The 144179-nt window shown below is 36.7% G+C and overlaps 1 protein-coding gene and 1 pseudogene across 8 annotated transcripts; both read left to right on the plus strand.

Moving 5' to 3' along the window:
• Window positions 1-21754: 21754 nt before the first annotated feature.
• On the plus strand, window positions 21755-114939 carry LOC107863667 (flap endonuclease Xni). 8 transcript variants are annotated; one of them, XM_047408136.1, is made up of 16 exons: window positions 21965-22106; window positions 22254-22366; window positions 23084-23180; window positions 25162-25241; window positions 25593-25631; window positions 34991-35009; window positions 48444-48497; window positions 49413-49540; window positions 49620-49688; window positions 50991-51076; window positions 73745-73854; window positions 74810-74860; window positions 92480-92538; window positions 113213-113257; window positions 113335-113409; window positions 114537-114939. In XM_047408136.1, exons 2-16 carry the CDS (start codon window positions 22325-22327, stop codon window positions 114690-114692), a joined length of 1110 nt encoding a protein of 369 aa, XP_047264092.1. In that variant the 5' UTR covers window positions 21965-22106; window positions 22254-22324; the 3' UTR covers window positions 114693-114939. The 8 variants fall into 8 exon arrangements, with proteins under 8 accessions (XP_016565188.1, XP_047264090.1, XP_016565189.1 ...); XM_047408134.1 differs by lacking the exons at window positions 23084-23180; window positions 50991-51076 and adding an exon at window positions 50259-50320 and having other exon boundaries at window positions 21756-22106; window positions 22186-22366; XM_016709700.2 differs by lacking the exon at window positions 23084-23180 and having other exon boundaries at window positions 21758-22106; window positions 22186-22366.
• Window positions 24835-24929, plus strand: LOC124897505 (annotated as a pseudogene).
• Window positions 114940-144179: the final 29240 nt, after the last annotated feature.

Here is a 144179-nt window from a genome sequence, read left to right on the forward strand (position 1 = left end):
TAATAATAAGAGAAGAGTCGCATGCCTTATGCACAAAGATTCAAGAAAGAAACTTGACTCTTGAGCCTCTAGATGAACATATTTGAAGAACCCTAGCCCCAATTTCCTTGAAACGGTTTAAAGAGGATTTTGATGTATTTTGATCTTTCAAAGATTATAAGAGGCTACAACAGGTTATAAGGCGTGGGGACTTAAGGTTTTTAGGGTAAGAAATGCATAGAATATCCTCAGCTTAAAGCGGTAAAACGTTCACAAAAGGGTATGACTCCCCCCTTAACTCGTACATAAACTTACGAGTGGTACAAACCACTCGTACCCTAGGCATCAAGTTGAACTTCAACACTTTCCACCATACGAGTTAATAGACTAGCTCATGTTCAATCATACAATTTGTAACCCCTAACCCATACCCTAGGCAGAATCCTCTAGGCTAAACTTAGGGCATCATACAATTTGCTGAGATACAACTCATACCTTAGAATACGAATAGTAAGATACCTAATCATACCTTGGACATTAAGTAAAATAGGACATACTATGAAATATATGAGTGGAGGGACCCTAAATCATACCACATTATACGATAAGTACCCACAAATCGTATGATGTCCAGTGAGCACAAACTTAAGAATTTTCTAAGGGTCAAAACTAGGGTGTTTTTGAAGGTGTGGCTTAAGTAAGCCTTAAATAATACGATCTCATCAACATCATCACCATTGACCATAGAATTCTAAGCAATTACTATGATATAGCTTACTTTCCGACCTTTTATTACATTACAAAACATGTGTATCAGAGGTACACCATTTGGATCCAAACTAAACAATGGCATTAGTGAACTTCTCAAACCGTGCCCTTAGGGATTGCTTCAATCTATAAAAGGCTTTCCTCAATGTATACTCTATGTCATTTCCCTTTGATTCAATATTCGAGTGTTATCTCTATATACACCTTCTCGTGTGAGACCCCATGCAAGAAGGCATTTTTCATATTTAACCGGTACAATAACCGTGATTTTTATATAGCCAAGAAAAGTAAGATTCTAATAGAAATGACCTTTACCTTTGTGAAGGGGTCTCTCCATGATCTATTCCTTTGATTTGTACGAATCTCTCAATCTTCACACTTTGATGGAATTTCACTATGTATACCTATTTACATTTAGATCCCATAGTTTTCTTTCTAGGAGGTAAATCAACAATCTCCCGTGTCTCATTGTGCACCCATTTCCTCCATCATTAAGCTCTTCTGGTGAGGGGCACATAAGGCTTCCCTTCTAGTCTTTGGTATTGATATCGAATTACAAGCGAATATAAAGGCCTTATAGGAGAATGATAATTTTTTATAGGATATATGGTAGTTCAAAGAGAGTTAGGTACAAACGTTTTCACTCTCTCCTAACTGCAATCGTATAATCAAGACTAGACGTTTCGGGGTTAGTTTCACTCTTTTCATCATAAGGCAGATTAATATTTCCTAACTAAAGGGAAATATCCTCACTGTTAACAAGAGAAACATAAGGGAAAACTAGTTCGTTTTTACCTCATCAGGTCAGTATGCCTTCCAATAAATAGTCTTGACCAAATCTTCGCCAAGAGTAGTAGCAACATTTTTTTGTACGGACAGATGACACGGGGATTACAAAATATGCTTGATCACTTGACTTAGGTTTTTCTTGTTGATGACTCAAGATTTTTTTGGTTGGGTCATGAAAATCAAGCAACATCCACAGAGACATACTTTCTTTTTGTAATTGGAGCAAAGTATATTGTGATGTTGGATAACCAGTGAAGACATATCTCACTCTAGGATCCAATTTCTTATAAGAGGTCCCGGTTACACAGATATAACACACCCAAAAATAAAAGATATAGATCAAGAATCTATTAACATGTTTACGAATCACAATCCTAGAAATATAGCATCCCACTTTTCTTTACTACCCAGGACTTCGATATATTTAAAAATTATGTAGAAGAATGAAGTTTTTAGCAATAGGATTTTACACTTGTACATGTCCATTTCAATACTATGGAAATCATCCTATTAATTAGGTAAACCTAGGTTAACACTGCTTCAAACCATAAGGACTTATGATAATTTATCTTAAAGAAATGACAAAACTAAACTCATCCTTAGATATTTATTGATACACAGTAGTAAGACAAGAGAGAGGAACCAAAAAATCATAAAAACATTGTAACCCAATAAAGAAAGAGACGGGGCAAGCCCCCTTACATTAGAGTGAACTAACTAAAATGGTACACTACAATGACTCTCACTACAGGAATATTACTATAGAATATGCTTAGTCCTCTTACATACATAAGACTGCAACTAAGACGCACCTAATTCAAATAAACTAGGAGCTAACTCGCATCTTTGAAGTATGAACATACCCTAATATACAATGCCATAACTCGACTTCATTATAACAAGAAGCATTCAAGGCCTGTATGGAGGACAAAAGACCATAAGTCTCAAATGATTAAGTTGAAGATTTAGGCAAAGAATAGAGCGAGCCCAAGGAAAAGGGTAGAGTCCAGCAATATTGAGCCCTAAAATAGAAATTCTATTCAAATCCCTACTTAGCATAGTGCCTTAAGGAGAATCCAAAGTCGGTTGCTAGTAAAAGTAGCGTGACAAAGAGCAAACTAAAGTATTTATAGAAAAATAGTGTAAGTAGAAGAAAAGACGCAATGATTAGAGGCTGCCCATGGAGTGATCCCTCTCTTATATTCCCTTTTTTAAATAAGAAAGAAACAATAAGTCATTAACATCGAAGCTTTCACTTATGGTAGTTGTTACGCAAGTGATATCATACGCCAGTCTGCACCTATATAGTGAGGGTTCATTAAGGTGAGTTGATGAGATAATATGGCTGGCATACTTTTCATATGTATGTGGAGGGAACCTTACATTAAGCACTAGGACCACCCACAAAAAATGGGGTTAAATATTGATATATATCATCTTTTAGCTGAGTGGGGGTCGCACCCCTACCTTCTTCTAAAAAAAAGATCAAAGACGCTAGGTACACTCATATTTAAACCTTTCCAATCTATAGCTAGACATAAATTTATTCTGATTCACATGTTATGGCATTCGTAGCATCAATTCCTTGCATTTCTCCTATTAATAAGGTAATAAGGCTTTACCACTTAGAGTGGACATACTTTCGAGTTTTTACTGGTTTATGCTAAATGTATGAGGGTTTCCTCTTGATTATTGTGGGATACAATGGACTCTATTTAGAGAATTATCCTCACATATGTAAGACTAGATTAAGGCTCTATTACTAATCTTTTACAACAATTCTCTTAATATAAGAAGTATCTAACCTATCTAAGCACAAGTATGCACGAGACAAAGGAGGCAACTCAGAATGAAAGACATATAAATCAGAAAAGAAGAAGTCGACTATAGAATCTGCATAAGAGTTTGCTTCTTTGTAAATATGGCTCACACCTATACCAGAGTGAATCCCACTAGTAATTTTGTCTATAAAAGGTTTGTGTGAAAGAGAACATCATATTGTCACTACAAGTGCTTGAGAATGAGTTCACATTTTTCTTGTTATAATAAGTATTACACTTGAAATAGCTCAAGTAGCAATAGAAGCTTTTGGTGGAATCTCCTTTACTATTCCTGGTAAATTATTTGCAGAAGATATTGATGCAATAACCGATGTATGTGTTCTTGAAAGTACTCCTGGAGGAGAGTGGGTTCTCTCTAAACTTTAGGTCATCTTGTGGCCTCTACTTTAATTTATGAAATTTATATGGCATCTAAGGCACAAATATGGAAAAGAGTTCTTTCCTAAAGAAGTATTTAATGCTTCTCCAACCCTCCAAAGACACGATTAATAAGGAGTTAATCTAATGCAGTAAAAAGGCTTACAACAATGATATCCTACCTTACCTGTTTTATCCTTCCCTCAACCTCCCCAGAAAGAGTCCATTCATTGTTGTCTTAGGGAACCTAAAATAGAATCACTTGAAGAACAACCACATAAAGTCTTTTCTACTGATTGATATTTCTCATATTTTTAGGGCTTTACTGAAGCTATTGGAATTGACTTTAATCTAAAGTTGTCTAGGTTGGGTCCTTCAACCCAATAGTTCACTAGGACAGTGCTCAGATCAATAAAATAAAAGAAGAAAAACAATATGCCCCTTGATCATACCTCAAAAAAAGCAATTCATGAGGAAAGGTACCACTTAGACACACATAAAGACAAACATGACAACTAGGGCATGTCACATAGTATAAGTATAGGCTCCTACCTTGACTATAGAACAAATTAGTGTGACACATGCCTTAATTAGACTAAAAAAGGAATAAATCGAGGCAGGCAACAAAATTTCACATTATGAAATTATTTTTCTTTCTATGGATTCCCCAAAAGGGGAGAAACCCCAGTCAGCGACAAAATAGTTAAATCAGAGTTCATGAGCTTAGATTGGTGCCACCAATATCTTTCCCATCTGGCTCTCACCGATAGACTACCCCACTTTATCACATGTTAATAAAAAAGAACCTAACCCGAGGGTCAAGCTTACAAGAATTCTCCAACTAAAGTAGTTGATCCAACACAATAATGACCTTTAGTAGTGTTTTTTCCCCACTCTATACAGTAATAATAAAACCCAAGAAAACAATTAACTCTACCAAGCCCCCAGAAGTCAATGGGTGCAGATAATACAAAACTAAGATAAAAATTATAAATATCAGTAACTAAATCAATCCCATGTAACTTTTTTTATCCCAAACCCATGATGAAAGATCTACGTATGTACTAAGCATAAACCAAAACATACAGATAGTAACAGAAGTCCCAGACACTAAATTCAAATAAAAAATAGTGGATAATAACAAGAGGACACATAAATAATGTACAATAGAACTCAGTACCACTATATAACTCCTAGTAACAGTCGTAACTAATATCAAAACATCTCAATCATAATCATAAAAAGATTACAGACTCAAAATGGAACTTATAGTAATTATACTGTGTCCTGAAACTAGTGAGCCATTAAGAAGCCAACGTCAACCATAAAAAGATACCAACTCATATCGAACCTTATAAATAACGACCATAAATATAGCAGTAACTAATTACAATATCATGCCAGAAGTCATAATAATAATAGCAATAAAGCATATGTCAAAACTGAACCAGAAATCAAGTACATCTACATAAATATAAGCATAACTAGCCAACATGAAAAAATTCAAGAGTCCTAAGCCAATCTCCAAATCATAAAGTCATAACTATGAATCTCGGGTGGATAAGTCTTAAGTTAAGGCAGTTCTCAAATACAAGGTCAAGAAGGTTTTGTCCAATATTAGTTGCTACTTTATTGGGGAAAAGGGACTAAAATAGGCCAAAAATAAAGTCTAAGTCAAACCCAACCCATAACGACCTAAACTATTAGTTAGGAGTCAAATTATGCCTAAAGGAACTTAATGCCAAGTATACTAGCTAAAAATATAGTGGGGCCCACTACGGGTCCTGATAACCAAACAGAGGTCGGGACCTAGCCAAATCTAGTCTATGGCTTCTCATTCCCATTTTCAGGTAATAATAGCACTAAAAGATGATAATACATTATAATAGGGGATAACGAACTCAAAATATACCAAAACTGGGCCTGAACTGGTTAAATAAGATGTAACAATACTAAGCAATACTTGGCTATAACTACCTGCCTAAAACTAGCACAATATTAAACATATACCACAAGTAAACCTATCCTACCTGGACATTGCGGACACTCGCCAAATTCTCTAAATTGGAGTTATCCCCTTCGAAGAGGCCTCCAAAAGATGCCATGCTATCAAAATAATGACCCATGTATCAAGATGAGTAAAATAATACCCATATTACATATACACACTCTGGGTAAAAATTGGACTAAAAATCCTGCTTGGGGTAAATTTGCATAATTACAAAATTGAAATCATCACAGCATCCCGTGTAACTCAAATATCAATAATCACATGAAATTTATCTAAATTCAAGATCTAGTGACCAAAAATTTAGTATCAATACTAATGGAAAAATCAAGAATAATATGGAGAATTACGCTAGAAATTAGATGAAACTTACATTATTATCAATAACTAAGCACTCAAGAATCTAACCCCAAGCTAAAAACAGCTTTGATTACATAATTTCCATTAATTACCAATTGAAGGAGTCAAAAGTAGAGTATTTATACTTAGTTTAAAGCTAAAAGATGAAAAAGGGGGACTTATATAAAGTGCCAACGATAGCTACTTTAGCGGCAAAATGACCATTAAAGCAGTCACCACTAAACGTCCCAAGGTCCACTATAGAGACCAGACCTAGGCTGTCCAAGCTCCACTTAAATAGTCCATAGCCGCCAAATCAAATGTCTCAAAAGTAGAGCCCAATCACTTAGCAGGCACCACTAAAGCGGTCCACTGGCTGCTTAAGTGACTGCACTAGATACTTGGAACCAACCAAGTTTAATAATTCCCAACAAACTCTGACAGGTGCTTAGGATTGGTTTGGAATCTCATGCTCACAAATGAACTATGCTACCCTAGCAAATTTGACATTTCATAGACAATGTTTCTATCAAAATTTCCATCTGGTGTCATTTTGATAAAGTGGGTGTCACACCTAAAGAGACGTTTTAGCCAAATTCCACCTCATACCCCAAAATAACTCTGAAAGCCTTGAAACCAGGCTAAGGATTACCTTAGCCAAAAATCAATATTTTGAGGTTATTAATACTGTCATAAATGGCATCTGAGGTCGTTTACCTAAGGTTTTGGTTTGAGGCCTATTTCTTAACTTTAAAAGCTCCAAAACATGAAAAGGGCTCTAAAAAACAAATAAGTTATTGGATAACCAAATTGTTAGTCTCAACAAGTCATAAATGACTTAGGACAGCTATAAGAAAACTTTAAACAAAGAAAAATCACAAAAATAAAGCAAATAACCTGGAGGGTCATTACACTTTTCAATGTAAAGAACTTTTTTTGCAGATAGCATGATTGTTATGTTAAGATATGAAGCTTTATTCAAGTGCAGTATAGTGTAAATACAAGAATGTGTTGTTTTCGTACATCAACTACCAGTGCTATAAGTTTTCTTGTTGCACTTCCACGCTTTAGGAGTCTTAAAGGCTTTTTCAAATCAATATAAGTATTCAAAGTATTCAACAAGATAAGCGAGTTTTTGGAATACCTAAGTGTTAAAAAATCAGCCTCTACATAACTATACTTTTGAAACCACTTTGAAATATCCATATCTTCAAAGAACTATCCTAAAATATTTATCCAAAAAACTTGTGATGACCCTATAGGTTATTTTCTACATTTTTACACTATTTTAGTGTTTAGAGCTTTCTCATAGTTACTCTGAGTCATTTATGACCTTTGGAGCTGATAGTTTGGTTACCAAGCAATTCATTTAGTTTTTAGAGTCAATTCTCTATTTTGAAGTTTTTGTAATTTATAGTTAGGTATTGGGCCTAAACTATAGGTAAACAGCATCGTATACTAATTTTCACAATTCCATTAGATTCAAAATATCGAGTTTAGGCTAGAGGGACCCTTGATTTGGGCCTTAAGGCTTCTAGACTTATTTTGGGCTATTGGGTCGGCTGTGGGACCCATATTTGATCAAAATGACCTCAGATGGAAATTTTTATGGTGCCATTGATTCCAGAACATCGAATTTAGTATAGTATCATAATTCATTTGCACTCAAGAAATTATAAACGAGTCCTAAAAGGTCGATCAGAGAATTGGCATTTAGCCAAGTTTGTTGGTGCCTTCAGTGCTGGTGTCATTGCCTTAGAGGATCCTTAGTTACCTAGGAAATATCAGCTTGGCATGACTAAACAGCATGGCTACTTTGGCAAGGTCATCACTTTAGTGGTACCTTAGTCGCCTTAGCGACAAGGCTGCATTTGGCATGCCATCACCTGGGCGATGCTTGGGCCACCTTGCCTCTGGGATGCCTTATGTTGCCTTGGCGACAAGGATGATGCATTTAAGACTTGGCCTTCTCAATTTTAATCATTCTTCAAGTCACAAAACCCCCATTAAAAATCCTAGAGAGCTAAGAGAGAGTACAGATTGATCCTTGGGTGTTTAGGGTAAGTTGTATACATTATTTGGGCTATTTCCTAATCATTATTCCTGTAATCTTATGTCTAGTTTCTCAATTTATTTCCTGGTTTAACTTTGAATCCCCAGTTACTTTATAAGCTAATTTAGGGCTCGTTTATGCTCAAATTTCATCCATTTTTAGTATAAATAATCATCGATCTTAGGAAAATATGTTGACGATTTCAAAGTTATGATTCCACAAGCAAGCGCTACATGAGATTTTAAAATTGATTTTGAATCTGTATCATCTATATATAATATGGGTGTCATTATTCTTGTATTAATGCATAGATTATCCTTTTGATAGTGTGGCATCGTATGGAGATTTCTCGAAAGGTAGCTCCAATCTAGTGGACTTTATTGAGATTTCGATAGAGTCAAGGTTAGCTAGACTTATTTTTCTCTTAGACTGAGCTTTATTATGGTATCAATATAGTATTATGCTAGTGATGAGAAGGGTTTTACGACTTGGTGTTGATTTTAGTATCTTATGGGTTAAAGTTAGTCATTTTAGATCCTTTTCTCTAGAATTTGACCTTGTCACCCCTCTTAATGACCATAAAAATTTCTTAGGGCTAATTTTGTCTTATCTCATACCTTAGGGTAAAAATATAAAGCCTTAGTCTAAGTTTGGGTAGGTATTTTCCTTAGTATGAATTTTTGGGACTATTTTTGAGTCTTGCAGGCCCTCCTTATAGTCAATCATTTAAATTGGCCCTTGTAGACTTAGGAGACATTCTTGGTATATTTCGGTAAATTCTTGAACCTTAGGATGACTTATTGTTTTCATCATGCATAGATTAGTTAAAACATTTGAAATAGTGATTAGCCTTTAAGCTTATTTATTTGACTCATTGAGTAGACCTTGCTATACTTGTGAACTATTCGTAAGCTGGAAAATTGATATTAAAAATGGACTTTAAGGATTTTATGGCTTTGAATTATTACTAATTAGAATTTACTTACTAGTTTTGGTTCAAGTCTGACAATTGTGATATGTTTATGGCATTATTATGATGATATCATTCTTCAGTCTGGTTCGTGTCTGACATTATGATTTGAATAGAATCTCAGGCATGGTCTCACTGGTGATTGTTGTTTAAGGTTGTTATTTTCGAACTCTCTTCCTTATTTGCATCCATCGGGATTATGAGGGCTCGAATGGGTTATTTCTTCTCTTTTTTGCACCTTTTGGGTTTATGGGGTCCACTTAGGTAATACTTAGATTGTAGTTATCTTAATTCATTCATTCTTGCAAACTTCTTGATTTATCTTAATTGGAGTTTATATTTCAGATTTGACTTATCTCTGAATTAGTTTACATTCTCATATTTTATTATGCTTTTATTATGATTTAGCTCAGTCGATCAATGATGTCTACAAAGTACCAGTTATTTTGTTACTCATACTACACTTGCATCTTTTTCAGATGTAGACACGAGTACGAGTCATCATCACTAATATTACATCCAGTTTGCTTTTGGAAGTCAGAGATAGGTTAAGCTTTCAGAGCCGAAGCTGGTCTTCTCTATATATATTATTTTTGGCAGTCTTTACATTTGAGACTATCTATTGACTTTATTCAATACTTACATTTTGTATTTAGTGATTTTTGTACCGATCTTACTAGGTCATGAGATACTCTTTTGTACACTGTCTCATTCTTCGTTTTTAGTCAGTACCTTGCTCATTATATTTATCCGCGTACAATTTAGTTGTATGCTTTATTTTTGGTATTTCTTATACCTTCCACTAATTAGTTTATTACTATATTTTAGGTTGTAGTTTGATTTACTTATTGATGGATTAAAGTAGGTGTCATCATGATCTGAGAAATTGAATCGTGACAGAACTATCTTGAAATATGCACTTCAAATAAATTTTTCATCCATATTTTATGATTATCATCCAAAGAACACCGAGAAGAAGAATACAAAGACCAAAAATTTGTATCAATTTATGTGTGCAAACTACAATTTTAGATTTCTAAAATTGTAGCAGTAAAGGGGTTCTCAATTGATAGTCATTAAAATAATTTAAGCTTTGAGTTCATTATTCTAATTTTATGAATTTATAATTAGTTTGAATTGGTTGATCTTGCAAATAATTGAAAATATCTTCTAGATTTTATATCTCGGTTTTGAGGGATATTGATTAAGTTTATAGTTGAATTTTGGAGAAATTTCAAATTAAAGCTCAAAAAAATTGAAGTTTAGAATTGTATCGCGATTGTATTGGGTTTGTTTCATAATTTTACTAGTCGTATTAAAATCATGAGTAATATATTTATAATACATATTGCAGACATTACTTATTTCATAATGATACCATTCAAAATAATTTATAAGACAATACAATACACGTATACTGAATGCATAATGCATTTATAATGTATATTGCACATCACTCCATTCTTAATAACATACAATACATATATAATGAATGCACAAAACCTTTACAACACATATTGCACATCACTTCTTTCTTATTAGTACCAATCAAAATAATTTATAAGACAAATATAATACATGTTTTATTCATGAACAATACACTTATAATACATATTGTAGATATTACTCCCTTCTTAGTGATACCAACTAGAATAATTTATATTATGTTTATAATACATTTATAAAAAAAGGCACAATATATTTTTTAATACATATTGCATACAACACTTCTTTTCTTAATGATACAAAATAAAACAATTTATAAGATGCATATAATACATATTTTAATTATGAAAAATACTTTTATAGTAGATATTGCATTGATGGCTCAGTTCTTAGTGATACCAATCAGAACAATTTATAATAATACAATCTACCTATAATACATTGTGTTGACACCAAATTTTTTTCCTCCACGATTGAGTTTCATTCGAGGTTTTTTTATTCCAATTAAGATTACAACATTTATTTTATCCGAATAAAAACTTTTCAGAATACTTATCTAAATAATTTTGTCTTTTTAAGTAACGGTCATATATTTTCGTACTCATATATGAAATCATGTAATTTTGTTATTTGAATAATCATTCTACAGAGAATTGAAATCTCAATCAAGGGTTACTTGAAAATTGTTTAAAGTAGTTAAAATCTTGATTGAAATATATATATATATATATATATATAATTTATTTGGAAAAAATATTTATTTGGTTTTATTTTCTCGAGAAGCTCGGGACTAAATGGATTGATGATTTATATTGAACTTTAATTTAATTTTAGCCAATTAATGTGATTTGACCATAATTGAAATTATTGGGCCACAATTGTAATACAATTGACAAATTAATTCTTAATTTGGTCAGAGATAAAAATTGGCAAAATAACCCAAAATAGCCCAAATCCCTAAATTTCCAAAATCCTAATCTACCCATCCCTATTTTAATTCTAATAACAATAATAGCGAGCAACCCATTTTGCTCCAACCAACAGCCCAACATCATTAACAAAACAATAACAACTAGGCCCAAACGGCTTCCTGACCCGACCCATATTCATATTCAATAACAACAATATGTCAACAACAATAAAAGATTAACAATAATTTTCAAACGATAATCTCACGCGTAACAGCAAACAATACAATGGAAAAACCTATTCCAACATCAACAATGACCTACGATCACCAACAGCAACCCAACAACAATGGTAGCTCCTACCCAAAAACAACATCGATAAACAGTGTTCAACAATTCAACAGCAAAATCCCAGACATGCCATTTACTAATTTGCCCCCCCTCCCCCCGTGTTCAACCATCCATGGCCAAAGTTCAGAAGGTTTTCACCATTTTAAGCCCTTGACTCACTATCTAGGGGAAAAATTAATTCACACATTTGACCAACACAGCCAACTTCTTTTTTTCAAAGCCAAATAGCTCTTTTCTCCATCTCTCTACTTATTCTTGACTACAATGGCCTTTGTCTCACTATGAATATCAAAATCTTTTAGGAACAACTTTGAAAATTTGGGTTTGAAGCCCACTCTTTCAAAACCCTAGCTTCCCCTATAAATAGATAGCAAGGGACAAGAGTGAAGAGGGAGGATTTTTTAGAAAAAAAACAGAGGTTCGGGAGGCGTATGCTTCTGACCTCATGCAACCAAAAATTCTCGAGGAACACACTCCAAAATCAAATTTAGATAAAAATGTCAAACTTCGGCAAGGCTAATCGGAACTCGGGTGGTGAAAGTCTGTTTGAATAAGGCTTGTTGTCCTAGTTCCTGCCTAGAAACAGGTAAACGCCTCAACTTTTTGTATCTTTCTTTTTTGTGTTTATTTGTTATGATAAATTTTGGATACCATTACTATGAGATTCGGTGATGTTGGAAGTCATTTGGTTGTTTGATTGACTTGGTGTGGTTTCACTATTGAAAGTTCAAAACTAATTTCTTTGATGTTGTTTATGTTTCCTAGTAGTATTAAGTTTAAGGAATCTTTAAACATCTACTCTCAGGCTTGATTTTAATGTATTAAGAATTTTTTTTCTTTACAATCAACGCCTATAAAAGGATAATTTTTTGATGTTGCTTCAATTTGATTGCTTGGACGTACAATACATAGATGGTCTTGTTTAATTTGTGCCTAAAAGCTTGGACCATTTTTCTCTTGACGTCATGAAATAGGTGGCTTTGTGGTGTTTAATTGTTATCATTTGGTTTAGTGTTTGGATTCTGGTTATCGTTTTCCACATGGGTAGAATTTAGTATCATGGGCAAATTAGTAGTTTGAATGGTTGGTGTTGTGATTTGAATAAGTGTTTGATACGGAACAAACAAGGGAACACGAAATCACACCCCAAAATAGTCCACTAATCACAACAAATCATGGACCAAATGGGGACCTCTCTCGGATTCACTATCTAGAACAAGAAAGAAGAGGATACAAGGTGTTAATACACCAAAACAGCCAGCCAACAACAAGTTTAGCAACACAAGATGAAGTTCCACAATATTACAATAGCAACAAGAACAAACGGGTTACATTAATAACACAAGAAGCCAATAATAAAACAAGATACAAGAGAGGTAGTTAGACAAGTGTTGATGTAGTCTTAACAACCCAAGATTGGACCTTTAAAACTTCACACAACAAATACCTAACTCTTACAATTGACACAAGAGAGGCGTCCACCACCCAAGCACCAACGTATCAAGCAAAATGCAACACACAAGAGAATCTACCCTTATGTTATGCCCTAGTTTCAATTGGACTCTCTCTCACTTTAAGAGAAGTATTCTCCAATAATAATGATCAACTAAAGAAATAAACCCTACAATGTTCTATTTATACTATATTAAAATAATAGATAAAATTACAAAAGGGCCCTTTAGTGACCAGTCTTCAAAAATACTCATAAGTGTCATGATCATGACCATACTTGTATCATCCTCTCCATCTTGAGAGGAATTTGTCCCCAAATTCATAACCTCACCTCTTTTACAAAGGCACTTCACAATCTCCTTTACACGACCACACATCTTCTACATCTTTCTCACCTTGCATTTTAACCTCTTTTTGCTCTTCATCTTGAGGCTTGCCATCAACCTTAGCCAATTCAATTACTACTTCTTTCCCCAAATAGTACAATTTTCCCTCCCTTAGTATCACGCTCTTCCAGTTTAGGCACTCACTAGCTTTGTGCCCCCACCCTTGGCATTTGAAGCATTGAAATTCCTTGGGATTAGAAGTAGAATTCAATTTACCTTCATACCTTGGAGGATGTTTTTGGACAACCTTGGTGGCCTCGGGTTGGGTAGTCATGAATGAGTTATCTTTGAGCTCCGTCTCAACCTCTAAAGCCGCATGGAAGATGCCATCTATGGTGTCAAATTTGTGAAGCGTCATGCGAGAGGAGATGTCTTTGTTTAACCCAACCTTGAAGCGCACAATGTCATGACTTGCTTGCTCGCCTCAGTGGTCAAGTTTCAACATCAATTGTTGAAATTCATCGTATTAAGCCATGACACGCTTGTTCCCTTACCTCAAATTGTATAATTTAGCAAGGAGCTCATGCCTATAAGTCTCGGGCAAGTACCTTTATCACATAAGGTTCTTCAATCGAAACCAAGGAGGAGGTTGTCCCCCAATCATCTCATTCCCAAACCGTTTAACATACTCCCACCATGTATTAGCATACCCTTCGAAGTGAGCTATAGCATAATAACTTTTTTTTTCTTCGGTGAGATTATTAAATTGGAAGATCTTGTCACAAGATGACTCCTATGCAAGGTAGGCTTCGGGATCACTCTCACCTTTGAAAATGGGAAGGCTCACTTTGATGGAATTGAGACCTACATCTCGGTTTAGGTGGCCATCTCTCACCTCTCGGGCTAACCCTCCATGTCTACGCCTCATTCTTTCTTTCCTCATGTAAACATTATCATACGACCCATAACCATCATGTTGTCCTCCCTTACCATAGCCCTCAACATGGATGGGTCTATTTGGGTTAAGTAGAGCTTGTAGTTGTGGGATTGGATTTAGATAGTGAGGTCTTTGGTCAAGTGGAGTTTGGATGGGAGGGTTCGGGCTTGGTGATGGTATTTGGGTTCCAAGCCCTTCTTGTTGAACTTGGTAGAGTAGAGGATGGCTTGGTCTATCTTGTTCTCGGCTTCGGGAGTAAAGATTGGTTTGATTTATGGCAATTGGTGTATATTGCATTTGGTGCAAGGTCTCAGGAGTATTAGTTGGGGAAATGTTTTGAGGGGTAGAAGGTCGACTCCTTTGGCTTTCCACACGTTCTAATCTCCCACTCATTGATGCCACATCCGTATCTAATTTCTCAAGATCCACATTCAACCTACCCACATCTCGGGACATAGTTTCAAGGCAAGCCAAAATGAGATTGATGGCATTATTATCCATTATTTGAGCATTTGAAGCCTCAGGTTCCATCGTGGTGGTATCGAAAATAGCTCTTCAAGTTACGGTCCAATCAAGATACCAAATCAGTCCACAACGTCACATACAACAATACAATGCAAAACCTACAACACAAAACACATTATTTCAAAACAACCTCCCACAATGAGATCCCACCTTCAAGTTTCTTCAAACTTCAAGCTCAACATTGATGGATGGCTCAAATAACCTCCAATTTATCTCAAATTCGAACCCTATACTCTTATAGTATTAGAGAACACAAATCTAACACTAAAAACACAAGAAAAATGCAAAATCAAAAACTCAAAATTTGACCTAGGGTCAAAAACGGGTTTAGTATATTTTTTGGGGATTTTCGATTTTGACACTTCTTTTTTTGTTGGGATTTTCAATTTCTATACTCTAAGAGTGTTAGGGAACAAGATCTAACACTAGAAACACACAAAAATCAAGTTTTTTGAAAGGCCCTAAAAATGTAAACAGTAACTTTTTTTTTCAAGATAACAATCCCAAGATTGATTTTGTTGGAACAAAATCAAACCTTGCTTTGATACCAAATAATACGGAACAAACAAGGAAACACAAAATCACACCCAAAACAGTCCACAAATCATAACAAATCGTGGACCAAATGGGAACCTCTCTCGGATTCACTATCCAGAACAAGAAAGAAGAGGATACAAGGTGTTAATACACCAAAACAGCCAGCCAACAACAAGTCTAGCAACACAAGATGAAGCTTCACAATATTACAATAGCAACAAGAACAAACAGATTACATTAACAACACAAGAAGCCGAAACTAAAACAAGATACAAGATAGGTAGTTAGACAAGTGTTGATGTAGTCTTAACAACCCAAGAGAATATTCCACTCTTGGACCTTTAAAACTTCACACAACAAATACCTAACTCTTACAATTGACACAAGAGAGGCGTCCACCACCCAAGCACCAACGTATCAAGCAAAATGCAACACATAAAAGAATCCACCCTTATGTTATGCCCTAGTTTCAATTAGACTCTCTCTCACTCTAAGAGAAGTATTCTTCAATAATAATGATCAACTAAAGAAATAAACCCTACAATGTTCTATTTATACTACATTACAATAATAGATAAAATGACAAAAGGGCCCTTTAGTGACTAGTCTTCAAAAATACTCAAAAGTATAATGATCATGATCATACTTGTATCAGCGTTGAGCTAAGTCCCTCAAATTTTTGGATTTACAACATAATCTGTAAAGAGGAGTTAAAGGTCAAGTTAGTTTTATATTTGGGCTGCAGGCCATTGTTTGCCTAAGAAAAAAAATTATTTTTAGTATGTTTTATTATAGTTTAGGTAAATGATCCATTATCCATGTTTGAGGAACAAAGCTTTTGTTAAGGATTTGCTCTTTCTTTTTAACTACTACACATCCTTTTTCTTCCTCTTTTTTCTTTTCTTGTGGCCTTTAATTGTGAAACCAAGATCAAGTCTAGGTCTTGGTTAAGGATCAATATGACAGTATCTGCAGGTCTTAAATGCAATGTATGATTTGACTACAAAAGTGTGATTTTCCTTAGTGTAACTGCCATCTTGAGTTCCTTCTCCTGTGTGGTGTATCATAGACTATTTAGAGTGACAAAATTTCTAAACAAAGATAATGACAGTTTTCTATTTGCTTCTTGTTAGGTGTTTTTCTTTGCAAAGATCTTTTTTCTCCTCTTTATATGTTTTTGTCTTAAAAACTAAAAAATGAGTTGTTCGATTATCCATGAGTTTTAATAAGTCCATTACTTAGTCTTAAAGGTCCGTACAGCGTTGCAATATAGGGTCAATGTACTCAGGCCGTATGTAATACCCAACTTGTCTCTTAGTTGCTTTGTTGTTACATTTTTCTTAAAAGGATCCATCATTAAAATATGTTACAACTTTATTCAAATTTGTAATGGTTCTTTTTAGTATCTTGCTTTATTTGACGTGTTCTTCTCATGATCTAAATACTAATCTTTTACCTTTATTTTCGTATGTGACACCCCGATGAGTCCAAACGGACTTCCCTCTTGCATATCCGTCGAGTCAACTCCATACCAAAGTCTCAAAAATGGATTAATGTGCAAAATAGTTGCTAGTAAACGGCACATATACGGGTCCTACTGGTCATAAATAGGCTAGTATATGCTCATATATGATGCGTGATGAAACTTGAAGCAGTTTATGGATTTGTATACACAAATATATACCGTATATACACAAAACGCAGGAAAATAGGGGTGCAATATATTATTGATATACATGCAGAAAGATGGACCTAAGGTCCTTAAAATGGAAACCCACAGGCTGGGCAGCCCATTAATTGGCCAAAAGTCCTTAATATTTTATTCTTTCATAAATTGCAACTTATACTTGTTCATTTGTACTAACTTTAATTAATTAATCTAGTGTTTCTCCATGTTGCTATTTCATTTTATTTCAATTTTCATACTTGATTCATCTCGTTTAAATGAATTAAAGTGGATTTTTTTATTCTTCTTCCTTAAACCAAGTCTTTAAAAAATTAAATACTTCATCTCCAAAATGGCATTCATTTTATTCATGTAACTAATAGTCTACTTGGATAGCAATTTCTCTAAACTAAAAAAAGGAAATAGAAATAATATATATATATATATATATATATATATATATATATATATATATATATATATATATAATAAAAAAGAATATGATTATATAATCCTCTTTTCCATGAAAAATCAAACTTATTTTGTCCTTAGATCCGAGTGTGCAATCTAGCTTAGATAGGTCTCCTTTTAATTCAAATAGAATATTTCATAATTTTTAGAAATAATTAGGAATTAAACGGAATTTCCTCAATTAGAATATTCCTTGATTTTTTCTCAAAATTCTAACTTTTTTTGCAATTAATTATGAACTAAGTAAAAATTTTTCAAGTAGGATATTTTATATATTTTTCTAAAAAATTAACCACGAACTATACGACATATTTCATAATTTTCCTCAAAATTAATATCGGATTAAGTAGAACATGTTGTAACTTTTTCCTAAATTCAAGTAGACTATTCCTCGTCTGAATAAACAAATGTCATTTTTAGATGTGTAGATAAATAATTTTAATATTTAAAATTCAACTTTTTCGCAAAGTTAGTCACCCTTTTCTTTAAGTTAGACAAAAAATAATATTTTGGTGAACCGTTGCTAAACGGACGCTGGCATTAATTGAATTCTAACTCAGTTTCTCTAATTTCAAAGGTTTATTTCTATTTTTGAGTCTTTGAAATATCGTTAAGTTTTTCTTGATATTTTTCCTATAAAAATCAAGTGGCGACTCTGTAAGTCTTTTCAGAATTTTTTTAGAATTTTCTTGAATTTTTGAAATAGTTTTAAAAGGTCAAAACTATTTTCTTTAAAACAAAATTCGAAAAAGGGATAAAAACACATTTATAGTATGAACCAATACTTTTTGCAGGCGTTATTTCAATTTTAATACAATATTCAAATATTCATCCCTTCAAATATTCATATTGTCGAACCTTTATATATTTGAATTTGCACATCTTCCAATATTCATATATTCAAATCTTTAGATATTTATATCTTCAAATCTTGTCAAAATCAGATTAGTTTTCCACCAAACACCCTCAACATTGAGATACAAATTTCAAATGATATACTCAATTGTTTGCAATAATACTTAATCCAAATAAAATAATAATTTTTAAAAAATAAATTAAAAATAATTTTAAATTTTATTAATATTGACCATAGAGAGTCAACGATTGACATAAATAAGAAGAAAAGAAAAATGAGATGAGAAATAAAATCAAAGAAGAGAGACGGACAATACATGCACGCGCGCACACACAGAGAGTGGGAGGGGGGGAGAGAGAACAATAGATAAAATTGTTATCCACTATTTTCCACAAATTCTTATTTAATTATCTTTATAATATTGACTATTATTTTAAAAATTTAAGAAGTCCTGAATATTTGCTTATCTACGTGAAAAAGAATTCTAAAATATATGATAAGAAAAAAGAAGAAAAATATCAATTGTTTTCTTTTCAAAAAAACTAATATTGGAATAACGTAGTTGATTAATTATTGATTGATCTATGTAAATAAATCCATGAGACTTTACATAGACGCAAACTGCAAACTAAATATACTTTAAATTCTAACTAAATTGGATTCTCTAAATATCGGAATTGTAATTGATTGTTGCTGATATGTTTCAACCTATTCATACCTTTCTCTTTGAATTGTAAAGTTGCTCTTTTTATCTCTTTTTGCTTTAGAATACTTCGAGTGAATTTATAATATTTCAATATTTATGCTCTTTTTTTAAATTTATTTGCAACATTAGAATTTTAGCTTATATCCACACAAGTATTTATGATCTTTTGGTATGTTTCACTAAATTTCGTTTGGCTACTTCACTCTTTGACTTGATTTGATTATTATTATTTGTTGAAATTATATAGGGGAAGGTGATTAGACATGACATGGAGTAGTTTCAGCTTACCGAAGAAATGACCTTAGATAGGAAGCTGTGGAGAAGGCGAATTAGGGTAGAAGATTAGTATTTTTTCAGGATATTGTATCGTTTGTTGTATTACTTGGTGAATATTGTCTATGATGTTATTGGGTGTGACAATTTCTATTGTATCTTGTCATTTTACTATTCCTTGAATAGATTATTTTATCTTGAGTCGTGTGTCTATCAGAAACAACCTCTTTACCTCACCTCTTAGGTAGTGGTATAGACTACATACACGTACTCTCCTCGGACTCCATTGGTGAGAATATATTGGATATGTTGTTGTTGTTGAAATTACATGTGCTTGTAGGCAAGTCATTAAGGCTTTGCTCACCGCATATGATTTCGTCAACACTAATAAGGTAGGCATCAGACCATCCAATATAAATATTTTATCATATAACCTTGACGAATTTCACTATAATCTTTGACATGATCAACTCTTATACTCCAATTTAATTATTTTTACACATATGCTTATGAATACTTTTCTTATTTGAGTAGCATAAAGTAATATAACTTCTATTCTCTTTCTCTCATATTTATTTTACTTAACATACAAAGCAAAAGATGGAATATTGACTTCCTTTATAAAAGTGTTGCTACTAGTTTATTCTAAATGACTCAATTTTAAAATTCTAGAAAATAAATTTTAAGATATTAACCGACAAACATGAACTACTTAACTAGATTCAATTTTTCTTTTTTCTATAATGTTTGTTGTTGAATGATTATGCATTTTATTCACATATACTACACTAATTAATCAAAATGGAAAAAATAAATGTTTGGCACTTAAATATAAGGTACCTTCTAAACTTTAATAATTACAAGAGACATTAGAGGAATTATTCAAAAATACAAGTCAAAATTTACGTGTATCTGAGATACACAGGCCAAAATATCATGTCAGTCAAATTCTGAAATTTCCACTATTGCTGCAGCAAAGAAGACATCGAAGATGATGAAATCGCTACTAAAACTACCAATGCCCCCGCCACCGTCATTAATCCAAAAAGAAAAGCCTACTCAATTTCGCCTATGACGATGAAGATTCCCTCGACATCAAACCTTTCATAAAAGATCGAATTACCCTAAACTATCTTTATAAGCTTTTTTTTTACGAATCATCAAACCTTTTTTCTCACAAGATTACTTCTGGATGAAAAATATAAGTCTAGACAAAATCTGGCTCTATCAGAAAAGAGAAGGGTGGGAATGAGGTGAGACAGTATTAGGGTTTAGTGATGTTCCGATGGGTATGGTGATACAGTGACTGATCCGTTGAGGTTGCCGAAAAACACAGATTTGGTCTCGTTGGAAAAAGGGAAGAGGAACAATGGTTGCTGTTGATTTCACTATGGTCCACTAGAAAACACGAATTTGGACAAATCTGGCTCTATTGAAGAAGATAAGGGTGAGAACGAGGTGAGATATCGTTAGGTTTTGTGTGGTGTTTTGGTAGGTTTCTACTGAAATAGTAAGAACAGAGAAGGTGTAGCTATCTCAGATACATACATCCATGTATCTAGGCATATATTTCAGATTCATGCAAATCATGCTTCGAATATAGTATATCTATGATAAATTACACCTAATTAGATGTGCAGGTCACGATAAAATATTTAAGATACATAGACCATAAAATATTTAAAGATAAAATTATTTTATACTCTATTTAAGATACACATGCATTAGAATTATTTCAGATACACATTCTGACATACATAGTCTCATATACATAACCGTGGACACAAAATCTCGATAAACACAATCTTAAATATACAGTCCTAAATAAATATGACTGCTCTTTATATCTGAAATACCCGCGAGTTCAGTTCTTGAGATATTTTGTACTCCATCCGTCCGTTTTATGTATCATCATTTACTTTTTGATCCATTTCAAAAAGAATATCACATTTTCTTATTTGGTAACTATTTAATAGCATCATTCCAATTTTATATTTAGTGGATCCCACTTATTAAAAAAAGATAACTATAAAAGAATACATTAAAAATACTTTAAGAGTGACAATTTTGTAAACTTTACAAAGTTCTCCTTCATTTCTTAAACTTCGTGTCAAAGGTAATAATTAATTTAAAAAGAGTCGGGGGTGTGGGGTTTGTACAAGTTTCTCTTACCCAAGTAATTAATCCCTTAGCAAATTGGTAAAACTCAAGAGTATAGGGTGCAAAGTGCATTTTGTCCGAAAACGTTTTTCCTGAAGCACGTCTGCAATCCAAATGAAATTCTATATTCATTCGATCCAGGTTGTATGGGAATGATATTCCTGAAGGCAGACATTTATATGTGAATGATAAAGGTTTCAGAGTATTTTGTTGTCCATATATCTGGAATCACATGGCATGTCATCAAATATCACATTGTCAAATTCAGTCTCTGTGGAGGACTCTATTTCAGTTAGGGAGTAAGCTAAAATCGCATGGAAACAGTTTGAGCAGTTCCCATTTCCAAAAGTTACATCCCATTTGTCCTTTATCCACATCTCTTAATAGGGTAAATAGACAAAAGCTTCATCTTCATTCTAACAACTCCGTTTTAATTTTTAATTGCTAATGCTTTATTTTTGGTTTAGGGTTACTGCAGGGTATCACAACCCAATAATAATAATAATAATATTGATACAGACCAATTGTTACGCAGAGACGTGCCTCCCCATACTGATATTAGGTCACCCAATATTCATCCTTCCAGTGGCAGACTCATGCTTATTGATGGGACGTCAATCATATACCGAGCTTATTACAGACTACTTGGTATGTTCACGTCTATTTTTAGCTTCATAGTTAATGTGTTTACATGAACTTCTGACTTTTTCTACTCTCTATATTATCCTTTGTTGGATATTCTTGTGGATGTTTATGGACTATGGTGTATTACATCTACTAAGCATCAATTACATATGAGAATATAGAAAACTAGTAAGTGAGGGATGGGAAGGGGTGCATTGAAGCGAAGAAAAAAATCCACACAAGTTAGTGGACAAATCAATAAATTGAAAGAGAAGAAGATTCTGGAAGAAAAGATCGGCGAAGTTGCTTAATGATTTTTATAATCACTTGGACGATCACCATTTTTATGTAGGCCTTGTATGTGGGAACTTTCTCCATTACGTTGATAAAACTCTTACCTTGTACAACAACAACATACCCAGTGTATTCCCACAAAGTGGGGTCTGGGGAGGGTAAAATGTACGGAGTCCATACCACTACCTTAGACGAAATAGAGAGTCTGTTTCCGATAGACCACCGACTCAGTAAGTTCAGTAAGTTGAAGTATTAGTATCAATAAGTTCCTTTAGGAGCAAATAATACACTGATCGTTTAGTTAATGATGACAGATGTTTGAACTCTTCACAGAACAGAAGTACTATGAAATCAAGTTATTGTAGCAGAAAATCCTGCAATATATTCTAATACACAAGAAACAAGACATTTTGAATGTGCTGAGTCTTCAATTAAAGGGCTTTGCAGGCTAGAAGCATGCGCTCTGAAGTTCAATTGGTAGCAAGAAGTAGTAGGAATCTATCTTCAGCTGACAACTACACACTTGAAAACTGCTTAATCAATGGTAGATCAATATTTACCTCCTTGAGCTCCCAATATTTTTGCGATGCCAAATACTCTCCATAGGAACCTCTAGAACCCTCACATTAGTTATTATTTTGTGAAAATAGTCTTTGTTATGTTTGTTTGCTGTAACTTGTTTTCTTCTCGCTGCAATTTGCATGAAAATTCTTTTTCTTTTCGTTAGGTTTATATTTGGAGAGGAGGGAAACATAGAGAAAGAAAGGAACAGAAGGTAGAAGAAGACATGAAGAAAGAAGTGAATTGACATTTCCTTTCCTATCTTTGGTTTAAGAGGAAATGAAGAGATAAATGGAAAAAATATTAAAGTAGCATGGATAGTTACCAATATATAATATGCCATTCAACCATCTAGTTTACCAAACATGACCAAAGTATACATATACATTCGGTTGTATGTGGTGTGTATACGTTGTGTATACATATGTATATTATATGTATATGTATATGTATGTATATTATATGTCTATTAGTATAAAATATACAGTACCTATACATTATGTACATATTTTGTGAACTAGATGGCCCAAAGGTATGGGGTTGTAATTTTCTCACAGCGATGACCTATTTCCTTTAGTCACTAAGTAGGTGGGTCAATCAAAAAGGAATATGACACTTTCTGTATCAAACTGCAAAAGGAAAACAATTTTGTTTATATAAAACCTTCTCTTTTCCCTACTACTTTCCTATTTGCTCTTCTGGTTGGATGCGTTGATTAAAGGAACAATAAATACCTTCAGTTATATATGGAGCATTGGATGGGACCAAAGGCCCAAACCATGAAAAGCAAAAGGGTTGTTAAGAGGCCTTTTCCTTTTTTTTTTTTTTGGGTGGATAAGCCACAAGATTTCTTAATATGGTACTGCCTTTTTGAGTTATCAACTTTAGTTTTTATGAACCTATGTCCAGAATTAGCGGAGAAATTTGCTTTTCTTGCTAGGACTTTAGTATTAAATCTTGTGGTGATGGTGTATTGCTTGATGCTTAATATCAATTATTTCACGTGTTGATATTAAAAGCGGTACTAGACATTGAAATCCAACACTGGTGTAAAGCAATTTTCCAAGGCCAGAGTCTCTAAAAATAGGTTTATGGAAAGTTATATCTCAAATGCAAGTAGTTAATGTGAATCATGTTATCATCATTGATAGACCTATGAAATGTTAATTCATCTTTTCACTGTTCAGCTTATTCTAGCCTTCATTTCTCATAGTATTTGTTTTTTCTATTGGTATGTGACTTCAATTATGTGATCCAAATTCTATTTGTTGATAGGCTTTCTGCAAAAAGGTTTAAAATGATTGTCAACATAATTTTCATAAGATGACGTGTTAGTATGTTGTAGAATGTACTTACGGTCCAACTCTATCTAATATATTAATTTTCATTTTAAGCCATATTCGATTTGCTAGATGGCATAAGTCAATTTTTTTTCCACTTGACTGCCAGACCAACTTTGGATGTCGGGCACTTTCTTCTACTTGGCTTATGTTAGTAGATCTTTTTCACAATAATTTACCCTTTGCTAATATATCAATGAGGATGCGTATTTTGCTTCTGATACATAGTTAAATTCCTTGGATTGGAAAACTGAAAAAAGAAATTAGAGATCACTTGAGTAAAGTTAGTGCATGTTTGTCCTTTCAGGGACATCTAATAAAATTGGAACGATACAGAGAAGATTAGCATGGCCCTTGTGCGATGCACAAATCGAGAAATGGTACAAATTTTTAACGAAAAAACGTGTGTGTCAGAGTTTTGTGTTATTTGACTTGGTAGCTTGAGAGTCAAGCTGCACCTTTATCATGAGCCTGTTTGGATATGGACATGTATTCTTCCTCTTCAAAGTATGGTGAAATCTACATTTAGTGATGGCTGTTTCTATATGTTTGAACAGCTAAACTGCATCATGGTCATCTTTCACATCTACATTTAGTGATGGCTGTTTCTATATGTTTGAACAGCTAAACTGCATCATGGTCATCTTTCACACGCTGATGGCAATGGAGATTGGGTACTGACTATATTTACAGCATTGTCACTTGTAAGTTTTTGCTTCTTTATCTTCCTGATGTTTCCTATGATTTTTTAACTGGGGAAAAATTAGGCAGTTTATATCTACATTGCAGGACTACCCTGTGTATACCCTAGATATTCTTATAAATGAAGAGGTTTTCTGTCTTGAGGAACTCCTCCATACTTGTTTAATACCAATGTGAACATTCAAAACAATTTAATTAATTTTTAAATTACTCATTTTAGCTTAAGTGACTTGCTAATGTTAGCCCTTCCCTAGTTGCTTGAACTTGTTTAGATCTACTGTATGGATCTATTTTTGTTGTCTTCTTTTGTTTATGGTTCTTATATTGATCTAACCTATATGCTTTTCTTGCAGATTATTGACGTTCTGGAGTTTATTCCCTCTCATGTAACGGTAAAGCATTTCTTCCTTTTAATATCAAAAATACTCTTCACAATTAGTCAATAGGATTACTTCTTTAATTTTAAATTCATGTGACAAATTGCATTTGTTAAGAGTCCCACGAGTTAGGCCCAAAATCTATTTGTTTACATGGTATTATTGCCAGGTCCATCCCAATTCTTTGTTTACTGTTGTTGGCCCCCCATATTATATTGTCAACGCTCTAGTTAACAAGCCCTGATGTGCGAGGGAGTATAGGAGTCCCACATTAGAAAAAGGATGGATAATTGGTCTCCTTATATGGACTTGGACAATCCTCCCCTCATGAGCTAGCTTTTGGGGTTGAGTTAGGTCCAAAATTCATTTCTTTACATATTAAGAGTCCCACATTGGAAAAAGGGATGGACAGTTGGTCTCCTTATATGGACTTGAACAATATGCCCTTCATGAACTAACTTTTTGGATTAAGTTAGATCCAAAATCCATTTCTTTACATGATATTTGAGCCAGACCCATCCCTATTCTTTGTTCACCAATGTTGAGCCCCCATATTAATAATCCACGCTTTTGTTAACAAGGCCTAGGCGTGTGGGGGTGTGTTAAGAGTCCCACATTGAACAAGGGATGGACAACTTATCTCCTTATATAGACTTGGACAATCCTCCCTTCATGAGTTGAGTTGAGTTGGTCCCCTTTTGGGTTGCGTTAGCCCCAAGATTCATTCTTTACAATAGTTGCTCAGGAAATTTGAGTCAGATCTACTGATCTACAAACAAATAATGAAAATATTGGGTTATTTAATTACTGGAAGAATGGTTAGGTTGTGAGGGTACTGCTCTAGTAGTCTATACTGTACAGTTGGTGCTGTTGTTGCCACCTTAATGCCTTCTTAAGACTACTCAAATTTGATTTTATTATAGCAACTTGCAGTAAATAGCTTTGTGCATTTTGGGTTTTAGATTAAAAGAATAAACCAGAACGTTAATTCTTTAGTGAAGATGTCTAGACTAGATCTTGAAGGAATAGTTTTTATCTTAAAATACTCATCACCAACAAGTCTCAAAGTATGAGAAACAATTAGTTAGTATAGGAGAAACAATATTTTGGTCTCACTATCCTCGATGGAAGACACAGAAAAATGAGTAGCTTATTTACTTATAAGAATCGAGTTTGTTTCAAGAAAACTATAACTACGCGGAAGCGTAAATACGGAAATTAAAGACAAGAAGATAAAGATGTACGGAAATGAAGAATAAAATTTAAGAACTTAAGAGATATTGCTAAGGACCCTAATTGATTGTAGTAGACAATTTTATATGAGTAAAGACTAATCATGTTATTGCCGTAACTACAACATTTCCCGTGTGATCTCATAAGTGGTCTTGGGAGGGTGGGTTGTATACTGACCTTCCCCCTTCCCCCTACCTTATTAGAGGTAATGATGAGGCTATTTTCGACGGACTCTCAGAGACTAATCATGTTATTTACAAATTAAATTCAAGAACTTAGATGAAAAGTGATTTAGAACCTTAATTGAATAACTAGAGACGATAATAGTATAAGACTAATTACCTTCGTTAATTAAATGAACAAAATTCAAATAAATCAAGTTAAAAAATTAATCTTCTTAGAATCATTCTTATAAGGTTATAAGATAATTTCAAGTAGCCAACACTCAAGAGTGTAAACAAAAGAATTCTCAATTGATCCCTCTATTATCACCATTTTGATCAAAAATTGCTGACAAACACTCCCTGAAAATCATTTTACACATTAAAGCATTTTTAAAAGAGCTTCATCAATTGATCTACAACAAGGTATAAAGCTTGAAAATAAGGGAGTGAACAGAGTCGAAATGCTTCCAGGCACATTTCCTAATGACCTTTAACTGAGGTCACTTTCTGGCCCAGTTTCCCTCTTCTCCGGTGGACTTCCTCTACCGGAGCAACCACCAGAAATCCATTTTTTCCCTATGGACAACAAAATTTTCTTCTGCCTTGGGGGAAAATGCTATGACATCATAGAATCGAAATCCAAATCTGGAACTTGGTATGACTGGATCGAAAGTGCAAGATACCACATGAGTAGCTAATACCTAGTTCGGGAGCCATGTCTTGGTTCTACAAAAGCCTCATGGAAGCAATGGGAAACAGGGAGAAGACTTTCAAGTCTTGGAAATGCAAAGATAACACAACCAACATTTTTTTAACGCAAAAGTTCAATCAATATGGAAGATTCTTCTTAGTGATTACCGTTAAAGGAAATGACAGAGCAGTAATTATCTTGCTAGAAAATGCATTTAATGAGGGTTAGAATATTTTAGTTTCAAAAATAGATAACTTCATTAATAGGAATCGTACAACTTTGAATACAACAGTGAATACTAATGAGCAGCCTAGACCCTTAGACCATATCAGAGGAGAGAAGAGCTACAAGGAGATACTATACAAGGGCAAATGGACTCGGAGAAACACTAAGGATAAGGGACTACTGGATAGATGCTTGGTTGGGAGTTTCATCGGAGATGAAGATGCCCCAACTCGTAACGACGTTAGGAGATGGGCTCAGCAAGCTTGGAATGGAGCACAGGGAGTCCAAATCTACGACATGGATGAATCTCGATTCCTCTTCGAGTTCAGTTCGAGAGCAGCAACAAAACATGTCTTAATGGGAACTGGACGAGACAAAGCAGACACCTAAAGCTCCAATGGTGGTCACCAACTGCTGGAACCCTATCCAGTAGCAGAAAAACTGACTGGGTATGGATTTGTGTTGTGGGTTTTTCTCTACATCTTTGGTCCAATTCCATCTTCAGTCAGATCGGAGAGAGATGTGGTGGATGGTTAGAAACGGAGAAAGAGACGGAGCTAAAGAACCACCTACGATGGGCTAGGATCTGCATCAAGGGCCCACACGAAAAGATTCCGGCGACCATCGATATTGGAGACGGAGATCTGATCTTCTCACTCCCAATTTGGCCGGAGCTACCACTGACTCACCGAAAAATGGAGAGAGGAAAAGGAGCTCTGTGGAAGAGAGTGAATGTTGTACTTTTTGAGGCGAAGTACAACCTGCTCTGTCAGCAAGGTATGATGGCAATAGACCTTCCATGGAAATGGAAACTAGTCCTGAATGTATTAATTTCAACAATGACCTTTATGCTGGAAAAGGTAAGGGGACAGCTCAGACACCCACATGTGACTGTCAGAAATGGGGGTCCACCTCTTTTTGAAAAACATCCTCTTGGGCCTCTGGATAAGGAGGGGGTTTTCGGCTTCAATGATGGGCCAACTATTGGTCCAAAAAAGCTTTTCCCACAGGAGCCCTTTGTCCCTCTTAATTTCTAGAACAAAGTGCCTGAAGCTTTGCAGAAGGGAGAGATCGACTCTAAGGAGCAGTCCAACACAATAAAGACGATCGAAGCATAATTCCAGATGAAGTGGTGGGAAATCGTCTCGATAGTTCAATGCCTCTAACTGCGAGCGATGAGAGAGGCAAAATAAGGGAGATTTTAGATACATAATTGTTGAATTGCGATGAGCCCATTCCAATTCAATCCTGAATGCTGCCAGGAGGTTGAAGCTAGATCAACGGAATGGGTCCAAAACAACATCATCAAGCTTAGCAACGAATTTGGAGTTTTGTTTAATGGCTGCCACAAAGAAGCAGAAGCACTGTTTATGAAATTGGACCAAAGAAGGGAGGCAGAAAAGACACTAGCCACCACAACTGGGCCAAATAGCACCAACCAACAAGTCCTAAAAGCGGTCAGGAATCTAATTTGCGAAATTAGATTCAAAGATGGGGAGCCAAGGAGTGAATCAAGAAGCAGGGGGAGGACTACAACCACAATGCAATCATGAAGATAAAAATCTTAACATGAAATGTCAGGGGTTTGAACAACGAGGACAAAAGGAGACAAATAAGATCCGTAGTTCATCAATGGGGAGCAAACATCTACGTGTCTGTTGAAACTAAATCAGGGGTCAGTGGAAAATTATTTTCAACAACTTTGGGGTAGCTGATGGGTTGGAGGGTTTTGGATGGACTCCATTAGAAGAAGTGGTGGAATCATTGTCTTATGGGATAAGAGAGAGTGGAAAGGTGAACTCATTGATAGTGGCAATCAGATGCTCACTTGTAAACTATTCGGGATCAGCCAAGCCAAGACTTGAACTGGTACCTTACTGCTGTATATGCAGTGTGTGACACGAAAGAAAGAAAAGAGTTAGTTATGGTGGGAGCCTTCAGCTATCAGAGGAATATGTGAAGTGCCCTGAGTGATCTGTGGGGACTTTAATATCTCCAGATTTCCCTCTGAAAGGATGAACTGCAACAGAATAAGTAGAGCCATGACTGATTTTAATCTCTGCATAAATGATTTGGAACTTTTGGATCCTCTCTTTCTGGAGGAAATTACACATGGAGGAGAGGTCAAAATCATAGTTGTGCTTCAAGAATAGATAGATTCCTATTCTCACCTCAATGGGATGAAAGTTTTGCCAAAATCAACCAAAGTGTCCTTCCACATCTTGGCTCTGATCATAGCTCCATTTTATTATCTTGCGGTGACTGGAAACACAGGAAATCCTATTTTAAATTTGAAAATTGGTGGCTTAAGGAGGAGGGATTCATAGACAGGGTGAAAAACTGGTGGAGCAGTTTTAATGCTACCGGCAGACCTGATTTTCAACTGGCCCTAATCTTAGTCAGTTGAAAGTCAAACTTAAAGAATTGAGCAAAGCCAACAGGAATAATTGGAAGGAAAGGAAGGATCAGATCCTTTCCCAATTGAGAAATCTAGAATCCATCCAGGATCTTAGGCTTTTGACAAATGATGAACAACTGCAAAAAAATCATCTAGCTATGGAGTTTGAAGAGGTGTCTAGAAATGAGGAGATTGCTTGGAGACAGAGATCCAGGGTACAATGGATCAAAAATGGCGATAAAAACACCAAGTACTTCCATAAGATGGCCAATTCCCATACGAGATCAACTCTATTGACATGCTCAAGACGGAAGGGATCGAAGTCACTGATCCTGAAAGCATAAAAAACTCCATTGTGAGCTTTTATCAGAAATTATACAAGGAATCCGAGAACTGGAGACCTGATTTCATCCTTCAAAGGAATACCAGGATATCTATAGAAGAGCAAGTATGGTTAGAAAGGCAATTTGAAGAAGATGAAGTACTAGAGGGGCTTAAACAGTGTGTATCAGACAAAGCTTCAGGCCCTGACGGATTTCCATTATCATTCTTCATTACTTTCTGGGAAATATTAAAATCAGACATACTACTTACTTTATAGAACTTTCACTTACGACAGGTCTTTGAAAAGAGCTTCAATGCAACATTTGTAGTTCTAATCGTAAAGAAGGTAGATGCCATTGAATTGAGAGATTTTAGACCAATAAACTGGAATGTACAAGATCATTGCCAAAGTACTAGCTGAAAGGTTGAAGAAGGTGATAGACAAGCTGATCAACCCACACCAAATGGCCTTTATTAAAGGAAGACAAATCATGGATGCAACTTTGATAGCAAGTGAGTGTGCTGACACTAGACTGAGAGGCACAAAACCAGGGGTGATGTGGAAACTAGACATTGAGAAGGCATTTGATCATATCAATTGGAAATTCTTGAAATTCTTACTCAACATTCTGGAGAAAATGGGCTTCGGAAGAAGATGGCTAAATTGGATTAGTTTTTGCATTAAAACCACTCGGTTCTCAATTTTGGTGAATCTCGAACCAGTTGGTTTTTTTCTAGCAGAAAAAGGGCTAAGACAAGGAGATTCCCTATCCCCTTTTCTATTCATCATAGTCATGGAAGGGCTGAATAGCATAATAAAGATTGCAACACAAAAAAAATGGCTAAAAGGTTCTAAAGTAGGCAGCAGGACAGAGAGGTGCTGGAGATATGTCATTTACTCTATGCCGATGACAGATTAGTTTTTTGTGATGCTACCAGTGAGCAAATCAATTTCTTGAGACTAATGTTAGTTATATTTGAAGCAGTCTTAGGCCTAAAGATAAACTGGATGAAAAGCAACATCTTCCCTATAAATGAGGTTACACAAATTCAGACTCTTGCTAATATTTTGAGCGGTGGCGTAGGAGAACTCCCTTCGATTTATCTGGGACTTCCACTGGGAGCAAAACACAAGGCACTAGAGATTTGGGACATCATAGAGAAAACAGAAAAGAAGCTTGCTATGTGGAAGGCACAATACCTATCTGTAGGGGGCCGGCTTATCCTAATCAACTCCGTGCTAGATTCTTTACCAACTTATGTAATGTTGCTTTTTCCTATGCCTGCTAAAGTTCTCAAAGCTCTAGACAGGTTGAGAATAAACTTCTTATGGCATGGCAACAAGGAGCACAAAGGAAGGTTTCAACCTGGTGAAATGGAACATTGTTCAGCAGTGCAAAAATCACAGAGGTATGTGGGTTAGGAATCTGAAACTTCAAAATAATAGCCTACTCAAGAAATGGCTATGGAGATATGTGGAGGACAGACCCGCCTTATGGAAGAATGTAATACAACAGAAATATGGTCAAAATGATCAGTGGTGTACTGATGAAGCCACTAACACATATGGAGTTGGGTTATGGAGAACCATAAGATCTTTTTGGACCGGCGTAGGGAAAGACATTACCTTCCAAATGGGTACAACAACAACAAACCCAGTACACCTTCCAAGTGGGTATTGGCGGCAAAGTCTTTTTTTGGAAGGATAGCTGGGATGGACAGGGCATATTACAAACGGCTTTTCCCAGCCTATTCAACATCAACACCAACCAAAACACCACAATAGAGGACATATGGACAACTCAGGGATGAAACTTAATTTTCAGAAGACTTTTGAATGACTGGGAGGTAGAACAAGTGGCTGCTCTACTTGGTAGAATAGGTACTGTGAAAAATATGAGAGAAAATATTATTGAATTGTTGTATCTAAATTATTACATTGGATATGCCTTATTTATTCATTCATTACCAAGGCAAACAGGAACGGGCTAAGAGTCGATGCCTTATTGAAACCCATCATGATTAGGAAGTGTTTCGAGTCACCTCCCATTGTCCTCACCTGGTCTTTGCTCCATCATATATGTCCTTAATCGCCTTAGTGTAAGATACATATACACTTAGCCTCTAAGCATCTCTATAGAACCACCTTTGAGATTTTGTCATAAGCTTTCTCTAGGTAAATGAACATCCTCTAATCCCTTTTTCGCTCCTTATACTTCCCTCACTAGGTGGATGAATTCTATAGTAGATAATCCGACATGAATTCTAACTGGTTCTCAATAATAGATACACCCCTTCTCGCCCTTATCTTCACGACCCACTTCTATACTTTCATAGTATGACTTAGCAGCTTGATACCCCTACAATTGTTGCTATTCTGAACATCTCCCTTGTTCTTGTACAACGGAACCATTGTACTCTGTATTCTTTGGGCATCTTTGTTGTCTTAAACGCAATATTAAGCAACCTAGTCAACCACTCCAAAGTTGACTTGCCTCTGCTCTTCCAAAACTCTATGGAATCTTGTCAAGCGTGATCACTTTTCCTCGTAGAATAAAACCCTGTCTCTTTAACCTTTATACACCTACAATATCCAAAATTCAATCGTCCATCGGAGTGTTCCAAACACTCCTAGCATAATGCCTTCATCTCATTTTTTGTTTAAGAGTTCATGGAAGTATTTCTGCCATTTTCGTCTAATGAGTGCCTTAACCAAAGCTTTGCTTTCCTAGTCTCTGGTACACTTTACTTGGTCCAGGTTTCAGACCTTCTTCTCTATCGCCTAGATTGTACAACTTCCTATTCCTGCTTTTGTCCCCTAATTCTTCATACAAGCATTCGAAAGGTGTCATATTTGCTGTCGTAACCGGCAACATTGCTCTTTTCTTACCTTTCCCTATTCGTCCGCTTATCCTTCTTATCCTTGTTCTTCACCAGCTTCACATAAGCTGCCTTTTTTTCTTCCACTTTCTTTGGAACTTTACCATTCCACCACCAGTCCTTTCAATTTCCCGAAAGTTACTCCTCGAAGCCCCCATCATCTCTCTTGCAGCTTCCCTCTTGCAACTAGCTGTCCTATCCCACATACTGCTCGCATCTCCACTACTATCCCAACGCCACTTGCTTTTCCCCCATCTCCTGAGCTCTAGCAGAAGTCAATTTGCCCTATTTAATCCTTGGTTGGTCAAATTCGATTCTCTTCTTCCTCTTGATCTACAAATCCATCAACAAGAGCTTATGTTTGGGTTGAAGGATTCTCACTCGGAATAATCTTGCAGTCCTTGCACAAACCTCTATCACCCTTCCTAAGGATTAAGTAGTCTAGATACGTGAGGTAACCAAGTGGTCATTCGTCTTCAGCAGTGTTATCAAAGGCACGCTTAAGCCCTAAAGTGAGGCTTAAAACATGTTGAGCGCATCATAGTGTCGTCATCAATGTTTAAGGCATACTTTTCTTTGCCAATGAGCTTCTTCTGAATAAGCGACACCAAACAATTGATATTTTACTTTATCATAATTTTTTTTTTTCAATTTCTTTGTTCATGTATTTGTCATTGATGCTTATAATTATTAATCGCAGATTTGTGTGTGTATATATATATATATATTTGTATTTGTTTTTCCCCTTTTGCGTTTTTTTTCATTAAACCCCATGCTTTATTCACATTTTGCTTTGACAGCCCCAACAGACCTTAGAGCTTTTTTGTGGTATTTGCTTTTGATGTCATTGGTTTTTGGCGAACTCGAATCTGCTATCACTAACTCAAAAGCTTTTGCAAAGTCCAAAAGCTAGGCCTTTCTTTGTTTCTATCCCTGAAACCAAAACTTCTATACACATTGTCATAACCACTAGCAGACGTCCCGATGTAACTATTGAAATCTCCCATGAATAGCTTCTCGATTGGCGGTATACCTCTTACAACCTCATCTAAATCCTCCCAAAAGCGCTTCTTTACTTCTGCATCCAAACTCGCTTGTCATGTATCCACTAATAGTGCTCAAAGTAAGCCTTCAACGACTAGCTTAATTGCCATTATCCTAGTCCCAAAAGAATAAAATAATGAATTTCAAATATTGGTATCGTTGTAGAATGAACCCAAAATATAAATGGATGGAATATTCATTTTTCTCTTAAGTCTCCTTACAGAATATCTATTTGAAATTGAACTTATTCTGGCTTATGGACGATTGATAGTTTTTGTTACTGGATAGGAGTCTTTTCATAATATCTTCTTCATTTTACTTCTTTTGTACATTTTCTTCGTTTAGTTTCTTTCCTTTTTGCACTTGTTGTGACTAATTTTGTCTCATGCTCTAACTTACGTTGCATTCATTGCAGGTAGTTTTTGATCATGACGGTAAGAGTTGTTATTTTGGCATTTATTTCTCCTTAACCACTCTTAGTTTGTCTCTGTCATTATGTCGTTACTTTCTGTGGCACGCTCGTTGTTTTTATTCAAATGTCCAACACTTGCAACCTTTTGATAGAATTTCTCGTATTGCATTACCATCGTTTCATGCCTGTGACTTTTTTATTGGATGGGGCATATGTAACTTTGATATATGTGTTTCCTTGCTTTATTTCATTTTTATTATGACAACTTTTTCATGTTATTTCACTTGTTAAAGCATTTGGTATGTTTAGAATCAATGTAAATTTTATTTCTTCGGGTTGGTGGTAGTGAATTCGAGTTCTCCAAAGAAGGAGGAGCACCTTATTACCTTTAGTAGTTCGGTGGCCAAGACCTGGATAGACTTTTGCTCCTTAAGATGTGTGATAAAGCACTATGTAAAGTTTGTAAGGTCATTCCTAGTGAGAACCTATCGACCCAGCATAAGCTTCTGGCGATGGACTTGGAAATCAAGGACAAAAAGAATAGGGGTGTGGGGGATTGACCCAAAATTAAGTAGGGTAGCTTGACTTTGGCCAGTGCTTCAAAGATAAGGGGAGAAATTGATGACCATGGGGGCTTTGAAGAGTAGAGGGGACGTGTATAGTATGCGGGAAATGATTGCTTGTCGCATCAGGGAGACAACTAGAGAGGTGTTGGGTGTCTTGAGAGCCCGATTTGGCAAGCACCGAGGGGATTGGTGTTGGAACGAAGAAGTGAAAAGGAAGGTGGAGACTAAGAAGATGGCCTACGCAAAGTTGGTTAATAGTAAGGATGAAGAGAAGCAGATGAATAAGGAGGAGTGTAAGTTAGCCTGGAAAGAGGCTAAGTTAGCAGTTATGACAGCTAAAACAACTTTTGAGAGCTTATATGCGACATTAGTGGAGAAAGGCGGGGATAAGAAGCTATATAGGCTTGCTAAGGCTAGGGAATGGAAGGCTTGTGACCATGACCAACCGAAGTGCATTAAGGGGGAGGATGACAAAGTATTGGTGGAGGACACTCTCATTAAGAGTTGGTGACATTTGTACGTTCATAAACTCATGAACGATGAGGGAACAAAGGCTTTGAGTTGGGGGACTTGTAGCACTCGGAGAGGTGTCGCGACTACGTTTATTTGTAGACGTATGAAGGTTGAGGAGGTTAAGGCTGCTATTCGTAGGATGCTTAGAGGTAAGGCGACTGGGCTAGACGAGATCCCGGTGGATTTTAAAATAGAACTGGTGGGGCAGGTATGGAATGGCTGACCAAGTTGTTTTTTTAAACATTATTTTTATAACGGCAAAAATACCCAAAGCTTGAAGATGTACGATTATTCCATTATACAAAAATAAGGATGGCATTTAGAGTTGCAATAGGGTATTAGGTTGTTGATTCACACTGAAGGTTTGGGAAAGGTTGATAGAGTTGAGGCTAATCAAAAGGATCATGACTATTTTCGAGAATCATTTTGGATTAATGCCAGGTCGCTCGACTATCGAGGCTATTTATATCATGAGGAGACTAATGGAGCAACATAGGGAGATAAAGGACTTTTACACACAGTGTTCATCGATCTTGAGAAGGTGTACGACAAAGTCCTAGGGAGGTTCTATGGAGGTGCTTGGAGGCTGGAGGTGTTTTCGTGGCATACACTAGGTCGATTTAGGATATGTACGATGAGGCGAAGACTCGTGTAAGGACGGTTGGGGGAGATTTAGAGCATTTTCTTGTTTTGACAGGGATGCATCAGGGATCGACACTCAGTTCGTTTTTATTTGCCTTGGTGATGGATGTATTGACACGACATATTCAAGGGGGTGCCTTGGTGTATGTTATTTGCGAATGATGTAGTTCTAATTGACAAGACCTGGGGAGGAGTTAATGAAAAGTTGGAGGTTTGGAGACAAACCCTAAAGTCTAAAGAGTTTTAGTTAAGCATGACCAAAACAGAATACTCGGAGTCCAAGTTCAGTGATTTGATGCATAAGGCTGACGTGGTAGTGAAGCTGGATTCCCAAGCCATTTGAAATAGAAAGTTTCAAGTATCTTGGGTCTATGATTAAAAGGAATGGAGAGATTGACGAGGATGTCACATACCGTATTAGTGTAGGGTGGTTGAAATAGAGGCTCGTTTCGAGAGTTTTGTGTGATAAGAAGGTGCTTCCTAAACTTAAAGGCAGGTTATATAGAGTGGCAGTTCGACTGGTTATGTGGTATTGAATAAAGTGTTGGCCAGTCAAGACCTCTTATATCCAAAAGTTAAGGTAGTAGAGATGAGGATGTTGCGATGGATGTGTGGACTTACTAAGAGAGATAGGGTTAGAAATGAGTATTTGAGAGAAGGCGGGAGTGGCTTCGGTGGAAGACAAGATGCGTAAAGTGCGGTTGAGATGGTTCAGGCATGTGATGAGGAGGTGCACGGGTGCCTGGTACGGAAGTGTGTGAGGTTGACTATGGATGACTTCTTCGGGATAGAGGTAGGTCGAAGAAATATTGAAGGGAGGTGATTAGACATGACATGGAGCAGTTACAACTTACCGAGGATATGACCCTAGATATTAAGGTGTAGAGGATGCAAATTAGGATAGAGGGTTAGTGAGTAGGAGTGCGTCTTGCTGGTAGGAAGGAGTGTTTTGTATGTAGTTGTGCCTATAGTCGTAGTGTTATGCGTGTGTCTTGTAGTTTTTTTGTTCATGGTGTTTTGATGATGTTTGTGATTTTTGGATATATTATTTATAGCATTACTCTGTGGGTGTCTTGTTTCTTTTATTATATATTGGTGTGTTATCCTATTTTGTTTGTTGTTTCTATCTTTTTATATTGTTTTTGTCCTGAGCGGGGGATTTATTGGAAACATCCTCTCCACTTTGTCTGAGGTAGTGGTATGGACTGCGTACACATTATCCTTCCCAGACCCCACTTTGTGGGAATACACTGGGTATGCTTTTGTTGTTGTTGTGAATTTTAATTTATCAAAAGTTGTATGTTAAATAAAATCTGCGACTAATTATGTGTTTCAACATGAATTTGTTGATATCTAGAAAAAGTAATACTCTCTTCGTCCCAATTTATGTGAGTTAGTTTGACTTGCCACAAAGTTTAATAAAAAAGTAAAGACCTGAAATTTGTGGTCTAAATAAGTCTAAAGATATTTGTATGGCTATAAATTATTTTATTAAGGGTAAATGAGCACTCTAAAGTTAAATTATTACTAAATATAGAAGTGCATCATTCTTTTTGAGACCGATTAAAAAGAAAAGTGAGTCTTATTAATTGGGATGGAGGGAGTCTTTGAATTTGAATTGAAAAAGGATTTTTGTGGTTGAACATTCATTTCACTTGAAAAAATGTTGGAAGTTTTGCGAGGGAAAAATTCTTTTTACTTTAAAAAGTGGTAGAACTAGTTTTTCAAATTCGAAAAACTAAATTTCAAGTAGAAGTGAAAAAATGACTGCAATGTATGACCAAATAGCTTTTAGAGGAAAAAATTTGAAAAAAGCAAAAGACTGATATACGTCAAACTAGCTCTAATTCAGATCAAATTTCTAGTCCTGTCATTTGTTAGAAATATTGGAGAAAAATATTATTGAATGGTATATCTATGTTATTACGCGAAGACCCTATTTATAGACACTATGTTACAATTCTTTTCCCAGTAAGATTTTATTTACTATTTCTATTCCTGTTCTAACGCTCCCCCTCAAGTTGGTGCATACAAGTCATATGTACCTACCTTGTTACAGATGTAATTAATACGAGGACCAATGAGGAACTTGGTGATGATATCTACAAGTTGATCACTTGTCTTCACAAATTTTGTAATAATATCTTTTGAGAGTATCTTCTCTCTGACAAAGTGACAATCAATCTTAATGTGCTTAGTCCTCTTATAAAACACTAGATTTGATGCGATATGAAGGGCTGCTTGATCATCACACACAAGTTTCATATGACTGATTTCTCCAAATTTTAATTCTCTGAGCAATTGTTTGATCCAAACTAGCTCACAAGTTGCTACGCCCATTGCTCAATATTCTGCTTCTGCACCAGATCGAGCGACCACACTCTGTTTCTTACTCTTCAGGGACACATAATTGCCTCATACTAAAACACAATATTCGGATGTAGAACGTCTATCAAATGCTAAAATCAGCGTCGGCATATCTAACTATATGCTCATGACCTTGATCCTCGAAGAGTAGTCCTTTACCTGGATTTGACTTTATATATCGTTGAATACGAACAACTGCATCCCAATGACTATCACAGGAGGAAGTGATAAATTGACTTACAACAGTCATAGGAAAAGAGATGAAAAGAGTTGTCAGGTCTAGTCACTGTGAGGCAATTCAACTTTCCAACAAACCGCCTATGCCTTTCACGATCATTAAGTGTCTCCTCTCTGTCTTGGCCGGAGTTTAAGAGTTTAGCATTCAGATCCATAAGAGTGTCAATAGGTTTACATCTCATCATTCCTGTATCCTCAAGAATGTGTGAGGCATACTTGCATTGATAAATAACAATACCTTATCTGGACCAAGCAACCTCAATACCTAGAAAATACTTCAGTTTGTCGAGCTCTTACTTTGGAGCTGCTAAAAGATATGCTGCTTCAAATTAGTGGTACCATCTTGATCATTGTCGGTGATAGCCATACCGTCAACGTAAACCACCAAAGAAATACACAGATTTGGTGTGAATGCCGATAAAACATAGAGTGATCAACTCCACTATGAGTCATGCCAAACTCCTGAATTACTGTGTTGAACATTCCAAACTGGGCTTGAGGAGACCGTTTCAGAAGATAGAGTGACCTGCACAATCGACATACAAGGCTACTAGACTCCCCTGAGTAATAAAGCATGTGGTTGTCCATTTAGACTTCTTCCTTAAGATCACCATGCGTAAGAGTATTCTTAATGTCCAACTGATGAAGAGGCCAATGACGAGCTACAGCTATAGATAGAAAAATACAGACAAATACTATTTTAGTCACGAGAGAGAAAGTGTCACTATAATCTAGCCCAAATATCTGAGTATACCTTGTGACAACAAAGTGATCCTCAAGCCAACCAGGCCGACTGTCTAGACCAATTTTGACCGCATAAACCCAACGACAACCAACAGTGGATTTTCCTGCTGGAAGAAAAACAAGCTCCAAACTACCACTTGTATGTAAAACATACATCTCATCAATCATGGCTTGTCTTCATCCTGGATGAGAAAGTGCTTTACCTGTAGTTTTAGAGATGGAAATAGAGGACAAAGATGATACAAAGGCATAACGGACGGGGTGATGATAGACGATGATAACTCAATAAAGTATAATGTGGATTAACATTACGAGTGGATCGTATACCTTTTTGAAGTGCAATCGGTTGGCCAGGAGAAGGCAAGTGCGCAGTAGGAGCTAGGTCCGACGCATGACATGAATCATTTGGGACTAATGCTGGACACGGACGACGATGATAAGTCAGGAGTGGTGGCACTGTAGTTGGAGTTGTAGAAGTAATCGTAGATTCCTCAAAAGTTGGTACAGGTAAGACCTGATGTATGGGTAAGACTTTAAAGATATCAGGATGATCGGAAGATGTATAGTAAGGTTGAGATTCTAAGAATGTGACATCGGCGGACCTAAGGTATCGATGAAGATCACGTGAATAGTAATGATACCCTTTTTGAAGTCGAGAGTATTCAAGAAAGATACAATTGAGAGCAATAAATAGTTCAAAAAGGGCTAATTTATCTTTGTTTTGGGGCTAAGTTATGAACAAAGCATGTGCTCCCAAAGATACGAGGCGCTAGAGTAGAGATATGCCTAAGGAAATATGGAATGGGAAACCTGATTCTGAATAGAAGATGAGGGAATTCTGTTAATTAAATAGCGGAGGTCCAGCAAGTGTAAAAACCAAAAGCAACTCTATTGGTGCTCTTGTTGTTTTTCCACATTTGTAGTAATGGGCATCGACATTTCAAATTCCTCCATTACTGCTTGTACCTGTCCCAAGTAAGTAGACATATCAGATTTTTGTTTCCTTAAGTTGGTCATTCAAATTATCACAACATAAAAATGAGATATGTTAGTGTATAAAACATGAGCCTTTTCCCAAACTGAATAACATGTTTGGTATGGGCGAAACAAGTGCATCAACTTGGAATCAATAGATCGTCATAAGAGACTACATGATTGAGTGTCAACCTTCTCCCATTATGCTTTGGCTTTCGCACACTAGACTTTGCCTTTTCATCTACCACACTAGCATTGTTCGTTAAGTGATCTTGGACACCTTGACCTTTGCATACCATTTATCAAGGAGTTCGTTACATAAGACTTAGGTCCCCATGGTCACCCTGGTGTGTTTAAAAGGCTACCTCAACTAGAGAAAATCCCGAAATGAGTCCTAACTGGTTTTTAAACACTTGGTTAAATACATTCTATCTTTGATAATTGCTGTTGAGGGTGGTCGAGATGAGGATGAGGAGAGTGGCATCTATCTTTGCAAATCATTTTAGATTCATATGAGGCGATCGATAACAGAAGCTATCCATCTTATTTGGAGATTGTTAAGAGTATAGGGATAAAAAGAGAGACTTGTAAATGGTGTTCATTGACCTAGAAAAGACATATGATAGAGCTCATGTGGATTAAGATGGATAGAAACAAAGTTCCTAGAGTGCAAGTTAGTGAAGTAATGCATGAGGCGATGCTTTAGCTTAGAATGTTGTTCCTTTAGCTTTAATGTGGGTTGTTTGGAGATAGAAATAAGAGGATATTTGAAGGGGTAGAAATGACTTATGGGCAGTTGAGGAGAGTAGCCTTTGGCCTCTTATTTATTTTTGGTGCATCCATGTAGTGTCGGGTTGTATGGAGGATTGGGTGTCTTTCATAGAGAACCATGTCGAGTTGTAGGCTCTTTACTTTAGGTATGCTTCTTGAAAACGATCGACTTTTGGCCTGTGACTAATGAAATTGCTTACCTCTATAAAAAAATAACCTTAGGTGGGAAGATGTGGTCGAAAGGAGGTTGAGGAGGATGGTGTCTATTTCGGAGAATCGTTTGGATTTATGCCCGGTCGCTCGACGATTGAGGCAATTCACCTGGTGCGGAGACTGGTGGAGCAGTATAGGGAAAGCAAGAGGGACTTACATATGGTGTTCATCGACTTGGATAAGGCGTACGAGAAAGTCCTTAGGGAGGTTTTTGGAGATGCTTGGAGGTGAGTGGGGTCCCGGTGGCGTACATCAGATCGATTAAAGACATTTATGATGGAGCAAAGACTCAGGTGAGGACGGCGGAAGGAGATTCAGAGCATTCCCTTGTCTTGACAGGGTTGCATTAGGGATCGACTCTTAGCCCATTTTTGTTTGCGTTGGTGATGGATGTGTTGACGCTGCATATTCAAGGAGAGGTGCCTTGGTGTATGCTTTTTGTAGATGATGTAGTTTTGATTGAGGAGACGCGGGGGTGTGTGAATGATAAATTGGAGGTTTGGAGATAAACCCTCGAGCTTAAAGGGTTCAGGTCTAGTAGGGCCAAGAAAAAATATATGGAATGGAAGTTTAATCACTTGGGGCAGGATCACGAAGTGGTAGTAAGGTTGGATTCCCACGTTTTTTGTAAAAATGACAGTTTTAAGTATCTTGGGTCTATGATCCAGGGGAATGAAGAGATTGGCGAAGATGTCTCCCACTATATTGGGGCAGGATGGATGAAGTGGAGGCTCGCTTTTGGAGTGTTGCGCGATAAGAAGGTGCCGTCCAAGCTTAAAGGCAAATTCTACAGAGTGGCAGTTTGTCCGGCCATGTTATATGGAGCGGAGTGTTGGCCTGTCAAGTACTCCCACATTTAAAAATTGAAGGTGACGGAAATGCGGATGTTGAGTTGGATGTGCGGCTTACTATGAGTGATAGGGTTAGGAATTTGACTATCCAGGAAAAGGTGGGAGGAAAAGGTGGGAGTGGCTTCGGTGGAGTACAAGATGCTGGAAGTTAGGTTGAGATAGTTCGGACTTGTGCTGAGGAGGGGCATGGATGCACCAATTCATAGGTGTGAGAGGCTAGTTTTGGATGGTTTCAGGCGAGGTAGGGGTAGGCCGAAGAAATACTGGAGAGTGGTGATTAGACGTGACATGGAACAGTTACAGCTTATCGAGGACATGACCCTAGATAAGAAGGTATGGAGGACATAAATCAAGTTAGAAGGCTAGTGCATGTGGGGAAGTCGTAGCCAGTAGTTTGGAGAGCAAATGATGCAAAACAGCCCACAAACATAAGAACAACACCACGGCAGTAACAACAACACGAGACAACGAGATGAACAATAACATCAAAGAAACAACAACCAACGATTTTCACTAGAATTAGGAACAAACACTTAAACGATTACAAGAAATAAAAGGATAGGTAGTGAGACATACACTATTACTAGAGATAGGAACTAAAGGATGTATCAAATCCTAGAACCCCTACGACCAATAATAGCAAGATGACACTCTTACGTAGACACAAGAGGGAATCTACCACTCAAGCACCAACGTTTCTAAGCCAAATTGCGACACTAGTGATTCCACACTAAGTGCTACCCTAGTTACGATTTTCACTCTCTCTCAAGGGAAGAAAAATGGTTCTTTCAATCATCCATATTCATCAACTAAGTGAAATAAACCTAATATGTGCTTATTTATAGGCTATTACATAAAGGGAAGAAAAGACCAAGATGCCCCTTAATGAGAGGGGGCGACCGTGGTGTGTTAAAACACCATGTGCAATCTCTAAAATGCCCTTCAAGAAGGGGTGGCCATTGAGTGTTTGGACTTGATGAATGAGACGCCTCTTCAATGCACTCTAAAGTCGTGGTTCTTCAAGCTTCAAGACGTGAAATCCCTTAGGGCTCTCGGGTAGGTATCAAGGAAAGCTCCCAAGCAATCTTCCAAACATGGAATTGCTTTATAGTACGCTCGAAATGAGTCCTCCATGCTTGTCCTTGTACCCTCAATGTGACCTAAGCTTGAATCCTCATGTCTTGGCCTCAAATGATGTCATCAAAAGCTACGAGGACCATTTGGCTCATATTATCCTGCTCTTCTTGAAAAGGATTCGACTTCGAATCCAAACCTTGTAACTCACATGAGTTACGTTCTTCACCTTGGTGCGTGTGATGACAGCCCACTTGCTATTTGGAAAGAAGTGATTGGAGTTCCTTTGACCTCCCATGCGACCCAACCTTTCATTTATTTATGACAAGTCCACACTTATGGTTGAGAGCTTCAAGGTAGGCCAAGATAGCGTGGGCAGCATTCTTATCCTTGGGACCTAAGAAAGAAAATCAACAAAACAAACAAACAAACCGTTAGCTCAAAATGTATCCTCACCGCACTCTCCTCTCTTTGGATACCTCACACTTGGTCTCACAAGTGTTGTAAGTTGGCTTGTACTCCGTGAGACGTTGAGGGGTGAGTTCTACTCTTGTCCGGAGTGGATTTCCGTTTGAAAGACTCAAATGAAATCTGGTTCGGACTTGAGCCAAGGATTTACAACGAATCAAAAAGATAAAAGCACACAAGAAACGTTAGCACGAACAAAACCGACTCAAAACTTACAACCTAGTAGATGATTACTAGTTTGTCAATTAGTCTTAGAATCAATAAATGAAACTAAAGGAACAAGAAAAAGAAACTAAGAAATCTGAAATTTGAGCCTTAGGTCGGTTCTTGAAGAATGATGACGTGGCAGCCTTGGATTGGTGTTGGGAGTTGTTGAAGTTTGATTTTTTTTTTTTGTTTTTCAATTTGTATTGATCAATTTTCAACTAAGGATGAGTGAAATTCAGCTTTGGGACTTAAACAACAAGATTTGGAGCTTCTTTTTCAAATTCAAAAAGGTTTGACTGCCATGCACCTTTTTGGACCAACACCTTTTTGAAAGCCTTTGTCTTCTTTCCTCTTTTGGATGTCTTGGGATTTGTTGGAAGACAAGCTATTGATTGCATCCTTTTGGTAAGGCTCCTTTTTGAAGACCCCTTTATTCCCTTCTTTTTATTTCTTGGACTTAGGTATTGCAAGATAAGCAAAGACCACACTTTTTTCCACTTGGTTTTAGATCAAACAACCAGCTTTGAAGACTTCTTCAACAAGACATGAAGATGGTGAAGAACACCACCTTTGAAATTAAAGTTCTAGGTGCATGTTGGAACTCCCACACATCAACAACACATGTTCAAGCTCTAATCCTCAACAACAAACATCAACAACACATTTTCAAGCCCCCAATCCTCAAAAAACAGCAACCTTCAAACTTCAAGAACAACTCGAAAATGGCTCAAAATCTGGATCTAGACTCACTTAGTGTTAGGGAACAAGAACCTAACATTAGAAACAAACAAAACACACAAAATCTCCTAAATCTAAGATACAAATTTCGGCCAAAACACCAAAAAGGGGACAGATTTTTTTTTTTTTTTTTGAGATTTTCAGTTTTTCAACACCTTTTTTTTTAATTTTTCAACTAACAAGCCCAAGATTGATTTTGTTGGAACAAAATCAATCCTTTCTCTGATACTAAATGATACAAAACAACCCACAAACACAAGAACAACACCACGACAGCAACAACGACAACAAGACGAAACAACGAGATGAACAATAACACCCAAGAAACAACAGCCAACGATTTCACTAGAATAAGGAACAAACACTTAAATGATTACAAGAAATAAAAGGATAGGTAGTGAGACATACACTATTACAAGAGATAAGAACTAAAGGATGTATCAAATCCTAGAACCCCTACGACCAAACCACACTCTTACATAAACACAAGAGGGAATCTACCACTCAAGCACCGTTTCTAAGCCAAATTGCAACACTAGTGATTCCACACTAAGTGCTGCTCTAGTTACGGTTTTCACTCTCTCTCAAGAGAAGAAAAATGGTTCTTTCAATCATCCATATTCATCAACTAAGTGAAATAAACCTAATAAGTGCTTATTTATAGGCTATTACATAAAGGGAAGAAAAGACTAAGATGCCCTTAATGAGAGAGGGCGGCCGTGGTGTGTTAAAACACCATGTGCAATCTCTAAAATGCCCTTCAAGAAGGGGCGGCCATTGAGTGTTTGGACTTGATGAATGAGACGCCTCTTCAATGCACTCCGAAGCCGTGGTTCTTCAAGCTTCAAGACGTGAAATCCCTTAGAACTCTCGAGTAGGTATCAAGGAAAGCTCCCAAGCAACCTTCCAAACATGGAATTGCTTTATTGTACACTTGAAAGGAGTCCTCCATGCATGTCCTTGTACCCTCAATGTGATCAAATCTTGAATCCTCATGTCTTGGCCTCAAATGATGTCATCAAAAGGTACGAGCACCATTTGGATCATATCAGCTTTTGTGAGTGTGTTCTTTCTGATATTTACTTGTTTCATGCGTTTTTACGACTTTGATTATTATTCTTTGTCTTGAGCCGGGGGTCTACCGGAAACAACCTATCTACTTCTCCGGAGGTAGTGGTATGGACTGTGATATTTCACCCTCCCCAGACTCCATTATGTGGGAATACACTGGGTTTTTTATTGCTGTTGAGGAAGATGTGGAGGTCGAGGATTTGGGTAAAAGGTTAGTAAATAGCCCGACTGTTGTCGCACTTTGTATGGGAGAGGGAGGAGGCTTCTTTTAGTAATATTATCTAGTTATCACGTACTTCCTTATTCTTCAATGTGTAGTACTATCTATTCCTGCACTTGTCTCGTGTCTTGCTCTATTTTATTGTTGTGTTTTTCTTTCAATCTTGCATTGAATACATTTCTTTTGAGCCAGGGGTCTATCAGAAACAACCTCTCTATCCCACTAGGTGTAAGGTTTGCATATTCCTACCCTCCTCACATCCCTCTTGTTGGCACTAGATGTTGCTGTTGTAAGCTCTTTTCTTTTGGCTTTTAAATCAACTAGCTCCAGTACTTGCTTTTCTCTTTGAAAGAGATAAATGATTGCACTTAAATATGCTTTAAAATGATTGGTAATGATTATAAGGTGCAGTAACTTTCAGAATTTACATACAAAGTAGAACCTTAGAAATTTGTCTGTCAAGTAGCTGTACCTTAGAAAGTGCAGTCATTTAAGTGCAAATAGCGTGTAGTATCTTTTTGCTTATTTCTTAATAGTAACAACGGAATTTCTGTCTTGAACAGTTAATCTTTTATTGGTATGCAATTGGTGAAGATAGGGTCAATTTCTTTTTTTAGAGATCGTTTCTTGGACATCAATTTTTCTAGCAATACATGTGAGCAGAACCAAGACAGAGTATGTGGAATGTAAGTTTAATGACGTAAGGCGAGAGAATGAGGTAGTGGTGAGGCTAGAAGCGCAGGAGGTAAAGAAAAGGGATAAGTTCAAGTACCTCGGGTCCGTGATCCAGAGTAACGGTGAGATTGACGAGGATGTCTCGCACCGTATCGGGGCGGGATGGATGAAGTGGAAACTTGCATCGGGGGTGCTGTGTGATAAGAAGGTGCCGCCCAAGCTTAAAGGTAAATTCTATAGGGTGGTAGTCCGTCCGGCCTTGCTGTATGGAGCGGAGTGTTGGCCAGTTAAGAACTCCCACACCCAAAGAATGAAGGTGGCAGAAATGCGGATGTTGCGCTGGATGTGTGGACTGACCCGAAGGGATAGAGCTCGGAATGAGACTATCCGGGAGAAGGTTGGGGTGACTTCAGTGGAGTGTAAGATGCGGGAAGCACGATTGAGATGGTTCGGACACGTGAAGAGGAGGGGCATGGATGCCCCGGTCCGTAGGTGTGAGAGGCTAGCGTTGGATGGTTTTAGACGGGGTAGGGGTAGACCGAAGAAGTACTGGGGTGAGGTGATTAGGCGGGACATGGAACAGTTACAGCTTACCGAGGACATGACCCTAGATAGGAAGGTCTGGAAGACGCGAATTACGGCAGAGGATTAGGGCCTGTTCGGGTCGCTAATGTAGGGAGGTAATTGGTGGGGGTGTATTCCTGGTATGATTCCGTATTCAATGTTCTGTTCCGTGTTCCGTGTTCTATGTTTGTTACGAATCTGTGTGCTTTCCTCTGCTTTATATTCCTGCATTCCTGCTTTACTCTGTTTTATATTCCTTATGGCTGCAGTATCTATGTTATGTCATCTGCTTCTGTGCTGTACTATGTGTTTGTTTGATATCTCGTAACTTGAGCCGGGGGTCTTTCGGAAACAGCCTTTCTACTTCATCAGAGGTAGAGGTATGGACTGCGTACATCTTACCCCCCCCAGACCCCACAAAGTGGGAATACACTGGGTTTGTTGTTGTTGTTGTTGTACATGTGATCTACACAAACATCGATAATTGACTTAAGTTCTAAAAAATAACTGAGACTAAGCGAGTTTCTCTTAATAATACTTGTCAAACCAAACCCTTACAGGATTTCCCTTTGGTCATATGTCTCTTTCAACCAAACAAAATTTTGTTGCGAAAGGTATGTTTCACTATTTTTCTTCTTTTGTTCTTTTTCATCAGATTACTACACTGAGAGCCAAGTTGGAGTGGTTTTTTTGGTATTGATGCAACTAGAGATTTTAGAGATTTGAACAATATTTTATGTATGAGATTAACACTTGTTACAAGCCTATTCCAGTGGGACACTGTCCCTAACGTAAACTGCAAAGATTTTATTACCTTATATGCAAAAAAGGAAAATGCTGCAATGAAGTATATCAGTTTCTTATGAATTTTTCTTGATGATTACTTCGTGTCATTTTATTATGTCACACCATAATGTCAACTCTTTTTCTCTCTTACTGATTTGGTACCAGCAAATTTGTTTGTTCTCTTTCTTTTGTTTTGTACGGAGAGGGAGGATGTAAACTCTAATTTGGAAGTGGGCACTTACCTATAACAGTTAGAATTTGATGCTAATATATAACTTGAGTCTTCAAGTTGGTAAAAGTTCTTTCTGGAAATAATAGGATAAAAAGTTTATTTCAGTTCTGAAAATGAAGTTATACTGAAGATATTTGTTCTATAGCAGGTTTCTCTTCCGGTTTGCTAGTTGATGTGATTTCATATATATGAACTTCATTGTTGCAAGATAATAGAAAGTGCATGGCTTTAAAGAGAAGAAAGTTACATGCACATTGACAATATTTATAATTTTTCTGAAGAAAATCAAAGTAGTAACTGTTGAATAATACATAGATGAGAAATTACTTCCAATTGTGCAAATGTTCCTTTAATAAATCAGTATTTTCATTTTTCGGATAAGGCCATTAACAAATGACAAACATTAAAGACCACATTGATAATTTAGGTCTTACGTTTAAGCCAAAATCATTTGAAGTTTTATTCTCTTGTCAATAGTTCCTTTCTTAATATTCTAGATTAATTTTCATAGGCCTGAATTTTCGCCACAATATGTACCCCTCTTACAAAAGCAATCGCTCTCCAACACCTGATACAATTGTTCAAGGACTTCAATTTTTGAAAGCTTCCCTCAAGGCTATGTCTGTCAAGGTGATTGAGGTGAGGTTTATCGACCAGTGTGGTCAAAGGTCAATCCTCCAAGCTTGTGAGATGCTAGGCTCATTAGTTTCTTAAGCAGGTGCCAGGTGTTGAAGCAGATGATGTTATTGGAACCTTGGCTGTTAGGAGTGTTGATGCTGGATTCAAGGTAAATGAAGAATCTTTATAAGTTGCTAAGCTGGTACAGAATTACCTGATTTAAAGAATTTCATACGCATTTCGATCTTTTCATCTAAGGTCAACCCTAACTGTTAGAATCCAGTTACTTTAAAAACAATAAAGAAATAAAAAAGAACTGCTTAGGTGTAAGAAAAGAGTTTTGAGCCTACTTAGAATTTCTCTGACTAGTATTGCTGATTAATACTTTGCTTTATCTTACAGTATTTTCATTTTCCTTCAACAAGCTTGTCTTGTCTAAGAAATGTTAGAAAGCAAAAAATTACTTTTTTTTAAGAGAAAACTGAAGAAATCCGGAGGAAAAGTGAATAGAGATATGGTAGTTGGTTGGGAGTGGAGCAGATGTGGCAACGTCACTATTGCAAATCCTTCACTTGCAACCCCATCTCCACCATAATGGCTCGAAGTCTCCATGCACACTTCCATCCATAGGCATGTATCAGCAACATAGCATACAAGTACAACAAATTTTTCTTTTCAAGGATGTGATGTAAATCCTAACTAATCTTTTTTTTTTTGATAACCGTGGTGTCCGGGCCAGCTTGCGCACACCTCGACTAATTCCATGGGATACCTGCCACCTCCACCACCAACAGGTATCAGGTAACTCTGTCCACCAAGGCTAGAACAGATGGGAAGAAATGTGCTTAGCTCTTTGAGATAAAAGTAAAATTGTAGTGGTGGTCAATCAAGTTCTGTTGATGGCCAAAAACGAATTTGAAATATAATTTTAACATGAAAAGAGTATGCCAGGTGGTCACTTGGACAGTAGTGACCTGTTGTATCTGCGCTGCTTAGCTGGAGAAGATAGCTGATAGTTCCAGTAAAACATTATTTCGTACTCACGTATTTGTGGACTAACAGATCCTTCCAGTAAGAGAATCTAAAAAGGATTCTCCTAAACATAAAGGCCTTTTTTGAATTAATCACCTTTAAGGGTATACTTTTCCCAACATCATTTTACAGTCATCTGTACTTTGGACGTAAATATTGAATTGTCACATGAGTATGCTATATTTCGTTGTGTCTTCATCTTGATCTCTCAGCATTGACACATCTTCTGAGTTGTCATAATCTCTACATTGATTTGCTCGTTTGTTTGTATTTCCAAAATTTGGGCTGCAGAATTTCAGCAGCTTATGTATAGTCCATTCTTAAATTTCAGGGAATGATGTGGTCGGTTTTTCTTGCTAAACACCCTAAAGTTGCATCTTAAGAAACCTGATTTGTTATCTAGCTGATATATTTGTTGCTTGCTCTATCATTAATACAGGTCCGAGTTGTTTCCCCGGATAAAGATTTTTTCCAGATCCTGTCTCCGTCATTACGCCTTCTACGAATAGCTCCTCGTGGATTTGAGTTAGTCCACTTCATTTCAGCATGTTGGCTAATTTGTGTTGGTTGAGACTTGAATCAGTTGATATTACTTTGCTTCTTGATGAATATCCGAGCACTGCATCCTTTCTTTTACCTTTGGGATTGTATAGGATCAAACTGGTGTAGATGCTGCAGTAATTAAATCTATGTTGCTTGGACTCTTCAAAAATGTCAATGGGTGCGTGTCGGATTCGCCAAAGCTAGTGTACTTTTGGAGAATCCTAAATGGGTGCGGCATTGAAAGTGAAGAGTCTCTGCAACTTAGAATTAAACTGCTGGAGCTATTATGCTAAATTTGGGGTGTCATGATAAGTGTCACGCCCCAAACCTTGGCCTGGTCGGACCGACACTCAATGCCTTTAACTTGTCCGAGCAACCCAGCTCTACATGACATAAGACTTGAGACCTACATAAAGTAGATGATATAGATTCATAATATAAAGTCATTAAAACAATTCCCTTCATAAATACTTTCTTTAAATTCAAAACATAAGTCATAAAAATTGGAAACTGATAGAGTATGCATGATTCTACATCTAGACTCTATCCATGAATCCTCTAAGCATAACGTGAATAACAACGTTAATCGGGACAAGGCTCCGACATACTCACAGACTAACAATGTTGAATAAATAAAGACTATGACCTAAGATCAAGTGAGTTCACCAATAGCTGAGTGTACAGAAACCTAGTGAGTATCCCTGTCGTCTTGAGCGTTTGAACTTGCATTGTGAAATGCCACGCTTTTGATAAAAGGGACGTAAGTGCATGTGGAATAGTACTCGTATGTAAAACAAAACTGAAGAAACATAAGAGATACATGAAGGGAAAAAGGACAATCCAAAGCATAGTGAACAAAACATGAAGACAATCAAGGAATATCGACACAAGAATAAAATTAAACATTTTCATTATTTACATAAAGTATTCCGTTCATGGGAGTTTCTTAAATTATCGACATATCCACCATGTGAGCACATGGAGTCCAATCTCTGCCGGATTGGCTAAGCCATCCCATTATCTAGTCGGGGTAACGAAACATACATATCAAAAGTTAGCATTTGGATCCACATAATACTCATATCAGTTGCTGGTGGGAGGTGACAAGTATTCCTTAGATTAGTCGAGGTGCGAGAAAGCTGCCCCAGACACCACGATTTTTCCAAAAGATACTCATATTGGGGGTAACATAGAGGACTCACAGAAATAACCGTATAACCCTTATCCTACAATGAAATACGTCGTTTCGGACATAGGTGTATCCAGGATTTAAAGAGGATGGGACCATTACTTTTCGAATAGCTGTTCGATTTGATTATATAAATTTTTACGATGGCCAAAACTAGATAAGCAAACTATAATGACTACTATTATTACATAAACATCATTCATTTTACAATTTCCCTCGATGAGTTTTCATACTTTGAAAACTATCAATGATAGCATTAGTGCTTAAAGTTTTAGATACCTTACATTCTATGTAGCAAATTAAGAAACCATACTTCAACAAACACCTTGTGGGAAATATAAGAGAAGAATATTATTGAATTGTTGTAACTACATTATTACATTGTGTCCTTATTTATAGATACTACATTCCAATCCTTTTCTTAATAGAACACTACATTACAATTCTTTTCCAAGTAGGATTCTATATGCTATTCTTTTTCCTACTCATATTCTAACAAACCCCTCACTAATTAATACGAGAATCGGTGAGGGGCTTGGTGAAGATATCTGCAAGAAAACTGATAAGGATTGCTCTGGACGTTTGGGAGACCTCAATTGAAAAGGAACAAACTGAAAAAATGGTTTGGAAAGTAGTAAACAACACCGAAAAGTCGATCTGTCACTAGAAAATTGTCGGAAACTGGTATAAAATATATGGGTCATCTCGAAATCAAGAGATGAGTAGATCTTGAACAAGAAAGTCACCAAAGAACTGGCCGGAACATGCTCACATGTCGGATTATTAGATTTGATGGCTGAAAATTGGTCACAATCTAAGAATTATATGGGTATGGTCGGAATGATGGCACAACCCTTTTAAGAATTATATAGGTAGGGTCGGAATGGCGGCACGACCATACTGAAAAATAGAAATTATATGGGTAGGGTCGGATTGACGGCATAACCCTACTGAAAAAAAAAAAATTATATGGGTAGGATCGGAATGACGACACGACCTACTGAAATAGAGAAATTATATGGGTAGGGTCCGAATGACGGCACAATCCTATTGAAAAAGAGAAATTATATAGGTATTTTATTCCATGACCCTATAGTCACTGGAAAGACGCACGGTACTATGAAACTTAGATATGATAAAGTAGTCTGAAAAGATACATGGTACTACGCAAATTAAATATGAGTAGTTTGGAGAGATGCACGGTGCTACGCAAATCTGATATGAGAAAGTAGTCACTGGATAGATGCACGATGCTACACAAATTAGATATGAGAAAATAGTCACCAGAAAGATACACGGTGACCGAACTTCTGCTAACATAATCATTGGCCAGAGGGGTGGAATATATGGATTATAGCCGCCCGCCTGCTGCTGAATCTCTTTGATTCTCTACCAAGATCGTGGAGTCTCTGATACCACTTATTGGATTCGAAATAGAGAAAGTGTCATGTGGAAGCTTAGAGTTTGCAAACCATAAAGCCGATAAATCAGATGACAGAGAACTATAATAAAAACATATATTATTTGATATGATTGGCCAACAATATATTGAAAACGAAATCAAAAAGCTTAAAATCTATTGGGAGAAAAGTCTTCCCCTAAACAAAACTCTTTAGTGACTATGGATATTGTGTAATGGTATTAGAAGAAGGATCCTTAATTTATAGAGCTACAAAACTTTTTCCCTAAGAAAAAGCTTAGCCAAATATGAAAGAGTTCTATATTTTTCTTTTAGGAAAAGTAAAGGTAATTAGGGTAATACATTTATTTTCCTTTCAAGAAAAGTAATAGTCAAATTTGGTAAGAAAATCAGGGCAAAAACCTTTAGGAATTTCCTTTTTTGGCTTGATTTTCTTGATAAAACTTAATTCACCTTCTTCACATGCATGATTTTCGTTCTTCACATAATCTTCATCACTGTTGCTTGACATGTTTAAAAATGTAGCCCTTTTAGGTTAAAAAATACTGGAGCTCTTTGCATTAAAAGTGAGCTTTATTTTTCTGAGAAATATAGGAGAAAAAATAATATTGAATTCTTGTCTCTAAATTATTACATTGAGATTCTATTTATAGACACTACATTATACTCCTTTTCCAACTGGAACATTGACATTACAATTCTTTTCCAAGTAAGATTCTATATAATATTCCTATTCTTACTCATATTCTAATACTCCCTCTTATGCTGGTGCATACAAGTCATATGTACCGAGGTTGTTACAAATGTAATTAACACGAGGACTAGTGGCGGACTTGGTGAAAATATCTGCAAGTTGATCATTTGATTTTACAAATATCAATGGAAAATATTCTCTCACAAAGTGACAATCAATCTCAATGTGCTTAGTCCTCTCATAAAATACTCGATTTGATGCAATATGAAGAGCCGCTTGGTTATCACACACAAGTTCTACTTCACCGATTTCTCCAAAATTTAACTCTCTCAACAACTGTTTAATCCAAACTAGCTTACAAGTGACTACTGCCATTCAACCACACTATTTCTTACTCTTCCAGGACACCAAATTGTCACCTACTAAAACACAATATTCGGATGTAGGACGTCTGTCTATCACAAGGTGATCCTGCCTAATCAACGTCCATATATCCAACGACCTGCTCATGACCTCGATCCTCTAAAAGTTGTCCTTTCCGTGGAGCTGACTTAATATATCACATAATGCGAACAACCGCATCCCAATAACCATCACAGGGAGAATCCATAATTTGACTCACAACACTCACAGGATAGGAAATATCAGGTTTGGTCATTCTGAGATAATTTAGCTTACCAACTAGACGCCTGTATCTTCCAGGATCATTAAGTGGCTCCCCCTTTCCTGGCAGGAGTTTAGTATTAAGATCCATAGTAGTGTCAATAGGTTTACATCCCATCATTCCTGTCTCTTCGAGAATGTCTAAAGGGATACTTGCGCTGCGAAATAACAGTAACTGATTCGGACTGAGCAACTTCAATACCTAAAAAGTACTTCAGTCGACCGAGGTCTTTAGTTTGAAAATGCTAAAAGAGGTGTTGCTTCAAACTAATGATACCATCTTGATCATTGTCGGTAATAACAGTATCAACGTAAACTGCCAAATAAATATATAGATTTGAAGTAGACTATCAATAAAATATAGAGTGATCTACTTCACTACGAATTATGCCAAACTTTTGAATCAGTGTGCTAAACTTTCCAAACCAAGCTCGAGGTGATTGTTTTAGATCATAAAGTGACTGATGCAATCGACACACCAAACTAGATTCCCCCGGGCAATAAAACCAAGGGGTTCTCAAGGTCACCATGAAGAAAAACATTCTTAATATCCAACTGAAAAAGAGGCCAGTGTTGACCATTAACCATGGATAGCAAAAGACGAATAAATGCTATTTTAGCCATGAGAGTGAAAGTATCACTATAATCAAGTCCAAATAGCTGAGTGTACCCTTGGGCAACAAGGTGATCCTTAAGTCGATCAGTTTGGCCGTTTGGAATGAAAGACACTGCATAAACCCAACGACAACCAACAATTAATTTACCTTACCTGGAGGGAAAGGAACAAGCTCCCAAGTACCACTTGTATGTAAAACAAACATCTCATCAATCATAGCATGTCGCCATCCTGCATGAGAAAGTGCTGCTGTTGTGGACTTAGGGATGGAGACCGAGGACAAGGATGATATAAAGACAATGAGGTGATGATAGACGATGATAACTTAAAAGGGTATAATGAGGTTTAATATTACGAGTGGACTGTATACCTTTTCGAATTGCAATTGGAAGAGATAAGTTTGTAGTAGGTGCAGATCGGGTGCAGGATGTGAATCATCTTAGCCTGAAGTCGTACGTGGACGACACTGATAAGTTAGGAGTGGTGGCACTGTAGATGGAGTTGTAGAAGGTATTGTAGCTTCCTCAAAAGGCGGTGCAGGTATGACTAGTGGCACCATGGATGGAGATAGAGAAGTAACAGTAGGATCTTCAAAAGTCTATATAGGTAAAACATCAAACATGTTAGGATGATCAGGATTAGAAGATGTAAAGTAAGGTTGAGACTTAAAGAATGTGACATTAGTCGACATAAGGTACGAATGAAGATCAGGCGAGTAGCAACAATATCCCGTTTGTACTCGAGAATAACCAAAACACTCATTTGAGAGCATGAGGGGTTAATTTATCTTTCCCTTGGATGAAGTTATGAATAAAACATATACTCCCAAAGACTCGAGGTGGAAGAGGGTAAAGAGGTGATTGAGGAAACAATATTGAATAAGCAATTTGATTTTGAATGGAAGATGGGGGCATCCGATTAATTAAATAGCATGATGCAATAACTGTAACGCCTAAAAAATGCAGCGGAACATGGGATTGAATTAAAAGAGTGCAAGCAATCTCTAAGAGGTCCCTATTCTTCCTCTCTGCTATTCCATTCTGTTGAGGGTCTAGGGACAAGAAGTTTGATGAATAATTCCTGATGAGTCATATTAGAATATGAGTAGAAATAGTAGTAGTATATCAAAATCCTACTTGGAAAAGGATTTTACTAAAGTGTCTATAAATAGGGTCTATATGTAATTATGTAAACACACAATTTCAATAATATTTTCTCCATTAATTCTCAAATGGTATCAGAGCATTGGTGAGAAACATCAAAGGAAAAAAAATATAACTCAGTCACGTTAATTTCAGTGACTGATTTTCATCATATTTAATTTTGTGGGTTGTGTGAAAAATACAACACCACCAAGAGGATCGAAAAGATCAGGCGACTAAAACCCGACCAAAACCGCCGAAAAAGTACCATCCACGCGCCGCCATGCGCCAGTCGAAATCCCAAAATTCCAGAGAGATCTACTTCATGCGCCGGTGCGTGAGACAGTCTCCGATCGAATTTTTGAGTTTTTCTTTCTTCTATTAGGGTCGTCGGTCTATTCCGACTCCGACCATATATTATTTTCTAGATTCCGATCACCAGAACCTAAATTCTGGCGGCTTCATAATATTTCTGGTAACTGTTTTCTGTTTCTAGTGGAACACCCAGCGGGACTGTTTCCAGCAATCGTTTCTTGGGGTTTTCTAGTCAAAATTCCCAAGATGTCTTTCGGGCATGATATTTTTGGCTCCAAAAATACTGGAATTGGAAGTTCAAGCCCTATGATCACTTCCGAATCTTTAATGGGAAGTTCAAACTATTTAGCCTAGGCTTCCTCGGTTGAGTTGTGGTGCAAAGGTCAAGGTGTCCAAGATCACTTAACGAACAAGGCTAGTGTGGTAGATGAAAAGGGAAAATCTAGTGCGGAAGATGCGAAAGCTAAAGAACAATGGGAGAAATTTGACGCTCAATTATATAGTTTCTTGTGGCAATCTATTGTTTCTAAGTTGATGCCCTTGTTTCGTCCATTCCAGACGTGTTTCTTAGTTTGGGAAAAGGCTCGTGCTTTGTACGCTAATGACATAGCTCGTTTTTATGATGTGATATCTCGCATTACCAACTTGAAGAAATAAGAATCCGACATGCTACTTATTTGGGACAAGTACAAGCAGTCATGGAAGAATTTGATACATTGATGCCCGTCACTGCGGATGTGGAAAAACAACAAAAGCACAAACAGATGTTGTTTTTAGTTTTTACACTTGCTGGACTTTCTATTGACCATGATGTAGTACGTGATCAGATTTTAGCTAGTCCTATAGTTCCTACAATGATGAGTTATTCTCTCGTCTGCTTCGTTTTGCCGCTCCTCCCAGTCACACAGAGTAGTTTCATCACCCACTGTTGACTCATCTATTCTTGCATCTCAAACCATAGAAAAACGAACATATCAGCCTATGGAAAATCGACGAAGAGGAGGTCATTCTGGAAATTCTCGATCGAGGTGTAGTTATTGTCATAAAGTTGGACACACTCGAGATATATGCCATAGTTTGCATTGTCCGCTACCCAATTGTGATCCCATTGCTGTAAAGGAATATAATGAGTTCCTTCGGAATCGAGCAAGTAAGCAGATATCTCCACAGCCTAATCGACCATTCAATAATGCTCATATTGCCCAAAAGGAATATGATGAGTTCCTTCAGTATTGAGCAAGTAAGTAGACATCTCCACAAGTAGCTTCGGTTGCCCAGCCTGATGCTTCTGTTGCTGGGTAATCCTTTTGCTTGTGTTTCACAGTCTAGTACTCTTGGATCATGGGTTGTGGACTCAGGTGCTTCTGATCATATTTCTGGTAACAAATCACTTTTGTCTGATATTATTTATTCATAATCTCTTCCTGTTATTACTTTAGCCAATGGGATCCGAACACAACCAAAAGGAGTTGGACAAGCCAAACCCCTATCTTCTGTCCCTCTAGACTGTGTTCTTTATGTTCCTGGTTGTCCTTTTAATCTTGCATCTGTTAGTCGTTTGACACGTGCCCTTCATTGTAGCATAACTTTTTTTGATGACTTTTTTCTAAAGCAGGACCGCAGTACGGGACAGACGATTGGCGCATGACATGAGTCACTAGGCCTTTACCATCTTACCTCTTCAAGTTCCTTCAGAGTATGCTCCGTTATAGACCCTCCAGATCTAATTCACAAACGTTTGGGACATCCGAGTCTATCCAAGCTCCAAAAGATGGTGCCTAGTTTGTCTAGTTTATCCACATTAGACTGTGAGTCATGTCAACTTGGGAAACACACCCGTGCTAGTTTCTCACGTAGTATGAGTCTATTTTCTCATTAGTTCATTCTGATGTTTGGGGTCCTAGTAGAGTCAGTTCCCCTTTAGGTTTTCGTTATTTTGTTAGTTTCATTGATGAATTTTCAAGATATACTTGGGTTTTCTTAATGAAAGATCATTCTGAGTTATTTTCTATATTCAAAAGTTTTTGTACTGAAATACAAACTTAATTTGGTGTTTCTATTCGTACTTTTCGTATTGATAATGCCTTAGAATACTTATCCTCTCAATTTCAGGAGTTTATGACCCATCATGGAATTATTCACCAGACATTTTGTCCGTACACCCCTCAGCAAAATGGTATAGCAGAAAGAACAAATAGGCATCTTCTTGAGACTGCTCACACTCTTCTCATTGAATCCCATGTTCCGCTGCATTTTTTGGGCGATGCAGTCCTTACATCTTGTTATCTAATTAATAGAATGCCATCATCTTCCATTCAGAATAAGGTTCCCCATTCTATATTGTTTCCACAGTCACATCTCTACTTTATCCCCCCTCGTGTCTTTAGGAGCTCATGCTTTGTTTAACTTAGCCCCTGGAAAAGATAAATTTGCTCCTCGTGCTCTCAAGTGTGTGTTCCTTGGTTACTCTTGAGTTCAAAAAGGGTATCGTTGTTATTCACTAGATCTTCCTCACTACTTTATGTCCGCCGATGACACTTTTTTTGAATCTCGACCTTACTAAATATCTTCTGATCATCCTGATATCTCTGAGATTTTACCTATATCTCCAATCTTACCCGCACCATCCTTGGTCTTACCCGTATCTCCAAACTTACCCGAACCAACCTTTGGGGAATCAACGGTTACTTCTACGTCTCCAGCTGCAGTGCCACCACTTCTGACTTATCATCGTCGTCCGCGCCCACCATTAGTCCCAGATGATTCATGTCTTGCGTCCGACGCTGCTCCCACTGCGGACTTGCCTTCTCCTAGCCAATGAATTGCACTTTAAAAAGGTATGCATTTCACCCGTAATCTAACCCACATTATACTTTTTTGAGTTATCATCATTTATCGTCACCCCATTATGCTTTTGTATCATCTTTGTCCTCTATTTCCATCCCTAAGATTATAGGTGAAACACTTTCTCATTCAGGGTAGAAGCAGGCTATGATAGATGAGATGTCTGCTTTACATGCGAGTGGTACTTGGGAGCTTGTTCCCCTTCCTGCAGGTAAATCTACTGTTGGTTGCCGTTGGGTTTATGCAGTCAAAGTTGGTCCAGACGGTCAATTTAATCGGTTTAAGGCTCGCCTTGTTGCCAAAGGATACACGCAAATATTTGGGCTTGATTATAGTGACACTTTCTCTCCAGTGGCTAAAATAGCATCTGTCCTTCTTTTCCTATTCATTGCTGCCGTTCTTTATTGGCCTCTTTATCAGTTGGCTATTAAGAATGCTTTTCTGCATGGTGATCTTGAGGAAGAAGTCTATATGGAGCAACCACCTGGTTTTGTTTCTCAGGGGGAGTCTAGTAACCTTGTAGGTCGATTGTGCAGGTCATTCTATGGTCTGAAATAGTCCCCTCAAGCTTGGTTTGAAAAATTCAGCACAGTAATTCGGCAGTTTGGCATGATTCGTAGTGGAGCTGATCACTCAGTGTTTTATCGACATTCTTAACCAAATCTGTGTATTTATCCGGTGGTTTATGTTGATGATATCGTTATTACCGGCAATGATGAAGATGGTATCACTAAATTGAAGCCACATCTCTTTCAATATTTTCAGACCAAAGATCTCGGCAGACTGAAATATTTTCTAATTATTGAGGTTGCTCAGTCCAGATCAGGTATTGTTATTTCTCAATGCAAGTATGCCGTAGACATTCTTGAGGAGACAGGAATGATGGGATGTAGATCCATTGACACTCTTATGGATCCAAATGCTAAACTTCTACCAGGATAGGGGAGCCACTCAGTGATCCTGAAAGGTATAAGGCGGTTGGTTGGAAAGTTGAATTATCTCACCGTGACAAGACCTAACATATCCTTTCATATGAGTGTTGTAAGTCAGTTTATGACTTTCCCCCGTGATAGTCATTGGAATGCAGTTTTTCGTATTCTGCGATATATAAAGTTAGCTTCAGGTAAAGGACTACTTTTTGAGTATCGAGGTCACGAGCATATCATTGGACACACAGATGCTTATTGGGTTGGATCACCCTCTGATAGATGTTCTACTTTTGGATATTGTATTTTAGTAGCAGGTAATTTGGTGTCTTGGAAGAGTAAGAAACAGAGTGTGGTTGCTCGATCTAGTGCGGAAGCAGAATATCGAGCAATGGCTATAGCAACTTGTGAGCTAGTTTGGATCAAACAGTTGCTGAGAGAATTAAAATTTGGAGAAATCGGTAAGATAGAACTTGTGTGTGATAATCAAGCGGCCCTTCATATTGCATCAAATCTAGTGTTTCATGAGAGGACTAAATACATAGAGATTGATTGTCACTTTGTCAAAGAAAAGATACTCTCAGGAGATATTGTTACAAAATTTGTGAAGTCAAGTGGTCAACTTGCAGACATCTTCACCAAGTCTCTCACCGGTCCTCGTATTAATTACATTTGTAACAAGTAGGTACATATGATTTGTATGCACCAGCTTGAGGGGTAGTGTTAGAATATGAGTAGAAATAGAATTAGTATATCAAAATCCTACTGGGAAAAAGATTTTACTATACTGTCTATAAATAGGGTCTCTATGTAATTATGTAAACACACAATTTCAATAATATTTTCTCCATTAATTCTCACAAGTCATAAATTGTTGAAATTAGGAGGACATATATTCTAAGGCGTTATCACTACGAAAGGTACGAATAGAGACACCAAATTGATTTTGTATTTCTGCATAATAACTCTTGAATATAGGAAATAATTTAGAGTGATCTTTCATTAAGAAAATCCAAGTACATCTTGAATAATCATCAATGAAGCTTACAAAATGATGAAACCCCGAGGTTGAACTGATTCTACTAGGACCCCAAATATCAGAGTGAACAAAGGAAAAAATAGATTTTGCGCGATTCTCACAACGGTGTTGCATGGTAGTTCGAATGTGTTTTCCAAGTCTGTATGACTCATAATCTAATGTGGATGGACTGGACAAACTAGGCACTAGCTTTTGTAACTTGAACAAACTAGGATGTCACAAATGTTTGTGAATTATGTCTGGAGAATCTGTAATTGGACATGCTATGGAGGAGTTAGAGAGGTAAGGTAGTAGAGGCCTTGGGACTCATATCCTATACGAATTGTTTGTTAGGTACGATAGTCATGCATGATAAAAGAGTCCTCAAGAAATAGTATGCCACAATTTAGGGCATGAGTCAAATGACTAACCGATGCAAGATTAAAAGGACAATCAGGGATATAAAGAACAAAATTTAAAGTGAAAGAGGATAGGGGATTAACTTGTCCAACTTCTGCTTTGGTTTGGTTACCATTGGCTAAAGTGACAGTTTGAATATACTGTGAAAAAACAATATTTGCTAGAAGTGATTTATCACCAGAAATATGATCAGAAGCACCTGAGTCCACAACCCATGATCCAAAGGTAGGAGATTGTGCTGTTGAGGCTACTGGTAGAGATATCTGCTTACTTGCTTAATATTGAAGATACTCATTATATTCCTTTTTAGATAAATGCACCCATTGATTACCTGTGGTGTTAGATCGAGCAGCATGGGCAGTTTTAGGTGGTCGACCATTGAAAGAATAATATATTTCACGAGTATGTCCAAGCGTATGACAATAAGTACCCTTAGGTTGAGAATAGCATATTTCACGAGTGTGTCCAAGCCTTTTACAATAACTACACCTAGATCTTCCAAAACGACCTCCCCCTCGTCGATTCTTTATGGATTGTGACGTTTGATTTTCTAATCTCCTAATTAAGGGTCCAGACTTAATCATAGGGCTAAAACGAGCAAAAAATATTTTGCCTGGATCTGGGAAAAAAATTTCATTCGCCGGAATCTGAATTAAAGTGCTCCGTCGTCGAAAAATTAGATTAGACTGCCATAACTTGATCAAAATCAAGAATTAACTATATGGGCAGCTTCAGAATGAATAGGCGAGCCTATTGGAAGGAGAACCTGTTGAAAAAAAGTGGCTGAAAACTACTCACACTTCGGCGCATGGATCTGACACGCTCGTCGGGGATTTGCTTCTAGCATAGCGTGAGGGTGCGTGCAATACTTGTTTCTAGCGAATTTGACTGAGTTTTTGTCCTCAGAAAGTTTTGAACCTGGTGGTGGGCTGGTTTTCAAAAAATAAAGAACTGACTGATCAGGTCACCAAAAAATTTGTATAGTGACAGCTAATTTTGCTAGAATTATGCACAACGATACTTTTATCACCAATGCTCTAATACCATGTGAGAAATACAGAAGAAAAAAAATTATTGAATTCTTATCTCTAAATTATTACATTGAGATTCTATTTATTGACAATGCATTAGACTCCTTTTCCAAATAGGACAATGACATTACAATCTTTTTTCAAGTAGGATTCTATATAATATTCCTATTCCTAATCATAGTCGAACAATTTTCAAATATGTAACAACAAGAGTGTTGAAAATATGTTTTACAATCTTATCATATAGTATTTTGGACTTTTTTTCTTTGACAAAATTCATCATTTATTGTTAAGTTGCTTGCAACTTTGATCTTAGACTGTCCTCAATCTAAACCATCGGCTCTGATACCATTTGTGAGAAATATAAGAGAAGAATATTATTGAATTGTTTTAACTGCATTATTACATTGAGGCCCTATTTATAGACACGTCATTCCAATTCTTTTCCTAATAGGACTCTACATTATAATCCTTTTCCAAGTAGGATTCTATATGTCATTCCTATTCCTATTCATATTCTAACACCTTATTCATTATCAGTAATATTTGGTCCAAAATACTTCATTTTAGAAAAATAAGATAGAATTCATTATTTTTTCTTCATTTTGTCATTAATATTAGTTGTTCTTGAAAGTAAACAATATTGATTACATATAGAGCACATAAATTGAGTTTGCATCTATTATAAAAATGAGATATCGAAGGGCCCATTCTAGTTATAAAAATAAGGACAATTAGTCAAAATTATTCTTATTTATAACATTTTTAGTGATGTTCAAAAGAAAAATATGGAAAGTGTAAATCAGAGGATGTAATTTTTTATATTTGGGGATTTGAGTACCCAAGTGAAGACAAAGAATGGGAAATGTATAGAAATGGGGAGTAACTGAGTGACAAAAAAAATGTCCCTAGCGATTATGGAATTGAAATGTCAAAAGATTGACCATCACACGGTCACCAAGGAACAAAATAAAGAAAAAGAAAAAAAATAGAAGAATGTTTTATTAAAAAGTTACACATTGGGAATCGATCTCCCAAGTTAACGGTGCACTCAATGATCGTTGGACCAATAGATCTCTTAAGCCTGAGTTTACATATCGTTATTCAAGTAGTTAACTTGAAAAAGTACTACAATTATGCCTAGTTTAGTAGGGGAGCATGGGTTCATGTGAACCGACTTCCTCCACATAATTCCACCCCTGGTTCGGGCGCTTGTCTTAAGAACTCGCACCTTCTCGGTTAATAATAATCTGTCCAAAATGTTTACGTGATAAAAATTAGCTCAAGGGCTCATAATTATAATTCGTATCCATCGTCGTGTGAATCACACCATCAAATCATTAAATTCATACATTTTGAATAAAACTTACAGTTCATCCTTTTATCTTGGTGACAAAAAGTAGAGAAAATATTATTATTGAATTATGTAATTACATTATTACATTGATGCCCTATTTATAGACACTACATTCCAATTCTTTTTCAAGTAGGAATCTATATGTTATTCCTTTTCATACTCATATTCTAACACTTCCCCTCAAGTTGGTGTATACAAGTCATATATACCTAGTTTGTTACAAAATGTAATTAAGATGAGGACCATTGAGGGACTTAGTGAAGATATTCGCAAGTTGATTACTTGACTTCACAACTTTGGTAACTATATCTCTTGAGAGTATCTTTTCTCTGACAAAGTAACAATCTATCTCTATGTATTTAGTCCTCTTATGAAACACTGGATTTGATGCGATGTGAAGGGCTGCTTGATTATAACACACAATTTCCATCTTATTGGTTTTTTCAAATTTTAGTTCTCTCAGCAACTTTTGATCCAAATTAGCTCACAAGTTGCTACAACCATTGCTCGATATTCTGCTTCCGCTCTAGATCGAGCAACCACACTCTATTTCTTACTCTTTCAGGACACCAAATTACCTCATACTAAACACAATATTCGGATGTAGAATGTCTATCACAAGGTGATCCTGCGTAATCAACATCTGTATGTCCAATGATATGTTCATGACCCCGATCCTCGAAGAGTAGTCCTTTACCTGGAGCTGACTTTATATATTCGCAAAATACGAACTAGATCCTAATGACTATCATAGGGGGAAGTCATAAACTGACTTACCACACTTACATGAAAGGATATATCAGGTCTGTTAGATAATTCAACGTTCCAACCAACCGCCTATACCTTCCAGAATCATTGAGTGGCTCCCCCTATCTTGGCAAAAGTTTAGCATTCGGATCCATAGGAGTGTCGATGGGTTACGACCCATTATTTCTGTCTCCTTAAGAATGTCTAAGACATACTTGTGTTGAGAAATAACAATACTTGATCTGGATTGAGCAACCTGAATACCTAGAAAATATTTCAGTCTGTCGAGGTCTTTAGTTTAGGAATGCGAAAAGAGATGTTGCTTCAAATTAGTGATACCATCTTGATCATTGCGTATCGTCGACATAAACCTCTAATAAATACACAGATTTGGTTCAGAATGCCGATTAAACACTAAGTGATTAGCTTTACTACGAATCATGCCTAACTCCTGAATTACTATGCTAAACTTCTCAAACCAGGCTCGAGGGGACCGTTTCAGGCCATAGAGTGACCTGCGCAATTGACATGTAAGGTTACTAGACTCCCCCGGAGCAACAAAAGTAGGTGGTTGCTCTATATAGATTTTTTCCTCAAGATCACTGTGCAGAAAAGCATTCTTAATAGCTAACTGATAAAGATGCCAATGCCGAACGACATCCATGGATAGGAAAAGACGGACGAATGCGACTTAGCCACGAGACAGAACGTCACTATAATCATACCTAAATATTTGTGTATATCCTCCTTTCGCAACAATACGAGCCTTAAGCCGATCAACTGGATCAACTTTGACTGTATAAATCCACCGACAATCAATAGTAGATTTACCAGCACCTACAGGAAAGGAAACAAGCTCCTAAGAATCATTTGTATGTATAGCAGCTCATCAATCATAGCCTGCTTCCATCCTGAATGGGATTCCATCCTAAATGGAAAAGTAATTCACCTGTAGTGTTAGGAATGGAAATAAAGGACAAAGATGATACAAAAGCAAAAGCATAATGGGTTGATGATAGACGCTGATAACTCAAGAAAGTGTAATGTGGGTTAGCATTATGAGTAGATTTTATACCTTTTTGAAGTGTAACTGATTGGCTAATAGGAGGCAAGTTCGCAGTAGGGGCAACTTTAGGCGCATGACATGAATCATCTGGGATTAATGCTAAACGAGGGCCGCGATGATAAGTCAAAAGTGGTGGCACTACAGCTGGAGATATAGAAGTAACCGTATATTCCTCAAAGGTCGGTGTGGGTAAGGCTGGAGGCATGGGTAAGACCTCAGAGATACAAAGAATGTGACAATGGGGATATAAGGTAGCGACCCAGATTAGGTGAATAGCATCGACACCTTTTTTGAACTCGAGAGTAACCAAGGAAGACACATTTGGGAGCACAAAGGGCTATAATTAATTTATCTTTTCCTGGGGCTAAGTTATGAACAAAACATGTGCTCCCAAAAACACTAGGGGTTATAGAGTGAGATATGACTAAGGAAATAATATGAAATGGGGAACTTGATTCTGAATTGAAGATGCTGACATTCTATTATTGAGATAGCAAGATGCGAGTACTGTATCGCTCCAAAAACGCTACAGAACATGGGATTCAGTGTGAAGAGTACGAGTAGTCTCAATGAGATGCCTATTTTTCCTTTCTGCTATACCGTTCTGTTGAGGGGTGTATGGACATAATTCGGTGAATAATTACTTGGTGAGTCATACACTCCTGAAACTGGGAGGATAAGTATTCTAAGACACATTATCACCATGAAAAGTACGAATAGAAACACCAAATTGATTTTATATTCAACACAAAAGCTTTTGAATATAGAAACTAATTCAGAACGATCTTTTATTAAGAAAACCCAAGTACATCTTGAAAAATCATCAATGAAACTAACAAAGTAACGAAATATTAAGGTTGAACTAACTCTACTAGGACCCCAAATATCATAATGAACTAATGAGAAAATTGACTCTGAACGACTTTCAATACTACGTGAAAATGTGCACAAGTATGTTTCCCAAGTTGACACGACTCAGAATCTAATGTGGACAAACTAGGCACCACCTTCTGTAGCTTGGATAGACTCTGATGGTGTAAACTTTTATGAATAAGGTTTGGAAGATCTGTAACAGAGCATGCTGTGAGGGTCTGTAACAGAGCATGCTGTGAAGGAATTTGAAGAGGTAAGTTGGTAAAAGCCTTGTGATTCATGTCCTGTGCCAATCATTTGTCTCGTATTGTTGTTATGCATTATAAAAGAATCATAATAAAAGATATACTACAACGAAGGGCACGTGTCAAATGACTTACAAATTCAAGATTAAAAGGACAACCAAGGACATAAATAATAAAGTCTAAAGTGACAAAAGATTGGGGTTTGACTTGTTTGGTATTGTTCGGATCCCATTTGCTAAAGTAATACCAGGAAGAAGGGGTGTTCACGGTTTGGTTAAAAACCAAATCGAACCGCGAACCAAAGCAAATTGATTAAAAGAATCGACTATTGGTTTGGTTTGGTTTTAAATTTTAAAACCGATACTTATGTGGTTTGGTTTTGGTTATACTCTAAAATAACCGACAAAATAACTAAATCTAACCGATGAAAATTATGTATATATATGTTAATTACTTATATATTATTCATTAATAAAATATAAATATCTGTTACATTTTTAATTTGATGAATTTAACTTTAGTCGTAGCACTTTTAGTCATATGTCTTCATCTAGTTGATAGTACGTTATGAGATTCGAAATGATTTTCGTACTTTGAATGACAAATGATACTAATTGTGAAAATTATCTGGTTGTCTATGGGATTTTATAGGTGAGTTTCATTAGACTATAAATAATCACTAATTTTGAACTTTCTTTTTGGTCCCTATTGACCAAAAAATTTATGTGTTCACCTTTTGAGGGGTTTATCATATCGTTCTCTTATATGTAGTTTCTAAATAATTTTTTGTAGAAGCTTTCATATGGTGTTAATCGTGGCTTTGCCTAAGTATAACTTAATTGACATCTTAGTTTCAAGGGTGAGACATAACACTCGGGTGACATCTCATATGTTGGATTGAATTATTTTTTTGAAAATTTCAACTTTTATCATTAACTAAAGTTATAAATAGAACCAAACCGAACTAAATCGACAAGAACCAAACCGACGGTTATTTTTTTGTGTTGGTTTGGTTTGATTTTAGAAATTTAAAAACCGACTAAACTGGTTTGGTTATGGTTTTGACTAATAACCGGCCCAAACAGACACATGAACACCCCTAACAGGAAGAGATTGTGGATAAACAATATCAGATGTAAGTAATTTGTTACCAAAAATATGACCAGAAACACCTGAGTCCACCACCCATGATCCAAAGATAGGAGATTGTGCAGTTGAGGCTATTGGTAGAGATTTATGCTTATTTGCTCGATATTGAAGATACTCTTTATATTCTTTGTTAGATAAATACACCCATTGATCACTCGTGGTGTTAGACTGAGCAACATTAGAATTTTTAGATGGTTGACCCTGCAAATAATAGCTTATTCCACGTGTATGTCGACACCTATTACAATAACCTCACTTTGGTCGAGAATAACACATTTCACGAGTATGTCCAAGCCTTTTACAATAACTACACCTAGGTCGAGATCTCCCAAATCGACCTTCCCCTCGTCGATTCTTCATGGACTATGACGTTTGATTTTCTGATTCCTTATTAAGGGTTCAAATTTAATCATAGGACTTAATTAAGAAACAGAGATTTGTATGAACCAAATTTGGAAAAATATAGTTCTGTATGTATGATTTAATTGGAAACCACGCCAGAAGGCGAAACATATCACCTGGCCCCTCAATTTGGCACGAATTTTCACTTTGACATCTAAAATGGACAACGTTCATTTTAAGCACCTGAACCAGCTACAAACTGTCATTTTGGCACCTTTTTGCGTTAGATCTGGTGCGTGGGCTGCACTCGCTCCGACGTAGACTAAACGACCAATTGATTTGTGCCAACTCATTTTAAATCACCACATCATTATATTTACCCAAAATTATAATATATTTTTAAAAAGACCAAAATCGTCTTCTCCACCAACCATCTTCTTTGACCTCCATTAATGGAGGTTGAATTTTTCGTTCCCTTTATGAGCCTTTTTAATCGAGGCATTTGTAGCCATGGCGTCGCCGGAATCTCTTTGGCGTTGCTGGAATCTTTTTTTTCTTGAGTTTTATTGACATATCTGAGCTTTAATTTTTTAGAAAATTAGAAAATTAATTAACAAAAGAGAACATGGGTACTGTTGGGAGTTGAATTTACAGAAGTTGGGTGCTTGCTAGTGAATCTTGCAACCAAATTGTATTTTAATAATATTCTGTAAGAGTTAATTATCCTATTGATACAATATGTTGCTTTTCTTGTTTGAATTAGAAACTCAATTTTGTTAGTTTTTTTTCGTAGATATATTTTTAGACAATTTTTATTTTCTTCACTTTTTAGATTATATTGTTAGAAGTCATATGAAAAAAACATTCAAATAAATTATTCTCTAAGAGATAGAGGGGGTCTGGGAGTACCATTAAAGTAGTTTGAGCTTGAAAAAATGGTAGAAGATAGTTCGATGAAAAAATGGGAAGAAGATGATGAAATTAAATGAAAAATGGGTAAAATAACGCTGTCTCGCACCCAAAAGCCAAAAGCTAGTGTTCTACACTCACTTTGTCATGCAAGCGAAAGCTGCCAAAGTAACAGTTTATGGCTACTTTAGGTGCTTAAAATGAATAATGTCCACTTTAGATGCCAAAGTGAAAGATCGTGCCTAGTTGAAGGTCTTGTCGATGTGTTTAGCACACTCCAGAAAAAAGGAAAATCATCGGATATTAGATCTGATGCTTGGAAGTTGCTCGAAATAAGAAGATAATCACATGAGCAGCCTCGAAACGAAGAGCTGAGGCTACTGGAAAAAAGGAACTACCGAAAAAGTTGTCGGAATACACTGCATGCACCGACGCGTGGACTGCCACGCTTGCCGGAGAATGCCTTCTGGTGGCACGTGAGGGCGTGTGTGACACCAATTCTCGGCGAGTCTAATTGGGGTTTGTTCGTCGGAAAGTTTCGAACTTGATGGTGGTGTTGATTGTTTTGAAATTTAACAACAACAACATACCGGTGTATTTCCAAAAAGTGGGGTTTGGGGAGGGTAATGTGCACGTAGTCCACACCACTACCTCAGATGAAGTAGAGAGGCTGTTTCCGATATACTCCTGACTCGGGACAAATAACAGTATATCAAACAAAAAACATAAAAGCACACAACAAAATGGGATAACACACTGCTAGCTAATATAAAAAACAAGACAACCACAAAATAATACTAAAAACTATCTATTCGAAATTATAGACATCACCGAAACACCACGAACAAGAAACTTCAGGTTTAGATACAAACAAAGAACTTTTTCCTACTATTGCGGACGAACTCCTACCCACTAACCCTCTACCCTAATTCGCGTCCTCCACACCTTTCTATCAAGGGTCATTTCCTCCGTAAGCTGTAACTAGTCTATGTCATGCCTAATTATCTCCCTCTAATATTTATCGGGCCTTCCTCTATCCTGCCTAAAACCATCCATACCTAGCATCTTACACCTCTGTACTGGATCATCCGAGCACCTCCTAATCACATGCTCGAACCATCGTAACCTCACTTCCCGCATCTTGCTCCACCGAAGCCACACCCACCTTCTCCTAAATAATCTCACTCAATGACGGTGAAATGATATTTTTCTCACGAATGCTCTGATACCATGTGAGAATTAATGGAAAAAATATTATTATGGAATTATGTAATTACATTCATTATTACATGAGGTCTTATTTATAGACATTGCATTCCAATTTTCAAGCAGGATTCTATATGATATTCCTATTCCTACTCATATTCTAACAATCATTATCATAGTGAAATCAATAGTATTCATGTGACAGGAATATCATAAGAATCTAGGGATATCATAAGGAGTTCATGATGTTCGTATTGAAATACATGAACAATACATAATGTTCAGAATATAAACCCTAACTCTTCTCATAGAGGAAAAATTCACGGGATATGAAGAACGCGATGTAGGAAAGAACAATAACTCTCCTGTACAAAATGAGTCAGCCTTACATAGCTTAATCACTTCAAGTTTCTTGATGGAAAATTTGAACTTGGTCGAAGTACACCAAAAAATCTACGCTTAATCCTTTGAGAGGGGTTTTCTTGAAAACCCCCTGATTTGGGAGATGATTCTCGAAAACAATCCATATACCAATGGTAGAATAGCTTAGAAACACTTAACCTGTTTGGTAGGGTGTATTATTTTGATAATCCCTGGATTAAAGTGTGGTATTATTTAATATATTGTTTGGTAGCAAATTTGGAATAATGTGTAACTAATTCATGTATTAGTCTACATGGTATTATAGAGTGTACAACTAATACTAATACACCCTATTTGGTGGGATTAGTAATCCTGGATTACAATCCATGGATAAATACGAGTAAAGACAAAAATGCCCTCAAATTTCTTTAAATTTTTTCTAAATCTTTTTCAATTCGTTCAATGTGAGTTATTTCTTTTCACTTTATCAAGATTATAATATCTCTCCAAATAATTTTAGTCATAAAAAAAAAATACTCCATTAACTTAAAAAGTACTTATTTATCAAAATTCAGAAACAAATTGCTTGATTGCATATAAGCTTTAATTTTGTAAATAGGATATGTGACAAATCAAAATAATTTTTTTGCTTAGCTTTAACACTCTACGGAACACACTTTTATGTTACTGATTTTATTGTCTCATTCAAAAGTTACACGTACCTCTCTCCATACTTAAGAACACCACAAAGTGGAAACAAGAAACAAATGATGAACAAATAAAGAAAAGATAACCAAAAAAAAATAAAAATTCTCGCAAGTGAATGATTTAATTTTAAAATTCCAAAGTAAGTTATTAGTTATATTATTCAAAGAAAATACACAAAGTTATAATATCTTGAGGGTGTTTTTGTAAACAAACAATGTTATTTTTAAAATGACATATTGTTTCCAATACATCAAACCAAACACTGCATAAAAGTTAATCCCTGCATTACTAATTCCAGTATTACTAATTCCAGTACTTCTGATCCCAACATTACTAATACACCATATTCAGTACTATCTTATACACTCTACCAAATCTTATACACTCTACCAAACAACTCCTTAGAATAGACTTACCTTGATGTGGGATGGATAAGGAGAGGAGAGAAAAGTAGTCCTAGGGTTTGGAGAAACGAAGAAAAATTTCGAAAAAACTTGCATGGAATCATATTTATAAGTTGATGATCGGGCTTAAGCTTCAATGTTTTGCATGCTCCATCATGCGCGATAGGCATAACGTCGCGAGCTCCATCCCATTGTACTTCATCGTGATGGACGTGGCGCCGCATCATCCATTCCGTCCAACACTTGATCAATTTTTTCTCCTCAGTTGTACGAGGTGTTACAAAATGCACTTAGAGTAGGGTAGGAGATTCAACATTTGCTGAAGTGATTGAGAGCTAATTTATTGCTATGCCCAAAATCAACTATGTACTTCAGTATTTGTTTATGAACAAGTGTCATTCTGACTCTGGCCAGTAAAAGGGGCAACATTCCAGTTAACGGGTGGACTAAGGATTTGTGGATGTGGTGAATTTGATTCATGTTTATAAGAAAATTTATTAGCGTGCCTATATTTTGATGTTTCTCGCACTACAACTGTCGAAGGAACTTTACATGAAATGAGTGTTTTGAAGCTGATAGGATGGATTCTGAATCCCAAGATTTCTTTAAAAAGGGTGGTGGTGGGAAATTAATGAATCAATATATCATATCAAGGAAGTACACCTTGAATTTTGATGATTGACAGAAATAGGTGAATCCTGGACTATCTTTGTTATCCTGTAAGTTGAGGGAGCATTATGTAGAGATTACCACAATGTGTAGTTCCATTATCTTTAAGGACAAGGTATAGTTAATGCTGTGAATAATCTTTCTCCTTTGCCATTAGTTCTGCTATTCTTTTACTTCCTTTTGCTGTTTCATTATGGATAGTACCGAGTCCCATCTCCGTCACTCGGAAGATGCGTGGTAATGGGGGTATCACGAAATTGTTTATTTTTCTGTCATCTGACACGTGTCTGAAATCTTTACCAAGTACCTTCTGGCCTTTTGGTATTTTTGGCAGGATGGTCTCATTTGGAATGGAGGATTTTGCTGTAAAATATGGAGGGCTGAAACCTTGTCAGTTTGTTGATTTGATCTCACTTATTGGTGATAAATCTGATAACATACCAGGTTGACTTGTGCTTCCTTATATATCTTTTAATTAGATTGAAAGGTAGTCAGCATATGCACTATATCTGGAGATGCATTGCTATTTGTTATTAAGTTACCAGTACAGTGTAGCTCATACAAAAGTATATAGAAGATAGATAGACATACAACACATGATGTGAATCATAGTTTAACATTAGCTTTTCTAATTTTAGCTAACTCCAATTTCGAACACTATGTAATTAGATTTATCTTCCTGTTCATTTCAATTACTAAAATCAGTCACCAGGCTCTGCCTAGTGACATATTAGCTTTTAAAGATAATAAGGTAGATTCTGCTGGACTTCTCTTTGTTTTCAACTAAATTCATTCAGCCCCTCCGACTTCTGAACACCCTTACCCTGAAGTCTTCTTTCTAATGCTGTCAATCAAGTATAAGGTTGCACCAGAAGCCTTTAAGACGAGAGCAAAAGAAAAGCATTAGCAAGCTCCTTAGGTCCTTTTCATTGGAGCTCTAGTTGAGTGACTTAAAAAGCATCGAAGGCTCTGAAGGTGGAAGTTTAGTAATGGCTGACGCAATGACGAGATACAGAAAAGCTGTGAGTTCTTAAAAATGGAAATGACTTGAGAAATTTTATTGGGAAGTTCATGGCGTCTTCATCTCATCGTAAAAGTCCATATGAAGAGGAGAAAAAAAATGCCATATCTGTATCTCATTACTTCAGAATGGTGTTGTATAGATCACTTACGAAAAATGGTGATGTTAGTTACATGTGCTCTGCCTACGGACAGATTCTGGTATTTTTTCCAATATATCATGACACAATGGTTAAGTCTGTCTGACTGGACTAATAAGTAGTTTATTAGTGGATACAAATCAGCTTCATCTTAATGGTAGTACTCCATTAGGATCTATCATTTTATAAAACTTATCTTTTCAAAAGATCTGGCATTATATTCCTTTTTTTTTTTGTAGGAGTTCACGGGATTGGAGATGTACATGCAATTCAACTTATTATGAAATTTGGTATGTTAATTGTTGTTAGTAATATACTTTGGAGAACCTTAATTTGTCGGGCTGTTACAAGAGCTTGTTTGGGATTGCTGTCAGAGAACTGCTTATTTGAAAATCACTTTTATAAAATAGATTTTTAGAAAAGTGCTTCTGAACAAAAACAATTTGTGTTTGGTAAATTCATTTGAAAAGTGTTTTTTATAAATAGATTGTGTTTGGATAATCTTTTTCAAAAAGTGTTTTTGAGAGACAAATGAACAAAAAGGACATGTACCAACAGACTTTTACTACTAATATTATTTTATAGAGAAAATATTTTAAATATCTATTATAATATTTTTCATTAAAATTTATTTTTATTTAATTAAAAAGTACTTACTATAAAATTTTCAATCAATATTTATATGCATACATACATTAAAAATTATTAAATAATAATATATTACTTAAATAATTTAAGCATTACTTAAAAACATTTAACAAAAAATGAAAACAACAACAACATACCCAATGAATTCCCACCTAGTGGGGTCTGGGAAGGGTAAAATGCACGCAGTTCATACCATTACCTTCGAAGAAGTAGAGAGGCTGTTTTCGATAGACTCCCAACTCAAGACAAGGGGTTGATTTAACAAAAATGAATTTAAAAATTATTTCATAAATTAAATCACCACATATGAAAAAAAAATCACCATATAGCAACAAATATGTCACTTTTCATGAATTACTTAATTAATATTAAATATTCGAAATTTTTTTTTACAAGTGCTGTCAAAATACCATTTGATCTTCCAACGTGATTAGTTTTTCATTTATTATCATTAATACAAAAAAATAATGAGTTATATATCCGTCGATCTTCATCATCAATGATATTTTTAATTTTATTTAAAAAATTTAGTAAAAATAAAATATTATTATACTCTGTATGTATGTTGGTGTTATGTTTTAGGGATATTTTTGTCATATAAAAATAGTTTCTGCTTCTACTACTACTGTTTTTGAAAAGCAGAAGTTTTCTGCTTTTTCCCAGAAGGAGAAAAACTGCTTCTGCTTTTTTTTAAATGCAACTTTGCAAGTTTACCAAACACCCTTCTTTTCAGAAAAAAGTGCTTTTTTTTAAAAGAAAAAAGCAATCCCATATAGGCTGTAAGTTATAACTGCTTCCCCTTCTTTTGATGGATAAATCCTTTCCATGATCGCCTCAATTCCTCCATGTTGCTGCTACATTTTTTTCGTGTTGTTCATCCCTACTGGTCTCTGAGAATTCTACCTCCGAACTACTAGACTCTTGTGACTCAGTCTTCGAGGCTGGAGGTGTGTCTTCTAGTGCCCGTTTCTTATCACTTTGCTTGTGGGCAATTTTATCCTTCTTGTTCTTGTTCAACTTAGGTGCCATAGTACCTGTACACAACAAGATTAGTCCCCAAAAAATCAGAAATACAGGTTCAGTAATTCAGTACGATCATAGTGTGAAGGTACAATCATCCTTTCGATCGTAGGAAGTCCATCTAAAGTTCTTGAGGGTTATCACATTAGACATGTACAACCCACGATCGTAACAAGATACGACAATCGTGGGATGTGGGATGTGATCGCCTGAACGATAACTTTACAGAGTGGGAACGACGATCGTGGGTTGTGTCGTGGAGTTTGCGCTAACGCTCGACCAATTTAAAAACATAGGATTGACCCTACTTTGAAACATAGGTTGCTTAGACTTCACCGTTTACCTCACCCATCAATCAAACAAACTCTCGAAGCACATTATGCAATTGGTTTAAGTAGTCATCTCCCTCTGAACTCATTTAATGGTTTTCCTTGCACCTTGTAAGGCTTATATTACTCTTTTTCCTTTTACTTTGACTTATAATTCACAATTTTAGCAAATGAGGAAAACATACTGTGTAGAGAGTGCAAGTTACTGATACGATTATAAGTTCAATAACTGACGGAGTAGACAAATGTGGGAGCAGTTGAATCTTCATGATTGTTAGAATTAAAGTGTTGCTCCTTTGTTTGCTTTGGTGATCGTAATTTCAATGTGAAATTGGAGTTTGAATGATCAGATGGGTGGATTTGGCCTTAGGGTTAAAGGAAAAGGGGAATTAGGAATCGAGTCGGATGGGTGCGGATCGAGTATAATTAAAATTTCTAACTCGTCAAATGACTCGTACCTAAGATTGTAGGATTATACAACGATCGTTGTATGTCCTCGTACCAAGAGGATGAAGAAAACATACTTGGGAACCTACAATGTTTAAGGACGATCGTGGTATCTAGCTATGATCATTCCTTAAAACCGTAGGTTCCATTACCTGGAAGTTGATTTGCAAGAGTTCAGTCAGAAGATTGATTCCACGATCATGCTATCTTGGTACAATCGTGGATGGTCAATCGTAAAACCACTCCCGGAAATCAATTCTCTATACCTCATGCAGACGACAGAACCCATGATCGTGCAATGCTCTCGTGGGTTTTGTTTTTGTTCCAGTTCTTTGGTGTCTTTTTTGTATTGTCCATGCACATGTAACACACGTTACCCTACAAATAAAATAAGTACAAAATCCTTGGGTTTCCTCCAAGCAACGCTTGATTTAATGCCGTGGCACGAAATGGTAAGTTTGGCTACTCAAACTTCGCTAACTTAACCCATGGGTTGTTTCCCATGAAGCACTTGATTTAACATCGTGGCATGACTTGGATGTTCTTGGTTACTCAGACTTCACCAAGAACTACACAAATCATCTTGACCTCATCCACATCACTGAGGTAATGTTTCACCCTTTGGCTATTCACCTTAAACTTTAGGCCCTTATCATTTTCAAGCTCAATGGCCCATAAGGGTACACCGTCAATATCTTGTATTGCCCCCTCTATCTCGACCTCAACTTGCTAGGAAATAGCTTTAGCCTAGAATCAAATAGCAGTACTATGTCACTCGCTGTGAATTCTCTTTTCTCAATTCTGCTATTATGGTACAATTTCATCTTCTCTTTCTACAAGGCTGAGCTTTCATAGGCGCAGGGGTGGAATTCATCCATCTCATTCAACTGCTCATCTCAACTTTCCCACATTATTCCGTTTCAAATTTAGCTGCTTCAGTGCCCACCATGCCCTTTGCTCAAGTTCAATAGGCAAGTGACATGCCTTACCAAATACAAGCTGATATGGGGACACACCAATAGGGGTCTTGAATGCTGTCTAGTAGGCCCATAATACATTATCTATCTTTTTAGCCTAGTTTGTTCTACTGGCATTCACAGTCTTCGCCATAATAGACTTGATCTCCCGATTGGAGAACTCAATTTGCCTACTTGATTGCGGATGGTAAGGTGTTGTCACCCTATGTTTTACATCATATTTCTCAAGAAGGGCTTTCAATAGACAATTGCAAAAGTGCGAGCCTCCATTACTAATGATTACCCTTGGTGTACTGAATCTAGAGAATATATTCTTCTTAAAAAATGCAGTGACACTCTTTCCTTCGTTGTTTAGAAGTGCAACTACCTCCACCCACTTCGAAACATAGTCAACAACAACCAAAATATACTTCATCCCATATGAGCTCACAAAGGGGCCCATGAAACCAATGCCCCATACACCAAATAGCTCAAGCTGTAGAATCGTAGTCATTGGAAGCTCTTATCTTTGCGATACGTTTCTTATCGTTGGCATTGGTTACTAGCCCATGTGCATCTCTGTGAATGGTGGGCCAATAGTACTCACATTGTAAGATCTTATGCGCAGTCTGCGCAGCACTATGATGACCCTTCACCGGTGACGAGTGACATGCCTCTAATATACTCATCATCTTTACCTACGTAACACATCTTCGGATCACTCGGTCTGCACAAATTCGAAACAAGTATGGTTTGCCCTATTAGAACTTCCGTTGATGGAACGATAGGTCCTCAGGTACCACTTCACTGGCTAAATAATTGGCAAAATCTGCAGATCATGGAATCAAGTCTTGCGATGCAGTCAATACCTTGGAAAAGTATCATCAATCTCAAGCCCATCCTTTAGTTTCAACGTTGTTTCCTCCTCAAAAGGTGATAAGTGGTCAGCGGCTTGATTTTTAGTTCCCTTTTGGTCCTTGACCACAAGGTCGAATTCTTGCAACAGAAGCACCCAACAAATCAATTTTGGCTTGGCATTCTTCTTCGCGATGAGGTACCTCGGAGTGGCGTGGTTTAGCATGCACAATCACTTTTGTACCAAGCAAATAAGATCAAAATTTCTCAAACACAAACACCACAACAAGCAACTCTTGTTCAGTCACAGTATAAATCTTTTGAGCGGGGTTAAGGGCTTTGCTTGCATAATCAACTTTGCAGGACTGTTCTTAGCGCCACGCTACTAGCATTACACATAACCTCGAATGGCATGGACCAATTAGGTGACACAATAATAGGGGCTGAAATCAACTTCTCTTTCAGACGCTTAAACGCCACCAGACATGCATCATTAAACACAAACTTCACCTCCTTCTCCAATTACTTGCACAAGGGATGTGCAATTTTAGGGAAATTCTTGATGAATCTACGATAAAATGCAGCATGCCCCAAAATGCTCCAAATACCTTTCACAGAAATTGGTGGAGACAATTTTTCAATCACCTCAATCTTCTCGTCGACCTCAATCCCCTTCTTCGAATTTTTGTGACCAAGCACTGTTCCTTCTTTGACCATAAAATGATATTTTTCCCGGTTTTGCACTAAGTTGCAATCCTTACATCACCTCAAGACACTAGCAAGATGATCTAAACAATCTTAAAACAAGTCACCAACAACCGAGAAGTCATTCATAAATACCTCAATAGTGTCCTTCACCATGTCAGAAAAAATGGACATCATGCAACACAGAAAGGTCGCTGGTGCATTAGACGGACCGAAAGACATTCTCTTGAATGCAAAGTCCCATATGGACAAGTGAAAATGGTCTTCTTTTGGTCTTCTATAGCAATAGAAATCTGGTTATAACCTGAATAATGGTTAAAAAAACAATACCATCCTCTACCAGCAAGACGGCCTATCATCTAATCCATAAAAGGCATCGAAAAGTGATCCTTCTCAATCCATACATTCAGTTTCCTATAGTCCATGCATACCCTTCAACTTGTGACTGGTCGCACAGGAATGCGTTTATTCCTCTCGTTTGGAACCATAGTTATTCCACCCTTCTTCGGCACACATTGGACCGAGCTTACCTATTTGCAGTCGGCAATAAAGGTAAACCACCCCCGCATCCAACCACTTGATAATTTCCTTCTTCACTACCTCTTGCATAGGCAGATTTGAGTCTTTGTTGATGCTCAATACTATGAACACAATCTGGCTCAAGTTGGATTTTGTGCGTGCAAATTCCAGGCAGAATCCCAATGATATTAGCAGTGGACCAACCAATGACCCTTTTGAACTTTTGCAACATAAACACTAGAGCCTCAACTTGCCAATTTACCAAATCAGCTGCAATAATAATCGATAGAGTAATGTTGACTCCCAAAAAAGCGTAACGAAGATGGGTTGGTAGAGCCTTAAGCACCAAAACTGTGGGCTCCTCAATTGAAGGCTTAGCCGACAAGCTCACTCTATTTTTCAAATCAAGCTCAAGCTTATTTGGTGCAAAATTATATGAACCTGTACCAGCAAGTGCGCTCACCATCTCATCATAACTATTAACGTCATCACCTTTGAATTTCATAATTACCGCTGCAAGTGTTTCAACTCCAAGCCTCTTCTCAATAGGGCCTACCAATGCATCCTTATCGACTGTATCGATCATAGAAATCACACACATTTTTTGGTTGCTTCATGGATTGGCATACATTAAAAATCACATGCTCGTCATTCAATCGAAACCTCATCTGCGCAGTCTCCATATCGACCAATGCACATCCAGTCGCAATGAATGATCTCCGTAAAATAATGGTAACCTCAAAGTCAACCTCACAGTCAAGGATGACGAAATCAACTAAAAAAATGAAGGATGCAACCCTCACCAAACCATCACTTTAGAACCTCACAAGATTCTTCACGGTGGGATCCACCATAAGAAGTCTCATCGAAGTTGGTTTGGGTGACTTCGATCCCAACTATCTATAAATTGTTAACAACATCAGATTTATGCTAGTACCTAAGTTGCACAAAGCCTTAGCAAAATTTGAAGACCCATTGGTAGAAGGAATCATGAACGCTCCAGGATCCTCCTTCTTCTCAACTAAAGAATGGAAAACGATTGTACTACAATGATGCACATTATCAACAGGTTCAAAACTCATAGTTCTCTTCTTTGTCACCAACTCCTTCATAAACTTTGCGTAAACCGACATTTTCTCAAGTGCCTCAACTAGAGGGATGTTCACCAATAATTCCTCCAACATGGAGATGAACTTGTGATACTTTCCCTCTTCAGCCTTCTTGAATCTCTATGGAAAAGGAGGAGGTCGTAGAATGAGAGACAATATTTGTGGGACCTTCTTTTCCTTCCTCTTTTTTGCCTTAGCCTTTTTTTCAACAATGATAAGACTTTTCAACTGTGTTCTTATGAATGGCTCAATTTTCAGATTTGGGCACTTTCTGTTCATCAACAATCACCGGCTCACCCTCATTCTTACAACGAGCATAGGAGAATCAATGGTCATCTTTCCGCTTCTAGTAGTAATATAGCCAAGCAATGACCATCATTTTTAGAATTTTGGATGTGTTGCTCAGAAGTGTACCTTGCTAATGCTGATTCAACGTGGCGGACATCTAACTGAACTATTGCTCATACTGGTTAATTGTGGTAACATATGATTTAACCTTTTGACTTATACCCAAAATATCTGTCCTAAGCTCCTTAATGTAGCCTTCCGTCCTCTATTCCTTTTTCACCACTTTCGCAAGCATGGCTTCCATCCTTGAATTGTTAGAATCAGCATCTCGGTTCCCCTTTGGAACATAGAGGCCATTCATATTCTTATAGTTATCTTTTCTCCTCCTATCACCATCTCTTTCCCTCCTCCTATTTCTATACCCAAACTTGTTGTAGTTGTTATCTTGGTAGTAGTTCTGAGCTTGATTCTCTTGCCCAGAGTTTCAATTGTCTTGATTAGATCCTTGACCTTTGGCTCGGAAACCCGCTACCTGATCGTCTAATACTTAGCTCCTCATCAGAATCAAAGTCATCATGCCTAGGTACCTTGTATTGTGACCCAACCGCATTCATTTTTTTTTGCAACCGCTGCTTCAAACTGCTTAGTCAACAAACTAGGCTCAGTCCACAACTGAGCTACCTCTTAAGGGACTGAGGCATCTAGTGGTCTCTCCTTTGCGGATGCTATAATCATATAAATGCCTGCAGGCACGTCTTCATCACGAGTATGCCAAACTTGATTAGTTTTAGTGATTCGATCTAGATCTCAGAAGCCTGATCCCAATGTAATCTCATGAATGCTCCACCTGTGACAGTGTCTGCTACAATCTTATCGTTCGCATTTAAACCTCTGTAGAAGATCTCAAGCAAATTTGTAGCTTTTTCTTAAACCTCAATCAGGTCTCATATAACACCTCTAAATGCAACGGCCTGAAGTTATCAATCTCGTCTCTCACTTGCAACATTTTGGAAGGTGGGGAAAATCTCTCTAAGAACTAAGTCCTCAAGTTGTTCCAAGTAGTGATCGATCTGGGCAACTGTGTAAACCATAATATAGCCTCCCCCGTTAGAGGAAAGGGGAACAACTGCAGTCTAATCGCCTCTTGGCGCACCCCTGATAGATTGTAAATCCGTACAAAGTTCATCACGTTAAGATTTGCATCAACAGTAGCATGGCTTGTGAATTCCCCCTTTTAATCATAGGACTGATGTCAAACATAGTTCTTGAAGGCAAGGCCAGTGGAATAATAACACCTGTCTCGACTGACTCTAAAAAGTCTAGCTCGTTTTCTGCATCATCAAGCCTAGGAAGATATTGCTGTAGAGGTTGTTGCCCTTGCCCCCTATTCTTTCTCTGCCTTTCTCGTTCCTCAAGAATGGCTATACGATTTGCTTCAGCTTGTCTAGCCCTTTCTTTTGTTACTGCCTGCCTGACAGTTTTTTGTCTCGCATTCTCTTCAGCCATCAATCGAGCAGTGGTTTGTTCCGCAGTTTCCTAAAGCCCTAGGTTTTGCAACCCTTGGTTCAGAACTCCCTCAGCCTAAACTCCTTCATTAACCATTCTTTTTCTGGCTCAGAATTCTTTCAATTTCTGTATCAAGTGGAATCAAGAGATTTCCTTGGCTCCGAGTGTTGGGCATGCATCGGTGCGCCCTAGAAACAACAAAAAGGTAAATCAGGAAACAGAAACCAACAGTCCGACAAACACAATCAATCAATTCCGTAGTCGTATTCTTTGGCAACGGTGCCAAAATTTGATGTCGCCCAATTTTACCTCTAAACAAATTATAAAGCGATCGTTGATCAAATATAGAACCCAACTAGGTTGGGTAGATCCCACGAGGAATAGGTTAAAATCTCTATCAAATGTATATATAAGTGAGCATAAATAATCTCCAGTAAAAAATGAGGGTTTTGTAAATCAGAATTACAATAGTAGCATTGTTGATTTGGTTAGGTTTGTAATCAAAATGAGAAAGACACTAGGACTATGTTCCATAACGTCATAACTCCGTAGGTACTTCATACTTGTGATTTCATCTGATGTCGACATGTAGAATCGATGGGTTATGTATACCTAAACGGCTTTCTACACTTTTTTAAGTAATAGCCTCGAGTAAGTTTTCTCCTATCCTGAGCCTTGCATTACTAACCCCCTATCTTGGATCCCAGTTTGGCTTTTCCGAATTATCGATTCAAGCTATTACGTGAAGGTTGATAGCTCCAAGTCTCTGTTTATTTCCTTTTCCCATCTGTTACCCCTAATTTCGTCGTAATGATGAGGCGAGTTCTAGCGCCTGCAACCGCTAAAAAGCAATCATACCAATGGGATAACAATACAGGCATGAACACTGTTTAAGAATCACTTCCTACTACGACACTACTTTGTTAATTCGTCATGGTTTTCACAATCCTAGTTGTCGTGTTTAATTACTCATAGTTGCAAGAACACAAGAATAATTTTGATAAGAAAGCATAATTATGAAATTACAAGAATAAGATGAAAAAAACACGAATCTCAATTTTGAATAAAATCCTAAAAGTCGATGTTTGTAATATCAAGAACAGGATTATGTCTTGAAACAATAATAGAATGTAAAAGAATGTAAAATGGTACAAAAGACCCATTAGGAGTATTTATAGACAATAAAAATCTATCCTAAATGCACAATGATTTGTTGAGTTGACATATTAGATGAAGGAAGGTACGATCGTTTTAGATACCACGATCGTCCTTGGTGCTCGTAGGTTGGCACTTGACTTTGTCAGTTTTCAGAATCTTGGTTGGAATGATGCTCAGTATCCTAAACACACAGTGATTTGCTGAGTTGGCACATCAGATGTAGGAAGGTATGATCGTGGTTAGATGCCATGACCGTCCTTTATGCTCGTAGGTTGGCACTTGACTTTGTCATTTTTCAGAATCTTGGTTGACACAATGCTCAGTACGGCCTTGTGGCTTAATTTCACGATCATGCTTCCCTCTCGTGGGATCGTCTTCTGATTTTCACCCTGCAGAATATCCCTTCCCCGATCTTCAGTATGAACTCGTTGTATCCTGGTACGGACGTGGAATCCTCTTGTCTGATCCTCCTTGTTATGTGTTGGAATAGAAATAACATATAGAATCCTACTTGGAAAAAAATTGTAATGTGGTGTCCTATTTGGAAAAAGTTTGAAATGTAGTGTCTATAAATAGTCTCAATGTAATCATGCAGAAACAACAATTCAATTATATTGGAGGGTATCAGAGCCTCTACGATCTTGGTAGAGAATCAAAGAGCTCCTGCTGCCGACGGACGGCTATTATCCATATGTGCTGCAGTTTGGCCGATGATTAACTAGCAAAAGTTGTGCCACCTTGCTTCTTTCCGGTTGCTTCCCATATCTAATTTGCATAGCACTATGCATCTTTTCAGTGACTGCTTTGTTAAATTATTTGTGTAGCATCGTGTTTCTTTTTGGTGACTACTTTCTCATGTCTGATTTGTGTAGCACCATGCGTTTCTTGGTGACTACTTTTTCGTATCTGTTTTGTGTAGCATCTTGCATCTTTCCGGACTACTTTCTCATATCTGAGTTTCATAGCATCATGTGTCTTTCTAGTGACTCTTTAGATCTGATTTGCATAGTTCTATGCATCTTTTCGGCAACTCTTCAAATTTGATTTGCGTAGGGTCGTGCAATCATTCCGACCCTACCAATATAATTTCTTTTACAGTAGGGTCGTGCCATCATTTCGATCCTACTCATATAATTTCTCTTTTTCAATAGTGTCGTACTGTCATTCTAACCCTAGCCATATAATTTCTATTTTTCAGTAGGTTCGTGACATCATTCTAATCGATCCATATAATTTCTCTTTCTCAGTAGGGTCATGTCATCATTCCGACCCTACCCATATAATATTTTCTCAGATTGTGACTACTTTTCAAATGTCAAATCCAATAATCCAGTGCTTGAGCATGTTTTGGCCATTTTTTCGTTGATTTTCTTGTTCAAGATCTACTCATTTATTGATTTCGAGATGACCCAAATATTTTATACCAGTTTCAGGCAATTTTTTAGTGACATATCGACTTTCCGGCGACGTTTACTTCTGTTCCATCACTTTTTCAGTTTGTTCCTTTTAACTGAGGTCTCCCAGATGTCCAGAACAGTCCTTATCAGTTTTTTTTCATGCAGATATTTTCACCAAGTCCCTCACTGATACTCATAGTAATTACATCCAAAACAAGCTTGGCACATATGCCTTGTGTGCACTAGCTTTAGGGGGACTGTTAGAATATGTGTAGGAATAGGAATAACATATAAAATTCTACTTGAAAAAGAATTGTAATGTAGTGTCCTATTGGGAAAATGATTTGAATGTAGTGTCTATAAATAGGGTCTCAATATAATCATGTAGAAACAACAATTCAATAATATTTCTTCTTGTTGAAGTATTGAGTTATTATCTGTTATCGTTTCTTTTTTAGTTTAGTATTTTTATTTCTGAAATTCAGTCATTTAGTTGAGATAGAATAGGAGTTTATTAGTACCCTAGTTGAAATAGAATAAAAGTTATTTGTGTATTTATTTTCTAAGACGTGAATGAATAATACAAGCTGAATATTTTTTGGCCATTGTCTCTTTTCTTTTTCTCTGTAGTCTGTAGAACAACAAATGGTATCTAGAGCTATTTGATTCTAAAGGTTTTTGAGTTAGAGAAGACCCAAAAAAAAACCTGCGTAAAAGCCAATATTGTTATGGCTTTCAACAATTTCTCATTTCCTTCACCCCTAATTTTTTCTGGTGAGAATTATCCAATTTGAGCTGCCAAGATGAGAACCTATTTGCGAGCATATGATCTGTGGGAAGTGGTAGAGGTTTGAGGAGAGGCAAATCCTTTTCCAAATAATCCAAACTATGGCACAAATTAAGAATCACAGAGAAGAGATTTTAAAAAACTTTAAAGATCTCTCTTGCATATAATCAACATTTTCGGAAGAAATTTTTGCAAGAGTTATGGCGAGTGAGACTGTAAAGGAGGCTTGGGACAAGTTGAAAGAAGAATTTCAAGGAAGTAAAAAGATCAAACAAATAAAAGTGATAAATATGTGAAGAGGTTTCAAAATTCTTAGAATGAAGGATTCAGAAACTATCGAAGAATTCTCTAACAAGTTGATGAAGGTTGTAAACCAGATCAGATTTAAAGGAGAAGAGCTTACAGATTCAAGAATCGTGGAAAAGGTTCTTGTGAGTTTGCCGGAAAGATTTGAAGCAAAGATCTCCTCACTCGAAGATTCGAAGGATCTCACAATAATGTCACCTTCAGAATTTGTACATGCTCTTCAAGCTCAAGAGCAGAGAAGATCCTTGAGGCTAGAAGAAGCTACTGAAACTGCTTTTCAAGCCAAGTTCAAAGGGAAGATGCAGATGCTAAAGGAAGGTAAAATCCCCAAAACGTCTACTAATTCTTGTAGAAAAAGTCAAGGCGATTCTCGCAATGGAGTCAAGAAGAAAGAAACTTTCCTCCGTGCAAGTACTGTGGAAAAACCAATCATAAAAAGGATGATTGTCGGTTTAAGGGGAAGGAACCACCTCTCCAGTGTAGATATTTCAATAAGCTTGGTCATATTGAAAGTTTTTTGCAGAATGAAGAAGGAGAACAACCAGGAAAGTTAAAAAGCCAACGTTTCGGAAGTTGAAAAACAGGAGTTTGTGTTTACGACGATGGTAGCGACGAGATTGAGCGATGAAAACACATGGTTTCTGGACTCAACACATGACCAACAAACGAGAATATATTTACGAAGTTGGAATCTACCAAAGGTCGTGTCAAGTTGGCCGATAAAACCAAGTTGGAGATTGTTGGTAAAGAAACTGTGGCAATTGAAGCTCCCAAAGGTACTAAATTTATTCAAGATGTTTTGTTGGTACCTAATCTTGACCAAAATCTATTGAGTGTTGGTCAAATGCTAGAACAAGATTATATGTTACTATTCAATGACAAAAAGTGTGTTGTTTCTGGATCTAGTGTCCAAGAATTGATTACGGTTGAAATGATTAAAAGAAGTTTTCCTTTGAGTTGGAACTCAAATTCTGAGCAAGTTTGTTGAAGTAGTAGATGTGAGCAGGATTCAAAATTATGGCACAAAAGACTTGGCCATTATAACTTGAAATCAAGTCAATATGCTCAAAAGCATGATTTAGTGAAGGACTTGCTGAAATTGAGTTATGTTCAGATGTTTGTGAAAGTTTTCAACTAGGAAAGCAACACAAATTGTCTTTTCCAAAGTCAGCAACATGGAGAGCAAGTGAGAAGTTACAGCTTGTTCATTTTGACATTTGTGGACTGATGGAAACTCCTTCACTCAACGGCAACAAGTATTTTATTCTTTTTATAAACGATTTTACCCGAATGACCTAGGTATATTTTCTTAAGCAAAAGCTTGAAGTGTTTGCTGTTTTTAAGAAGTTTAAAGCTTTTTGTGAAACTCAAAGGTGATGCTTGTTGAAAACTCTCCAAACACACAACGGGAAGGAGTATATTTCAAGTGAATTTCATTTGTTTTGTGATGATATGGGAATTGAGCATCAACTTAAAGTCACTTAGCCCAGCAAAATGGAGTTTCTGAAAGAAAAAATTGGTTTGTTCTTGAGATGGTTGGGTGCATGATTTTTGAGAAAAAGTTGCCGAAGTGTTTTTGGGCGGAGGCGGTAAACATATCAATTTATCTGCAAAATAGACTTCCAACAAGGGTTGTGGATGGGATGACACCAGTTGAAGCTTGGAATGGCATAAAACCATCAATTAGGCATCTAAAGGTGTTTGGTTCTTTATGTTATACTCATGTACCAGCTGTCAAACGGAGTAAACTTGATTAAAAAGCCGAAAAAGGAGTTTTGATTGGTTATAGCTCTATCTCAAAGGGCTATAGAATCTACAATATTGAATTTGGGGAAAGTTTTTGTAAGTCGAGATGTGAGGGTGGATGAAGATGCTTATTGGGATTGGAATATCTCTCAAGTGAGAAAGATGGTTATTGAACCTACTTTTCAAGATTCAAGTGAAGACTTGGAAGCAGAGAATGATGAACATTTGCAGTTAGAGGCACCAAACCATTGGCTGAAATTTATGAAAGATGTAATCTTGTTGTCGTGGAACCTTTTAACTTTCAAGCTGCCAGCAGGGTTGAAGAGTGGAAGCAAACGATGGAGGAGGAAATTGCCATGATTGAGAAGAATGAGACAGGGAAACTTGTAGACAAACTTGAAAATAAGCAAGTTATTGGAGTTAAATGGGTGTATAGAGTGAAACTAAATGCGGATGGATTTATCAACAAGCACAAGCAAGGCTGGTTGTTAAAGGTTATTCCCAATAGCCTGGAGTTGATTACTCGGATACTTTTGCACCTATTGCAAGGATGGACACATCAGAATTTTGATTGCATTGACAACACAGTTGAAGTGGAAAATCTGAATTTAGATGTCAAATCTGCCTTCTTGAATGTCTTTTTAGAAGAAGAAATTTATGTAGCTCAACCAAAAGGTTTTGTGGTTCAAGGAAGTGTAGGTAAGGTGTATAAGCTTCAAAAAGGTTTATATGGGTTGAAACAGGCTCCAAGGGCTTGGTATAGCAGAATTGATTCTCAATTATGCAACCAAGGTTTTCAAAAAAGTGACAATGATGCTACACTTTATGTGAAGACACTCCCTAATGATGGCTTATTAATTGCTTCTTTATATGTTGAGGATTTGCTTGTTACAGGGAGTGATGAGGAAGAGTTGCAGAAGTTTAAAGTGAAAATGGAGAAACAGTTTGAAATGTCAAATTTGGGAGAGATCAAGTACTTTTTGGGGCTGGAAGTATGCCAATCAAAGTCTGGAATTTTTCTCAATCAACACACGTATACTTTGGAGATTTTGAAATAGTTCAGAATGCAAAATTGTAAACCTGTTCCTAAACCATTGGTTTTGAATACAAAATTCTCAAAAGAAGATGGAGCAGAGAAGTGTGATGCTTCATTATATGAAAGTTTGATTGGAAGTATCATATACTTAACAGCTTCAAGGCCTGATTTAATGTATGCCACTAGTTTGCTTTCAAGATTTACGCAAAGTCCCAACGACATTCAGTTTGCTGCTGTGAAAAGAGTGCTTAGGTACTTAAAAGGTACTGTACAACTTGGAATATGGTTTAGACCGGTTGAAGAAAGTGCTTTGCTTGGCTCTGTTGATAGTGATTGGGCCGGGCATAGTGACGATATGAAGAGCACTACTGGCTATGCTTTTTCGTTGGGTTCTGGTGTGTTTGCTTGGTATTCAAAGAGGCAAGAAATAGTGGCGCAATTCACTGCAGAGGCAGAGTTTGTAGTAGCATCTACAACAACAAATCAAGCTATTTGGTTGAGGAAAATTTTGAAGGATCTTGGAATGGAATCGCAAGTTGCAACTAAGATCAAGTGTGATAACACTTCATCAATTGCAATTGCGGAAAATCCAATCCAGCATAGTAAAACAAAGCACATCCTTTGTCAAGTTTCAGGCCATTAGAGAAGCTTAGAAAAAAAAGGAAATCAAGCTTGTCCATTGTTGTTCGGAGGATCAACTCACTGATATATTTACTGAAGCTCTTCCCAAATTCAAATTTGAAACTCTTCGTGAACAACTTGGAGTTACCAGCAAACATCTCAAGGAGGAGTGTTGAAGTATTGGGTTATTTGTTGTTATCGTTTCTTTTTTAGTTTAGTATTTTTATTTCTGAAATTCAGTCATTTAGTCGAGATAGAATAGGAGTTTATTAGTACCCTAGTTGAAATAGAATATGAGTCATTTATCTATTTATTTTCTAAGACGTGAATGAACTATACAAGCTGAATAATTTTTGGCCATCGTCTCTTTTCTTCTTCTCTGTAGTCTGCAGAATATGGGGCATGTTGCTCCATCTTTATACAAAATCAATTTTCAACCCATGCTTATGGACTTCAATTTTCAACCCATGCTTATTTTTTATGTTTGGGCTCCTTTTAACTCGTGCATATACTTTTAACACATAAGCTCCACTTTTAATCTGTGCTCACTTTCAATGCACAAGACTCCACTTTCAATCCTGTTTACTTATAACACAATGCTCCAATAATATCAACCCATGCTTTTATTTTTAATGCATATGGCTCCAACTTTTAACCCATGTTAACTTTTAATCATGGTAAGCAGTAGTGATATAAGAAAATCGTGTGGAGAAGGAGGTTCAAGATTATTTTGTCAGAAAATCAAGCCAAAAAAAAGGAGATTTGTTAGGTTTTTTGCTCTGATTTTCTTACCAAATTTAAGTGTTACTTTTCTTAGAAAGGCAATAGAAGTAATACTATAAATACTTTTACTTTTTCTGAAAGAAAAATATAATTTTTTTCATATTTGGCTAACCTCTTTCTTGAGGTAATGTTTTTGACCTCTATAAATAGTATACCCCCTTCTCATACAACACCACAATGGAATCCACAATGTAGTCGTTTCAGAGTCTTGTTTAGGGGGAGATTTTCTCCCAACAATTTTTATGTTTTCTTTAATATCAGTTATCTTTTGTAGGCCAATTGACCTCATTATATCAATAATATTATGTTTTAATATACTTTTATTTGTTATCTGAATAATCACTGTCTTGGTTTGCAAACTTTAAGCTTCCGCATGACGCCCTCTCGATTTCAAACCCAACACTTCTCTTATATTTCTCACATTCCTCGTACTCAATCATCTGAAGGCGTGTAATGGCATGCAATTTGAATTCTCTTCCCATGAACAATCATACGATCATAGCTCCTAGGAACGGTCGTGGGATACCCTCGTTTGCTTGACACTTTCGTAACACTTCTCTAATTCAACCCACGACAGCCGTAGTACGACCATGGTCAGATCCCACGATCGTAGGGTGGCTCGTCTGATGTCATTAAGTTCAAAAATCTGCACTTTCCACCTGTTTGACCTGCAAATACCATACACCCACATCATATCCACATAAAAATACTTTTGTTCTTGCAAGTTTCCATAGTTTTAAGCGTCGAAAGTGCCGTAATTCCACGACACATCAGTGATCGTCTGAGAGGGAGAAAAGAAGGAGGTTTCCAGTGGCGGACCGGAGAAAGGTAAGCTTTTCCCTCCTAGGAGGGAGGAGAGAACAATCCCGAGAAACATGGCTGAGAGAATAGGAAGCTCTCACATAAGCTTCAAGAGAGGGAAGAAGAAAGGAAAGACAATCAGTGAAGGTGATCGTTTAAAATAAAACGGGCAGCCCAGTGATCGTCTGAGAGAGGGAGAAAAGGAGGAGGTTTCTGGTGGAGGAGACCAGAGAAAGGGAAGCTCTCCTTGCATGAAGGAATAGAGAGAACAATCCCAAGAAATGTGCCTGAGAGTATTTGAATTTTAAAAGCGCATAATCTTTTTTTATAGAGTCTTTTCGTTTTGATTTTTTCAAACGTAGAAAGCGTCTCTTGAAATGCAAGTGAAGGGCTTCAATACCCACATCATCTAGCACATATGAGATGATTTTCAAAGTCACGATGGAAGCTAAATGAGTCGATCCTCGTACTCTGAATCCCCGACCATTCTTAATGGGACAGATATTATTGGTCTATTCCGACAGAGAAAGAACCTAACTTCCTGCAATTCTTACCTCCACCTTTCTCGACATAACTAGTACATTCCAAAATCACCGTTACCAGGACATCTTTTCCTTTGGCCAAAATATGTTATTATCATGTTATAAATGCGGTACCATAGTTCTTACTGTCTCAGAATATTTTTGCAGTGTGTTAATAAAAAATGAACTGTTCGTTAATTGAAATAAGACCTTCATTTATCTCTTTCAGTGATATTGGTTTTAAGCTACTCTTTTGTCTTTTCTTTTTAGTGGTTTTGTTTCCTTCAATTCCATTGTAATTTACCGTGTAATTTAAATTTGTATTAACTTGTTTCTATCCTGGTTTAATTTATCCTGGTTTTATTTAATAGGTACACTAGAAAACTTGTTGGAGTGTGTTGAGCAAGTTGAGGAGGAGCGAATTAGGAAGGTAATTCCTGCTGATTTACGATTGTGCTCTATTTTGCTTCTCTTGGCAGTGACTCGTCACATGAGATTCACCATTTCCAGCTATCTTTTCTTTAGTTTGTACATTCAAATTGCCTCCTCCAGACATTGCAGCATGGGTATTTTTTAATATGGGGGCCCAATATCGGGTAATAAGAGTTGGGATGAGTTCTGCTCTGATACCATGTAAAGAAATGCTTCTGATGGATCAAACCTGAAGTAGGCCATAGCGAGTATCAAATCTTATGGACCAAAGCTATCTTTGAAAATGTTAAGAATATGGAAGTTATATATTTGTCTGTCTTCTCCTTCTAAAACAACTCTACTGTTGTATCGCTCTCTGTGATCAAATAAGTTGTAATTTCATTTAAAATGTATCCAGCATATGCTGCAAATTTACATTCAAAAGGATAAACAGAAAAGAGGCTGCTCCTGAACAGCGATCCTCCTATATGCCTTATAAAGAGCTAACAAAGTCAAAAAGCTGGTCAGATTTTCTTCTGTAGATGTTACTCCAGAAAAATGTTTGTAGGATGACTTTACTTCAAAACATGAATAGAAGTGATTGCTTCGAAGCATCTGCTATTCCGTTCTACCCATAGTCACCAAAAAATAGATGCGACCTATGTTTGTCACAGACTTAGGCCCAACTCCTAGTATGTAGTTTGAAAACAAGCAGTTCTGCATCCTAGGATCTCAGCCTGCTCACCAAACTATTGGCAACATTATTAATTGTTGCATCTCTCTCTGCCAAATAGCATCTTTTTGGAATTTGAGTCACTTCCCTTTGTATATGGATCATAGCATGTGCATGTCGGTGTTGGTTTTGTATTTAACAGTTCGCCAAATTATAGGATGTGAATAACCTGAAGCTGGCTATACCGAGTAGAAACAGTCAATCTTTTGGAGTAGAACCCGTCTTTGAAAATGATAATAACGTGGTAGTCATATGTTTGTCTCTCTTCCCCCTCCAAAACAATTCTGTTGTGGCATCTCTATTGCAGCAATTTTCAACTGATCTTTGAATAGAGCAACTGAAGTATGCAACTGTCTTACATCTGAACACTTTCAGTTGAGTCTTAGAAAGGGTTTGATAGATTTTCCTTTTGTAGGACCTGTCAGATTAAAAGTAAACCAAATTAAAATGAGACTATACTTTATTAGGTAATCTATTACTTAAAATATATTTTCCTTCTTAGTTTTGTTAGAGGCTTGTTTGTAAATCTAGTGATAGCATCCAGGCTAGTCCACTTGCATTAAGATTGAAAAGCTTTAATGTGAATCAAGAAGATGTTTATGATGGAAGAAGAGCCCATGAATGAGTCCAAGAATTATGGAGAAGCATGGGCTACGTGCTACACATATTTCATGATTCAAGTCCAAGTCCAAACGCAGATGATTGGACCCATATGGGTTTTGATTAAAATCGGAAACTTTTTCTTTCCTAGTTTAAAGTTTCCTAGTTTAAAAGTTACCTAGTTTAAAGTTTCCTAGTTTAAAAGTTCCGTAGTATAAAGTTTCCTAATTTATTTATTTCCATAAAAGTAGAATTCAAATCCCATGTTATTTGGGATAAGTTTTTTCTGTGTATATAGGGATGAATTTTGTTAGTTTCAATCAGACAATATTATTATTAATTGAGAGTTTCTCTTATTTACACCTTTGTGTGTGGCTACTTGGGATTTATCTTGCAATTTTATAAGAACTATTCTTTAGGAGTTAAAGATTAATTCTTAACTTGATATCTTTAGTTTCTATTAATGTTAATTAAGGAAGGTGATTTGTCTTATGTTGTCTTTAATTTCTTCGAAATAGGGGTGTAGATCACCTTTGGATCTAAGTTCTTGAATTGACTCTACTAGTATCATAATTAGTCTTAATCCACTACTTTTAAATACTAAGATCAATTAGGATTCTTACCACTTATCTCGAAATTGGGGATTTATTCTCAAATTTTATCTATCTTTAATTTCTTGTCTTTAATCTTAGGGTTCTTGCTTCCGCATTGTTTTCTTGTTTATTAACGTAATCTGATTCTTATCAAGTGGTATCAGAGCCAGGTTCTATCAAAGTTCCATTCTTGATAATTCTTGAGAGTTTCGTAGCCCCCTAAAAAAAATCTCTTTATTTTTTTCCCTTTTAGTAGATTAAAAAAAAGGGGTTACTCGCAAATCAAGAAATTTTAAATTTATTGTGTTTCTTGTTTTCCGACATCAAGAAGGAAAATCAAGAAGAGAGCAAAATTTAGTTTTTTTTTTTTTAAATTGGTCTTTTTTCTTGTCTCACCAAACCCAATCAATCTGGGAGTTGGTAATTTCTTTTTTTCTCCACATCTTACTTCTAAAGGGATTACTACTAGTAGGGTTAATACATAAATTCTAAAGGAATCAACCAAAGATTGTAATTTGAGTGGAAAAAGGCAAGAGGGGTGAGATAAAAAAAAAGTCAAATTGAGAGATTTTTTTTCTTCGACTTTTGGAGATGTCTCAAAAGGATATTGATGCTGGGACTCAAAACAACGACATTGACGAGATACTTAGAAGAATTTCTGCTCGACTAGATGCATTAGAGGTCACCCAAAATCTACCTAATCAGGTGAATATAACTGATTTGAGGAGAAATATTTTTCATACAAGGTGTGGATAAAAGATAATATTTGCTGTATGATTATTGATTTTGAGAGTGGTGCTAATGTGATAAGTTCATACGTGGTGGAGAAGTTGGAACTTTTATGCATCAAACACAATGATTTTGGTGAACTTAAGGTGACTAAGCAATGCATGATTTCTTTTTTCATTGGGAGGTATTCCAATAATGTCCTTTGTGATGTAATTCCAATGCAAAATTGTCATATCATGCTTGGGCGTCCATGACAGTTTGACGGAAACGCAATTTATGACAGGGGAAAGAATATAGTTTCTTTTGAACTAAACAAAAAGAAAATATAAACTTGTACCTTTAACTCCATCCTAAGTTTATGAAGATCATAAACGTGTGAAAGAAGCAATGAAAAATTTTGAGAGAAAAAATAATGGGAAGAGTAAGGGAGTGCATGTTGATATTCCAAGAGAGGAAAGAAAAAAGGTTGTGTTGTGTGAAGAGAATGGAATATCAAGTGAGGTTGAGAGAAAAGAAAAGTGATACATACCAACCAACACAACACTAGATAACAAGATGAACAACAACACTAAAGAAGCAAACACAAGCCGATTACAAGACAACAGGAACAACACCAACGATTTGCAATAAAGAAAAGGATAGATAGTGAGACATATACTATTACAAGCTTTAGGAACTAAAGTGTGTTTCAAACAGTAGAACCCCTAAACCCACAATAACAACACTACACTCTTACGAAGACCTCAAGGGAACCGGAATCCCCAAGCAACCCTCGTTTCTAAATGGGTAACCAACACAACGATTTCACGTTGCCACAAGTGAATCCACACTTGCACAAGTGATTCCAAACTTGTTAAGACACTCTTAAGAGTATTCTCAAAATATTCATCCAAGTTTTTGAAAAATAAACTAAGAGGAGCTATTTAAAGTCTTGTCCTAAACTTATTACATAATAAAAGACCAAAAGGCCCTTAATGAGGCTTTACAAAAGGGGTGGCCTTAGAGTGTATACATGGGGCGGCTTTGGAGTATTTGAAGTCTTTCTTCACACTTCAATGGTTGTTCTCTTGGTTAGGTATCGAAGGCAAGCCCCAAGCTTGAGTCGTTAGCCTCCCACGGTGTCATCAAAAGCTTTGATGCCCCCTTGACTCGTATCATCCTCCCCTTCTTGAAAAGGATTTGACCTCAAATTCGAACCTTGCAAAATCAAAGGAAGGACAAACATGCACAAACTCCTCATGGCAGAGGGTTAGGGTTAGTACAAACAATCATAGCATCATGCCAAGGCTGCACATACTTCACATAGAGCCAGCTGTGAAAATCATAAAGAATTTCCCTTTAGTGAGTTCCATTAACAACATAACCAAGCAAATTATAACAAGTTGGAACAACTAAGGGTGGAAGCAACGAGTCTTTAAGGAGGAACAACCTTCCAAGAAAGAATCAACTAGTCTATCCAAATAAGTGTGACAAGAAGCAATGAACAAGAGTTGTTTATCAAGTGGAAACCATAAACTCTTCTTGGAACAACAAATGAACTTGCCATCCGGAATAGGGAAGCCACATATTTTATGCACATTCAAGACATTCCGAGAGGCATCAATACCGTCTAGGTAGGACTTTAAAGCAAATGTCTTTATAGCATTGTCTACTCTAGGGTAAATGTCATCATGATACCAAGACACAAGACAAATCATGTAACTGTCACGACCCAACTTTTCAGGTCATGATGGCGCCTACCATAACCCACCAGTAGGCAAGCCAACCTGTAGTCCGGAACGGCTAGTAACGGAGTACTTAATAACATAAGAAAAAGAATGCGGAATATATGAGATAAAGATCAATATATAAATGAATCCCAAAACCTGGTGATATCAGTACAAGAGCTTCTAAACATAATAAGAGTACAAAAGTGATATATCAAGGAGAAATACACTGATTCAACTTACCTCTGAATACAACTTAGAGGCTAGTCTAATACATAAGAGAGAGATAAGTAATACTCCGAACGTCAAGAGCTCACTCTAAGTCTCCGAATCAGGGCTACTCCACACGATGCACACATCAACGGCGATAACTCGTAGTATGATCTGCAGGCTGCAGAGGTGTAGTATGAGTACCAAACGAATGGTACTCAGTAGGCAACTGCCAACTGAGCTCCAAAGATAAGGTAGATATATACAACATATAAACAGAATGGAAACTACAACCAAGAGTCGATAAATCATGTAATAAGTCAATGAGAATAACAAGGGACAACTATCCTCTTCATGTCCAAGAGTCTAACATAATAAGACTAAGGAAGTATCAAGGTGAACTATCTTATTCCAGCTACATTCAATATATGCCAAAGCTATACCGTATATCCCAGGTCAATATATAGATAAAGAGCAAAAGAAAGATATATTGTAATATACAAGGCGAAGGAACGACTATACAATATGAACAACGAAGAAAGGGATATCCGATGACTTCATATAGCCATATATATATATATATATATATATATATATATATATATATATATATATAATACATATAAACAGGAGGTCATCTCAAACATAACCTAGATCGTCATGTTCTCATTTTAAGACCTCCTTATAAGACTATCAGGATTCAATACCAATATACTCAAGATTTCTAATCCATATGGCTAGACATAGAATAATCGTGCATAGTAATGTAATCATAAGATAGCAAAGGTTGAAGACATACCTCAATCCCAATACCGGATCCATGACCAATCTGTCATAAGCTAGCCATAATAATGATTATAACCATGATAATAACAATATCAATAGCATCGTAAATAACCGGCTACTTCGGACAACCAAATACATAGCCGAGCCTATGCGTACCCCCACCGCCCCAGACTCGGAAGGTTCAATCAATATATACTAACACAAGGCATATTCTTCACCCATATCTATGCAATCGTTCCATACCAGCTGATAGACATAGGTGCATACTGGTGATTGGCGATGCGCATGCAGGAATGAATGCAAAATATACCATTAATATCACAATGCATCATAACTGTCCTCATCAGGACCATCATCATCGTCATCAATCTCCTGCCTCACCGGGAATCAATATCATCTCAATAGTATCCTCCGGACTCGAATCGGGTATCAATATTATCACAATATCCTCCGGCCTTGCCGGGTATCAATATCATCTCAATAGTATCCTCCGGACTCGAACCGGGGTATCAATATCATCATAGTATCTTCCGGCCTTACGGGTATCAATATCATCTCAATAGTATCCTCTGGACTTGAACCGGGTATCAATATCATCATAATATCCTCCAGCCTTGCCGAGTATCAATGTATCATCATAACTCTCGACACATAAATATAGGCATATGATAGGTGCATAGATGCAAGCTGATATACTCATAACCGTAAAGATATCTATCTTATCAATACATCCCAATTACTCGTTATTAGCTAACCAACATTTCTTATTATTAAACCGCTAGTTCGCTAGTCATCACATAACCTCTAATTATTATCCTAAACATTATCCTTCACATAATCCTTCTTCACGGGATAACAACTAACCACTATTCATTTAATAGACAACATCTAACATCTAGTCTAGGTTCATCATTAGACCAAAATCGTCATTTATCGACCATTCATTATTATCATCTATTCATCCTATTTTGTTAATCAGTACTAGACAACACATTACTACTTGTCGCCTAACCATCTTTGATTAAATGACATCATTCATTAACTGACCATCATTAGCTACCATGTTCCAACTAAGCAAAATTCATTAACTAATACATTAGTTTCCTAGCCATCAAGTGCAATAGTTAGCTAATAGACAACTAGTTACCACATAGCTTAACCATCTAACAAGAAGAAAAATCATAAGATCATATTTCGGCTATAATCACATCATTTATAATGATAAATAATCATGAACGTACCAAACCTATGCATGCCATCAACAATATTCAATCAATGGAATAATAAGCATCATACCGCATCTTTCTCCATCCCATACCGGAGAGATGTGTATACAAACATATTCATATTTATATTCATAAATCGCAATCACATCATTTACAATGATAAACACTTCTTGGATATTTAATCAGTACCATAACACAACCCTTGGCCCATTAATTTATCTGGAATAATCACAACATCATAATCATGGTCGTAGGCCCATATACATATTCGGAACTCATATCAATAATCATATTTATAAACCATAGCATATCTATAATTATCTCACATTTAGGAGGCATCTCACATCTAGGAGGCATAATATCAACAAGCATATCGCCTCTATTAGACATCTCATATCTATAGGTTATGCATCATGACCAAGAGGAAAATCGTCTCTGTAAGCTCAATAATCATAACTAAGGGTGTGTTTGGTATGATGAAAAATATTTTCCGTGGAAAATGTTTTCTTGGAAAATGTTTTATGAAAAATAAGTTGGTTTTCTACTTATTTTCTCATGTTTGGTTGGTGAGTGGGAAATATTTTTTGAAAAATATTTTATGGTGTTTGGTTGGTAAGTAGAGACTATTTTTTAGAAAAATATTTTCTAGTGTTTGATTGGAGAGTGAAAAAATATTTTTTTAGAAAATACTACTAACTGTTAACTAGTATATCAGTGCCTCTAGCAACTCAACAATTTGTAAGAACTAATTTAAGCATAACAAATAATATCAATATCGAATACTAAAATATTACAATCACTAAATTTAAGCAACTATTAATTAGCAAATATAGAAGATAATTTTCAATATTTTGTCAGGACAATCTCAAGATACTACAATCAATAGAAATATAACGGAACGACAAGTTTATTCAACCTCGTGAAACAAGTTACATTGATGACAAAATGAAATATGCAATTAGCAAAACATAGGTAAGTTTTCCTCAATGCATATGAAAATAACAATACATTCAACGAACATTGGAAATGGAAAAAATTTGGGCTTCACTATTTTTTATTTCAAGCAGTGAAAAATTGAAGCAAAGCACAGTGAAAAATATTTTCGAGTAATGTAAATTTTTGAGAAATATGAATTTTTTGAGTCATTTGAATATGAGTGTTATTGGGGTGGGGAAGAGGAGTGAGGGTGAAGTCATAAGTCACATTTGTCATTTTTTGAAAAATGACTTTCCTTTACCCATGAGGGAAGTCATTTTCCCTCAATTTGAGGAAAATGAGTTGTTGTGGAAAATATTTTCCAAACATTTTATTGCAACCAAATAAGGAAAAATAGGAAAATATTTTCCAGAAAACATTTTCCATCATACCAAACGCACCCTAAGAGGAAAATCATCTCTGTGGGCCAAATATCATAACTAAGAGGAAAATGCATCTCTATAGGCAAAATATCAGAATTAAGAGAAAAATGCATCTCTATGGGCTAAATATCATAATTCAGAGAATGCATCTCTATGGCCAAAATATCAGAATTAAGAGGAAAATGCATCTCTATGGGCCAAATATCATAATAAAGAGAAAAATGGATCTCTATGGACAAAATATCATAATTAAGAGGAAAATGCATCTCTATGGGCAAAATATCATAATTAAGAGAAAAATGCATCTCTATGGGCCAAATATCATAATAAAGAAGAAAATGCATCTCTATAGGAAAAATATCATAATTAAGAAGAAAATGCATCTCTATGGGCCAAATATCATAATAAAGAGGAAAATGCATCTCTATGGGTCACTAATCATAATCCGACGAAAATCATCACAATTTATCAATTCACCAAGTAATTCTCATAAATAAGGCTCATTAGTCTCAACTAGGTCTACTATCCACAACTAAGCCCACAAGGCGTAACACAAATCTTGGCCTAAGTGGGCCAGATGATCTCATTTCTAATCCATAATTTTTATAATTAGGCATACTATGCTCCAAACTAGGCTAAGGTATCTAGTTCATCCTCTAGATGTCAAGCAAGCCATATTAACGCCTAAGATAGTAACTTCGACTAGAAACAAGGGTGCTCAAGTCAACTCTTACCAAATTTACGGTTCCAAAACTATCACACTAGCCCAATAAGGCTAAATATACAAATCATGCTTCAAATGCTAAAAACATATTCCGTGCATAACATTATATCATATCCATACTACAAATTTACCCAAACTAGGGAGAAGACAATAGCATTCTACAAGGGTATTAAGTAATTCAACCTACGGGTCAAAACCCCCATCTAATCCCCAAACTTATATGTATAATCAATACTAAGTCATTCTATCCAATATCAATCTTAACATTCACATTCACACGCAATATATATCATACATCATCCATGAAGAAGAGTAGACAGAAGCCTGCCTTAAGGCTAAACCGCAAAATCACACTTCAAGCACCACATGCTCGTCTTCACTTCACAATCCCCAAAATGCTATCACACTATCAAAAATGTAATCTACTCATCAATACGAGTCTAACGATACCCATATTGCACTATTGTGCTTCGGGTCTAAAAATGACACCAAAAACCCCAAGTGGGTCCTACATACGAAAATCGCGTTTCCGAGGTCAACCCAATCTCATCTACCACCAAGGAAGCATAACCCTCAATTGATGGGTGCAAACAAATGAAATTTGGGGCTAAATCAAGACCGAAGCTAAATTGGGGTTTTGGGTCAAGAACAATGAAATTCACTAATAAAGTGATGAAATCTTACCTTAATCCGGATGATAATCATGATAAAAGATGTTTACCAAGCTCCCTAGACATCCACAAGACTCAATTTCGAGTTATCATACCTATTTAAGGTTTTAGGTTCTCAAATGTGAAAGAAAATCCCCAAAATTGCGACCTTGGATCTATTTATAGACCCCTTCGGCGAACAGACGCGGTACCCTGTGACAGCAAAGTCAAAAACTTGTTTTTGACCCTCGGAACTCATCCGGAACCCAATATATATGATCCAATAGTGAAATTTGAGTGTAAACCACAATTCAAATCCATTGGAATCATCAAAACTTCCATACAAGGTCGTTTAGGCAAAAAGTGGGGTTCACATATGAGCTCGGGTGCATTGGGACCCGAGCCAAAGGTCTACCTAGACTAAAATTGATATTTCCGGTATGCTGGCGCAGTCAAAATTTTCATCCGAGATCGTTTCGCTAAAGTTTTTAATCGGTGGCCATTTGGAACCAACGAAGACTTCTAAACGGGGAATTGACTCTAAAAACCAAACGAACTGCCCGGTAATCGAACCCTCAGTCCCAGTAAGTCATAAATGACTTGGGGCAGCTATGGAGAAGCTCAAACGGTGAAGATAAGCATAAATATGGAATATGACCTGAAGGGTCATTACAGTAACCACCATACTTCAAATGATCAAGGGGATCAAATGGGTAGAGTGTCCATGGATATGGGTGGGTTTAGGAAGCACTTCTTTCCCCACGATTACCACCAAGACAATCATTTACACCCTCTATACTAGCATGATCATCAACAAAGGCAATTAGAGGGTCACTCCGATTCCTTTGACCAACATTTTCAACATCACCATTCATGAGGCCCTTTAAACACTTCACAAACATCCCCAAGTGGTGGGATATGTTCACACACAAGTTGGTCCACATTATCTCCACAAGACAATGTACTATCACTTATCTCAATGGTTTCAACACTAGGTGGACACAAATTGCCCTTACTAGAAGAGTCAATTTTGTCATCATAAGGATCAACTAGTGTTTCCACGCTTTCAAGTTGTACATTATCATCATGAAGTAAGGAGACATTAGGCTCACTTAAAGATAAACTATCTTTCACACTTAGTTGGCTACTAGCCTCATTTACTAGAGTGCAAGAGTTAGTTTGATTACCTTGTAGCTCATTTGAAGCATGTCCACTCAAGGAAGCTTTACAATTTGGTGGATTGGAAAGGGTAAACTTAGGGAAGTCTTGACGATTTATCATGTTATCCAATCGGCTATTCATAGCATCAAGCTTCTCCATGATGGCAACTAACATAGCATTGGTTAGTTGTTCTCCAAGGTGTGAGTTGTTTCACCTTCTTGAGCCATTGTAGCAATTAAGAAATGCTAAACCAAATAAAACAGCAAACAAGTTAATGTTAGAAAGAAAACAACCTCATAAACTCTCAAGCTCACATCTTTGCAAAGTCACTCAATTGGCGTCGCAAGTGTTGGTATCTCATTTATACTCCAATGAGATTACATGGTACCAATTGTGGCTCGAGGTCGGAGTGAACTCTTGTTTGAAAGACTCAAATAAACAAAATTACGTAAGAACATGAATCAAGAAACTACAACGAATCAAAAATGATAAAAGCACACAAAGAAAGGTAATACGAAAGAAACAGACTCAAACAACTAACCCACAACTAAGTAGAAGATTACTAGTTGCTAATTAGTACTAAAATCAATAAATGAAGCTAAAGGAACAAGAAAAGAAACTAATAAATTTGAAATTTTGAGCTTAGGTCGTTTTTGGAGGGTGATGACGTGGCAGCCTTGGATTGGTTGTTGAAAATTGTTGAAAAGTTGAAAAAATTTCTTGTCTTCAATTTGTTTTGATCAATATTCAATTGGAAGGGTGGATTTTCGGTTTTGGGAGGGAAACAAGACTTGGAGGCTTTTCAATGTTCAAAAAGACTTACTTTTCTTTACACCTTTTTGGCAAAACACCTTTTGAAAGTCTTTGTTCCCCTTTTCTCTTTGGTAAGTCTTGGGAAGACCCCTTTCTCCCTTTTGGTAATAAGACTTTTTGAAAGTTTTTGGTCCCCTTTATTCTTTTGTAATAGTCTTGGAATATGTTTCAAGACTAACAAGACCACACCTTCTCTCTTCTTTGTTTTTAGATCAAAACCACCACTATTGAAGACTCTTCTTCAACAAGACATGAAGATAGTGAAGAACACCAAGAACACCACTTTTGAAATTTGAAGTTCTAGGTGTACGTTGGTCCCTCAAACATCAACAACACATGTTCAAGCTGAAATCTTCAACAACAAACATCAACAACACGTTTTTCAAGCCACCAATCCTCAACAACTAAGAACAACAACACGTTTTTCAAGCTCAAGATTTAGATCTAGACTCAAATAGTGTTAGTGGAGAAGAACCTAACACTAGAAACAATCAAGACACACAAAAGACTCCTAGATCTAAGTTCAAACTTTTGGCCAAGGAACAAAAACAAGAACAACAATTTCGGTCAAGACACAAAACATGAACAACTATTTTTGGTGAGATTTTCGGATTTGGACACTTTTTTTTTTTTCGATTTTCTAGGCAACAATCCCAAGAGTGATTGTGTTGGAACAAAATCAAGCCTTGCTCTTGACACCAAATGACACAAACTAGACAACACAACATAACAAGATGAACAACAACACTAAAGGAGCAAACACAAGCCGATTACAAGACAACAAGAACAACACTAACGATTTGCAATATAGAAAAGGATAGATAATGAGACATACACTATAACAAACTTTAGGAACTAAAGTGTGTTTCAAACACTAGAACCCCTAAGACCCACAATAACAACACCACACTCTTACGAAGACCTCAAGGGAACCAAAATCCCCAAGCAACCCTCAACCCTCATTTCTAAACGGGTAACCAACACAACGATTCCACGTTGCCACAAGTGAATCCACACTTGTAAGAGTATTCTCAAAATATTCATCCAAGTTTTTGAAAAATGAACTAAGAGGAGCTATCTTGTCCTAAACTTATTACATAATAAAAGACCAAAAGGCCCTTAATGAGGCTTTACAAAAGGGGCGACCTTGGAATGTATACATGGGGCGTCTTTGGAGTGTTTTAAGTCTTTCTTGACACTTCAATGCTTGTTCTCTTGGTTAGGCATCGAAGGCAAGCCCCAAGCTTGAGTCTTATGCATTGGCCTCCTATGGTGTCATCGAAAGCTATGATGCCCTCTTGACTTGTATCAAAAAGAGAGATGATCATGAGAGTAAAAACGAGAGGGATGATCGTGAGGTAGAGAGAGAAAAACGAGAATTTGAATAAAGTTATTTCTTATTCTAACTCTAACATTCCTACTTCTTCTTTTAGTTGTTTTGACTCTTTTTCAGATACTCATGGGAAAATTTGCATAAAAAATCATCATTGAATAAACTTATTCCTAAGGTGGTCCAAACTAAATATCCCATCGAGCAAACTTATTCCTAAGGTGGTCCAAACTAAATATCCCATTGAGCAAGTGCATGTTGATGAGAAGTATAAAGGTAAAAAGAATTGTTTTGGATCTGTTCAAGATAAGACTCGTCACAAAAAGATCAAAAATACAGTTGTGAATCTAATGCTCATGCAAAAGGAACAAGGTGGTGTTATTTTGTCATATAAGACCAAATACAGTGTGTATGATTGGTTTATTCACAATCGTGGGATTCCTAGAACACCTAAGGTTTTCTGGAGGTGATGAACTACACTCTTAATTCTTACACTGATGTGAATAGGTTTTACGTGGAAAAATCTTTGGGAAGTGTAATCAAGGATGCTTGGCTAAATCATAAAAGTGTTCAATTTGATGCATATTCTATTGATCTTATGTCGTCTTTGGCAAGCCCTTTAGAGCACTTTATTGATAAGAGTTAAATTGGAGAGGCACATATCATCTCCCATGTCATCCATACATTAATTTTGTTGTGCTCATACCAGGAAGAGAATTTTCTATTGAGATGATGATGTCCACATGCTTTATAAAAGTGTATTTATACATGCAAGGATTTATTGGGTTAAGTAGACACATGGTCACTATCTTGTTTTGTTCCTACCATTGTTGTTTTCAAGTAATGGATGTTGTTCACTATTGTAAGTCTTCTTGATTTTGCGAGATTCAAATTCGAGGATGAATTATTTTCAATGATAGGGGAATGATAGGGTCCTGCATCCAGACTGGTCCACTTGCATTAAAATTGACGGGCTTTAATGTGAATCAAGCAGATGCTTATGATGGAAGAAGAGCCCAAGAATGAGTCCAAGAATTTTGGAGAAGCATGGGCTACAAGCTACACATATTTCATGATTCAAGTCCAAGTCCAAACGTAGATGATTGGGCCCATATGGGTTTTGATTAAAATCGGAAACTTTTGCTTTCTTAGTTTAAAGTTTCCTAGTTTAAAAGTTACCTAGTTTAAAGTTTCCTAGTTTAAAAGTTTCATAGTTTAAAGTTTCCTAGATTTATTTATTTCCATAAAAAGTTTCCTGTATATAGAGATGTATTTTGTTATTTTCAATCAGACAATATTATTATTAATTGAGAGTTTCTCTTATTTACACCTTTGTGTGTGGCTACTTGAGATTTATCTTGCAATCCTATAAGAACGATTCTTTAGGAGGTAAGATTAATTCTTAACTTGATATCTTTGGTTTCTGTTAAAGTTAATTAAAGAAGGTGATTAGTCTTATACTGATTGTTGTCTTTAATTTCTTCGAAATAGGGGTATAGATCACCTTTGGATCTCAGTTCTTTAATTGACTCTGTTAGTATCATAATTAGTCTTAATCCACTAATTTTGAATACTAAGATCAATTAGGGTTCTTAGCACTTATCTCGAAATTAGGGATTTATTCTCAAATTACATCTATCTTTAATTTCTTGTCTTTAATCGTAGGGTTTTTGCTTACGCATTATTTTCTTGTTTATTAACGTTACCTGATTCTTATCATCTAGTCTTAGAGAAATCCTAAATTGCCTTACGAGTCAAATTATTCAATATTGGAGTAACATAAGACTGAATAGCTTGAAGATAACAAGGACCGCCAACTCTAAAACAACGTCCACTATGATTCCTGCCACAATTAGAACATTTCGAACGCTGCCCGGACTGAAAGAAACCGCTACCATTCCTTTGTGTCTGCTGCTGTCGTCCCCGTCTAGCTGGATAACTATTCCTTGTAAATTGGCCCACTGACTCTGTCTGCATAGGCCTAGATTGTCCCCAATGAAAACCACTCTTGCTCCCAGACGGAGCACCACTACACCCACCTGAGTTACGTGCTTTCTTGTTTTCTCGATTAATTCTTTCCATCTCATAGTAGGACTCGGAACGGAGAGCAGTGTCAAACACCTCAGAATAGGATCCATTACGTACATCGCGTATCACTGGACCACGATAACGAGCCTCAAGTCCATCCACAAATCTTCTTACTTTCTCCCTTTTATCTGCAACTAGAGATAGAACTTACTTGGACAACTCAGTAAACTTAGCTTCGAACTCAGTGACTGTCATGGATCCCTGTCGTAACTTATTAAACTGGCATCTCATGTCATCTTGTTTGCTCAAGGGAATAAATCTGTCCAAGAACATAGCTGAAAACTCTGGCCAAGTGATTCGTGGTAGCCTTGCTTGTCTACCCCTCAAAACAGAAGTCCACCAAGCCTCGGGAGACCTTGAGAACAGAAAAGTAGTAAATTCTACACCACGAGTCTCCTTCAGTCCCAAAGTAGTCAGTATCTTCTCGCAGTGATCTAAAAACTTTTGAGGCTCAACAGAAGACGGTGTAGCATCAAACTCCGTTGGCTTAAGATCCATGAAATTCTTCAGATCCTTGGGTTGCCCTATAGCTGCAATCGAATGATCAACTGGTAGATGTGCCTGAGAGGTTGTAACATTTAACTGAACTTGTGCTTGCGTCTGCGAAGTAGCTTGAGGAGCTGGAGTTCGACCCTGATTAGGCACCAATGCCTCAAGTACATTCAACATTCTTACCATTATGTCTGCTGGCAATGTAACAGTAGGTGTAGCAACTAGCACTGCAGCTGGAGTATCTCGATCAACCTGGTCCTACGCTTGCTGAGAAGCCACAACTTGGGGTTGGCCCCCATTCCCAACTCCAGACTGAGCACCGGTCTGCATCTTAGTTCGAGGCCTAGTTGGATGAGACCCAACTCGACCACCACCACGGGTAGGATCCTGTCCAGCACCACGTCCAGCAGGTGCATTAGATCGACTAGCAGAGGAAGAACCACGTCTTTTAACCATCTGCGAAACAATATTTAAAGGTTAGACTTAATTCAACTCAACGCACGAATAATGAATAAAAAAGGGAAACTTCCTAGATGTTCCATAGCCTCAAGTTCATAAGTGTGGGCGCCTACATACCCATGAACAAGAATCTACTAAACATTGCTCCATGACCCTGGACCTAAAACCTTGGCTCTGATACCAACTTTGTCACGTCCCAAAATAACCCCTAGGCGTGACTAGCTCCCGACAACACCACTTGCCGGGAGAATCAATTTTCTATACATTCACAATATCTAGAAACACTGAGATGAAAACATATACAACTCCACATACACGAAAAAATCATTAACGCAGGGTAGTTATTCAACAAGATACCGCATAGCGATTTATGAAAACGACAATAGTTTAGATAACAAATCTCTAGCGCAAGTCCCACACTAAGTTCACGGAGCATCTAAGCAGAGTTACATGAGTTCAACTTTTGGACATGCAAACCCAACGAACGGAAATATAGGCTAAAAATAACTAACGATGAGTGATAGCTTCACGAACAATGCGAAGGCTCACCTTAGCGACAGAATCCACACGAAAAGACAGTCAACCACGAGCCCCTCTCTCCGCAACCGTATCTGCAAGTATGCAAGTAAAGAGTGAGCTATATAAATATAACCCAGTAAGATCCTTGACCCGTTACTTTAATACCCCTAGAACAAGTGTTAGAAAATACAAGGCACAACAAAATACACATAGTATGTACATATTATCTCTCATAAGGTAATGTTAATAAGACCCAAAAGGAAGTTAAAAAATGCCACTCTATATCTCAACTCAATCTAGTCTTACGACTTGTCAAAAACGGTAGTGAAGGTGATCGGCCTAGCACCCCGACAAGTCCATGACAGCATATGTAATGCCCCAAAAAGTCTACTACGGCAGCATGTACAAGCTCCTAACATATTACGACAACATCTGTAATGCCCCTAACATATTACGACAACTATGTACGTCCCTAGAGACTATAACGGCAGCAAAGAAAATATATTCAAACGCCCCAACCTCACCTCCTATTTCACCTCTAAATAATTCTCAATACACATCACAAAATACATATCCACAGTTAGTCAAAGGCCATAAATTCTACTAAGTTCAGGCTTGTCCCAACACATGGACTGGGCAGAAAAATATAATTTTTATAAAGCAGATTTGAAAAGCAAGCATCAAAGCTTAAAGTCTCACTTACCTCGAATGCACAATTCAAGCACCACCTCCTAGTAAATCAAAATATGCTCCCGAAAACTCAAAGCACCTTAAACTACACCAAAAAAGGGGTTTAATATAGTCAGTACCCCATCAACAATCATCCCGCAAAATTCCAGAGGAAGGAAAATATCAAAGTCTATCGCTCAATCCAATTACTCAAATTATGTACTCCTACCATTAAAATGCAATTGCACCATCAGTAAGTTAACACAGAAATTTTTGGCAAGCAGTGAACTAATTGCCAAACTTGAATCTTGATATGCCATCTTTTTCAAGACGAACTGTTCTTGTGGTTCCAATTAAACTTACCAGCAGCCAAATTACAACTAACCAATCATTAACTAGAGTTGTGATCCATTTTCAATGAATACGACACCAAAACTGCCAAGAATTACGTGACTTTGTAGTATCTTTTAACATCCAACTTTTCTATATAATTCAACTACTTCACCAAGTCATTGATATTTCCCAAGTCACAATATTGATATGAATTATTCTAGTCCTTGCTCCAAATAGAATAAGGGTAGGAAGAAAGGAATATGTACTTTTTTTTTCCAGAATTCTATGCCAAAGAACTATAAACAAATTTCATACCTTATTGGTGAAAGATGCCTGCTAACGTAGCTTAGATACTCTCTGCTGATCTTTTTTTTTTTTTTTGTACGCTTTTTTGCTTTCTGTTTTCCCAAGGATAAAAGATCATATATATAGCCCTAGTACCGTGAAATTGAAAAAGTCTCTTGACTTGTCCCCTTTTAATTCCTTAATTAATATTAATTATCGGTTATAATTACCAATTAATCCTTCATTAAAAGGAAATAATAAGCTGGCTATTACACTCATTATGCTAAAAATTACTGCAGTAACTAAAGTAAATTTCAACAGATAATAAAAGCTTAAAAGCTTGTCAGGAAAATGGTAAATTTGTTTCATGCACGTCCAGAAATAACTTTTGCAGTAATCTTGGTGAGTGAATTCATGCATTAACTACGAAAGGAACTCTTTGATGGTGTGTGCAAACTGTGAGATACTTGTAAGGGGCTCGGGGAGAAGGCTAGTTATCTAAGATATGGACATCTATGAACTGAAGTGTATGCTGATGTCGATTTGGGATAACTAATATAGGATCCAATTCTAGATGCTGTAACCTTTGTCTGAGAAACTTTTGTGAAGTTGTAAAGTACTAAACAAAATATGGTTGCCAGATGCCCAGGAGTTGTGGAATGCTCATGTGATTTGTGAAATGTGAAGTAAATGATTCTTTGAAGTTTTGAAGATTTTTAATTTTCTCATCTTTAAGTATATTGTGATAATAAAACAACAATCTATATTGCGCATAATCTGGTTATTCACGATTGAGCAAAACATGCGGAAGCGGATAGGCACTTAATCAAGAAAAACTTGATAATGGGCTGTCTAGTATGCCATACATATCAACTGCCCATCAGATTACTAATCTACTTACAAAAGGACTACAAAAGAAGCAAATCGACAGTTTGATAAGCAAGCTGGCCATGGAACTATCCTCAAGCTGCTTTGGTGAAAGTGTTGGAGAATAGAAGATTCATCTAGGATATTACTAGTAACTAAATCAGTGGCCATTTTTTGTTTGAGAAATGTTAGGGAAGAATATTATTGAATTTTTGTTTCTACATTATTACACCGAGACCCTATTTATAGACACTACATTCCAATCCCTTTCCAAGTAGGACACTACATTAGAATCCTTTTTCAAGTAGGATTCTATTTACTGTTCCTATTCTTATTCATATTCTAACACTCCCCCTCAAGCTGGTGCATAAAAGTCATAAGTACCAAGCTTGTTACAGATATAGTTAATGCGAGAACCGGTGAGGGATTTGATGAAGATATCTGTAAGTTTATCACTCGACTCCACAAATTTTGTAACAATATTTCCCGAGTGTATTTTTTCTTTGGCAAATTGACAATCAATCTCAATATGCTTAGTCCTCTGATGATAAACTTGGGTAATCAGTGATGGGAATCTTTGCCCATCTCTTGACAAAGTGATGTTTGATTTTTTTTGATCTTCTCATTTAGGATTCAGACTTAATCATAGGACTAAACCAAAATCAGTAATACATGTTTGCAGAAGTTGTACTAATTCATCGAAATAATCGAAAGGGGTCCGAAAGATCTCACTGGAAAACTGACAAAGGTCATTGGATTAGGGTTCCGACAATTTAATCCAAAACAAAACTAATGGAAAGGATCGCAAGGATTGGGTGAACCTAGCAAAAAAAGAATTGCGGGAAAAACTAGCTGGAACAAGCCTGGAAGTGTCAGAACAGTACCGAAGCTGTTGGACTAGTAGATTTGACCGTTGAAAAATGGTCAAAATATGAGAAAAATTTATATGGGTAGGGTCGGAATGATGGAACAACTCTAATGAGAAAGAGAAATTATATGGGTAGGATCGGAATGATGGCACAACCTTACTAGAAAATAGAAATTATATAGGTAGGATCGAAATGATGGTACGACCCTACTAAAAAAGAGAAATTATATGGGTAGGGTCGGAATGACAACACGCTCTACAAAAAAATGAAATTATATGGTAGGAATGATGGAACGACCCTACACAAATTAGATCCGAGAAGTTACGAGAAAGACGCGCAGAACTACACAAATTAGAACTGATGAGTCACCGAAAAGACGCATGGTGCTTTGCAACTCAAATATGTGAAAGAAGTCTCGAAAGATGCATGGTACTACACAAATTAAATATTAGAAGTAGTCTGGAGAGATGCACGATGCTATGCAAATCAGATATGAGAAAGTAGTCACCGGAAAGATGCACGGTGCTACGCGAATTAGATATGAGAAAGTAGTCACCGGAAGGATGCACGGTGCTTCGCAAATTAGATATGAGAAGCCACCGGAAAGATGCACGATGGGCCAACTTTTGCTAACATGATAATTGGCTAGACAGGCAGTATATGGGTAATAGCCGGCAGCGGAAGCTCTTTGATTCTCTACCAAGATCGTAGAGGCTCTGTTACCATGTGAGAAATATAAGAAAATATTAGTGAATTGTTGTTCCTACATTATTACATTGAGACCCTATTTATAGACACTACATTCCAGTCCTTTTCAAGTAGGACCCTACATTAGAATCTTTTTCAACTAGAAATCTATATACTATTCCTATTCCTGCTCATATTCGAACAGTTTGCTGCTTGTATTATTCTGTACTGATTTACTCAAATCTTGTTATTGGGATAGCTCATTATAAGTTAGCTAGTTTGTTTAACTCCTAGTATTTTTCTCTTTCTCCTCCATCATAAGTAGTTATGTACCACATTCTTTGAGAAGAAGCAGCCAAAAATTCTCATAATTATTTCTTTCATAAAACTTATCATTAAAATTTACATTTATTTACTGACCTTGTAGTATGATATAATGACATCCTCAGGAAATAATATCTTATTTATCCTTGGGTTAGGATCTATAATAATACCTCTAACAATGTCATTTTGGCAATATGTTTTAAGTAGCTCCCTGGTTTCTTCTTGAAAAGGAACTCCTTTTAATCATGAGATCAATAAGAACAATCTTCAGCAATTCTTGCTTTCTTTTCTTTTAATCTCAAGATAAGCACATATTTGTATTCCTTCGTTGATTATTCTTGTTTATGCTAATGATTTCGTCATGGAATTATGCATATTCCTCCCGTCTCTGTATGATTCCTTCCACATTTTTGATTCTTCTAGTTTTGAAGAGTAGGTGAGTGATAAATAACTCCTAATTTGACTGGTTGATTTGCTTTCAGACATTGCTATCCAACGCTGAGCTGGCTAGATTAAGCAAGGATCTAGTATGTAGCTTTTTCCCTATAATATGTTGTTCTGACCTCAAAATTCATCCAGCTAACTACTTCTGTCAATTTTGCAGGCAATACTACGATGTAATCTTCCATCCTACATGGTTCCTTTTGCACCCGATGACTTGATATTTGAGAAACCAGAGGTGAGTCAATCTTAATGTTTGCTGCTCTTCCCCTAGAAATCTAAATTCTGCCTATGGGTGCAACTCAACAATTCACAGACCAAAATCCTTAGAACTATCTCCATGTTTGTTGATGTTTAGTAAGCTATTTTTTAGTTTTGACGAGAGTGCCAACATCGAACCATCCTAGTTTGCACTGCTTAGTGCTGGGTGGCAAATATTGAAGTGGTTTCCTAATTCCAAGAGTGAGGACAGGGGACTTCAGGGAGTTGAACTTATAAAATTCTTGCACCATATTACTAATACAAACGTAGTTATTAATTCTAAAGTATGTTGGCCTTCTACCCCATATTTGTTGTTAATCTTTTGAGCCGATTGTTGCTCCTTGGAAGAGTAAATACTTTACTTGTAATATGACTACACATTGCTCTACAATAAATGTTTCAAATCCTGGGGCGAATTTCTAGGCCAAATTACCGGGCACGTGAACACATGGTCTTTTCGTAAAACTATGTATTTTTTGTCAATATATTTTCTAAAATTGGTTTAGTATTATATGCTGGCGCCCATGCTACAAGAAGGCCAAATGGTGCACTTGGTTAAATATTGAGTTATTTACCTAGAGGACTAGGGGGATCAATTCCCATTGAATACATTTTTTCCTTCTTTTTTTGGTGTTGCACCTATGTTTTAGAAATTCTACATTCGCGTCTGCCCAATTCAGTAAATTTCGAGGTCCACATTGACAACAGCTAGAGCAGTTCATACATTTAAAAGCGCCTTGTCTATCCTTAGTGTTTGTTGTGAGTGTTTTGATTAGACGGATGCCTAAACCTTGTTTGGGCTACTTGTATTTTCCAAGATTGGCTCTATGTCCGATGACAGGTTTTTCCTACAAGTGTGTTGTATTGAAGCTTAAATTTATTTAGTTGGCGACAAGCACTATAAAATCAGTTCAGGAAAAAAAAGGACAGCCCGGGGCACTATATGAGCAGAGTCCAGAAAGGGCCAAACCACAAGAGTCTACTGTATGCAGTCTTACCTTGCATTTCTGCCAGAGATTGTTTCCATGACTTGAACCCTTGACCTCCTGGTTACATGGCAGCAAATTGTCAAAAAATTAAATTAGTGCTGATGCTTGGATGCAGGATGGCGGTGAGAAATTGACTAGCCTCTTAACGGCTATTAGTGCTTATGCGGAAGGATTTTCTGCAGATAACATAATTAGAAGAGCTTTGTATTTGTGGAAGAAACGTGAGAAGCAAACTGCAGATGCCATTCACCAAAAAGTTGTATCAGCCTGATAAGGGACTCCCGAGTCCTGAAAACCATGGTGATGTAAGGAGTTCCCAGTTCTCTCTATAGATCTTTTTGGTTTGTACATTATAATATATTGTGTTATTAAAGAGTAGTTTAGCAGTGTAGGTATAATTGCTTAACACTAAAGGGCATATCTGTAATTGTTTAAACCAGTTGGGAAAGACACGGTGAATGTGTAATTAACCTCTGATTTTGCTGTGCATTTATGCAAGTCTCTAAGAATTGGTACAATGAGCCATCTCTTCCTCAAATTCTCTCTGCAACTCCTAAAGTATAAAGGTTACTGGATTTCATTTAAAGGCTTCCTTCATTGCTCAACTAGAATAGCTGCAATTTGCATGGTATCGGAGTCGAGTTTATTCCAATTTATTTTTCTTCCGAAGTTGAGGAAAATTACTTTCCAAGTGGAAGTAGAAAAAATGTTTGAAGAAAATGACTTCCCTATTGGGAGTGGAAGTAGGAAAAACAAGTTACACAAGTGACTAGTGTTCAGGAAAGATTCAGGAAAAAGCGATAGGGCTCTGCATCTCACATTACTCGAATCGTGGAGCGATGCGAGTGCATTGAAGTGAAGCGCAATTTAAAAGAAAAAAAATAAACAGAGCATCCAATCAGTAAAACAGGGTTGAAAAGGCCACAACAATTATATAATCAACACTAAAGATAATATAAGTAGAAGTTTAAATTAAACACCAAAATCACAGATTTGATCATCGAAACACTTGTTGCAAAACTAATCAACAAAATGATGCAAACCACAATAGCAAAACAAACCAGACAAAAGAAAGAAAATCAATTCTAAATTAATAATATTTCAATATCTAATTTCTTGTTCTTCCAAAGAAGAAGTCGCAACAGTGGTAGTTGTAGCAGTGGATTTCAAAGTTAATCTTAGAAAATCATACTAGTAGTAGTCGCATCACTGGACTCTTTTTTCAATTTAAAATTGACTCTAATATAAAATCAACATGAAGCAACTCTTTTTTGTTTAAATTTGACCCTAAAAATAAAATAAACATGAGGCGCTTGCATTGACTCGCATCTTGCATCTCGCATAATCTTGTAATGCACCCTCTTTTGTAAGGTTAGCTTGCATCAGCGATGCATAGCGAAAGAGTCATCGCTTTGCATCATCACATAATGCGATGATGCGAGCTTATTCTTAAACATAACAAGTGACATTTCACATCAGTTGTATCCTCTTCATCCTCTAACACACCTTATCTTCACCTCCACCTCCATAATTTCATCCTTACCATCCCGTACCTACATCATTCATATTATTTGTGTAGATTATATACTAAGGAAAAGACACCAAAACAACCTTAAACTATATCCAAAAATTCAAACACACTTAAACTATTGAAGTGACCTAATACATACCTGTATCACTTAAAAGTGAATTTATTTACCCCCTTTTAGCCCCAGAAGATTGACGTGGCAGAGAAAAATATTTTTGATAAATGCAAGTGAAGAGAAAAAAATAATTTAAAACTAACTAAATTAACCACGTGCCATTTTTTAACTGGACATTTATATTTATATTTAATTATTTATGGACCTTTTTTCCTTTTTAACAGCTTTTCTCCTCCCCCTTTCTTTCTTTCTCAATCTTTCATCTCTCTTTCCTCTATATCTTTAGGGAAAGTTACAGAAATTCCATAAGTTAAGTAGCTAATTAAATTTATTACCACAACTTTTTTTAATTACATAAAATTTTATAAATGTCATTTTTTGATACATTGTTTTGGGACGCAGCCAACTAAGCAATAACGTAAATAAGAAAATAACAGAAATCACATTTATTTAGGACAGTAAATCATGAGAGAAAATCTTTGAAATTTAAAACAAAAGAAAATTTAAAAAATCTCCATCAGATCTTATGATTTGCAATTTACAATTTGGCTCATTTTCTTTTATCTCTATTCATTTTTTTCCCTTAAAATTTTGATTTTCTGATTTTGAATCTAAAAGAACAACAATGCCGACGATCTAGATTTCACCGGAACAATTGTTGTTCGATGATTTGAATTTCGATGGAACAATGAATGATTTTGATTTGCTAAAACTGGTTGGGTGGTGGTTTTGGTGTTTTCCAGATGGTGTTACTTTGTTTAAAAATATGTATCAAAAACATGTATCAACAACAAAAAATCTCTAAGGCATATGTACCAAACATAGGCAACAATTAAGTTTAAATGTCGTTCAATAGGAATCTAAAACCTTTTGATACATTTCTAGTAACTTTTCAAATGTATCAAAATATGTTTGTCACAAATTTTCAACACATTTCATAAGACATCTTGTGTACATCTTTATTTGTTGATACATATGTAGGATATATAAATATAATATATATATATATATATATATATATATATATTTTGATACGTATGTAGCACTGATCTTATCTGATACATATGGATAATACACATACTACATGTACTAGACTTCAAACATATGTATCATCCTTAAATTATGGAAAGAGAATATAAATTATTGATATGCATCTATATATGTATCAAATACATTTATTTGGTGCATATGTCTGATGCATGTATACTTGACACTTGTAATTGATACATTAATCTGCCAACCTCATCTTTTGCTGGCACTATCACCACCACCACCATTGTAACACCCTGAAAGTACACCTTGGGCGTCACACGGTGCTTATAGTCCTGAGGGACCATAAGCCAACCCATGAGTTGGTACCTGCTGTGAGCACTGAATAATAATATCATAATTGTGAAAACATCTGATAATGCCATAAGGTTTTATTACTAAATCAATACTGAAATATGAACCTATAGAAAAACTGATTGAATCTGATTAAATACTGATAAACTGACATATCGATTGAAAATTCAAATACTGAATAACTGACTCTAATGTCTGAAAAACCTATAAAACTGACTGACTGAATATGAGTTGATAGGACAAGCCCCAAACTAACCTTGCTAACTACTGAAATAGAGATATGAAGTAAAATAATCTATCCTCAAATGATGAGGACTAACCACTGCTACTGTACTGCTGATAGCCTGAGGAGTGAGAGCGCGGTTCGGGAGCTGAGCATTAGCACTTATGATATGATACATCATAGCGCAAAAGAAAGGTATGCGATCAGAACTTTGAATGTATTGGTATGCTAAAATGAGGTAGGCTGATATGCATGGTTTCATGACCAAAACTAATAATTAACTGAATATGCATGTAAAACATGGAGTACCGAGTAGAGAACATGGAATCTGTAGATACTGAAATTATGGAGAATCTGTATATACTGAGTACACATGACAGTTTGTAAATACTGAAGATATGTGAAAAACTATAGAAACTGGGGATGCATGACCAAGCATATAACATGGACTGAGTAAAATCTGTAAACTGAAATACTGAAAAAAAAATACTAATATCTGTATGCTTTGGTCAAACAACTCTAAGACTGTATAACTGAACTGAGATTGTAACTGAGACTGTATCTTAGACTGTCGGAGGTATCATCTAACCGATATTCCCCAATTTAAGCTAATCGGGGTCCAACCTGTAACCCAGTTGGAAGGATGTTAATACCGTGCCACGGATACTAACACTGGTTGTGTGAATCTGCTAAACTGATATAATGTCCAAAGGACTAAGGGTGTCAAGCCTGAACTGATAGGTGACCCCTCCGAGATAGTCAAGCCTAATCTGATGGGTGATTTCTCATATCCTACACTGGCTACGTAGTTCTGGAGTATAGGGACTGCTACTATCGACTCTACCTATCTGAAGGGGAAGCCGTCATCCCTACATTCGCTCGGTGCTAAATCCTACTCCCAACTAAAAGACACTAAAATACTATACTGTTTTGAGTTTAACTGACTGATATTTAACTATTCTGATAATGCTCATAGTATGTTTTGAAGACTATTCTGTAATGTACTGAGACTAGACTAAATAAACAACTATGGTTTTCGGGTATTCAATACCCCCAAGATTCAAAACAACAATAGAAAATGATACTAAAGCTTGGGGGATAAAACATGAAGGCATTTATTAAATCAATCACTCTTGTAGGCATTTTATCAAACACTAGTAGTTCATGGTTTAAGACAATCATAGGAATGTCATGAAAATTATAGAAATAACATTAATTCATGGTTTAATTCAATAAATAATAATATTAAAACATGGAGGATTGAATAATAACAATAATTTCATGGTAGCATGGTATAAAATCAATAGTACGTGGAGATTCATGAATGAAATCATAATTTTAACATAATAACTTGAAAACATTATAACTTGGTGATTAAAAAGGGTTACTTGAGCTCCATGGATCAAAGGAATCCATGGATGAACATCTGACATACGTGGGATAATGAATTTCTTGAAGTTCTGGGTGAGCTCCTGAGGATTGGTCTTGAATTTAAGATTTAGGGTTTCTTGTTCTAGGAAAAGGGGATCTTTAATTTGAGAGAAATTGAATAATGAATGATTATTTAGGTCAATTGGGGCTAAATTTTGTGTTTTAGGACGAGTTTAGGGCTTAGGAAAAATACCCAAATACCCTTGAACGAATTTAAAAATGGAAGCTGAAAACTGAAGATCCTAATTTTTTGCCTTGGCGCGATGCGCCATATCGCGCCAAGCCACTAGAAATGGATGTAATACCTCGTACCTTTTCCTAGCTTGAAATCGTCTAAAAAATGTTAGAAGCTTTCTTTGAAAGATAAATCCACTTTTGTAAACGTGGTATTTTTAAGATTCTCACTTTTTATCATGTGGAAAATTCAATAAGCTTTCCATCGATATAAAATTGGCCTAAATCTGATAACCGGGTAAGAAGTTATAACTATTTCAAGTTTCCGTCATAAAATAGCACCATATTGGTCAGTGGCGCGCCGTACCACAAGCTAAAATAGCAATTGTCCTTTTCTAGTGTCTTAGCGCGATTTCCTCCGCGTTGCGCCAAAGTTCCAGGTCGCAAAAGAAGGGGCAACGCGATGGCTCCGCATTGCACCATCCCTCAGTTTCACAATTGTCAAATTCCAGTGACACGGCGCAATAGCGCCACGTCGCACCAAGGGTCTAATTCGGGAAATTTTTACTGAATTACAAGACGCGTCCAGGGTTAAAAGGGTTAATTTCTCAACCCTTAAGCCTTTTAACACGTGATTCAACCACTTTTCATCCAAAATACACTCTCTTCTCTCAAAAACCTCTCAAGAACAACCTAGGGCTTTTCATAGAAGATTTAGAATCAAGAATTTCCTCCGTCAATCTTCGTGTATTTACGAACCAAGGTATGCATAGTGTTCATTCATGGACTCTTTTTATCCATGAAGCCCAAGAATCCCTTTTCTAAATTCAAGTTTATGGATTTTCTTATGAATTTCATGATTGGGCCATTCTTGTTCATGTGGATAATGAAAAATTGAATTCTACTCCATGTTGGGTGATAAATTCTATGTGGGTTAAATTATTATAGATATAGATTCATGCAAACCTATGACTAAACCCTTGAATGATGAAATTGGAATTGAACCATGATGTTTAATTACTGTACAATGATGTTTACATGTACCATGCCTACAATATGTTTGATTAAATGCCTAGATGAAGGAAAAGTGCTTAACTAGCATGATACATGAAATCCCCATGTATGTACAAGTTATGCCTATCATATGTTATGCTTGGTCAGTTTCCTTCCATCGAGTTCTGGGGGTACTCATACCCGAAACATTAGCTTTGTGCCTAGAGCCATGTCATATTATCACGATACTCTTAGTCAAGCTATGAATCCTTAGACTTCAGACAATCTTATGACTAAGGAAATCTCCATGATCTCATGAACTCAGTCAGTTTTCAGATATCAGTAGCATTTTGTCAGTCAACGGAATTCAGTAACTCAAACCATGGTCAGTTAAGTTAATCATGTTCAGAGTCTATTTAGATGGGAGTAGGAATTAGCACCGAGTGAACGCAAGGATGGGAACACACACTATCAGATGAGGGTGTGATACTTAGAAGTCATTCTTGCATTCCAGAACTATGTAGCCAGCATAGGTTGAGACATCAACACTGTCTGATGATGGTTGATGAAGTGGATAAGCACTGTCAGATAAGGGCCCCACCATTCTTTTTTGAGGACACTATCAGAAGAGGGTCACCCACATCTTGTCCTTACCAGTGGCGTGGTATTGACACCCCTTCAATTGGAGTTACAGATTGGACCTCAACTCAGCCATAATGGCATATTAGGGGCATATCGATTAGATAATTACTTCCCACAGTTTTATGTTATAGAATCAGGACTGTCAGACACAGTCAATCAGTCTCAGTAATAAAACTCAGATAGTTCTTAGATTTCAGGACTGTTAGATACAGTCAACTCAGATACAGTACGAAACTCAGTTAGTTCCATCAAATTCAGTACTGTCAGATACAATCACTTATGTTTTCAGTTACATCAGTTATCAGTATGTCATGTTATCAATATTTAGATTTAGTAATCATATTATCACAGTATCAGTGTCAGTTATTATGTCTCATGCATGTATTCTCATACTCATGATAGTCAGTCTGCTATTGTTATTGTTCATGCATATGAACCCCATGTATTCAGCCTACCTCACATGCATACCAACACATTTAAAGTACTGACGTATTTGCCCTATGGTGTCTTATACCATAGGTTTAGTGACACGAGCTCCAGAGCATCAGTAGATTCCAAATATCAGTAGTCGTTCGATTAGCAGTGAGTCCTCATCCTTCAAGGACGTTATGATTTAATCTTTTCATTATTTCAGTACTTAGTTACTTTAGTAGTTGGAGTTAGTTGGGGATATGTCCCATCAACTCTTAAATTAGATAGTTCTGTCAAATAGAGGCCTTTCAGACTATCATGTTCAGGCAGCTTATTTCAGTTGTTTTGGATATTTCATACCTACCCAGATATTATATTTTATTAGTTATGTTTATCAGTTTTGAACCTTATGGCCTTTCAGTTCATGTTCCGCAATTATATAGTGTATTATACAGTATACAGGTATAAATATCAGTCATGGGTTAGCTTATGATCGTTCGGAGTCATGAGCATCGTATAGCATTTTGGGTACCAGATTCGGGGTGTTACAAACTTGGTATCAAAGATAGGTTCAATAGAGTCCTAGGAAGTCTGAAAGCCGCATCTAGTAGAGTCTTGTACATAGGTGTATTTCATGCAACATTTATGTATAAGAGACTATAAGATATTTTAGGAACAGTTTCCCCTCTTTCAGTATTCATGTCATTCCAGTGAGCATAATCTCAAGTCAATCTCTCAGTCTAATCCATTTCTCCCTTTCTCCTACAGAACATGGCTCCTAAAAAAAGAAATGGGAATCAGCCAGCACCTCAGCCCGAAAAACCTGTGAGTGAACATATTTCTCATGCAAAGTTCTAAGCTACATTCACTACTCTTGCTAACTTAGTGCTACTCAATGAACGACCAACTATCATTTTGGCCAATCCAGTGGCCAATTCAGCTGTAGCCAGGATTCGGGATTTTACCCGAATGAATCTTCCATCCTTTCTCGGGTCTAAGTCAGATGAGGACCCTCAGGAATTCCTAGATCAGGTGCAGACGGTTACAGACATAATGGGGGTTACTTCTAGTGAGAGTATTGAGCTAGCTATATATTAGTTGCAGGATGTTGCTCACACTTGATTTAAACAGTAGAAGTCAGAAAGGCCAGATGATGCAGGATTAGTTGAGTGGGAGGAGTTTGCTTCTGCATTCTTAGATAGATTCTTTCCCCTAGATCTTAAAGAAGCTAAGGTGTTAGAATTCATCAACTTCAGGCAGGGAAACATGATAGTGAAAGAGTATTCTCTTAAGGTTACTCAATTTGCCAGATATGCCCCTCATGTGGTTGCAGATATCAGGGCCAATATAAATAAGTTCGTTTTAGGGGTGAATGATAGCGTGGTAAATAAGTGCAGATCCGTCATGCTAAATAGTGACATGACTTTAGCCAGGCTTATGACTCATGCTTAGCAGATAGAGGAGCAGAAGATTAAGCAGAGGAGAAGCAAAATAAGATAGCTAGGACAGGTAGCTTTAATTTTAGTCAGCCTAAGTCAGAGGGAGGCAATCATTCTCAGATTTGTCCTAAGTCATCAGTTCCAGCTCTTTCTTCAGCCAGTGCTCCAGTGCCAAAATTCATAGATGGCAATAGAGACAGAGCGCCAGGCTCTAAGTCTCAAGGCAGTGTTAGCAGTGCCCGAACTAATCCCCTTTGTCAAACTTGTGGTAAGAACTACAAGGGTGTGTGCAGAGCTAGCAACGATGTCTATTTTGGTTGTGGTAAGCCAGGACACAGAGTCAGAGACTACCCTCAGTCAGGTTATCAGAGTCATCGTCGCTCCTCAGCTCAATACGATCGCCCAAATCAACAGGGTGCCATCTTCAGTGCTGCTAGTGGGCAACGCCCAAACAGATTCTATACTCTCCATTCCTAGAAAGATCAAGAAAATTCTCCTGATGTGGTTACTGGTACGTTAGATCTTTCATGTGCATATTTACTCTTTGCTAGATCTAGGTGCTTCCTTGTCTTTTGTTACTCCTATATAACAGTTGATTTCAGAGTCAGTCCTAAAATTCTAGCAGATCCCTTTTCAGTCTCTACCCTAGTGGGTAAAACCATCATAGCCTGATGGGTATACAGAAACTGCACGATTATGATATTTCAGAAAATTACTTTAGCAGATCTAGTCGAATTAGAGATGACTAATTTTGATGTCATTCTCAGCATGGATTGGCTTCTTTCCTTCTATGCCATAGTCAACTACAGAAATAGGATAGTCCAGTTTCAGTTCACAAATGAACCTGTCCTTGAGTGGAATGGTGGTGTATCTACTTTCGGGGGTCAGATTGTTTCCTACCTTCGGGCAAGGAAAATGATATCTAAGGGATGTGTCTATCATCTTGTTCATGTTAAGTATTTCAGTTTTGAAACTCCCAGTATTGAATCCGTTCTAGTTGTGAATGAATATTCAGATGTCTTTCTCAAAAATCTTTCAGGAATTTCTCCCGAAAGGGAAATAGACTTCGGCATTGATCTTCTTCCAGATACTCAGCCCATCTCTATTTCTCCATATAGAATGGAACCAGCAGAACTCAGAGAATTGAAAGAACAATTGAAGGATCTCTTAGATAAGGGATTTATCAGACCCAGTGTGTCCTTGTGGGGCATACCAATCTTATTCGTACGTAAGAAAGACGGATCTCTCAAAATGTGTATAGACTCCCGTCAACTTAATAAGATCACGGTCAAGAACAAGTATCCTCTTCCAAGAATCAATGACTTGTTTGACCAACTTCAGGGTGCTAGCTATTTCTCCAAAATAGACCTCAGATTCGGCTATCATCCGCTCAGAGTTAGAGAATGTGACATTCTAAAAATAGCTTTCCATACTCAGTATGGTCACTTTGAATTCCTTGTCATGTCATTTGGTCTTACCAATGCTCCAGCAACTTTCATGGACTTGATGAACCGCGTGTTCAAACAGTACTTGGGCATGTTCGTCATAGTCTTCATAGATGATATTCTGGTCTATTCTTGCAGTGAGAGAGATCATGCAGATCATCTCAGAATAGTACTTCAGACTCTCAGAGATCATCAGCTATTTGCTAAATTCAGTAAGTGCAAATTTTGGCTAAGGTCAGTAGCATTCCTTGGTCATATCATTTCGGGTGATGGCATTAGAGTAGATCTTCAAAAGACCAAAGCGGTAAGAAACTGGACTAGACCTGTCTCTCCATCAGACATCAGGAGTTTTTTAGGTTTGGATAGCTATTACAGATAGTTTGTTGAGTGATTTTCTTCTATTGCATCCCCTATGTCCAGATTGACTCAAAAGAAAGTCAAGTTTCAGTGGTCAGATCCTTGCAAGAAGAGTTTTTAGGAGTTGAAGATTCGACTCACCTCAACTCCAGTTTTAGCTCTTCTAGATGGTCCAGATGGGTTTGTAGTGTATTCTGATGCATCCAGAGTGGGTTTAGGTTGTGTCCTTATGCAGCATGGTAAGGTCATAGCCTACGTCTCCAAACAGCTTAAACCCCATGAAAAGAATTATCCTACTCATGATCTTGAGTTAGCAGCCATAGTCTTTGCCTTAAAGATTTGGAGGCATTATCTCTACGGAGTTCATACAGATGTCTTCACAGATCATAAGAGTCTTCAATATGTTTTTTCTAAGAAAGATCTCAATCTTCGTCAGAGAAGGTGGTTAGAGCTCTTGAAAGATTATGACATGAGTGTCCTTTATCATCCGGGCAAGGCCAATATAGTGGCCGACGCTCTCAGTAGACTGTCTATGGGTAGTGTTGCTTATGTGGATGACAGTAAGAGGAAGTTAGCTCAAAAGTACATCAGCTTGTCAGACTAGGCGTTTGGTTATTCGATACAGTTGAGGTTGATATATAGGTTTAGAGTAGTTTAGAATCATCTCTAGTTTTCGAGGTGAAAGAAAAGCAAGATAGAGATCCCAACCTTGTCAAGTTGAAAGAGTCAGTTCAGGATCAGAAAGTAGAGGTTTTCTCCCAAGGTGGAGATAGTGTTTTGTGTTGTTAGGGTTTTCTATGTGTTCTAGGTGTAGATTACTTAAGACAACGAATTCTTGCAGAAGTGCATGGTGTACGCTACTCTATTCATCCAGGGGCCACAAAGTTGTACCGCGACTTGCGGGAAGACTATTGGTGGAGTGGGATGAAGAGAGATATTGAAGAATTTATGGCTAAGTGCTCTACATGTCAGCAGGTTAAGATAGAGCATCAGAAGCCTAGTGGTCCTATGCAGGAGTTCAATATTTCTACTTAGAAGTGGGAAGAAGTGAACATGGACTTAGTGACGGGTTTGCCTCAAACTCGTCATCAACATGATTCAGTTTGGGTCATTGTAGATAGGATGACCAAATCAGCCTATTTCCTTCCAGTTCATACCTCTTATTCAGTCGAGGATTATGGCAGACTCTACATTAGGGAGTTGGTCAGATTACACGATGTTCCATTATCTATTATCTCAGACAAAGGTACCCAGTTCACCTCTCACTTCTGGAAAATGTTCCAAAAGGGTCTTGGTACCCAAGTTCATCTCAGTACAACCTTTCATCCTCAGACGGATGGTCAAGCATAAAGGACCATTCAAACTTTAGAAGATATGCTACGAGCGTGTGCAATTAATTTCAAGGGTTGTTGCGATGACCACTTGCCTTTGATTGAGTTTGTATACAACAACTATCATTCCAATATTTGTATGGCTCCATTTGAAGCTCTCTACGGTAGGAGATGTAGATCTCCAGTTGGTTGGTTTGAAGTTAGTGAGGCCTCAGTTATAGGGCCTGACTTGGTATTCGATGCCTTATAAAAAGTCCAGTTGATCAGAGAAAGACTCCGGGCTGCTCAGAGCTGACAGAAGTCTTATACAGATGTTCATAGAAAAGATCTCAAGTTTGAGATTGGTTATTATGTCTACCTAAATATCTCTCTCATGAAAGGAGTGAAGAGGTTCGGCAAGAAGGGAAACCCTAGTCCCCAATATGCCGGTCCCTTCAAAATTCTCAGTCGCTTCAGCAAAGTAGCTTATAAGCTCAAATTGCCGTCAGATCTAGCTGCAGTCCATCCAGTATTTCATGTCTCTTACCTCAAGAAGTGTATAGGTGACCCAATAGTTGTAATCCCTATTCATAGGTAGATGTTTAGAACAGCCTCTCTTATAAAGAGATTTCGGTCGAAATCCTAGACTATCAGAATCGTACACTGAGGAATAAAGAAGTCGCTCTAGTTAAAGTTCTTTGGTGAAATCAGTCCATTAAGGGAGCTACTTAGGGAGAATAAGCAGAAATGCGTACCAAGTATCCTCATATCTTCACCGCCAACTCAGATCAAGCTTAAGGTAACAGTTCTCCTTAAGCTTACTCAGTTTCATTTTCAGTGTTCATCACAAACTTGGCATCAAGTACCATTGCATATTCAGTCATGCATTCATGTATCAGTTCGGTTATATAATTGTGCATCAGACATGAATTCTCATTGGGAGAAACTTAGTTCCTCAGAACACACAGTCATCCATTCATGAATCAGTTACACAAGCATCAGATATGCATGTTCAGTATGATATATTCAGTTATCAGTCTTGAAGTCATGAGATCATGTTTTAGTTATTCATGCTCAGTATGTATGCCATTTTATGTTCTTCCCCTCACTCTCAGTCTTATTCTAGGATGAATTTTCTCAAGGGGGAGATATTGTAATACCCCGTACCTTTTCCTGGCTTAAAATCATTTAAAAAATATTAGGTGCTTTCTTTGAAAGATGAATCTACTTTTGTACACGTGGTATTTTTAAGATTTTCACTTTTTTCCATGTGAGAAATTCAATAAGCTTTCCATCGATATAAAATTCGTCAAAATCCGATAACCGAGTAAGAAGTTATGACTATTTTAAGTTCCCGTCGTAAAACAACGCCATATTGATCAGTGGCGTTCCGCGCCACAAGCTAAAATGGTAATTGTCCTTTTCCAGTGTCTCAGCGCGATTTCCTCTTCGTCGCGCCAAAGTTCTAGGTCGCAAAAGAAGGGGCAACACGATGGTTCTATGTCGCACCATTCCTCAGTTTTCCAATTATCAAATTTCAGTGACACGGCGCGACAGCGCCGCATCGCACTGGGGGTCCAATTTGGAAATTTTTGCTAAAATTACAATACACGTCTAGGGTTAAAATGATCAATTTTCCACCCCTATTTAAGCCCTTTAACACGTGATTCAGCCACTTTTCACCCAAAATACACTCTCTTCTCTCAAAAACCTCTCAAGAACAACTTAGGGTTTTTCATAGAAGATTCAGAATCAAGAATTTCTTCCGTCAATCTTCGTGTATTTATGATCCAAGGTATGCATAGTGTTCATTCATGGACTCCTTTCATCCATGAAGCCCAAGAATCCCTTTTCTAAATTCAAGTTTATGGATTTTCTTATGAATTTCATGATTGGGCTACTCTTGTTCATGTGGATAATGAAAAATTAAATTCTACTCCATGTTGGGTGATAAATTCTATGTGGGTTAAATTATTATAGATATAGATTCATGCAAACCTATGATTAAACCCTTGAATGATGAAATTAGAATTGAACCATGATGTTTAATTATTGTATAATGATGTTTACATGTACCATGCCTACAATATGTTTGATTAAATGCCTAGATGAAGGAAAAGTGCCTAACTAGTATGATACCATGAAATCCCCATGTATGTACAAGTTATGCTTATCATATGTTTTGCTGAAATGCTTCTATAAATGTATTATGGATTGTGATATTAGTTATATGTTCAAGTAAGTTATGATTGGTCAGTTTCCTTCCATCAAGTCCTGGGGGTACTCGTACCCAAAACATTAGCTGTTTGCCCAGAGCCATGTCATATTTTCATGGTACTCTCAATCAAGCTATGAATCCGTAGGATTCAGACAGTCTTATGACTTAAGAAATCTCCATGATCTCATGAACTCAGTCAGTTGTCAGATATCAGTAGTATTCTGTCAGACAACAGAATTCAGTGACTCAGCCCATGGTCAGTTAAGTTAATCATGTTCAGACTCTATTCAGATGGGAGTAGGAATTAGCACCAAGTGAACCCAGGGATAGGAACACACACTATCAGACGAGGGTGTGATTCTTAGAAGACATCCTTGCATTCTAGAACTATGTATCCAGTATAGGTTGAGACATCAACACTATTCGATAAGGGTTGATGAGATGGATAAGCCCTGTCAGATAAGGGCCCCACTGTTCTCTTTTGGGGACACTATCAGATGAGGGTCACCCATAGCTTGTCCTTACCAGTGGCGCGATATTGACACCCTTCCAATTGGGGTTACAGATTGGACGCCAACTCAGCCATAATGGCATATTAGGGGTATGTCGGTTAGATAACTACTTCCCATAGCTTCATGTTACAGAATTAAGACTGTCAGACACAGTCAATCAGTTTCAATAATAGAAGTCAGATAGTTTTTCAGATTTTAAGACTGTCAGATACAGTCAACTCAAACACAGTACGGAGCTCAGCTAGTTCCATTAGATTCATGACTGTCTGATACAGTCACTCATGTTATTAGTTATATCAGTTATCAGTATGTTATGTTATTAGTATTCAGATTCAGTAATCATGTTATCACGGTATTTGTATCAGTTATTATATCTAATGCATGTATTCTCATGCTCATGATAGTCAGTCTGCCATTGTTATTGTTCATTCATATGAAACCCATGCATTCAGCCTACCTCACATGCATACCAGTACATTCAAAGTACTGACGCATTTGCGCTATGTTGTCTTATACCATAGGTTCAGAGACACGAGCTCTAAAGCATTAGTAAATTCCAGATATCAGTAGTCAGTCAGTAGTGAGTTCTCATCTTTCGAGGACGTTATGATTTGATCTTTTTATTATTGCAGTACTTAGTTGTTTCAGTAGTTGGAACTAGTTGGTGATATGTCCCATCAACTCTTAAATCAGACAGTTCAGTCAAATAGAGGTTTTTTAGACTATCATGTTCAGGCAGTTTATTTCAGTTGTTTTAGGTATTTCATACCCCATCCAGATGTTATATTTTATCAGTTTTGAACCTTACGGCCTTTCAGTTCATGTTCCGCAATTATATAGTGTATTATACAGTATACACTACAAATATCAGTCATGGGTTAACTTGTGGTCCTTCGAGGTGATGAGCACCGTGTAGCATTCTGGGTATTGGATTTGGGGTGTTACAATGGACAACTAGGAAACGGGTCTGTGGCGTGATGCGGGGAAAATCACGAACCTTCACTGATTGGGACCTGGAAGTTCACCGCGATGTGGTGAAATTGCGGAGAGGCATTGGAAACTACCAAATGCCAATTTGGCCTTTGGCGCGATACGCCAAGATCGCGCAGCTCCACTGGAAATTACCAATCACTTAGACTAGATCCATGACGCGCTAAGGGTTAAAATGACAGGGTCTAACGACTAAAACTTAAAATCGCCATAACTTCTTACCCGATTATCGAATTTGGGCAAATTTTATATCGTTGAAAAGCTAATTGAATTTCTATGCAATGGCAGACTCTAAACTGAAGACTAGTGAGTTCAAAAATTTTATATACGAATACTTATGTTTTGGGACTTAGATTATGCTAGAGAAATACGGGGTGTTACAATATCTCCCCTTTGAGATCATTCATCCTCGAATGAAACTAGTTAATTGAGAAAAACTGTTGGACTGAGCTTAGACACTGAACATGCATATCTGATGCATGGGTTACATGACTGAACTAATTTGAAAATGCACGACTGACATAAACATGATGCGCAACTGAAATCGAGCATGATAGAGAGAAATCTTAAGAAGATTAGTACCTTATACTGAATCTGGATTTGCAGAGAAAAGATGAGGGTACTTGGTCCGCATATCTGCCTCTGCTTCCCAAGTGGCTCCCTCAATGGACTGTTTCATCCAAAGAACTTTAACTAGTGGCACTTCTTTTTTCCTTAGTCTACGAACTTGATGATCAAGAATTTTGACTGGAACTTCCTTAAAGGAAAGACTGTCCTAAATATCTACACTTTCTGAGGGAACAACTACATCTGGATCACCAATACACTTTTTCAACAATGAGACATGAAACACTGGGTGTATTGAGGCTAGATCTGAAAGCAACTCAAGCTCGTAAGCTACCTTTTTAAAATGACTGAGAATTCTGAAGGGACCTACATATCGGGGACAGAGTTTCCCTTTCTTGCTGAATCTCTTCACTCCCTTCATGGAAGAGATCTTCAAGTACACAAAATCACTAACCTCAAATTCGAGATCCTTCCTTCTTATATTTATGTACAATTTCTATTGGCTCTAGGCAGCCTTAAGCCTTTCTCTGATCATTTGAACCTTCTATAATGTATCAAACACCAAATCAGGCCCTACTACTACGACCTCACCTACTTCAAACCAACCATTTGGAGATATATATCTCCTACCATAGAGAGACTCAAATAGAGCCATACGAATACTGGAATAATAACTGTTATTGTATACGAATTCAATCAAAGAAAAATGGTTATCCCAAATACCTTTAAAATCAACTACGCATGCTCTCAGCATATCCTCTAAAGTTTGAATGGTCCTTTCTGCTTGACCATTTGTCTGAGGGTGAAAAGCTGTACTGAGATGGACTTGGGTACCACGACCCTTTTGGAATGCTATCCAGAAGTGAGAGGTAACTTAGGTACCTCTATCTGAGACGATAGATAAGGAAACATCGTGTAACCTGACAAACTCTCTAAGATAGAGTTTGGGATAGTCCTCGACTGAATAAGAGGTATGGACTGGCAAGAAATGGACTGATTTGGTCATCCTATATACGATGACCCAAATAGAATCATGCTGATGATGGGTATGAGGTAAACTTGTCACAAAATCCTTGTTCACTTCCTCCTACTTCCAAGTGGGAATACTGAACTCCTGTATGAACCTACTGGGCTTATGGTGCTCAATCTTAACTTGCTGACTTGTAGCCATAAACTCTGCAATATCCCTCTTCATCCCACTCTACCAATCGATCTCTCATAAATTATGGCACATCTTAGTGGCCCCTAGATGAATAGAGTAACATGCACCATGCTCTTCTGCAAGAATTCGTTGCCTTAAGTTATCTACACCAGGCACACACAATCTACCCTGACAACGCAACACACCATATCCCCCTTGGGAGAAAACCTCCACTTTATGATCGCTGATTGATTCTTTCAACTTAACTAGATTAGGATCTCTATCCTGCTATTCCTTCACCTTAGAAACTAGAGATGATTCTGAGCTACTCTGCATCCATACACTACCTTCTGCTGAGTCAACTAAGCAGACACATAGTCGGGCAAGCTGATGGACTTCCTGAGCTAACTATTTCTTACCATCCTCAACATGAGCTACACTACCCATGATCAATCTACTGAGAGCATTAACCACTAAATTGGCCTTTCCCGAATGATACAGAATACTTATGTCATAATTCTTTAATAATTCTAACCACCTTCTGTAATGCAAATTCAAATCTTTCTAAGAGAACATATACTGAAGGCTTTTGTGATCTGTGAACACATCTACATGCACCCCATACAAGTAATGTCTCCAAATCTATAAGGCAATCACTACAGCTGCTAAGTCAAAATCATGAGTAAGGTAATTCTTCTCATAGGGTTTAAGATTTTTGGCTATGACCTTACCTCTCTGCATGAGGACACAACCCAAACCTACTCTGGATGCATCACAGTACATAACAAAACCATCTGAACCATCTGGTAGAGTCAAGACTGGGGATGAGATGAGTCAAGTCTTCAACTCCTGAAAACTCTTCTCGCATGAATCTGACTACTGAAACTTAACTTTCTTCTGAGTCAATTTGGACACTGGGGATGTAATAGAAGAAAAACCTTCAACAAACCAACGGTAATAGCCAGCTAAACCTAAGAAACTCCTAATATCTGATGGAGAGATGGGTATAAGCTAGTTTCTCACTACCTTGGTTCTTTGAGGATCAACTCTAATGCCATCACCAGAAATAATATGGCCAAGAAAACTACTAATCTTAGCCAGAATTCATACTTTCCGAATTTAGCGAATAACTGGTGAGCTCTAAGAGTTTGTAACACTATTCTAAGTTGGTCTGCATAATTAGTTTTGCTATGGGAGTAAACAAGAATGTCATCAATAAAGACTATGACAAACATATCCAAGTACTGCTTGAACACTCGGTTCATCAAGTCCATGAAGGCTTCTGGGGTATTCGTGAGACCAAAGGACAAGACTAGAAATTCAAAGTGACCATACCAAGTTTGGAAAGCTATTTTTGGAATTCACATTCCCTGACTTTAAGCTGATGATAGCCTGATCTGAGGTCTATCTTTGAAAATTAGCTGGCACCCTGAAGTTGATCAAACAAGTCATCGATTCTAGGAAGTGGATATTTATTCTTGACTATGACTTTGTTCAACTGACGGTAGTCTATGCACAGTCTGAGAGAACCATATTTCTTATGCATGAATAGAACAGGTACACCCCATGGGGAGACACTCGGTCTAATGAATCCCTTATCTAGAAGATCTTTTAACTGTTCTTTTAACTTTTTGAGTTTGGTTGGAGCCATTCTGTATAGTGGAATAGATATGGGACGAATATCTGGAAGAAGATCTATTTCGAAGTCGATTTCCCTTTTAGGAGAAACTCTAGGAAGATCTTCAAAAAATACATCTGAGAATTCATTTACTACTGGAACTGATTCTAGCTCCAAAGTATGAATCAACTGAACCCTAAGAACTGTGGTACCACCCCTCTATTTAAGGACTGGTTTATTTAAGAACTGAAAATAAACTATTCTGTTTCTACAATCAACTGAGGCATAGCATAAGTGGAGCCAATCCATGTCGAGAATAATATCAAAATCCATTATTTCTAACTCTACGACATTAACTGAAGTGGCTTTCTGAGATATTGTGATCGGATAGATCCTGTATATCTGTCTGGCTACAATGGAAATACCTACTGGGGTAGACACTAAAAAGGGCTCTGCTAGAGCTTGGGGACTGACTCTGAATTTGAAGGCTATGTATGAAGTTACAAAAAAAAGAGAAGCTCCAGGGTCTAGTAAAGCATAAACATGTAAGTGAAAGACCTGCAACATACCAGTAACTACGTTAAGAGAATTTTCCTGATCTTGGCGGGACTGAAGAACATATAATTTGTTCAGACGCTGACCACTGGTAGCACTAGAAGCGGCACCCTGCTGAGTTAGGCGACCAAATGGAACTGACGATTGAGGGCCTACCTTTCTGAGCAACTACCCGACACCCCCAAATCCTATTGGCTAGCTTTCCACACCCGAAGCACACATTACTACCCTCTCTACACTCACCCTGATGGTGTCTTCTAGATTTCTGACATAGAGGATTTGTACGAGCACTGCTAACACTGACCTGGGACTTAGAGCCTGGTGCTCTACCTTATTGTCGTTTTTGAATTTAGGTATGGGAGCACTGACTGAAGAGGATACTGGGGATGAAGACCTCTAATGAAACTGAGGACGGTTACCACCTTCTAACTTTGGCTGACTGAAGTTAAAACTACCCATCCTAGCCCTTTTATTTCCTCTTTTTCTTTTTTTAATATTTTGCTCCTTTATTTATTGAGCATAGACCATCAACCTAGACAAGTCTATCTCACTAATCAATATTGTATTCCTATACTTTTTGACCACACTATCTGATACACCAGACACAAAATTACTTATCTTGGACCTGTTATTAGTTACCACATGAGGAACATATCTAGCTAATTGAGTAAACTTGAGGGAATACTCCATCACGCTCATGTTTCCCTGCCTTAAGTTAATAAATTCTAACACCTTGGCCTTCCTCAACTCCAATGGGGAGAATTTATGTAAGAAAGCCGTGGCAAACTCTTCCCATTCTACAATCCTTGCATCTACACCCCTATCATCCTTTCATTGCTTAAACCAAGTATGGTCTATATCTTGCAACTGGTATGCATCCAACTCAGCACTCTGACTAGATGTCACCCCATAGCATTCATGAATTTCTAAACTATATCTAAGAATTTCTGTGGATCCTCTTCAAATTTGGATCCCGTAAAATAAGGAGAATTCATTCGGGTGAAATCCCAAATTCTGGTTGCAGCAGTATTGGCCCCTGGGTTGGCTGAAACAATAGCTGGCCATTTATTCTGTTCTACTATGGAGTTTGCTAGAGTAGTGAATGCAACTCTGAATTCTGTGTGAGAGACATGCTCATCCAGAGGATCTGCCTAGATGGGCTGAGGGGATGGCTAGTTTCCTATTCTTCTTCCATTCTTCTTGGGAGGCATGTTTAGTAAATGGAAGGAAGAAATGGATTAGACAGGGAGTTTAACTTGAGCTCATGCTCACTCATATGACATAAATACTAAAGAAGGGAAATTTTTCCTAAACGCCTCGTATCCTCTCATTCATAAGTGTGGCGTGCTACACACGTATGCATAAGACTCTACTTGATGCGACTTTCATACTTCCTAAGACACTTTAAAACCTTAGGCTCTAATACCAAGTTTTTAACACCCTAATAGTATACCCTGGGCGTCACACGGTGCTTACAGTATCGAGGGACCATAAGCTAACCCATAAGCTGGTACTTGCTATGAGCACTAAATAATAATATCATAATTATGGAAAACATCTGATAATGCCATAAGGTTTTATTACTAAATCAATACTGAAATATGAATCTATAGAAAAAATGTCTAAATCTGATTAAATACTGATAAATTGACATGTCAATTAAAAATCAGAATACTAAATAACTGACTCTAACATCTGAAAAGCCTCTAAAACTGACTGACTGAATATGAGTTGATGGGACAGCCCCAACTAACTCTGCTAACTACTAAAATAGAGATATGAAGTAAAATAATCTGTCCTCGAATGATGAGGACTCACTACTGCTACTCTACTACTGATAGGATGAGAAGTGAGGTCTAAGCGCGGTTCGGAAGCTGAGTGTCAACACCTATGATATGATACATCATAGCGCAAAAGAAAGGTATGCGATCAGTACTTTTAATATACTGGTATGCTAAATAAGGTAGGCTGATATGCATGGTTTCATGAATAGAACTAATAGTTAACTGAATATGCATGTAAAACATAAAGTACTGAGTAGAGAACATGGAATCTATAGATACTAAAAATATGGAGAATTTGTAAATACCGAGTACGCATGACAGTCTATAACTACTGAAGATACGTGAAAATCTATAGACACTGGGGATACATGACCAAGCATATAACATGGACTGAGTAAAATCTGTAAACTGAAATACTAAAAAAAACAATAATATCTGTATGCTTTGGTCAAACAACTCTAAGACTGCATAATTGAACTGTGACTGTATCTGAGACCATAGGAGGTATCATCTAACCAACATTCCCTAATTTAAGCTAATCGGGGTCCAACCTATAACCCCAGTTAGAAAGGTATTAATACCGTGCCACGGGTACTAACACTGGCTGTGTGGATTCACTAAACTGATATAATGTCCAAAAGACTAAGAGTGTCAAGCTTGAATTGATGGGTGACCCCTGCGAGATAGTCAAGCCTAATATAATGGGTGACTTCTCATATCCACTGGCTACGTAGTTCTATAGTATAGGGACTGCTACTAATGACTTTGTCTATCTAACGATGAAGCCATCATCCCTACTCTCACTTTAATCCTACTCCCAATTGAAAGACACTGAAATATTAGACTGTTCTGAGTTTAACTGAGTGATATTTACTATTCTGATAATGCTCATAGTATATTCTAAAGACTATTCTGTAATGTATTGAGCTAGACTAAATAAAAAACTATGGTTTTTGGGTATTCAATCCCCCAAAACTCAAACAACAATAGTAAAATGACACTAAAGCTTGGGGGATAAAACATGAAGGCTTTTATTAAATCAATCACTCTTGTAGTCATTTTATCAAACACTTATAGTTCATGGTTTAAAACGATCATAGGAATGTCATAAAAATTATAGAAATATCATGATTTCATCATAATAGCGTTAATTCATGGTTTAATTCAATAAATAATAATATTAAAACATGGAGGATTGAATAATAACAATAATTTCATGGTAGCATGGTGTAAAATCAATAGTACGTGGACATTCATGGATAAAATCATAATTTAACATAATAACTTGAAAAGATTATAACTTGGTAATTAAAATGGGTTACTTGGGATCCATGGATGAACATCTAACATACTTGGGATAATGAATTTCTTAAAGTTCTGGATGAGTTCCTGAGTATTGGTCTTGAATTTGAGAGCTAAGGTTTCTTGTTCTTGGAAAAGGGGATCTTTAATTTAAGAGTAATTGAATAATGAATGATTATTTAGGTAAATTAGGGTTAAATTTTGTGTTTTAGGACGAGTTTAGGGCTTAGGAACAATACCCAAATACCCTTGAACGAATTTAAAAATGGAAGCTGAAAACTGAAGATCCCAATTTTTTGCCTTGTCGCGACGCGCCACTATCACGCCAAGCCATTGGAAATGGATAATTGGGAAATTGTTCTAGGGCACGACACGGGGAAAGTTGCGGTCCTTCACTTATTGGGACCTTAAAGTTCACCGTGACGCGGTGGAATCGCGGAGAGACACTAGAAACTGCCAAATGCTAATTTGGTCTTTAGCGCGATGCGCCAAGATCCCATACCTCCACTGGAAATTAACAATCATTACTTAGACTAGCTCCACGATGCTCTAAGGGTTAAAATGACAGGGTCTAATGACTGAAACTTAAAATCGCCATAACTTCTTACCTGATTATTGGATTTGGGCAAATTTTATATCGATGAAAAGCTAATTGAATTTTCTATGTAATGGCATGCTCTAAACTGAAGAATAACGAGTGTTTTGAAAATTTTATATACTAATACTCATGTATTGGGACTTAGATTATGCTAGGAAAATATGGGGTGTTACAACCATATTTTCTGTTCTCATCGAAATTAATTTCTCCTCTTTATCTTTTTGAAAAAAAGATTTTAAATTAATACAAGGATCAGGAAAAAAGAATGAAATTGGTGAAAATTCAGCAAATTCAAACTCTATTTCAGTCAAAAATGGCATCGTTTTATATCAGATTCTCCTTTCTCATCTCATCTCAGCACCCTCCTCATCTTTTCATCCTCTTTCCTCTTTTCTGCTAGTAGTCACCGGCGAGAGATGACCGATAAGCCACCACCATGACTGTTTGTTAAATCGTGGGGAGTTAAGATAATTGAAAAATATTAGAAAGAAACACGTTTGTGAGACAGATATTTTAGGTAATGAAATATTTCAATGTGTAGAAAGAGGCATTTTTCGTGAAATAGAAGCGGTATATGAGGGGTGAGTATGTATCAAGTGTTAATGAGAGAAAAACTAAATTATGTGATTTTATGTAATTTTCTAAAAAGTACGGGATTTTATGTATTAATGACTCATGTTTTAGTGGGTTTGTGTAATTTATCCATATCTTTACTAGCAGACTAATCTACATAATTTCGTGGCTATCTTTCACTTCTTCCAGTTACAAATTAGATAGATTATATTAGTTAGTTCATTCTTTTACTCAAAAGTTATATTTTAATTTTAAAATTATTGAATCTTATGATAGAAATAATTAATTTCGGCAAGCTTTCATTTTTTTCAATGAATGAGTTTACATTATTCCAATGAGCCTTATTTTTTCGATCATTTGGTTCATATTCGTGTCTTTCATTCCAACCTTCTTTATGTTGATATTGTTATGAAATTAACAAACTAGTATGACCAAAAAAGTCCAATTTAATCACTTTCATAAAGCGTTCAATTCTTCTTATTTTTCTCTGAAATTATTATGCCATTAGCCACCCGTAATGTCTAATGAGCAACAATAGAAAATCCATGTTAATTACATCGAAAAAGAAAATAGAATGTTAAAAGTGATACATCTCAAATTACCCCAAAGATTCTCACTCATGCTAATTGGCGATGTTTTAGGGATGAAGAGGAGTTTTGTGATCCACCTTGATGAAGATTGGCTAAGGTGGAGGATCTCCCAATTGGGTAATTGGTTTTAGGGTCACTTTGGGCTCATTTTGCATTTAGGATCAATTTTGGGCCCATTCTTTAACAAATACCACAAGACTATAAATAATTAGGTTTCCTCTTTTTATAGGTTTAGATGATTTTAGATGCACTTGCACTTGAGAGTATTTTCTAAGCTTGTTGGGAGCTTCTTGTTTTTTTATAAATGTTAGTTGTGAGTGGATTAATTTTTCTCTCGGTCTTCGTGGGATTTAGGTGCTCGTTGTAGGATATCATTTGAGGATCATTAGTTAATGTACCTTTGGTGTGCTTACTTTTCCTCTTCTTGTGTTTGTCTTTTTATCCCTATTTTCTTATTGTATTTCGATTTTCTTTACTTTTTCTTGTTTTTGTATTTTAGTAAATATTAGAAAAAGATTAAATTTAAATAAATGTAAAATGAAAACAATGAAAAAACTATGAAAAAAGTAAAATCAAATTATACCTCATGTGAAAATCATGGCAAAGTGAAAGGGCGAGCGAGTAACACCTCTCCTTGTGTAACTGGTTATATATGTCTGGGGGTATTAAATTCACGTTTAAGTAGTACATGTGCATATTATATCACTACAATAGTTTAGACGTGTCTTCAACTTTTCAACCATAGTTTAAGGTAGTTTTAATGTCTTATCTCTCTCTCTCTCTCTCTCTCTCTCTCTCTCTATATATATATATATATATATATATATATATATATATATATATATATATATCTATACATACCAATAATTTTAGAATAATATTTTTTGCATACCTATGGAGCAGTAGCAATGCTAACATTTGTTAGTCAACAATAATCACTTGCCAAGCTCATACTTTCGTTCAGTCTACCAGCGAGTGAAGCAAGGGAATCCTCCTTTCCAGCTCTTTTCATTCTATCTCCAAAGGTGCTGGTCAGAGCACTAAATGCTTTATTTGGCAATGGGTTGTTCATAGGTTTTGATATGCCCACGTAGAGTGCAAATTTTAACATCTTGCTTATGTAGATGATACAATAAGTTGTCTCTGCTAAAAAAAGTTCTATAGAGATGATCATGGCTACTTTGGAGGATTATGAAGTACAATCAGGCCAGGAATATAATAAGGAGCGTAATACATAAGTGGCCTCCTTGTTCGATTTTTCTGTATTGACAATTGAAGAAAGCATTGTTACTATTGAACTCTTAAACTTAAATTAAATTATACCGCATAAGCACATGTTGCTGACATGGCATAGCATGTTCAATGCGCTCTTCTCTAAGAGAGTGGAAAGCCATAATCTATTTTTATTTTTATTTTTCATTTGTTTTCTCTATCAATCTGCTTGCATCTTCACCAATTCTTGCCACTACATTGAACCACAATGAAAAAACATACCATCTCCTTTTCATGGACTTACAGATCAAAGTATACTTTCTTGACCAAATTTTTTATTTTTTTCCTACTTAAAAATCAATCTCGATAAGAACTAACTGTTTAAGTTTACTTTAGTTACTACAGTAACTTTTCAGTTAAATAAGTTTCTCATTTTAGGATAAATTTGAATTTAAAATTTCTAATAGATAGATATTAGTTTGTTGGGATAGTTTAGATTTTTGAATTTTTAATTAAGTAGATTTGTTGTTTCAAGTTGGTTATTTAAAGCCCTCTTATGCTTAATAAAATTATTGAAAGTATTTCAATCCATTGAGAACAATTATAACCACCTTTTTGCTTCCCCATTTTTTTTAAATCAACATGATATCAAGAGCTTCATTGATCTTATGGAATCTGTGAGTTCTTTCGAAGCACTACCATACCATTTTTAACCCGTAAGGGCTACCTTTTTAACCCATAAGGGCTTACCTATTTTAATCCGTAGGGCTACCATTTTCAACGCGTGCTTATTTTCAAAGCATAAGGCTATTTTCAACAAATATCAATGTCAAGCAACAGTCTCTCTTTAAATGTCCAAAAAGGTTTCACTGACAAAACTATCAATCTTGTTTAGTGAAAATGAAATCATATTTTATAACTTATGCCATGTGTGTTGTCGTGATGGAAGAAAAATACTTACAACAACATTTTACAAATCCAATCATTGTTAAGATGAAGGCAATTCAAAAGATCTTTCAAACAAGACAAGGTCACTAGTGGTGTTTTTTAAGCACAAAATCAAAATAAAAAAAATAAAAAAAATATAAATACGAACAAATGTACAAGTTCAACAAAAAATCTGGCATCAACTGCTAGAGAAAAAGTTGAGGAGGTATAATTTTTTAAATTGCAGTAACTAAAGAAAATAAGGCATGTTGAAGTTTACTTTAGTTACGACAGTAACTTTTAAGTATAACAAGTTCCTAATTTTAGGATAAATTTGAATTTGAAATTCCTAATAGAGAGAGATTAGTTTGTTGAGAAAGTTTAGGATTTTGAATTTTAAATTATGCAGATTTGTTGTTTCAAGTTGGCTATTTAATGCCCTCTTATGCTAAATAAAATTATGGCATAATAGATAAACATGTCCTTTAACTTGACCTCAAATCACATCTACGACCTTCAACTTTGGGTGTGCACAAGTAGGCAGTTAAACTTGTATAAAGTTGAACAAGTAGACACATGATAGGTGACAAATTACCACTCTTTAATATCTAAATTCTTGCACACTACTATGATTAAATTGTGTAAATGAGGCTGATTCTAAATTGAAATGTACTAAATTCAGGTTTTTGTTATCTTGCAGATCCTATGATAAAAATGAGTTGAAATCAAGCTGAAAAAAAAGAAAAATGGACAAAAAGGAGAAAGAGCTAAAATTGCAGGCCCAGGAGTCGACCCTTAGGTACCGCAATCGCGGCCTGAAGGTCGTGATCATGACCAATCAATATGTCAATTGATAGGCAATCACAACAGGACAACTGTGATCGTGGTATTATGATCACAACCAAGGAATGACGATCATGATAGGATGGAAAAGTCTCAAGGGAAAAATTGTAATTTCACAGATATGAGTTCCAAATCTTAAGGGGTTAAACCCTTTCACATGGGGGGGATCTTTAGGATTTTTGATCTCATTTCTTGGTGCTTGGATCATTATTTTTGTACTACTCTTGAGCTAAGAAGACCTTAGAGTAATTTCTAAGTGAATGATTAGCAATTGTCATTGAAGGTTTATTGGAATTTAAAGTTTGGATTTACATTCTCTTTATCTTTCATGGATCAATTTGGTGAAAATTTTGGTATATCCGTACCCTCTATCTTTATGAGTGCTAGTTCTTCCTCTTGGGATTATGCTTGGATAGGTTATGATTAGTGCATGGATGTTGCTTATTTATCTACCTAATTAGCTATTTGTTATGGGTTTTGCTATTACTCTAGGTTGTAATTGAGAATTGTGGGTGAAAATCCCAATTGACTTGGATCCCATATCATCCTTGAAAGAGGAATATAGGTGATGACTAGTAGTGAACTACACTTTGAATTAGTTTCTCTCATGGAATTATCTTAGAAATAGGGATGTTGTATGGATTTTCTATATTCAAAAGCATCATCTTAGAAATAAAGATGCTAGTATGAGGTATTGGGTTGATGATTTTGTCACATTCACGAGCTATATGAAAGAATCCATGAGTGAAATTCAGTGTTTTGTTGAAAGACTAACACTAATACCTTAAATCTAGCCTACCCACGACTCCTAGCTAAATTTGGATAGATTCTCAATTACCCATGTATGAATTCACACCTAGAATGACATAACCCCAAGATTCATTCCTAATTGATTATACCCTAATTATTCTTAGCCCCGCGTTAGTCTTCTAGAAGCCCTAAAGTTGTTATAGTTTTAAAAACATTCAAAACCCCCAAATATTTGCATTCCCATATTTGAATTTAGCAAGTAACTTTTATTTTAAACTTACTCGATCACCATTCATATTTTCCTCGTGGATTTTACCCCGACTCAAAGTTGAGTAATTATATTGACAACGACCGCCTTGCACTTAATTTGATATGTAAGTTGAGCATTATAAAAAATGACGCCATTGTCAGAGAACAATTTGGTGTATTGAGTTAGTTTGAAATTGTAGCTTACTTTCTTTGATTCAAACTTGTGAATATTTGTTTGTGATTATCATTTGTTTCTTGTGTTAGATAGATTTTTATTTTTCTTTACTTGTCACTATGGTATCTTGGAATAAATATGAGTTTGGTGATTGCAAATCTTATCTTGATGATTCATGCCCATATTGTGGTGGACCTCACTTTTTGCAAAATTGTAAATATGATTACCAAAAAGAGGTGTGTGTACCATCTTGATCCTATTGGGACTATAATTATTCTTTATGTGGTGGTCGAGATAGACACTGGAGTAATTGTCCAAATGAATAAAAATGCTAATTTTTCTTATGAGTTTGATAGGTTTCATGAAGTGATAAAAGATGAACAACGTGTCGAATACAATAGTGTTGAAACAATCCTTCTAACTATCTTGGACTGGGTGACTACAATGGGACAAAACATGGATCTCTTACATCAATCCATGGTAGCATTTGAAAAAAAAAAAGTGAAAAGGAAGAAGAAGTAGGTGAGGAGGCCGATCTTTCAAGTACCATGAATATGCTAATCTTTAAAATGAAGTTGATAAAGAAAAGATATCAAGCCATGTGGTTGATGGTGAGATTGATGTTAAAGGATTCTTGGTGATTTCTCAACCAACCGAACCAAAAATAATGAAGGATGCCAAAATTGAGGAAATGGTACTAGAGTTGAATAAAAAGCTAAGCAAATCTTTTGTTAAGGCTCTAGTTCATCTTAGGGTGAGAATATCAAGAAGAATGTGAATCCAAAATTGGGAAGACAACCTCATTCTAATCATTTTTCGACACTATGCTTGATGGATATGATTAAAGTTGAACCATCCGAGCAAGTGATAAACTTTGGAGATAAGGTACAAATTCCTTATATTTTGGAGTTTGTCATTCCAAAAGGGCAAAATAACTCTCACTTGAAGGCTAAGAAGTTCAAAATTCGATGTTTAACTGGTGGTCTATTGATGTTTTCACCAATACTGATACAAGAAGACCAAGGAACACAAGAAAAGGCTCAAAAACTACTCAAAAGAGTCCACAAATCAACTAGAACCCGAGGACCTCTTTGAGAGCAACTTTTGGCCAACAATAAAAACACAAGGATTACAAGATACAAGGTGCATTTTAACACCAAAACAGCAACAATGACACAAGATGAAACAAGTCACGGATTTAACACAAACACAAGGGAAGTTGCATAGAAAATAAAGATAGATAGTGAGACCAAGATTATTACAAGATTAAGAACCAAGTGTATTTCAACACTAACCCCTAATGAATGTAGCAATCAAAACCACACTCTTATGGTGACCACCAAGGGAATCAACTCACCTCAAGATCTACCGTTTCCAAGCAAAGATCAATATTGGATTTTCCAAGCCCTATGCTAAGGATAGCTTTTCCAAGCCCTACAACTAAGGGTTTTACACTCTCAAAAGAGAGAAAATATTTCTTGTAATTCTTTATCATTCCAAAATATGCAAAGAAATGAGCTAAAATGACCTATTTATAGTGTAATACAAAAGAAGACAAAAAGACCACTTCTGCCTTAATGATAGGTGCAGCCATGGTGTGTAAATACAATATGTGTAATGTCCAAAATGCCCTTAATTAAGGTCTAAAACCATGAGTCCTCAATATTAAATGCTCCAAGTAATCTTCCACACGCGAGATTGCTTTAAGTTATGCTCAAAATGGCTCCTCCATGCATGTTCTT

The sequence above is a fragment of the Capsicum annuum genome, chromosome 3 (genome assembly GCF_002878395.1).
Source record: "Capsicum annuum cultivar UCD-10X-F1 chromosome 3, UCD10Xv1.1, whole genome shotgun sequence".
Classification (NCBI taxonomy): Eukaryota; Viridiplantae; Streptophyta; class Magnoliopsida; order Solanales; family Solanaceae; genus Capsicum; species Capsicum annuum.

Excerpts from the sequence above, each read along its gene's own strand:
- LOC107863667 (XM_016709700.2), top strand. The coding sequence starts at position 21,951 with ATGGCATGTCATCAAATATCACATTGTCAAATTCAGTCTCTGTGGAGG. Across the intron at positions 92,539-113,212 it reads AGGAGGAGCGAATTAGGAAG|ACATTGCTATCCAACGCTGA; the intron begins GTAATTCCTGCT and ends ATTTGCTTTCAG. Across the intron at positions 113,410-114,536 it reads TGATATTTGAGAAACCAGAG|GATGGCGGTGAGAAATTGAC; the intron begins GTGAGTCAATCT and ends GCTTGGATGCAG.